General features: G+C 37.8%; 3 protein-coding genes and 1 pseudogene across 5 annotated transcripts; 3 read left to right on the forward strand and 1 right to left on the reverse strand.

The window, feature by feature from the left end:
- Window positions 1-5017: 5017 nt before the first annotated feature.
- PPP3R1 (protein phosphatase 3 regulatory subunit B, alpha) lies at window positions 5018-66672 on the forward strand. Its single transcript, XM_081069638.1, has 6 exons — window positions 5018-5663; window positions 37362-37401; window positions 55934-56110; window positions 57174-57233; window positions 59593-59777; window positions 64526-66672. The coding sequence occupies exons 1-6, from the start codon at window positions 5661-5663 to the stop codon at window positions 64571-64573; spliced, it is 513 nt and encodes a 170-aa protein (XP_080925764.1). The 5' UTR covers window positions 5018-5660; the 3' UTR covers window positions 64574-66672.
- LOC308505722 (transmembrane protein 106C-like) lies at window positions 57734-58449 on the forward strand (annotated as a pseudogene). The gene has a single exon. The product of its transcript is annotated as a transmembrane protein 106C-like (transcript).
- A 3112-nt stretch (window positions 66673-69784) lies between the features above and the next one.
- PNO1 (partner of NOB1 homolog) lies at window positions 69785-77411 on the reverse strand. 2 transcript variants are annotated; one of them, XM_081069263.1, is made up of 7 exons: window positions 76849-77411; window positions 76464-76613; window positions 74245-74328; window positions 73999-74059; window positions 73647-73764; window positions 71656-71726; window positions 69785-70948 (listed from the first exon to the last, which is right to left on the reverse strand). In XM_081069263.1, exons 1-7 carry the CDS (start codon window positions 77053-77055, stop codon window positions 70881-70883), a joined length of 759 nt encoding a protein of 252 aa, XP_080925389.1. In that variant the 5' UTR covers window positions 77056-77411; the 3' UTR covers window positions 69785-70880. The 2 variants fall into 2 exon arrangements, with proteins under 2 accessions (XP_080925389.1, XP_080925390.1); XM_081069264.1 differs by lacking the exon at window positions 74245-74328 and having other exon boundaries at window positions 69796-70948; window positions 76849-77127.
- A 97-nt stretch (window positions 77412-77508) lies between these two features.
- On the forward strand, window positions 77509-99775 carry DNAAF10 (dynein axonemal assembly factor 10). The gene is made up of 8 exons (XM_081069265.1): window positions 77509-77730; window positions 85105-85205; window positions 87244-87374; window positions 89432-89533; window positions 92327-92442; window positions 93150-93284; window positions 96089-96186; window positions 98832-99775. Exons 1-8 carry the CDS (start codon window positions 77548-77550, stop codon window positions 99037-99039), a joined length of 1074 nt encoding a protein of 357 aa, XP_080925391.1. The 5' UTR covers window positions 77509-77547; the 3' UTR covers window positions 99040-99775.
- The last annotated feature ends 27200 nt before the right edge of the window (window positions 99776-126975 follow it).

Consider the following 126975-nt stretch of genomic DNA (forward strand, 5'->3'; position numbering starts at 1 on the left):
GTATGTTTGTTTAAATGCTAAAGACACCTAAGACAGTTTTACTTGTTACTTTTGAAATTTCCTTACTCCATAATAAATAAACATTATATTAGTGTTTGGTGATGAATATTTTCAGGTAAAGATTAAGATGAGTGCTGTCCAATAGAACATTCTGTGAGGTCCAATATGGTAGCCACTATGTATACAGCTATCAAAGACTTGAAATGTAGCTAATGAGACAGAAGAACTGAATTTTAATTTTCTTCAATTTTAATTAATTTAAATAGTCACAAGTTGGTACTGGTTACCACATTAGACAGTGCAGATTTAGACTTAAATAACTTCCCAAAATTCATACAGAAATGGACTGGAGCCAGAGGTGGAATTAGAGCTAGGGTCTCACTCTAGTCTTACACGCTGTCATGATTGGAGCACATGTAGATATTTGTGGGTGTCTAAGTATATTAGAGATTAACAAGTATGACAAACTGGTCTTCTCCAGTGTCATAATATGTCTGTTTTACATGTAAATCATATTTTCTGTTATGCTTAGGTAAATACTGTTTAGATAAATGCTTTAAGGTAAACACTCTTAGTAAACTATTATAGTAACATAAGAATACTATTAAAGTCCAAATAAACGGCTTTTTTTTTTTTTTTGGTTTTCACTTTTATGTGCAAGAGACCAAAGAAGACTTGTAATTCAGAAAACTATTTCAAGCCATAATCTAGGATATTTCAACAAACATAGACAGATGTAAACCAATTCCCTGCACTTCTCCATCTGTCCTGGTCCTCTGCCACACCGCCTTTCATCCTCTTCTTCAGCTTCCTGGTCATCCTGGTCACCTTTGCCGTTCTGCTTAGTCCATTATCTTTTCTGTCACTTATTTCTCTTTCTGCTACTTAAATGTAGTTACCTTTGTTTCTGCCCTTGGTCTGGCTCTATCGCTTCTATGTTCTCTGATTTCAGTCTTCTATCTAACGATTTCAACTGTCAAGTTTATGCAGATAATTACTCAGTTGTAATGTATTTAGCATAGGAAAAAATAATCAGCACAGAAAAAGAATAAAGCTCATCATGTGAAGAGTGTTAACAGGCTGTCTTTAAAAACACTGTGGGTTTTTCCTGCAAAGCTTGGAATCAAATGTGGATTCGTGAGGTTTAGGAACAAATCTTGGAAAGCCTTTTCTTCCCATTTTCTTTTTGGTCCAGTATACAGTATAAAAATAATTTACATAATTAATTTATCACATAATTTTGGGAAACTTTCCCTAGTTAAAAAATATTTCTACTTTGTGTTTCACCTGAAAAATAAGTAAGATTTTATTTTGAACAAGTTCAATGTTCTTAATTCCTTTAGGGAATTAGAAAAGTTGCATACAATCCATAATTTAAAAAGTAGTTGTGTTTAAATCAAAAAAAAAATCCATCCAGTACGTGGTATACATTTTCCCCAAACTCATTAATTCATAAAGCTATACATGTTTAAGAGCATTGTTTTCTACTATTGTGTCTTTAATAGCAAATATACAGAGTTTCAGCTACATGATAATTTAAGGAGGCTTTTGTAGGAGGGCCACTGTTTACAGAACTCTCTGAAAAATGGTTTCTATGGAGAAACAAGTTTCCAAGATGAAACAGAATCCTTGGCTCATAGCTCTGCTACTCAGCAAGAAAGGTACTAGCCACTTCTTTGCCATCTCAGGTGCCAAGGAACCTTTCCTCAACCATACCCTGGAGCAGGGGGCGAGCTGGCATTCCTGCTTTCTCCTGGGTACAAAAAAGGATTCTGGGAAGAAAGGCAATCTACTCCCCATGCAACCTCAGTGCCCACCGAAAAGAGAATTTTATGGTGTGAAAAGAGGTGACAAAAAGGTACAACGTAGTCTTAAATCTGGGATGCTTGAACTGGTTCATATGTTTATCTAGGAGTGGTAGTCATTTCCATCAAATCTACCTTAACATATAAAAACACCACCACCAAAACCAGACATTACTTTCAACTGGTTTTAATTGACTTTCCTATTTAATTGGCATTTTCTTTCTACGTATAAAAGTACAAAATTAAGCATGGTTTCTAGTTGACATTAGTCAATGTAGTCATGAACAAGAGTGGATATTTTGGGGTAGTACTGTAGTGGAACAACTACCTTCAACAACTATAGGAATGGTAATTTGTTTCTTCAATATTATATATTATATTGTAAATATCATATGTAAATAATTACACCCTTCAATATTATGTGTAAATAAATGACAGTGATCAGTCCTTTTAGAATAAGGCATATTTCTGGATATCACAATGATCTTGAAGGTCTACAGATGACGCAATTTCCTGTGACATTTCTAAGTTAAAGATAATTGCAGAGACAATGAAGCCTGAGGCTGCCTATGGTCAAATATGACTGTAAACACACATTCTCTCTTTCTTAACACTCTTTTCCTTTAATTGTCTTTATACTTAGCAGCTTTATTACCATTTCTGGGTTTTTCCCCCCCCCATCACTACATAAGGGAAAATTTGAAGATTTCACTTTCAACCTGTGTGTAAATTGATTCCCCTATCTCTATTCCTTTCCAACCTGCACTTCCAGCTTCAACTTGGGTGCTTCCACTGCCGACATCATTAATCAATTTTAGCCCTTTAAAATCCAAACTCATCTCTTTTCACTCAGCAACCAAACTTCTCCTGCCTTCTCTACTTCTCTCAGGGTATCACCATTTTCCATTTTCGGTCAAACAAACTAAAACTGGTCCTCTTTGATGTTTCTGTCTTCTGTTCCCTGCATGCGCTAAGTTGCATAGTCAGTCTATTTTTGCTTCCTGTCTTTCACATTTACCCCTTCCTTTTCTCTGCCATTGCTACTTCTCATTATCTTATGCCTAGCTGTTAACATTCTTGTAACTGGATCGGTGTCTTCAGTGTCTCTCCCTCTAACTTATCTGACACAATACTTCCCAACAATCATCTTTTGGTTGCTCAATTGTCTAGGAAAAATAATCCACCTATTCGATAGGTCCTTTGTCTTTTCACTTATCCAGTTATTTTAAAAATGTGTGCTTTTGGCAGGACATTTGGTACCTGTTCCCTCTCATACCAAGTTTTACAGCAAAACTTGATTGAAAAAGACAAAAAAGCAAAATTACTATCTTTTTTTTTTTTTTGGTATTAGGGAGAAAACCTGGGTATTAAAGGTGCATTTTAGATTTACCTCTCTCAGTGGATTCAGAATAATTAGTTTTGGTGTTGGAGATGCAACTTGCTACATGCCTGTCTTTTATGCAGTATAACACAAAGCTGAGAAAATGAAAGTGGTGAATTCTGGGAGATTTATAAGATGAGAAGGAGCCAGTGGACTGGCCTTGTTTCTTGCCTTGGTTAGTAACAGACGTTAACAGGTCTTTCACAATGCCTAGGTCTTGAATTTCCGATTTAGTCACAATAGGTATTTGTTGAATGATTATAGTCTAAATTGGCTCACATCATGGCAAAATTATGAGTTACGCTAAATCGACTGCATCCCACATAACTCAAATTTCTTCTTAGTATTTAATCTTCAGTCAAAATGATAATTTGATTTTCACTGAATGTATTGGAGGAACACAAATCACATACGCAGTGATTATCTCTGAGAAGTGGAGTTGAGGGAGAGGAATCTTTTTAAGTATCCCATTTATGAAAATGAACATGTCTTAATTTTACGAAGGAAACTAATTAAAAATAATATACCTAGAAATGACACATTCAGTTTGGGGACTTTTCCCTGTTTTGGGACATGTACCTAAACAGCTATATATCTACGTCAAGAAACTTAAATTAAATGGTGGTCTTTCCCTGATACATTCACTGTGTGATCAGTGAATGTATCAAGCTTGTTATCAGTCCAAGTTACTTTTCCTTAGTCATCCTAACACAAAAACTAAGCAGTTCTTTAAAACAAGGGGGAGGGGGACAGGAGGGGGAAGACCTGGGACACATCATTGAGCCTCTAGTAGAAAAGATGAGTGCTTATCATACGGAAAGAATAATTAACACGGAAAAAGAATAAAACGCTCACGTAAGGAGCTTTAACAGACTGCTTTAAAAACAACAGTTGTTTATAAAACTAAAGGATTTGTCAATACGACGTTTCTGACCACTCAGAAAGCATTCGTTCTCTAACACATATACACAGATTATCAAGATTTGAAAAGGAGTAAGTGGTTAAAATTGTTGCGAAATGTTTCCTTCACTCTCCTTATCACACCTCCCCCGTCAGCTTCCCCTGGCCCCCGCCCCAACATAACTTTCCTCTTCTTTTGTGGATTCCATTTTCCATTGTAATCTAAATTTTCTGGGGACGGTAATTGCCACCAAAGTGGATATTGCCCTGCTAAAGGTACAAGTGCGCGTTTTCCTAAAACAAACACTGCTGCACCCCTTCAAAAGGCAGCCTGGAAGGTTTAAGGAAAATGCAGAGCTGCCCTTGCGCGAGTGCGTGCGGAGCAGCCCCTCCACTGGGTCGTCCAGTGGCTCCCACGCCTCTCGCTGCGGCCAGCTTTGGCTTTCGTCCCGGTCAATCCAACCTGGCTCCTGACTCTGTCAACGCCTACTGGAATGGAGGCCTGCGGGTGCTGCACCAGGGTGACAACAGCCTAGAGGAGCCGTGCCATTCTGTAGTGGGTCCAAGTCTGTACACGGATGGAAAGATACAAGTCCTCAAAAACAAACTGATTCCTTCTAGCCCCAGGGCTTTGATTTTTCTCTCTTTTTGGTGCGGTGTCTGGGTGGTTCAGACACCGTAAGGCGGCTCCTCGGCTCCACCAACCCTCCTACCCGCCCCCACACCCCGAGACTCTCACTCCTGGGCCCAAGTCCCCCTCCGCCCCGGGCTCGCGAACCCCTTGCATTGCCTCCCTCCCTGGGCAGCCTCGCATTTCCTCCTTCCCCTCCTGGCCCTGCCTCTCCTCCCGCCCGCCTCCAGCCACATGACAGGAAGGGCTCCACCACGCGACGTCACCGACGTCCGCGCCCCCGCCCCCCCTCCCCCCTGCACCGCACGCAAGGAGCGGCCGGCGGAGGGGCGAACGTGGTCGGCGCGCTCTGCGCTCCCCAACCAGAGCTCGCCAGAGCGCCGCGGCCGCCGCCGCCGGGCCGCGCGCGGGTTCCCGGATGTGCGGCGCTCGCGGAAGCCCCGCCTCCGCCGCCGGCTCCGCGCGCCCCCACCCTCCGCCCCGCTGCGCTCCGCTTTCCCCTCCCTCTCCTGCCCTCCCCCTTTTTCGTGCCTTGAGGTTGCGGGTCAGCGCGAGCCACTGCAGTGAGTCCGTCACGGCTCCGGAGAGAGCGCGAGCGCGAGGCTGCAGCCCCTGACCCGCCGGGCCCTCCTCTCTCCCTTCTCCCCTTCCTTTCTGCCTCTTCCCCTTCTCACCGTCTCTCCTCCCGCTTTCTCGGTCTCTGAATTTCGACCTTAATTTCTTTCCCCCCCCGCCCGATCCCGCGTGCCCAGTCATCCGGCCGGTGCGGGCCCCGCGGCGCCGCTTCCCCTCCCCCAGCCCGCATCCCCTCCCCCGCGGGCGTCCCGAGGGCCGCAGCAGCCTCCGCGGAGCGCAGCTGGGCCGCCGCCGTCGCTTCCTGCGGGAGCCCGTCTGAGCGCCGACACTCTTCTCCGCCCGAGCGAGCCGTCGACAGCCGAGCAAAATGGTGAGACCTTTGCTTCCCCAATGCACCAGCCCTCCCTCGCCTGCCGCTTCCAGGGGCGGGGGCGGGGGCGGGGGCGAGCCCCGACGCCCCCGGTCGGCTTCCCCCGGTGGAAAATTCGAGAGACCCGGCGGGGCTGGGGCCGCGGCGGGTCCGAGAGAGCCTTCGGCGGCCGGGGTGCGTTGGCGGCGAGCGGGGGCGGCGGGCGGCCCGCTTGACAGCACGGCGGGGCCCCCGCGCCCGCCCCCGGGCCTCTGCGGGCGTTCCTCCGCCCCCTCCCCCGGCCGCCGGGATCCCGCTCCTGCCTCGACCCCCCGCCCCCGCCGCCGCCCGCCGCTGTCCCCTTCCCCGCCCCCCGCATTACTTCGTTCGCACCCTCCGCGTGGAGCCCCCTTTCAACCCCCGTCTCTCTCAAGTTCGGGGATATTCCGAAATCCTACGGAAATAACGTGTGATAAAGGGTTCTTTATGTAAGCCCCACTTTCTCTCTGGAGCTGCTTGCTCTTTCTCCCACTCACACCCCATTTTCCGGCACCGAGTCTTGGCAGGAATCCTGCCGCTTACTTCCCTGCGCTCCCGTTGGTGTTTATTTCGCTGCAGTTTGCACCCTTATGGGGGTTCCCTCGCTGCTGCCTTTCTCTCGGCACTGGCGAACCGGAAATGTCCAAGGGGTATATTCATGAAAACATAGCCTGATTCGGTCTTTGGTAGAAGGCGATGCCTGTTTTTTTTTTTTTAATGCTTTCTGACTGGCAAGTGGTTTTCGTTCTCTTTGTTACCTTCGTAAGTCCCTTTCTTCTGGTTGTTTTTGAATCATGGCGATTTAAATTTGTCTTTCCTGACCCTCGCAGGAATCCCTAGGTAGAATTCACTGCTGTAGTGTTTAAAGCCGACGCTAGGGGTGTGTCTCCCGCCTCTGTCACCGTAGCCAAGAAATCAACGACGCCCTTTTAGCCTGGTACCGGTTCTCGCTCCGCGGGGGCCGGTGTAGTTTCCTGTTGTAACCTAGAGTTGTGTACAGGGCAGAAAAGGTTAGCAGTGCTTTTCCGTATGTATCAGAGATTCGAACATGTGGTTTGATAAATCTTTAAACAAGTGTCAAAAGGTTTGTAGACTGTCAGATGTTGGGTAATTGCTTGCACCTTTTAATTGTATTTCACTCGGGATGTAGAATTTAGTTATTTCGAAACAGAGTTGTGGACGAGTGAAGAGAGAAATTCTGTTGATTGCAACTTACACTCAATTTGGTGTGATTGTGAGGGAAGAAAATGGAATTATTTACATTTATACTCAAATAAATCAGCTTTTATTTAAAATGCAGGGCAGATGATTAAATGCACTTGTTAGTGTACTTAAAATCCAAATTAGGAGCAGACCTAATAAATGATTAATGATTTTGAGATGTAGAGGAAGTTTTTCCCTTCCAACTTGGGAGGCAGGTCAGAGACAACTTTGGACCCCAAAGTCACAAAATTTAGGGTTTTTCAGACGATTACAGAAAACAGCTTAGATCAGTCACTCACAGTACAGTCTTTGTTGGCATAGTCTTTTGGACTTAGGAATTGCATTTTAGTGTTTTAATACAACTCCTTCATATAGGTATCGTATTTGAAGGTTAAAATCTTAAAGGTCTTTCTTTGTCCATTGCAGTGAATGTTTACCTGTTTATAAACAGTAAAATTTTGAGGAACGATGATCTAGTCTTTTGTTGTTTGTATAATACATAGCAGAATGATCTAGTTTCCAAATAGGTTTTCATTCCTGTAGTGTGTTCCCCCAGCACCCTTCCCCCGCTTTATTTTTGAGTTACAGACTGAATTGGGAAATCCTCTTTTAGTTCTTAAATTTATCTTCCCAGTACTCAGTGTTTCCTTATCTTTAAAAAATATTTTAAGATTGACCATACTATATTGTTTTCTTCCAAGTCATTATTTCTCTCTCCTTTCTGGTTTCCTTTTCACATTTATTTTCTGATTTGCTTGGCTCTTCTCAATACTATCTCAGGACCTACAAAATATGTTGTGACAGTTGCTTCCCAACTTTAGGATTATTTTCGTCTGCTGAATATAGCAGTGGTTTGAAAGTATCAAGACCAAGTTCGTATCTGTAGCTCAAGTCTGCCATATGGGATATTGATTAACTTAAATAAATTGGGTTTTTGCGTGATCTGTCTGGTTCATTTGTCTAGTTAATTGAGCATGCAGTTCTGGAAATTTTCACTCCCTTTGGAAAATAATTTACTGGGTATCATGAACATACTTACATTTTTGTCAACAGAATTTAATTTATGAATTAATTTATGAATTTCACTGATTAAGTTGAATAAGGGGAAAGTAAAAAGGCTTATAAGATTGGATTGAAGCCCTCAAGAATGTTTTCCGACAGGTATTAATTTTAGTTGCTGTCTTAAAAGTAGTTTACTTTTTTTTTTACTGAGCGTTAAATCTTTCCCTCTCTTCACTTCTATTTGAGTTTGAAACTGCTGAGCATCCAGGTGGGATGGTGACTGTATATGAATATAAAACACTGAGTACTGAACTCCTAGGAATTTGCCCCAGATCACTAATGATCAGTTGTCTTTGATAAAATAAAGTAGATATTATTGAAATAAGTAGATGTCTTCACAATTATTTATCTAGATTGGCATGTATAGTTTTAGATAGAGTACATCACTGTTACTGACATTAAGAAGAATGGAAAAAGAATAAAATAATCAATAGTAGAATGTTTAGGTTGGTATGATTGAAAACAGTCTCAGTAATTTTTGAAGGAGTAAATTTTGTAAGGGGATTTTTAGAAACCTGGTTAACTTTTCATATATCAGAAATAGTTTTTACTATGTGCTTAGTATAATTTAGAAATATGACCAGTCTTTTTGTATGTTTTTATTGGAATAGGTAATACGGATTTTGCTCTGCATGCTTATGTGAATGTAGTGCATAAGTAGTTAGCTATTCTTTTCAATTTCGTTACTTAGGGCAACCTTACATTTTATAAATGACCTCACGTCTTTGTGTTTTTAAACTTTTTATTAAAATTATCTCCACAATCTGGAAATAGAACTTAAAACACATTTATTGCTGTTTACATTAACTGCACTTGGAGTTGTACCCAACTCTAGTTCGTATTCTAGTTCAGATTCTGTGACAAAGAAAGGCTACTTAAAAATTAAAATAAAGAGCAACCTGTCTTAATGGCCAGCAGAATTAAAATTCGTATCAGTCACGAGGAAAAAAATTTCCCACTCATTATGTCCCATAGTGAATGAGAAAATTTAAAAGGATCAGAGTATAAGGTAAAGAGATTGATTAAGGGTAGATCATCAACAAGAGTGACAGACCAGTGTAGGTGGATCAGACAGCTGTCATAGGTAGTAAGGCAAACAACAGTGCAAGGCTGTAAGGCAGTCAGCTTGTGCCAGGAGGATTAAGCCAGTCACACAGACTGGGCCCGGAATCTGGGCAAGCAACAGGGATTCATTCATGTCAACAAATACTTGTGATTTTATCTGTTGTTCGCTGGTTACTGTGCTCAGTTGTGGAGGATATTAAAATGATTTGAGGCAGGTTTCCTACCTTCATTGAAGTAGAGAACATAAGACAAATGCAAATAGGTGTGAAAAAAGTTAATATGAGTTATCATGTGAATATTATGCACAAAGCCCAATAGAAATTGAGGAAAGAGCAAGATCAGTTTCATCTGGGGTTAGGGATAATTTTATGAAAGAGGTGATAATTGAGCTGGGTCTAAAAAGATTACTACGCTCTCAGTAGGCAGAGTTGGAGGCAGCTAGGAAAAGACTCTTTAGATCTGGTGATAGGAAGAGACAACATGTAGTTGGAACACTGATACTCAAAATGGTCTTCCTAGACTAGCAGCATCATCTGGGAACTTGTTAGATCCCACCCTAGACCAACAGAATCCAAAACTGGGAAAGAGGCCAAGCAGTCTAGATTTTATAGGTCTTCCAGGTAATTCTGATATGCTATATATTGAGAGCCAATGTTTGGAGAGTAGCAAGGAATGTATTTATTTAAATTTTAGTTGAGCATTTCAATATATCTAGCATTGACTGTACAAACAAGACAGACAGAATTGTAATTTCCAAGGAACTTAATCAAGTGGGGTAAACTATTATGCAGTGTGGTATGTGTTATTAACAAACTAACATGGGTGCTGTAAGAGCACATGTCAGGGGAGAGGCTTAATCCAAACTGGAGTGGAGTTGGGCAGGGAGATGTCACTCCAAGAAAGCTTCCCTGGAGGGAATGGTGTCTGAGCTGAGTCTTAAAAGGATGAGTATTTAGCCAAAGGGAAAGGCACTCTAGATGAGAGCTTTATTTTTAAAGCCACCGAGGCATGAGCTATACAAGCCAGGTCAGCATGGCTGGAGAGTACGGGTTTAGGGTGGAAGGGAGAGAAAGTGTGGTCAGGTAGATTGAGTTAAGATCCTAGAGGGGTTTGCATGCCCTATGAAGGAGTTTAAAGCCAGTTGGAACCTTGTTTTTAAAGCAGGAAACCAACATTGTCTTATTTACAATAGTCTTCCCTGTATCCGAGGGGGATACCTTCTAAGACCCCCAGTGGATCCCTGAAACCTCGGATAGCACTGAACCCTACGTATGTATGTGTACTGTGTTTTTTCCTATACATACATATCTATGATAAAGTTTAATTTATACATTAGGCACACTAAGAGATTAACCACAATAATAAAATAGAACAATCATAATATACTGTAGTAAAAGTTACGCGAATGTGGTCTTTCTCTTGATCTGATAACCAAGACACCTACTGAGTGACTAATGGGAGGGTAGTATGTACACTGTGGATACTCTGGACAAAGAGATGATTCATGTCTCAGGCAGGACGGAGTGGGACTGAGCCAGGCAGTGTGAGATTTCATCACGCTACTTGGAACAGCAACAGTGCCCAATTTAAAACTTATGAATTGTTTTTCTGGAATTTTTGCCTTTAATATTTTTGAACTGCAGTTTACTGCATGAAACTGAAACCATGGAAAATGACATGCGGATAAAGGGGGACTACTGTACTTTTTTAGAGAGATCAATTTGATGGCCATGTGCATAGTTAAAAAGGATAGATGAATCTAGACATGAGGACCAATTAAGAATATTACAGTAATTCATATGAGAAATAAGGATTTCGAAGAATGTAGTAAGGGTACATGTGGAGAGGAGGTATGAAATCTTCAGGGACTTGGTGACTTTTGGATTATGGGGAAGAAAAGGGATGAATCCTGCCATGGCTTCTGGCTTGGGTGACTGGATAAATTGATAGTGCCATCCGTTCAGCAAATATTTATTGAGCCACCTACGTGGGTAAGATTCAGTTCTAGGGATACATGGGAAACCTGTCCGGTCCTCAAGAAACTTCCAGTTTACTGTGATGACTGTTGTTTGTCTTTACTTTTCTTATCATTTGGTAATTAATGTTTGGAATGCTATGTTGCAGGATTCTAAGTTCAATAGGATAGGGTGCTGTGAAATATTAATAGTGCCTGCCGCATAGATATCATGGCATAGGAGATGGCAGAAGGAACTTGATAGCCTGGATGTGGGAAGAGACAACATGTTTGAGCAGTGATTCTCAGTGTTGATCCTGAACCAGCAGCAGCATCACCTGGTACTTGTTAGAAATATACATTGTCTGCTTAGAAGATACAGAAAAATGAAATATTGGAGGGTGATGATTTCTGTTTTGAATTTAAAGTAGTCATGAGTCATGTAGGTGGATATGGCCAAAACGTAATTGACTATCTGTATCTGGAGCTCAGACAAAAAAAATCTGGGCTTGGATTAAAGATTTGAACACTGTGTATTAGTATTAGGTAGTAATTGAAGCCATGAGACTGGATGAAATCCTGTAGAGAAAATATAAAATGAGAAGAGGGCAAATCCTATAAGGAATACTGTGTTTTATAGAGGGAGGTGTAGAGGATGAGGAACCCATGAAGGCCTTCTGAGAATAAATAGCTAGAGGGATAGAGGGAAAATTAGCAGAGTGATGTCAGATTTGAAGGAGTCTGAACAGTGTCTAGATGTTGCAGAGATCAGGAGAGAAGAGGAGAACTTAAGTGCCCTTTGGAGGGATCAAGAGAGTTTTGGTGACTCTGACAGTACAAAAAACACCATTTTGTACTGATAGCAAGGAAAGCCAAGATACAGTGAGGTGAGGAATAAGTGGGGAGTCAAACATTGAGTATAGACTGTTCTTTGAAACTTTGATGAAAGCTAGAGAATTTAGGTTTGAGGAAGAATGTATTTGGTGGTTAAGGGAACAAGCTGGGAAGGAGGATGCACTTGAAGATTCAAAGAGAAAAGGTAGAATTGTTGATAGTTTGAGGGTCCCCAAAGAGGTAGGAGGGAATATGACTCCCTAGAGAGAGAGTTTTTTCATCCATTAATGTGAGAGAGAAGGAGATAAAATGAAGGCCTAGAGGTCATAATCTTTAAAGACAGTAACTCGATTAAGTCTTGGGTAATGAAAACAAGACTTCAAGGGAATGTAAACTTTGAGAATGCAGAGGCCTTGTCTTTGTCTTTTTTGGTGTTGTATTCCAAATGCTTGGTAGTAGATACTAAGTAGTGTTTGAAGAAGGAATGTGTGAATGAATGTGTAGATTGCCTAGGAGAGGGCAATAACGGAGTAAGTGCTGGTGAGAGTGGAGGCAGCGAGGGTCATTTCCCTTTTGAGATATTTATGGAAAAAAAGGACAAAGAAAAGTGGTTTACAGTTGGGGTAAGTTCTTTTTAGGACAGGAGATGTATCCTTCTCAGAAGAGAAGCCAGGAGAGGGAGCTGTAAGAAAGAGGATAATGGGCTGAGCCCTAGAAGTGGTATAAAGAAGAGGGATAAAAGGAAAGGGGGGAGGAATCAGGGTGTGGAGAGTAGGCCATGACAACAGATGTGTCTTAATAATGGTGTTCATATCAGGTGTTATAAATCATCTTAGTGATTTGAGATAGTTTGAGGCAAGATTGTTTGCTAAAGTTGAGATTGAGGGTGAGGAGTTTGAAAAAGAATTATAATAGCCATTTTGGGGGATTTGATAGGCGTTAAAAGGCTATTAAGTAAATACTAAATAGTAGGTGGACCCTGGAGCGGGCAACAGTGGGTCACTGACCTAGAGGAAATGAATCTGGGAAATGAGTTTAAACAAGAAAAGAGCTCACTGCTTTGTCAGTCTTTGCTTTAGTAACTTCTGATCAAGTTACATAGGTCTAAAAGGAACCATTTTCTGAGTTCAGGTTTTATGTAAGGGAAACATCTAGTTGTAGATTGATATTCTTAAACTTTTTTAAAAGTTTTAAAGTCACTATTAATACATTTGCTTAAAAATGCCAACCATACTGAAAGGCATACAATGGAAAGTAAATTTCCTGGTTACCCCTTTCACTTGTGTTGATCACTGCTGAGTTTCTTGTATATTCTTCCAAGAGGGAGATTCCTGCCCCACCTTTTTTTTTTTCGTTTAAACCTCTGCCAGTGTATGGATTTATTAACCTTTTTATAATTTAGTTCTTATTAAAAAGATTACAAAGGTCAGACTTAAAGAGATTTTAATGATAACATGCTCTATTTTACTCGTTACCATCAGTTTTATCCAAGGTTTTTAACTGTATTTCAAATGTTAACATTTGAGTCAAAAACAATTCAGCATAATTTTTCTAATTAGGTAGCAGTTTCATAATTGAAGCTGGTACTTTAACAAGGTTCTGAGCTATGACAGTATTCTTACGAAATTCATAGGGAAAATAATATTTTACTAGAACATTTTTTTGTATTTCTTTTTTCCACTTATCACCTTATTAAGCATTAACTACATGGATAGCAGTTTCTTAAATTAAAAAGAGAAAACGACCTCTCAAGTATAGTGGATAAAGCATCTATTTTATTTGAAGCTTGCCAGATTAAAATTTTTTCCTCACTTGCCTTTCCAAATAAACCTTTTCTTTCACAGCCCACATCCACTGTCTCTCTTTCTGAATTTTCTCCTTGGACTCCCATACCTTCTTTGTGGTCATGAGTTTGACAGTGCCATTGTAGCTAATGTATAGATCTGGCACATGAACAAAATTTTGAAATGAAATGTGATTAATATATGTTTCTGGGTTTGTCTTTGGTTTTCATAGTTTTGTACTATAAAACTATTTAAAACATTTGAAGGTTTCTAAGAGAATCCTTTAAAATTAACACTAACAATTCAACAAGTCATAGGTTTTTATAGGTTCCTTCCCCAGAGCTTTGTTTTGTTAGTGACAGCGCTTTCTTAAGAGTATCTTAAAGAAGGCCATGTTACTAGCCCTATTGTTATCCCAAAACACATTTCTGTAAATGAAATGTCACTTGGACTTGTTTTTCTGGTAGCGTTATTAAATTCACCCATGTTCTAGCCAGGTCTCTCTTATCTTTTGTAAGCAACACAGACTATTCAGTTTTTATTTGTATGTTAGAATTTGGTATGCATTTTAAAACCTAGGTACAAGAGAGTGAAACATAACCTATAAAAAAATATCAAACCTTTACCATTGTCATTATAAGAGTTCTCTATGAGCACTTTATTTGTTCTTTCTTTTTTTTCTTTTTTCTTTTTTTTTAAGTGTGTTTTTCCAGGACCCACCAGCTCCAAGTCAAGTAATTGTTTAGTTGTGGAGGGCACAGCTCACAGTGACCCACATGGGAATAGAACCCGCAGCCTTGTTGCTAAGAGCACTGAGCTCTAACCAGCTTAGCTAACCGGCCACCCCATATTTATTCTTTCTTAATCTGTCTAGTTTCAGGGATGATTTTCTTTCATATCCTCCTGAGTGTGATGCCACAAGCAACGTTGCCATCACTGCAGAAATTTCTGTTGGCTTGCACTGGACTAGAAATGACTATGCACCTGCCTGTTACTGACACTTAACCTTATTATGGTAACTATAGTTAATACTGTTGTGTGATATGTGGGCAGTAGTCTTCTAATTAACCAGCATGAGATTTGGAATTGGAAAGATTTGAGTTTAGATTCTGGTTCTGCCATTTATTAGCTGTGTGACTGGGAACAAATCCCGTAAACTCTAGACCTTACTTTATTTAGTACATTGTAAAGTGGGAATGACAATACCACAGGTTGTGGTGATAATAGAGAGTGCATCTGGAAATCTAGCAGATACTCATTAAATTTATTTAGTTCTTTATTCTTCTCCCTTGACTTCTTTGTAATGTTGGACCTTGTTGGGAACTCTTTGAAATTCTCTCCTCTTTTGTCTTCTGTGACATTTTCTGCTAGTTGCCATTCTGCCTTTCTGACCATTTTTAATCTTTGTTGCTAGCCTCTCATCTGGGTTTGGTCCAGGGTCCTTTTGAATATGATTGCATCACTTTCCCATATAAAATTCCATATATTATAACACTAAAAACCCTTAATGTAGACACCATAGGTTCTATCTGTTGTTTACTTCAGCTACTTCAGCTTCTTCCACGTTTTTTCCCTATACTTAGGCACTTGGTCTTGTTACATTTTATTCCGTATTGTATGCTGTTTATTCTTTTGATTATTCTACCATCAGAGCCTTTTGCATGGGCTATGTTGAAAAGCCTCAAAAGTCCTTCAAGTAATTGACTGAGTCTCCCACCCCTACACCAGGTTAGGCCATGTTCCTGTGTATCTTTCATGCTTTCTTCGTAGCACATGATTAATTAGTTCCGCAGGTGTTTGATTGCTTTCTGTCTTCCCATGATTTAATGTGAGCTCTCTGAGAGAGGGCATCTTGGCTGTCTTGTTCTTTACTCTCATGTAACTCTGCTGCCACTGTAGGCCCCTGCATGTTACAAGAATCAATAAATATTTGTTGAATGAGTGAATACATGAATTCTTTGTTTATTCTCAAAGTTTCATCATTTCCTACGTAGTGATGATTCATATTTTCAGCCCATGTCATTCTCTAATCCATGGATCTAACTGCTTATTGGATATTTATTTAAATAAGGATATCTGTAAGACACCAAACTGAACCTAACTAAACCACTTTCATTATTGTCATCTTATTCATGCTTCATTATTCTCTAATATTTCTTATTGGAAACCCTGTTAACCCATTCACGCCTATCTGGAAACCTAGTATACCTTTCTTTGTCCCCTTAAGACTACCTAAGTTTTAAACAGTCATCAGTTGCAGTCTGTACTAAAAGAGTGTAATGTAGGAACGTGGCCTGCCTGATTGAGGGTGGGAGGCTCAGTCCCTTACTTAATGGACTTTTGAGGCATTCCAGTCTGGCTCACATACTATTGATAAAGAGGGAAGTATACTAGGGATGCCAAAAAAATGTACACAAGCGGACACTTTGGTCAGCGATGCTCAAGCAGTAGTTCGCCATAATCAGAAATGTCTGAACGCTGATGGTAACCACTTTGAGCACCTCTTGTAATTGCAGAAGTTGAATGTGACTTGTATTCATCTTTTGTTATCGGAATATATTGAGTATTACAATTTTAATACAATTTTTCCTTTCTTAAAATGTATATACAGTTTTTTGGCACCCACTGTACTTATAACGTTCCCAGCATATGCACATTATTGCTTTGTGCCAGATTAGTGCCAGTTGAATCCAAAATACAATAACATAGCTGAAAGCAGTGAGCTAAAGAATGCAGTACTGTACACTATTCATATAGCCCACAGTCTTCCTTCCTCTTGACTCAATTTGGCCATGTATCTGTGTTGGAACAATTTATTGCACAATTTCCCCAGATATTTGTGCATATTTTGTTTCTTTTTTTTTTAATTTTTTTGCATATTTTGTTTCTATAACTTAGCTTGAAATGTTCTTTATACTTTTTTCTGTTACTTTCATTGTATCTTGAAAAAGTCCCATCCTTACTAGTTTTTGAACACATCTTTATGTTAATATGGTTATTAGGATTTTTGTTGGTTTTGTTAGTACTCTGGTTACAGAGTTACATAGGTTTTCAGTGTCTGTTTCCAGCTCTTAAGCCTTGTTATTTTTAACGTTTTTAAGTTCTAAGAACATGAAGTTTTTTCAGGAACATAGTAGCATGTTGTAGGAAACACATCCTCTCATTTAGATCCCCCAAATGCCTTTTGAGTCAGTTTTTCTTCATCCCCAATACCACTGGCATTTTTGCAGTGCATTTATTTCTCATGTGTACTATTTCTATAGCTTAATGCTTTATTCTTTTAGCCTCCAGTTTCTTCCTCCTTCATTCTGTCCTCATTGCCACCAGAATTTTTCTTCTGAAAAGGAAGTCTAGTGTCACTTCATAATTTAAAAGTCATGTTACATTTTCTAGAATTAAATTTAAACCCCTTTGCATGGCACTCATGTTCTGATCCTTATTTCTGGCCATCCTTACGCTATAATCCAAGTCAAACTACTGGGTTCTTAGATGTCTCGTCCTTTTTCACTTATTGGTGCCTTTGTGTCTACCTTTACTTCTATCTGCAGTGTTCTTCCCTTTTCTGTCTGGGAAACATCACGATGACATTCCAGTGGCATTCTGTGAAAACTTTCCCAAATCCCCCAGGCAATTAATGCCCATTGTAAGTGGCATTCATTACAGTGCATCTTGTGTTTCATTGTGTTTAATTGCGTTTTCTCCTAAACTGTGGGGATGCATTTTTATTCATCTTTGTAAAGCCAGTTCCAGTTGTAGTCTTTCATGGCATGTAAATGTAAATGATGAATGGGTAAGGAGCCTCTTGTCCAGCTGGCTCGGAAAGCCAGCAGAGGTGCATCTGAGTTACATTTATCATCATCGCTGGAGGCAAAAATGACAAAACTGAAGCTGCCCTACTTCAGGCACAGCTTGAGAATGCAGGGTCCTTTGGAAAAGACAATAATGGTGGGAAAAATAGAACGCAGCAGGAAAAGAGGAACACTGAATATGCGATGGATTTATTCCATAAAAGAAGCCACAGGTAGGAGTCTACAGTAGGGGCTGTTACAAGGCGCTAGGTTTCTTTTGGTCCCCTTGATCGTCCAGTTTGAACTTAACATGGAGCAGTTATTTGAACACTTTATTGTTCGTTCTAGTTACGTTACTCATTGAATAGAGTTCTATAATGCCAGACAAGTAAGTGCTGAAAGAATACTTATTTTGTTGATTTTGTTGCTTTCAATGAATTTTTTTTTGTTGTTGTTTTATGAGGCAGTATGATGCAGTGGAACAAGTATGGGATGTAGATGGGAAGACCTATATTGGAATAACCTGAATGTTTATATGTCTATATCTGTAAAACAACCACAAGACTGCCCAATTCAGAGTTCTTGTTGGTATTGGGAAAGGTAATTACCTAAGATACTTAATAAAGTGCAAAATGCTGTTTAAATTTTTGAATATCAAACTACTAAAAACTAGTATGTAGTCTTTTTGGAAGATACAGGTTTCATGATACTTCATTCTGAATTCTATGCGGCTAACAAAGTAGAAAATACATCAGTGTTTTGGGCTACAAGTAACAGAATACCCACCCAGCTAAAAGTGGTCTAGTACTAAGGAATAAACTTTTCACAGGATGAAAGGCCAAAGCCAGAGAGTTACATGGTGTTTCATTTGATCATCAGTTTCATCAAGGACATAGGTCCGGTGTACTTTAAAGCTCGCATCAGGAGAGAGTCACCACAATTTCATATACCAATGTCTGGCTGAAGGAGAGGAGGGAGCACTTTTTCAAATGTCTTTTTATTAGAGAGGAGAAATTTGCTTGCAAGCCTCATAGCACGTTTTTCCCTAAGGTTCCATTGTATTTTTCATGTTTCTTGAATACCAGAAAAAAGATCAAATTCTTTTTGTCCCCCAGTTTTATTGAGAAATAATTGACATCCGTCAGTATAAGTTTAAGGCGTACAACAGGATGGTTTGATTACCACAGTAGGTTGAGCTAACATCCATCATCTCTTATAGAGACAATGAAAAGAAAAATACTTTTCTTGTGATGGAAATGCTTAGAATTTACTCTGTTGACAACTTTCCTATATATAATACAACAGTATTAAGTATAGTTACCATGTTACACATTACATTCCTAGTACTTATTTTATAACTGGAAATTTGTATCTTTCGACCACCTTACTGCAAGATAGCTAAATTCTTATAAACTGGCCCTAGCTTACCAGACGCTAGGTTTTATAATTGTAAACACAATGTCTTCAATATTTTATTTGGTACTCGCATGGGATGGTATGCACTGAAAATTGTGTCTGGCTTCTGAGGTTATGTTGTACCTCTTCCCTCACCAATACATATTGTATTGTCACCCCATATTGTCAGTCTCTTCACAAAAATGTTTTCTGTACCTAGTTTACTATAACTAAAATTTTGCTTTCTTCCAAAGAATATCATCTGCCTTGCAGACCCTTCAAGTGAAGGAAGCCTGTTCATTTTAAGTTAGGGGTAGGTGGGAGTTGTTGGCATTGTGTTAGATCAGGAGTTGGAAAACTTTTTCTGTAAAGAGCAAGATAATATTTTAAGCTTTGTGGGCCAGTCTTTGCAACTGCTCAACTCTAGCATTGTAGCTTGAATCAGCTATAGACAATACATAAACAGACAAGCAGGCTGTGCTCCAGTAAAACTTAGTTATAAACACAGGTGGCGAATTGTTTCTAAAAGCACAAACAATAAAAGAAAAAAATTGAACATCACCCAAATTAACTACTATTTTGCTTCCAAGGACACCAAGAAAATAAAAAGACAACCCATAGAAGGGGAGAATATTTCTACAAATCATAGATCTGGTAACAGACTTGTGTCCAGAATATATAAAGAATTCTTATGACTCAGTAACAAAAAGCACCCAACTGAAAAATGAGTAAAGGATCTGAGTAGACATTTTTCCAGAGAAGATAAACAGATGTTCAGTAAGCACATGAGACAAGATGTTCAACATCATTAGTCATTAAGGAAATGCAAATCAAAACCACATGAGATGCCACTTCATACCCACTAGTTTGGCTATTACCAAAAAGACCAGGTAAGTATTCGTGAGGATTTGGAGGAATCGGAACTCTCATAACATTGCTGGTGGGAATGTAAGTGTAGTTGCTTTAGAAAACAGTTCACAAATGGTAAATGTAGAGTTAGCATATGACCTAATAATTCTATTCCTAGGTAATATATCCCCACAGAGATAAAATGAAAAATTTGTACATGAATGTTTATAACAGCATTATTTATAATAACCAGAAAAATGGAAACAGTCCAAATGTTCATTGACAGGTGAACAGATAGATAAAATATGTTATATCCATACAAGGAAATATTATCTGGCAATTAAAAGAAATGAAATATTGGTTCTTGCTACTGCATAGGTGAACCTTGAAAATATTCTGCTAAGTGAAAGAAGCCAGTTACAAAGAAGCACATACTGTGTGATTCCATTTATTTATATGGAATATCCAGAATGGGCAAATTTATAGGTAGAGAAAGTAAAGTACTGGTTCTCTAGAGTAGGGGTGAGGCAGGGAGATGGGGAGTAGCTGCCAATAGATGCGGGCTTTCTTTTTGGGGTGATGAAAATGCTCTAAATTTGATTGTGACAATGACCACACACCTCTGTGGATGCTCCAAAAAAACACATTGAATGATATACTTTAGATCAGCGGTGTCCAGACTGCGGCCCGCAGTCCATTGTTAACTGGCCCACAGCAAATTCCAAAAATATATTTAGTTTACTTAAATAAACCAGGTGAGGCAATACGCACTTCACCTCAAGTGAGTGGCCCGGCTGTTTGTGTATTTTACCGCATATGGCCCTTGGTGAAAAACGTTGAAAAGAGTTTGGACACCTCTGCTTTAGATGGATGAATTGTATGTATATAAATTATATCTCAATAAAGCTATTTAAAAAAACCCTTAACAGGGCCTCTGGGACAACATCAAGTATACCAACATTCTTATCATAGAGGTACCAGAAGGAGAAAAGAGAGAGCGAGGAATTGAAAACCTGTTTGAAGAAATAAGGACAGAGAACTTCCCTAACCTGGCAAAGGAGATAAACATACAAGCCCAGGAAGCACAGAGTCCCAAATAGGATGAACCCAAAGAGGCCCACACCAAGACACATCATATTTAAAATGCCAAAGGTTAAACATAGACTCATAAAAACATCAAGAGAAAAGCAGTTAGCTACCCACAAGGGAGTTCCCATAAGACTTTCAGCTGATTTCTCAACAGAAACTTTGCAGACCAGAAGGGATTGGCATGAAATATTTAAAGTGATGAAAAGCAAGGCCCTACAACCAGGATTACTCTACCCAAACCTATCATTCATTTAAAATTGAAGGACAGATAAAGAGCTTCCCAGACAACAAAAAACTAAAGGAGTTCATCACCACCAAACCAGTATTACAAGGAATCTTATAGGGACTTCTTTAAGAAAAACAAAAAGGTCAAAAATACGAATAAGGAAATGGCAATAAATACATATCAGTCAACAATTACTTTGAATGTAATTGATTAAATGCTACAATCAAAAGTTAGGGTGGCTGAATGGATAAGAAAACAAAACCCTTCATATGCTGTTTGTAAGAGACTTACTTCCGATTGAAAGACACACACACACACACACACACACACAGACTAAAAGTAAAGGGATGGAAAAAGATAATTCATGAAAATGAAACAAAAAAAGCTGAGGTAGCAGTACTTATACCAGACAAAATAGATTTCAAAACAAAGGCTATAACAAAAGACAAAGACCCATAATCCCACTTCTGGGTATTTATTCGAAGAAACTCCAAGCGCTACTTTGAGGGGACCTGTGCATCCATATGTTCATTGCAGCATTGTTTACAGTGGCCAAGATGTGGAGGCAGCCTGGGTGCCCATCAGTGGAAGAATGGATAGAGGAGGTGGTACATACGTATAGTGGAATATTGCTCAGACAGGGATGGGAATGGGTTCTTGCCATCTGTGATGACGTGGATGGACCTGGAGGATATTGTGCTGAGTGGAGTATGTCAGAGAAAGACAGATGATATGCGATCACCCCTATATGTGGCATCTAAATAACAATAAACAAAACAGAAACAATCTCATGGATATAGAGGACATTCTGATGGTGGCCAGAAGGGAGGGGGGTTGAGGGTGTGCGTGTAAAGGGGAAGGGATTAAGAAGTACAAATTGGTAGTTACAAAATAGTCATGGGGATGTAAAGCATAGGGACTATGGTGAATAGCATGGTAATAACTATATATATAGTGCCCTGTAAGTACTTGACTAGTCCGGGGTGGGGGGGGGCGTCACTTCTTAAATCATACAAATGTTTAACCAGTATGCTGTACACCTGAAATTAATATAAAATAATACTGAATGTCAACTATAATTGAAGAATTGAAAAGGAGGGTGAGGTGAAAGGGAATAAGAGGTTCACATTTTCAGGTATAAAACAAGTCATGAGGATGCAGTGAAAAGCATGGGAAATAGAGTAAAAAATGTGATAACATAGTATGGTGTCAGATGGTTGCTGGACTTAACGGTGATCACGTCTTTAGATATATAAGTGTTGAATAACTATGGTATACACCTGAAACTAATACAATATTATATGTTAGTTATAGTTTAATAAAAATCTTGCTTAAAAACCCGTTAACAAAGCTATAGTAATCAAACAGTGTGGTGTTAGTATATAAACAGATAGATAGATCAATGGAACAGAATAGAGAGCCCAGAAATAAACCCTTGCAGATATAGTCATTAATTTATGTCAAAGAAACCAAGAATGTACAGTGGAGAAGGAGACAGTCTATTCAATAAGTGGTGTTGGGAAAACTAGACAGCCCCAGAATGCAAAAGAATGAAATTGGACTACTATCTTACACCATATACAAAAATCAATTCAAATGGATTAAGAGCTTGAATGTAAGACCTAAAACTAGAAGAAAACATAAATGGTAAGCTCCTTGGCATCAGTCTTGGTGATGATTTTCTGGATTTGACACCAAAAGCGAAGGCAGTAAAAGCAAAATAATCAAGTAAAATTACACCAAACTAAAAAACTTCTGCACAGCAAAGGGAGCCATCAACAAAATGAAAGGAAACCTACTAAATGGGAGAAAATGTTTGTGAATCATGTATCAGGGGCTAATATCCAAAATTTACAAAGAAGTGATATAACTCAATAGCAAAAAAAAAAAAAAATCCGATTAAAAGGGCAGAGTCTCTGAAGAGATATATTTCCAAAGAATATATGCAGATGGCTGTCACACACATGAAAAGATGCTCAGCATCACTAATCATCAGGGAGAGGCCTATCAAAACCACAATGAGCTACCACCTCACACCTGTGAGAATGGCTATCATCATCAAAAAGAGAAGAAATAACAAGTGCTGGCAGAGATGTGGAGAAATGGGAATCCTCATGTACTGTTGATGGAAATGTAAATTGGTGCAGCCACTATGGAAAACGGTATGGAGTTTCAAAAAATTTTTAATTCAAAAAATTAAAAATAGAACTGATTTATGATTCAGCAGTTGCACTTCTGGGTATTTATCTGAAGGAAACAACTGTTACCTGAAGGAAAGCTCTAACTCAAAAAGAAATGCACACTTCATGTTAATTGCAGCGTTATTTTCAATAGCCCAGACGTGGAAGCAACCTACGTGTCCATTGATGAATGAAAGGATGGATAGATGAAGAAAAGTGTGTGTGTGTGTGTGTGTAATCAGCCATCAAAAGAAATCTTGCCATCTGCAACAACATGGATAGACCTCGAGGGCATTATGCTAAGTGAAATAAACCGGATAGAGAAAGAGAAATACTGTATAATCTTATGTATATCTGGAATCTATAAAAACAAGCAAAAAAAATCCCCCAAAACTGAACTCATAGATACAGAGAATAGATTGGCGTTGCCTGAGGCATGTCGTAGGGGGTAGGCGAAGTGGGTGAAGGTGGTGAAAAGGTACAAACTTCTAGTTATAAAATAAATCATGAGTATGTAATGCACAACTTGGTAACTATAGTTAATACTGTATTCCATATTTGAAAGTTGCAAAGAGAATGGGTCTTAAAGTTTTCATCAAGGAAAAAGTTTTATAGCTGTATGTTAACAGATGTTAACTGGAGTTATTGTCACTTTGCAATACATAAAAATATCAAATCATTATGCTGTACTGAAACTAATACAACGTTATGTGTCAGTTATATTTCAATTTAAAAAAAAGTCACACACACACACACACACACACACACACACACACACACACACCCCCACCCCGAAGAGGTGGTAGGCCTGATTTGGCCTGGGGCTATAGTTTGCTGACTCCTTAATAGTTTATATTATGTATTAATTCTCCTGCAAAGTCATTTCCTTCTGACTGCATCTTCCTTTATTTCTTCTTATTGCTATCATCTAGTATCTTTGCGGATGCTCTAGTTTTCATTTGAAATTTAAGTACCTGTGTCCCATTTTCCGCTAGATTCCAGAACCAGCACTTTAAGTCCTTAGGTACATCCTTGCTTTAGTGTTCCTTGACCTTCTCCATTTTAGTAACCTACACGCTCTGTCTGTGTATTTCAGTTATTTCCTGTGACCATAGTCAAAATGGTCTCTTAACTATCATCTAGAATTATTCCACTGCTAGGACTTTATTTCTTCTGTTGCAAGATTTTTCTCTATTATCATCATCATTATTATTATTATTATTGAAAATGCTATGCAAAACAGAATTTTCTGTTTTGTTTTTAGATTTTTGTGTTTTAAATTAAAATATAGTACCAAATTATTATTGCTCCCTACAAGAAATTGAATGATTTCCACATAATAGTATTTTATATTTTCCATCCCTTTACTCCTCTACTCAGCTGTCTCCACCCATCTCACATCATGTTTCTGTGATTGTGACTACTTTTTTAGATATATGAACAACACATTTTAAATTGCTAGCTAGTGTGATTTGGCAGTGACAAACCTCCTGAATTTAAGTGTTCTGAGATGAGAATAAATTGGCTTAAATAACTTACTGCTTCTCTTGTATAATATAGAAAGGGTGTGGCTATATACTATTGGTAAGAATAATATGGGAATTACATTGGCTTGAGTTCAAATTTGGTCTCTGCTACTACCAGCTCTGTGACCTTGTGTAAACCGCTTGACTTTGACACCCCTGTTTCTCCAGAAGATTGTCTGGAGGATAAATGAGATAATGTATGTAAAGTCTCCAACAGTGCCTAGCGCGTAAATGTTATTTCATATATTTTTTTTTCAATAAACTTTCCTTTTTTTCCCACACGTTTATATTCACAGAGCTAACTTTTCAAGATTATTTACTATATCCATTAGTTTTTACCTTTAAAAAAATCCATTAGAAATTGGCAAAAACATTTATTGTATTGCATGTTTAATTTGAACTAACGTACTTACTGAAATTTAATACATGGGAAATGTCTGAAAGATTTTAGGACTTTACGTACAGAATTGTCTTAATTTGAAGAAAAGTAATTTAATTGTTAGAATAAAGCCAGGTGAAAAGGGCCAGCAAGTTTTTTTCAGTAGTGTTTTTAGAAGATCTCTGCTTTAATAATGCTTTTGTCATGTGTCTATTGCTACTTAAGAGATACCTTGTACCTTCGGGAATGAAATCTTACTAAATCCTTGGCTTTATTAATTGCTTACAGTGTATTAAGCACATTGTCAGATGATCATTCTTAACCTTTTTGGATAAATACTCAATCTTTTCAGAGTTTTCTTAAATGTTGGGTGCCTCATCCTGGAAGAATTGTGGGTTGGCATAAAGATGATTCGTTAGTAAATGGACTGTGTTTCAAGATGATATTCCAGTTTTGGACTCAATTCATTTTTCCAAAGAAATAACAAAAAGGGATTTACTTAATAAAGATTTAAAGCATATTTCAGTAGTAATTCAAAAATATTTCTTAAGTTTTTTCTACGTGTCATGCACTGAACAATAACTAGGAAAAAGCTGCGTTGCTGTCATGGAGCTTGCAATGTAGTGAGGCAATCATGGGCAACTGATTGCATATCAGGAAAAATCTATTTGCATTTAATTCAGGTCTTAGTGAAGACAGAATCTTTTTTTTTTCAGTAGTTTTTTTTTTTTTTAACTTTTATTTATTTTAAGTGTGTTTTTCCAGGACCCATCAGCTCCAAGTCAAGTAGTTGTTTCAATCTAGTTGTGCAGGGCACAGCTCACAGCCCATATGGGGATGGAACCGGCGACCTCATAGTTAAGAGCACCGCGCTCTCACCAACTAAGCTAACCGGCCGCCCCTTAATATTGTCATATTTGGATGCTTTTAAAACTAGATTACACAAGGGAAGGGGATTGATTCTACAAGACTGTGAATACCAGGAGGTGGGAATCATCTTAGAGGCTGGCTGTCTCATCATCATCATAATATAATAGACTCAGACAAGAATCATCAGTGGATGTTAAAATGAGTTGTAAATTTGAGGAGTACCTTGAATATTTACATAGTCTAAAAGTAACTTTAGGCAAGATGCTTATTAAACACAAAGTGTAACTTTACAGTGGAGAAATTTGGCCAACCTTAGCTAAGTGATCGAAGTTAACATTACCAGTAATGAGAAAAGTCTACATTATCTACCTCCTGATATCTGGAAAGAACACATTACCACCGCTGTGGTATTTTGCCAGAAGGGTATATTGAATCTAATCATAATGAAGCATCAGGCAAACCTGTTGAGGAACAGTCTACAAAATAACTGGCCAATACTCTTTGAAAATGTCAAAGTCACCAAAGACATAAACAGACTGAAGAATTCCAATTTGCAGTATACTAAAGAGAGACATGACAATTGAATACAATATATAATTCGGGATTTTATTTTATTCCACTATAAAGAATGCTATTGGGACATATGTATTGTAGAGCAATATAGGATGTTATTATAGTAATAGAATATTGGAACGAGTAGAATATATCCATAGTCTACTGTTGCTGTATGGGAGTTTTTTCTTTTTCATTGAATTACTCTTCAGATTCTTTAGATATTGATATTCCCTATTGGTAAAACTTAAATAAGATCTTAAATTAGATCAGCAGTTTTCAGAGTGGTCCATGGATACCTGGGAATCCCCAACACCCTTTCATGGAGTCCAGAAGGTCAAAACTGTTTTCATAATAACACAAAAACATTATTTGTTTTATTCACTGTGTTTACATTTGCACTGATGGTGCAAAAGCAGTGGTTGGTAAAACTGCTGATACCTTAGCGTGAAGTCAAAACAGTGGTATCATACTGTACTTGTAGTCATTGTATTCTTCAACTGCTCTGCAGTTGAACGCTAGTTGCATGTAATACTTTTGGTAAAGCAGTAAGGAGTATTTATTAAATGTAATCATTGTGTACCTAGGTCTTGAGTATTCTTTATGATGAATTGATACATGTACAAAGCACTACTTTTGCTTACTTACATTAAGATGGTGGTTTTCAGGAGAAACAAGTACTTTTTTCAGATTTACAAGCTGAACTAGCTGCCTTTTTCATAGAACATCAAAACTACTTGAGAACAACTGACAAAATTCGGTCATTCACAGTTGAATATTTGGCAGGCATATTCTTCTCAAAAAAAAAAAAAAAGAGAAGAAAAGAAAATAGATTGAGGAAATAATCCACAGAGCCTCAGGGAACTGTGGGACTAACAAAGATTTAACACTTGTATCATTGATTCTCAGGAGAGGGAGAAAGAGGACAAGGTTGAAAATGTACTTAAGGAAATGGCTGAAAATTTCCATATTTGGCAAAAAATACAAACCTACAGATTCAAGAAGCTGAGTGAATATTAAAATAAACCCATAGAAATTATAACAAGCTAACTCAAAGTCAAGCTTATAAAAAAGACAAATGCTGAAATCGGAACAAGAGAAATGATACTCTATATAGATGGGAGAAACAGTTCAAATGACAGATTTCTCGTCAGAAACCATGCAAGCAAGAAGGAAATGACACATTTCTCAAGTACTGAAGGAAAAAACCTGTCAGCGCAAAGCCCTATATCCAGTAAAAACATCCTTCTAGAATGAAAGGGAAATCAAGACATTCTCAGATGAAAGAAAATTAAGACAATATGCCACCAGAATACTTAACCTTAAAAGAATGGCTGAAGGAAGTTCTGAAAACAGAAAGGAAATGATAAAAAAAAAAAGAATCTTGGGACATGAGGAAGGAGGAAAGAACAATACAAAGTACAAAAGTGTGGGTAAGTACAATAGACTTTTCTTCCCCTTTTGAATTTTCTAAATTCTATTTGACAGTTCAGCAAAAATTCTAACACTGATGTGATTCTAAAGGTATGTAGAGGAAATATTTAAGACAGTTACAAGTGGGGGAGGGTAAAATGACAGCAGTATTCTGTGTATAGTTATGTGTGTGTGTGTGTATATATATATGTATATATATATGTGTGTATATATAATAGAATACTTATAGCAACTACTAAGAAAGCTATCCAAACAGATAAAAACACTAGGTAAAATGGAATTTCCAAAATGTTCAAGTAACCCACAGGAAAGCAGGATAAAGAAAACAAACAGGAAACAAAAAGTAAAGTGGTAATTAAGTCCTAATATTCCCACAATAATATTAATTATAAGTGGTCTCAATATACCAATTAAAAGACATATTGGCAGAATAGATTAAAAACATGACCCATGTCTGTGATGTCTTCAATAAATTCACTTCAAACATAATCATATAGGAAGATTGAAAGCAAAAGGAAGGAAGAAGATATACGAGTATCATGCAAACATTAATCCTAAGAAAGCAAGAATGGGTATAATAATATCAGATAAAGTAGAACTCAGGGCAAAGAAAATTACCAAAGGCAGTCAATGGCCATTATATAATGAGAGGATAAATCCATCAAGAAGACATAGCAGTCTTAAATGTGTTTGTGTCAAACAAGCTGCAAACTACAAGAAACAAGAACTAATAGAACTGAATGGAGAAACAGACAAGTCCAAAATTATGGTTGGAGATTTCAACACCGGTGTCTCAAAAAGTGATAGAACTACTAAGCAGAAAAGCAGCAAGGATATAGAAGCACTCAACAATACAATCAACCAATAGTATGTAATTGACATTTATAGGGTGCTCCATCAAACAGCTGGATTATACCAACTTTTCCAACTGCCTACAGAACATATACCAATAAGCTATATAGTGGCCCATAAAAACAAATCTCAACAAATTTAAAAGAATTGAAATAATTCAAAATGTGTTCTGTGACCACAATGAAATCGAACTTGAACTCAGTAACAGAAAGATAACTGGAAAATGTCTCAACACTTGAAAACTAAACAGCATCCCTCTAAATAATCCATGGGTCAAAAAGGAAGTCTCAAGGACAATAAAAATATTTTGAACTGAATGAAAATAAGAGTACAACCTACTGAAATTTGTGGGACACAACTAAAGCAGTGCTGAGAGGGAAATACACTTTAGGAAAGAGAAAACAGTCTCTGATAATCACCTCAAGAACCTTAAAAACTTTTTTTTTTTTTTTACCCAAAGCAAGAAGAAGGAAGGAAATAAAGGTGAAAGCAGAAATTAGTGACATTGAAAATAGAACAATAGAGAAAAATCAATGAAATAAAAAGCCGTTTTTTTTTTTCAGAAAGATCAATGAATTGACAAACTGCTAGCAAGACTCAGAGGACTAACAGAAACAAATTACCAGTATCAGGAATGAAATAGAGGGCATCCCATAGGCCCTGCAGACATGAAAAAAACAAGGGAATAGGAACAACTCTACACACAAATTTGACAGCTTAGATGTAATGGACTGGTTTCTTGAAAAAATACAAACTATCACATCTCACCCAGTATAAAATAGATAATTTGAATAGCTCCATTGCCTTGATAGCAAAATTGAAAAAAAGAAAATAGATCAATATTCCCATGTCAGTGTAGATGCAAAAATCCTTTATAAAATATAAGTAAATCGAATCAAACAGCATGTAAAAAAAATTGTTTACCATGACCAAGTAATGATTCATTGCAGGGATATATGCTGGGCTGGTTTACTATTTGAAATTCAATTAATATAAGTAATCCACCATATTAATATGCTAAGGAAGAAAAATCATATGATCACGTTAGTTGATGGAGAAAAAGCATTTGATAAAATTCAAGATTCATTCATGATTTAAAAAAAAAAAGAGAAATACATATACAGAAAAAACTAACTCAGTTGGAAGAGGAACATCTATAGCTAACATTGTTTTGCTTAATGGGAAAGACTTCTTTCCCTACAAGGTCAGTAACAAGGCAAAGATAATCTGCTCTCACCACTCATAACACAGTGCTGAAAGTTCTAGCCAGTGCAGTAAGGCAAGAAAAGAATATGAAAGATAAACAGATTGGGAAAGAAGGAAAGTTGCCCTTATTTGCACATGACAGAGAGAATCCTGAGACATATAACCCCCTCCCAAAAATCCCCCCCAAAAACTAGAACTAATGAGTTCAACAAGATTGCAGAATACACGATAAACGAAAAATCATGGTTAATATTGTATAGTAGAGAAAAAATAGGGTTGGTTAGGTATTATTTAATAGGAGATAAGTTCTAAACTACAAAATGGATAATAGGTATGATTATTTCAGGCCCCATTGTGCAGTAAGATCTTTAAAATAGTTAACATGTATCTTCAAGCACTTGCTAGATGAATTCAAACAACAGTGTGATTTTGGTAGTATTTATCAGGCTAGAATTTTTCAGTTTTTTCCTCCTAAAATCATTTGACAAGGACAGATAATGTTTTTGACTTCTTTTGGACAACTAGTAACTGTTTAACAGTGATATGCTACCTTATTTCCCACTTCGTGATAGCATTATAATTAATTTTTATACAGTATCCACAAAATCTCTGGTGCTAGATTTGTTGCTAACTAAGGTCATGTTTGATTTATATTTAGCTAACAACTTGTACTCTGAGATTGATTGCCTTTTCCTTTCTTATACTGTTGTACTGGCCTCCAAAAGAAAATAAATTAAGCATACTTTATTTGGGAAACTTTTTGTCTCTTGGACCGATAGATTGGTTCAAGGAGTTTCTTGACATTCTATGTCTGTTCTCTCCCTTCCTCTTGCTTTCTCCCCTTCCTTCTATATTTAAGTATGTGTAGCATCTTCATTAGTAGTCAAACAAATTAATACAGCTGTTAGGACCCCTTAAGTTCATCTCATCTTTCATGTTTCCTCCGTGGTGAAGTGAGTGGCTAGAGAGAGGGGTACTTGTGGACTCATAGCTTGACACAGACAGACTTGTCCCTTAAAATCTGCTATCAGTGGTTTTTATCACTTGCTTCTGCCCTTTGATCCTTTTCATTTTCTTTCCCCCAAATTCACTTATCCACAGTTCCATTCCTTGTTTTATACTTCTAAGCATAAGGAATATCTGTTTTAGAACAGTTATTAAGATGGTCAGTGATTTTTACCCCAGGAAAAAAACTGATTTTGATAAAATTACATTAACTGGGAAGTTTGGCAAGTTAAAGGCATTTCGATTGATTTGACTTTTTCTTAAATTGCATATTCGGTATTATTTTTAAAATGTGTTAATAATTACCAGTTTTGCTACACATTAAATCGGTAGGAATAGGAAAATGGTTTCTAAAGAAATTTTCTGGCAAAGAAATGAAGAAAACATTTTTTGGATCTGTTACTTTATTTGGAGTTACTTTGATCTTAAGAGTGTGAGAGAATATAAGTTATAGGTGCATGCTGTAAAGTTTAGAATATTTTCAAGGGCATGCTGTCATGAATATTTAGATATTTGTCTTTATCAAGTAGACTTTAAGAGGTGACAACATTGTCTTATTTGGTTATAGGCTCTCCTTGTGAACTATAAATACTACTTCAGTGTTAGAGTACTGCTTGCTTATTTAAAGTGTATGTAGAACCAAGTGCTTAGTAGATACTCATCAAAAGTGAGTATCAAGGGAAGTGAAGACCTAACATTCTTTAATAATTGGACTTTTAAGAATTTACTGAGTCTACTAATATGCCCTTAATCTGGTCACATTCTTTAACAGGTTGAAGCTTAAAAATGCCACCTAACCCAAGTTCCTTAAGGTATCTAGATTTTTACATGCTTCTATAAAATTCTTCCTTGCATAAGTTTAGGATATTAAATCTAGCAAGGAATATCAAGATAATAAGTTAGTTGCTGCCTTCATGGAATTTAGAATCTGAGAAGGGGACTAAGTAAAGGATGAAAGAATTATAAGGGGCAAGATTATTATAACTAAAAAGTTTCTGGTTTCTCATGATACTGCAAGATTAATCTGAAAAATATATAATTTGCTACCTTGAAATGCATATGTATCTTATAAAACTAATCCATATAGTTTTTGAATTGTGAATGATAGTATGATAGAAAACTATATTATTTTAAAGAAAGTGATGAAATTTTTATCTTAACTAAAGATGTAATCTATGTGTTAGAAAGCAGTTGCATTATACTTGGGACTCTTACTGAGTTTTAAAAATCAGCTTCATTGAAGTATACTCAACATATAATAAAATTAACCAATTTTAAGTGTACAGCTAATGTGTCTTGACAAATGTATATAATTTTGTAAGCACCATCACAATTAAGATGTAGAACATTTCTGTCACCCTGAAATGTTACCTGGTACCCTATGGGCGTATGTGTAGAAATCTTTGTGTGGACTTGTTTTCATTTCTGAATGTTATGTTACACTTAATATTAGGAACCCACCAAAGTTTTCGGAAAACTTTGTTTTCCAAAATGGCTATACCATTTTGAGTTCCCACCTGAAATGTGTAAAAATTTCAGGTGCTCCACACCTTCACTAATGCTTGGTATGTCAGCGTTTTTAATTTTAGCCACATAATGTATACTATATGTCTGGGTGTTAGTTTTCTGTTGCTGTGTAACAAGTTACCAGAAACTCAGTGCTTTACAACAGCACCTATAATTTCATTGTTCTGTAGGGCAGAGTTCAGCACAGGCTCTCTTCTGGGGGTCTCAAGGCTTAAATCCAGGTGTTAGCCAGACTGACTTTTCATCTTGAGGTTCTGGGTAAGATTCTGTGTCCAGGCTCTTAGATTGTAGGCAGAATTCAGTTTCTTGCTCTTGTAGGAGTGAGGTCTGTTTCCTTGTTCACTGTCAGCTGGAGGCCACTCTCAGCTGCCCCTAGAAGACTACCTGCACTCAATGGCACATGGCCCACTCCATCCCCCCCTTATGTTGAATTCTTCTCGTGCTTGGCATCTTGGACTTCCCCTCTGTTTTCAAATAATCTTATCCTAAGGTCAGCCGATTTGGAACCTTAAGTACATATACAAAATCCCTTTGCAGCAGTACCTAGGTTATTTTAATAGCTGGGAGGTATGTTCCAGGCTGTGTTTCAGAGGGCCAGCTTAGAATTCTGCCCAGCACACAACCATTTATTTGTTCTCCGTTTTCAGCAACACTTCACATGTCAGGTTTTAAATTTTTACCGTGTATATGCTAGATACACATATAGCGGTATCTCATTGTGTTTTAACTTGGATTTCTCTAATGTCTAATGATGTAAAACATCTTTTCATGTGCTTACTTGCTATGTACATATCTTTTGTTGTAAAATGTCTTATCTAGTCTTTTGTCTTTTTTTTCATACTCATCCATTTGTTTTAGCATCATTTTTGCAAAAAATCTTCCCCATTGAATAACTTGGACACCTTTGTCAAGAATCACTTGAGAGAGAGACAGACAGAGTGTATGTCTAATTCTTTAAGTCAGATAGTCTAAGTCCTTCAAAATTGTTGTTCTTTTTCAAATTTTTGGCTACTTGGGGTCCTTTGCGTTTTCCATGTAAATTTTAGAATTGGTTTATTGGCTTCTATAAAATATTTTATTGGGGTTTTGTTTGGAATTGTTTTCTATCTGTAGATCAGTATGGGGAAAATAGTCATCTTAACAACTAGTCTTCTGATCTATGAACATGATTCAGCACTCTTTTTAGGTCATCTTTACTTTCTCTCAGCTCTGTTCCACAGTCTTCATTGCACAGTCTTTGCACATAATTATTAACTTTACCACTAAGTATTTTGTATTTTTGATGATTTTCTGAATGGAAATGTTTTTTTTTTAATTTCTTTTCCAATTGCTTTCAGAATATAGAAATGCATTTTATTTTTATATATTGATTTTGTATCGTGTGACCTTGCCTCATTCGTTTGTTCTGATTAGCTTTTTTGTAGTTTGTTTAGATTCGTGTATATACACAATTATTTCATCTGCAAGTAAAGGCAAGTTTAACTTCCTCTTTCCACTCTATACCTTTCATTTCTTCTGTTGCCTTATTGGACGGGTGCAGATGTCTTTATCTTGTTCCTGATCTTAGAAGACATTCATATTAAGCGTGATGTTACCTGTAAGCTTTCTGTAGATAGTCCTTATAGTTGAGGATGACCCATAGTTTGCTGAGTTGTTCTTATTTTATCTTGAATATGTGTGAAAATTTGTCACATGCTCTTATTGTATCTGTTAAGGTGAGCACATGGTGTTTTTTCATTTTTAGTCTGCTAATGTAGTGTGAATCACATTGATTTTGAATATTAAACCAACCTTGTGTTGCTAGGATAATCTTCAGTTTGTCATGATGTCTCATTCTTTAAATTTTTTTTTCTGGATTTAATTTGCCTAAATATTTTTAAGGATTTTTGCATTCATGGTCCTGAAGAAATATTGGAGTGTACTTTTCTTTTTTGTAGTGTCATTATCTGATTTTGGTATCAGGGTAATGCTGGCCTCATAAAATGAGTTAAGAATGATTCCCTCCCCTTCTGCTTTCTGAAAGGATTTATGTAGGGTCGACATGTTTTTGCACTTCAATATATGACAGAATTGACCAGTGAGGCCATCCAGGTCTTTGTGAGAGGGGTTTTAACTCAGATTCAGTTTAATAGCTATAGAGGTATTTTCTCTTTTTTCTTGAGTCTGTTTTGGTTGAATGTATCGAGAAACGTCCATTTCATCTAAGTTATAAAATTTATTTTCATACATTACTTAGAATGTCCCTTTATTTTTCTTTTTAAGTTTTTGGTTTTATTGATTTACATTTCTGTTTGTCTACTTTCTATTTCATTAATTTCTTTTTTGACCCCCTATTTCTCCTCTTGCTTTGAGTTTAATTTGTTCTTTTCTAGCTTTTTAAGGTGGTACATTGTGATTTGGCCTTTCTTTGTAAAATAGCATTTTCTTCAAAACACTGCTTTACTTGCATCCCATAAATTCTGATAAGTTCTGTTTCACTCTATACAAAATATTTTCTGACTTCTCGTCATTTCCTTTGACTTATGGGTTGTTAGAATTGTTTTGATACCCAGATACTTGGATATTTCCAAATAATCTTTCTAGTTTAATTCCATTGTAATGAGAGAATATATTCTGATGATTTCAAACCTTTTAAGTTTATTGAGACTTTTTGAGTCTCAGAGTAATGTCTGTCTTTGTCAGTGTTATATGTGCACTGGAAAAGAATATTCTGCTCTTTTAGGACATGTTGGTTGATAGTGTGTTCAGATCTTCTTGACTGATTTTTTTGATCTGCTTGGTTTCCGTCAGTTACAGAGAGAAATGTTAAAATCTCCTAACACAGAAGTGTCTGTTTTTCTTTCAGTTCCCTAAGTGTTTGGTTTTGTTTATTTTGAAGCCCTGTTATTAAGCATATATAATTTATATATACAGATGATGCCAAAAATATGTATACACATTTTAAGAAAGGAAAAAAACTATTAAAATTGTAATACTCAATATATACCAATAACAAAAGGTGAATATAAGTCACGTTTGACTTCTGCAATTACAAGAGGTGCTCAAAGTGGTTACCATCAGCGTCCAGACTCTTCTGATTATGGCGAACTACTGCTTGGGCTACGCTGACCAAAGTGTCTACTTGTATACATTTTTTGGCACCCCTGGTGCACACACACACACACACACACACATACAGACAGACACACACACGGTGCCAAAAAATGTATACACATTTTCAGAAAGGAAAAACTGTATTAAAATTGTGATATTCAATATATACCCTTAAGAAAAGATAAATACAAGTCACGTTTGACTTCTGCAATTACAAGAGGTGCTCAAAGTGGTTACCATTCATATAATTTCAATGCAGTTTATTCCTTTCTTAAAATGTGTATACCTTTTTTGGCACCGTGTGTATGTGTGTGTGTGTGTGTGTTAAGGCTTCTGGGACCCAATTTGTGTGTGTGTGTGTGTGTGTGTTCCCCACACATCCATACAATTCTGGGACACCAGCTGGGTGGCCTATGATTCAAATTAATTCTGACACTGTCTACCTAGACATAGCACTAGATTCCACAGATTAAGGGCTGAGTCCTAGGATAGTTTTCTCCCCTTTAGGTACCAGTTGCAAGTCCAGGTTGTCGTCTGCAGTTCTCAATGTTCAACTGGCTGCAGATTGGACGTTCAAAGATAGCCTCTTTGAGTTTGGTTAATTTACTGGAGCAACAAACAGAACTCAGAGAAACATTTTGCTTACTAGGTCACCAGTTTATTATAAATGATGCATAACTCAGGAACAGCCAGATCGAAGAGACACATAGGACAAGATACAGGGAAGGGGCGAGGAGCTTCCATGCCTTCTCTAGGAGGTCCGTCCACTTGCCCTGTATTTCCACATGTTCACCAACCCAAAAGCTCTCAGAAAGAACCCTGTCCTTTTGGATTTTTGTGGAGGCTTTATTGCATAGACAGACACACTTGATTAAATCATTGGCCATTGGTAATCCATTCACCCTTCAGCTCCTCAGGTTCTACTTTTAAATAATGTTGTAATGTTTCTTCCATAGTGTAAGATTTTAACAACATACATCCATTTTTCCATCTCATTTGTGCTTTTTTCATATATTGTACTCCTACACATTATAACCACACAATACATTGTTACTATGTTTCTGTCCAATAGTTATATTTTTAAAGACCTTTAAAAATGAGAAAAATGTCTTTTATATTTACCTACATATTTACCTTTTTAGGTAGTCTTCTTTCCTTGGTCAAGATGCAAATTTTCATCTAGTATCAGTTTTCTTCTGCCTGAAGAATTAATTTTCTTTTGACATGAAGCTTAAAATTCTTTCAGTTTTTGGTTATCTGGAAAAAACATTTTGTGTTAATATCTGACAGATGTTTTTGCTGAGTATAGAATTAGAGAGATTGATGTTAAAATCACCATTTGGATATATGGATTCTGAGCTTAGGGGAGAGATGAGGCGTCCAGTGTAGTGGGCAAGTCCTGTGGAGCCCTGGGCAGGCTGGGCCGTGGGTCTTAGTGCCTTGCAGCTGGCTAGCAGAGAGAGAGCAGGAGAGGTCGGATGGTAGCGTTTATAAAGAATTGATAACACGGTAAAGGTCAGTGGGCTGGAGGAACAAGGACCTGGTTTCAAAGTCCTCCCTGAAATTACCATAACCCTTCTGCCCTCACTTAGAAAACAATGATAGCATTAGTCAGTAAAACTCAAAATGGTAATCTAAAGTATCATTATGCTCTTTTTTTCTTACCAAAAATATAATTTAGAGATCTAGATACATTCGTTTATGGCTTATTTCCCTTTGTTTTGTGACTGAAATATTTAAGTTTAACCTTTTAAAGAAATTTCTGCCAATTTTGTGACTAACAACTTTTTTTTTTTTTTTCCTGCAGGGAAATGAGGCAAGTTATCCTTTGGAAATGTGCTCACACTGTAAGTCGAATATTTTTGTTACCAAGAATTTCTTTTATTTTCATATCTATATGTGTATGTGTGTATATCATACACTTCTATATATATAGCAAAGTTAGCCCTTAACTATTTAAAATTGATAGTGAATTTAACATGTAGTCTTAAATTATCGGGAGGAAGAAATATTTCTTTTTATAGACCTCTTCATTATTACTGTGTTTCCCCAAAAATAAGACCTAGCCAGACCATCAGCTTCTAATGCATCTTTTGGAGCAAAAATTCATATAAGACTCGGTCTTATTTTAATATAAGACCAGGTATAATGTAATATAACACCAGGTCTTAAGATGTGTTAGAGCTGATGGTCCAGCTAGGTCCTATTTTCGGGGGAAACACAGTAGTATCTGCAGTATGCTGTAGTTACAAATCAAACCTCAAATCTCAGTGATTTATTCCAACAGTTAACTTATTATCTTGTAGTTACATAAAATGATTACTTATTGAAGGCAAAACTTTGGTAGACCAAATAGCTATTGCGAAAGATCTTTCTGAGGAGAATGAGGAATATAAGAAATATGAGTGGGCTGGATTTTTCTGACTGTACTAAAGAATGTAAAAACAGAAAATGACAGTCTTAGAAATTCTTGACTCAAGGATCAGTCAGAGGACCAGGGAGTTTTAATAAAAATCATAAAATCCCTTGTGTGGAAGGGCAATGATGGGGAAAGAGGGAAATCCTGAGAATTGGAATGGGGACATTTGGTAAATTTAGAAATCATGGTGAGGTCCCAGAACTCCTAAACCATTCTGGATTTCCTTGCCCTTTCCATTCCTCTTTGGTGAAGCTAGCACTGCCTTGTTCTGAGATGTCCTACCTTGCAATAAGGTGCCACTTCCTTTTTGTGGTATTAAAACCACTTGCCTAGTTGCTCATTGTGTTTCATTAGTTTCCTTTCTTTTCCCCAAACACTTGTCAATTTCTTTTCATTCTCTTCAGCACCTTTGCTTGCTTATGAGCTCTGGGTACATTGCTCTTGTGTCAGCTCTGACTTCATTGTCTTTCAGCTGCCATCATAAATGTCACCAATTTGGAGATGTTTTCTCTCTCCCTGCTCTCCTCATGGGTAGAAACTCTATCATGGGTAGTGCCCTGTTTATTTTCCTTACAGCTTCCTTACAGCAGTTACCATAAGCTGAAATTATTTGTTTATTAATCGATTTTTCCTTTCATTTTGTAACTTTTACAATTAAAAAAAATTTTTTTTAAGTGATGATACTCTGTGACCAATTACCCATAATTCTGCCATCCTAACCACTATTTACATTTTATTTTACTATTTCTTCCCAGGCTTTCCTTTATGAATTTCTCATCATATGTAGGTGTATGTTTCTGTGCTAAACATGAAGATAAAATGTTGCATCCAACATATTGTTAGAATTGACCAAAACCAAAACCTTATGATCTGTAGACCAGGGGTTGGTAAACTACTGCCTGTTGGCAGTTTTTGTTAATAATGTTTTGTTGGAAAACAGTCATGCCCATTTGTTTACATATGGCTGTTTTCGTGTTACAGTGGCAGAGTTGCGTAGTTGCAATAGAGACTGAGCCTAAAATATAAACCAATCTGGCCTTTTGGCAGTACAAGCTTGCTGAAACCATAGTGATAGTGATCCTCTGGATTTGAGAACATTCACTTCTTTGACCCTAACCTATTTCTGAAATATGGTCAAGATACAGTAGTTACAGACTAATGTTCTGGGTATTATCTAGATACATCTATAATTCTTGTCTCTGGCAAAGTTAATGGTCAGTTTTATGGTGTTATTTTAGAATTGAAAGGGTTCTTTTGTTCAGAATCCTGCCTTGCCACTTACTGTTCAGTTGGAGGATGTGACATAATTATTCTTCCAGTTGCTAGTGGGTCAGAAGGAGGTTTGGAAGTCTAATTAGTTAGGCTTCAGACTGTAAATAGAGTTGAAATTGTCTGTTGGGAGTACGATTCTGATAGGAAGAGGTACTAGGTAGTTAGTTTTTGTTTCTTGGTCAAGAAACAGAAGTCCTGAGGGGACAGATCTTCCCAAGTTCTTATCTTCTGCTCTCCCTTTAAATCCGGGACTGAGGGTCATTTACCTGGTTGCATAGAAAAACATACCAGGGCAAAAGGCAAGATGACTGTTCCCTTCTGTACATCTGTTTTGGCAAAAGCCAGGTTTTAAAATGTGCGATAAGTGTTTGAAATAGATGCCGTACGCTGTTACAGCTAGCTGTTCCCTCCGTTTTGTCCTCATGAGCGCTTCACCTGTACTGGGATGAGATTGCTGAGCGTTGTCAGTAAAGGTTCGTACTTGTCAGTGATTGTTCAGCCAGTTGTGAATCTATCTGAATTCTTTTGTTATCCAGTATATAGTTCTTTCTCTGTTCCCTACTTGGTTCACTAGAATACAATGTACTTTTCCATATTTGATACATTATTTGGATTAATTTCCCCCAAAATGAACTTGTCCACATTAAAACCACCACTTTTTTCCCCACCCACATGTTGTAGTGATTTTGTTTTTTCTCATTTACAAACCTCTTCATTATTGGAAGAGTTTAGTGTTATCTATAAACAGCTACCATCATGTATAAGAAAGTTAAAATCAATCCTTGAGGCGCTTCACTATTTATACTTCCTGCTCTGGTTATATATCCTGTCATGCCTTCTCTTCCCTTCAAGACCCAGCTCAATTCTGTGTTCTCAGTGAGAACTTATATACTTGTTCCAGTTTTTAATGGTCCTCCCAGCTCTTCAAGTAGTTACTGTCTGTTTTGTTCTTTTGGTATTTAAATTGTGCTACTTTTTAAAAAGGTAGTAAGAGTCTAAATCATAGGCTGTAAGGAACTGTCTTCAGCCCTGTGACACACACAGAAGCACCCACTACGTGCTTACAGTCTAGCTTCTGCTAATTCTGAAGAAAAGGAAGAACATTTTAAAGGTTAACCTCATTGCTACCTTCTCAGCACCACCATCAGCCCTGTGTTCCACCCCTCCCGGTCACACACCAGAAGCTTTGCCAGTCCCGTTCTCATGCTTAACCGACTCCCTCCCTTCAGGGTCAGTTTGGGTTATACCTCCCTTACTCTAGGTCAGCCTCTTCACTCTGCTTTAATCTCATCCCCTCATCTCCAAGACTGTCTTTTCTTAGTTTTTCTGTTTTTCATCTTTTTCCTATGTTGTTCTATGTCTTCAGCTTCTCCATCACATAATTAACTTCTCTTTGATCCTGATCCTTTATGCACGTCCCATTTTTTTCTCTATTCTTTCTCATATTTGAGCTTCTCAAGGGAAGAACATCTACAATTATTTCCATTTCCAAATTTCTGCTAATTTCTTGGCCTTCTGTAATCTGGCTTTTATCCCCTACCACTCTACTGAAAAATTATTATTAAGGCCACCTTCGTTTTATTGACGTTAACGGATTGCCAAATCTGATGGATTCAAAAAACCCTTAAAATCATTTGTGACATTTGGGGAAATTTGAGCACTGATATTTAATATAAAGGAATTTATTAATAATTAATTTTAGGTATATGTAATATCGTGATTTTTCAAAAAGAGTATCTTTTAGAGATAGATAAATACTGAACAGTTACAAGAAAATGATACATCTGGTATTTGCTCTAAAATATTCGAAGTGGATGTGTAAATGAAATAAGGCTTCGCGTGTATTAATGGTCAAAGTTGAAAAGTATATGGGATTCATTATACTAGTCTCAGCCTTTGTGTTTGAAATCTTTTATTAGGTTGGTTCAAAAGTAATTGAGGTGTTCGCAGTTGTTTTTAACCTTTTAGCCCGCGATTGCTTTTGCAGCAACCTAATAAATTTTCTTCTTAATGAATGTAAAAATGGAGAGGGAAATAACTAAGAGTACTATGACGGAGAAATAATTATTTAATTATACTTAAGTATGCCATGCAACACAGCAAGCTTTTAATAATAAAAAGTCTGGTTAATCTAATTTTCACCAATAAAAGATTTGACGTATTGACTGACAGTGAAAGCATAAGTGCAATGCCTGGCATAACGCAAACGCTGAGTTAAGTATCTCTTGCTTGAATAAGCTAGTAAGAGCTCACAGCTGGACTAGCTGTGTTGGATAGACAACTAGTTGGGTAATTTTAAAGGCTGTACCATTAGGAAAACCCAGTAGTTACCGATCACCACACTTGTTTTCATAATAACAACACATGGGCAGGCAGTATTCTAAGCATTTCACATACATTTTTAATCTTTTTAATCTTCATGGTAGCTTCATGAGAAAGGTATTACTTTACCCATTGTGTATACATGAAAAAACAGAGGCAGAGAGCTTTTCAGTAACTAGCCTAAGGTCACACAGCAGCAGGTAAAGTAACAAAGCCATGATTTGATCTCAGGAAGTCATGTTCCCGAGTCTTACTTTTAATCACAGTTCTCTTATAATAAACCTTACAAGATTAATGTTATTTTTGTCAACAAGAATAACTGTAGGCAGAACTGATCAGACTTGTCTAAGACAAAAGGTATTCTTGATTTTTTGTTGTTGTCTCAATTTAGTGTTCACTTTTTATCGAGTTAAATTATTCTAGGCCGTTGTGACTTTGTTTCTGTCTGGCTAACCTGTCCAGACTATAGTAGAAATGTATTCTCTGTGCGGGTAGATTTGCTCAAATTGGGACTTTAGTTGTAACTTGGCACGATGACTTGGAAAAGTGACTGCGTGTGAGATACTACTTTAGATAGTTTAAGCGGAGGACTAGATTGGGGCACAGGTCAAAGTATGAGTGGAAAATCAGATTCAACTATTTTTACTGTTGATAAAACCAGTATAATTCTGAATGGTTTTGATACAGTTGGTAAATACAGAGCCAATTTTGTAGACTGAATGTTAATGAAAGACTAATAGTCTTTTATCTAAAAAGATTTCTCAAATCTCTTCCATTAGAAAGTGACCCAAGAAGAGTTTGGCAGACTCTGAAGAAATGTTTCCTTTTGTGTAATGAACTATCTGTAGAAACTTTGAAGACATCTTTAGCCATTAGGACACTACTCTAATTTTAAATAAACATTCTAATATTCAAGCAATTTTTTTTCTGGTTTGAATATTTACAGGTGACTTGAAAGTGTAGAGCTATTGACTTTACTTTGTGCTATTAATTTCTGCTCTCAATTAGGTTATCTCAGGGAGGTTTACATGTTCACATTCCTAGACTAGGGTTTTTCTTTGTTTTGAAAACAAAACTTTTGAAAAAGTTAATCTGAAGTTAATTTGATTTCCTCCTTCATATCTGCATTCCTTTATATTGCCTTTCTTAAATGGACTAGATTAACTCCAGTTTTTAAATAATGTGTGTTCTGAGGAGTAATTTCTGGTTCATCATCTCAGAAGTCTTTGGAGGAAGCCTTTTTTAATATCAATAAAAACTCAGTTTAAATGTGAACCGGCAAAAACGTCTTAAAACATTTCATTCCTAAAGTATCATTTATTATAAAGTAATTTTGTTGTTAACGTTGAAATGGACTTGTGCATTTTTTACTTTAGATTAAAATCCTCATAAATGCATAACATAGTTCATGCTTCTTAAACAATCTACCAGCCATGATTTATCATTTACTTAGTAATTTAGTATCTTGAATTCTGATTTATTTTACCTAGTCAATGGAGAATTACTTACATTCTGCGTTCTTTCAGTAAAGCTTTAGAGCTGAGTAATAAGGAGAGGGATGAAAGGTTTTCTGAATTATAGTGCATGAATTTGAACATCTAGGCTTTGAGTTGTTACATTATTTTGCTGTTATAGTACTTTTTTTCTTTAATACCTGGATTGTCTACTGTTTTCTAAATACATCAGGTTTTTAGGTAAGTTGTTTTAAGAAAAGTGAAGTACTAGCTGTCAAATCCATACTGTCAAATTTTGATATCATGGTAGTATTTAACAGTTTGTAATTTTAGCAGTGAAGTCCATGACTTAGTAATTTGGATAGTCTACCACAAATTTGAATAATTTCATAGCTGTTATGTAGAAGTCAGTTACTTTAGCTGGTGAAAAGCCTAAATAATCATTTAGCAAAAGTATAAATTCTTGGATCTCCCTCAGAATGTTAGAGCAAAAGATATGGAAAAATATGCAAGGAAAGAAAGATGTGGGAACAAACACAGGAAGTAATAGGATTTGTCTAAAAGAAATTTCAGAAACTGTATTAGATAAAATAGAGTCACAAATAGTGAAATAGTGGGTGAAAGTTTCCCTCTCCTGAAAAATCAAATCTTATGATTGAAAGAGCATTCTGACAGTCAAGTTTAGATGAAAAAAAGATGTATATTAAGTCTCAACCTGTTTCGTAATTTTAAATTCCAAGAGTGAAAAACAAAACCCTGAAAGCTACTAAATGGGGGTAGGTTGGTGGGGGTGATGGGTTGGAAGCTGCCTAAAAAGAATAGTAGACTACAGGCATTGAATTTCTTAGCAGCAGTAGATATTAGAAAGCAGTGGGTCAATTCAAAGTTCTGAGTTCCTACATCCAGAATTTATACCAACCAAATGATTATTCAGGTGTGAGATCAAATTAAAGCCATTTATAGATATTTAGAGACCGGGAAATTTACCTTTTATAACTTCTTGAATATGTACCTACCTAGAAAAATGAAATAGAGGGTAAAGAAAGTGAAGTGAGAGCCAAGAACTAAATCGCTAAGATACCAGTGAAAATCCCAGGATAACAACTATCAGGAAAATAATTGGTTCAAATAAGAGCAAGAAGCCAGAATTGTTTCTGAACAATGTCTTTAAGAAGAAAGTAAAAGCCATTCTGTAAATTGTGTGCTGGACTTTCTTAATATTAAAAAGGAAGCCAATAAGGAAACAAAAAGAAGCAGAGACTGGGGTACGTATGACTTTCGTGGCAACCAGTTTGAGTTCTGGAGCAGCCATAAGTCATTCTTGAATAGTTGGTACTCAAAGTAAGAGAGGTCTCTTGAATCTGCACTCTTTTGTGAAAATACTACATTATTTTTTGAAAGTCGGGGGTGGTACAAAGCCAAAAGAAAAGTGCAACTAATGTGTTTAAGTGAAACGTAGCACAGGATAAAATAAAGATAAGGAAAACTTGGAGAATGTTGTATAATGGGTTGGGGTTGGATTTGACTTACAAAACACTGGAAATCTTTGAGAGCCATGTCCTTTGAATAAGATGTGTTACTGACCTACACAACGTACACTTAGGTTTTTAAAAATTTAACAGTATGATTTCAAAGCCAGGGTTGTTAAAACAAAAATTGAAGATGTATTTTTATGATCTTAAAAATACATGCTTTTTCAATAACTTATTGCCCTTTTTTTAATTTTTATTTTTTTAAAAAAAGATTTTTATTGGGGAAGGGGAATAGGACTTTATTGGGGAACAGTGTGTAGTTCCAGGACTTTTTCCAAGTCAAGTTGTTATCCTTTCAGTCTTAGTTGTTGAGGGCGCAGCTCGGCTCCAGATCCAGTTGCCATTGCTAGTTGCAGGGGGCGCAGCCCACCATCCCTTGTGGTTGAGAGCCCATTGGCCCATGTGGGAATCTAACCGGCAGCCTTCGGAGTTAGGAGCATGGCCCACTTATTGCCTATTTTGATTTGAACCACAATGTAGATAAACCAAAAAGAGAAAAACAACAGCAATTACAAACACCTTCATCAGGGAAACCAGTAATATACAAGTTGGGGAACATCTTAGAAATATGTTTCAATTATTATCTACCTGGAGTTGGAACATTTGTATTGTTTCCTTTTCTCCACACTTCATCCAAAAATGCAAGCTGAGGAACAGTAATGTTTACTATCTCTTAGCCTAAGCTTCTGTGCTAACTCTTCAGATGGAACTGATGTAGCAAAAGCAATTAAAAAGTATTTCAAGAAATCTTGTAACCCATCTTTGCTATTAAGCTTTACAGCATTGATCAGCTTAACTCTCTGGATCTGTTTCTCATCTTGAGTTTTTCATCTCCAAGGTTTCTTCCAACCCTTTATATTACATGGCTTTTCTGTGACAGATTTTTTTTAAGCTTAATGAGCTCTGAAAATAATTCTAAGAATGTATTTTTAGGATTGTTATAAGCTTCCTTTGTGACATCTTTGGACAACATTCATTTGCCTGAATGAGTTCTGGTATGGTGGGTCATTTTTAGCTATATCTTTTATATAAAATAAAAGTTAGTGCTACATACTATTAATGTTTTGAAGGAACGTTCTACGTGTTTCCCCCAAAATAAGACCTAGCTGGACAGTCAGCTCTAATGCATCTTTTGGAGCAAAAATTAATATAAGACCCAGTCTTATTTTTCTATAAGACCCGGTATAATATATAATATAATATAACATATATAATGTAATATATAATATACCGGGTCTTACTTTCCTATAACATAATGCTGGGTCTTATATAATATAAGACTGTGTCTTATATTAAGTTTTGCTCCAAAAGACGCATTAAAGTTGATTGTCTGGCTGGGTCTTATTTTCGGGGAAACACGGTAGACTAGAAAACAAAATTACTATAATAATATCAGTAATGAAAACTGAAATCACTAGAGATCCCGCAGATGTTAAAAAGATAAAAGGGAATGTCAAGAATAATTTTATATCAGTAAATTCTACATTTAGGTTAAATAGGCAAATTCCTTGACAAACAAATATCTAAAACTGACACAAAAAGAAGTAGAAACTGTTAATAGTGTGGCATTCAATTTCATTAATGAAATTGAATCCTTATTTTGAAATTTTTCACAAAGAAAACTCCAGGGCCAGATGGCTTTAGTAGTAAATTCTAGCAAACATTTAATGAAAAAATATACCAATCATAATTCAGATTCCTTCAGAAAATAGGAGCTAGCATTATACTGAGCAATACCAACATTTGTAGAAAACTATAGACCGATATTCACCATGAATATATATGCAAAAATCCTTAAATATTTGTAAGTAAGATCCAGCAGTATGTAACAAGGACAATAAAACATGACCGTGTGGAGTTTGTCCCAGGAGTATGATTTTAACTAAAAATGCAATTAATGTAATAATTCACTCTATTGACAGAATAAAAGAGAAAAAAACCCAAATCTTCTCAATAGATGTAGCAAAGTGTTTAACAAAATTTAGTACTCATTTGTGATAAATACTCAGCAAATTAGGAATAGAAGGGAATTTCCTTAACCTGATAAAGGGCACCTACTAAAAAGTCTACAGGTAACATCATATTTAATGATAAACGGTAATGTTTTCCACCTAAGAGAAAAAAGCATAGTTTTTTCACTCTGACCAATTGCAGTCAAAATTGTACTAGAAATCCTAGTTAGTACAGTAAGTCCAGAAAAAAAAAAAAAGGGTTCTGATTGGAAAGGCAAGGGTAAAAGAATCTTCATTCTCAGATGACATGGTTTTATATATAGCAAATCCTAAGTTACCAGAAATATAACAATAAGTGAATTTAGTAAGATTGTAGGATACAAGGACAATATGTAGTAATCAGTGGAATTTCTGTATCATTGTAGTGAACAATTTAAAAAACATGAAATTTACAAAAGTACCATTTATAATAGAATGAAAACATGAAATATTCGGCTATAAATTTAACCAAATATATGTAAGATCTGTATACTGAACTATGAAATATAAAACATCACTGAGAGAAACGTAAGGAGACCTAAATAAATGGAGATAGTTAACCACATTCATAGATTGGAAGACTTGATAGTGTTACCAGTTCTACTGAGATCTATAGATTCAAGACCATCCCAGTCATATTCTCAGCAGGCTTATTGTAAAAATTACCAAACTAATTGTTAATCCCACGTGGAAATACACAGGTCTTAGAAAAGCCAGAACAATTTTGAAAAAGAACAACAAAATATCAGGACAGTCAGTGTTCCCTGCTTTAAAGATTTTCTATAAAACATAAGACTGATATTGGCATAAGAAGACAAATCAATGAAACAAAGAGGGTATAAACATATATACATACATATTAATACATATATATGTGATTTACATTTTTTTAATTGAAATATATTTGGCACATAACATTGTATAAATTTAAGATGTACAACATGTTAATTTGTATGGTTGGTTGATTTTTGACAAAAGCTTACAAGATGCCATTGGAAGAGGAGCCTTCTCAACAAAATAGCTATATTTTTATATGGAATAAAACTTTACTTCTACCCTTATTTATACCACGTACAAAAAATAACGTGTCATAGATTTAAACATAAAAGTTAAAAATGTGGAACTTCTAGAAGAAAACATAAGAAAATTATTCTCAACCAGACCAGCATAGGCAAAGATTTTTGGTACACATGAAACACCAATCATAGAAGAAAAAAACGAATTTCATCAAAATTGAAATTCTTTTGCTCTTCTAAAAAACACCTATGAAAAAGCAATTTACAGACTGGGAGAAAATACTTGAAATATCTACATCTAACAAAGGATTTACATCAATATACAGAAATCATCTCAGAACTCTTTTAAGACAACGCAGTTTTCAAAAGGGTAAAAGATTTGGTCATTTCACAAATGACGATATATGAATTGCCAATAATCACGTGAAAAAGATGCTCAAGATCACTAATCCTCAGAGAAACACCAATTAAATTATAACCATATACTGCTACCATCCACTAGAATGGATAAACTTAAAAAGACTGATAATATCACGTATTGACGAGCATGTGGAGCTCCTGGAATTCTCATATTGCTGATGGGAGTGTAAAATGGTACATCATTTTGGAAAACTTTGTTTCTGAAAGTTAAGATAGCCTTACCTTATGATCCAGCAATTTCTTGAAAACATTTGTTTACCAAAATACTTAATAGTGAATATTCTAAGCAGTTTTATTCCCAGTTGTCCCAAACAGGAAACAACAAGAATGTCTATTAACAAATGGATATATAAACAAATAATGGTGTATCCATATAGTGGACTAATATGACTCCACAATAAAAAGGAACAAACTACTGACATGAAACAACTTGGATTAAGGTCAAAAGTTGATGAGACAAAGAAAATAGACATAAGAGTACATACTGTATGATCTCGTTTATATGAAATTCTAGACACAATTTAGTTAAAGCAGAACAGTGGTTGCATAGGGTCAGTGGGGAGCGAGGTGGGTGATTGACTGCAAACAACGCCAGGGGACGTTTTGGGCTGATGAAAATTGGCTTTTATCTTGGTAGTGATGCATATTTAGGTGTACACATTTGTCAATCTACAGAACCGTATATTTAATGCATTTTTGGAATGTTACTTTTTACAGTTGCATTAAAATTTCTTTTTAGTGTCTTGATTACAAATTGATAATTATTTTGTTGGTGCTCATGTCTAACTTTTACATATTTGACAATTAAAGAATTATAATCTAAAAACACCAAAAGTACGCGTTGACTCTTGCATTAGAAAATTACAATGTACCCCTGAAATCTAGGACTTTTAAGTGAATGAAAATTTTTCATTTGTAAAAAAAAAAAAAAACACCCAGCACAAATGTGTGTGACTGTGTCCATATTTCATAATATACTTTTTCGATATAATAATGTTGGTAGGGTGCTTTCTTTGTTCTGTTGTCAAACTATTCTGTGCAGAATAATAAACTGCTAGTCTATAGGCAGGGTCATTATAAAATTTGGGGTTTTTTTGATGCTGTTTATGGTTTTATTTGTGACTGTCTCTACTGCGCCTCCTGGTGGTTTTTACTTCTTATTGGGGTAACATGAAAACACAGTCATTACATTACTTTTGTAAGACAAATTTTACAAAAGATTTTTAGTCTTTATGTTGAAATACTACCCAGTACCTTCTTTTGACAACACTGTAAAGCTTTATACTTGTGGTAGTTGTTATAAGAGTTACTTAGTACATGTTTCTCCATGGGTAACTTTATCATGTCTGACAGCTCTTTCCAGAATACCTCTGAAGTACAAATTGAGATCCCTTATTAGAGTAATGTTTCCTAATAGCTTTCATTCTAAAGTTAGTTCTCAATATCCTGCCGTACAAAAGAGATTGGGGAATTTCTTTTTAGAAATATTATGTATACTCAGAAATATTATGTAGATTTAGAAATATTACATATACTGGAACATTTTAAGGTGCCAGAAATTAAGGAAGTGTTCAAAATGGGGATTGTTGAAAGGTCTCACAGGAGCCAACCTGAGGTAATACCTAAAGACCAAAGATGGAACAGTTTGACTAACAAATGATATTAATTGGATTTTAACCCATAGGATAAAATAAATATCCATGAACCAATGCTGATGTGAATAATTGAATAAAGAAATAAATTGGGAGAAAGGACAGTTTTATTTTTGTTATTAAAACAGGAGCATTTCATTAATGTAAAAGAAAAGAGGGAAAATGAAAGTCATTATTAGGCAAATACTACAGTAATAAAATCTTGTAGACAAGACCCACCAATGTATGCTAAAATTAGGTCAGGGTTTTAGGAGAATAGGATATTGGCATAGTCTCAAAGTATCCGCTCCGCCCCCAGTTATTTTTCATGCAAAGGGAAAGATTGTAGATTTATAGTGGGGAAATTTGGCAGACGTTCCTTGGCCAAGTGATCATCGTTAACATCATGAATAAAAAGATGTGTTGACATCAGGAATTCCTTGATATGATGTGCAGAGAAGGACACATTATCATTTCTTTGGTATTCTTGCCCCCAAATGCCCAAATTCATTCTAATTATGAGAAAACATCAGCAAGCTCAAACTGAGGGACATTTTACAAAATACTGGATCAGAAGTTTGATGGTCATGAAAAACAAGGGAAGAATTAGGAGCTGTCACAAATTGGAGGGTTTGAAAAGATTTGCTTTATTTTGTTTTTGTTGTTAAATCATTAATAGACGAATAGGTTGTAAATTATAAAGTGGCTATTAAAAGAATTTCCTGAAGGAGCAATAGTCTTGTGGCTGTTTACTACTACACAATTACTGGAAATTGGCTAAAATTTAAGGAAAGTTTATTTTTCTACCATTCTGCTTATTTATTTTCTTTTGTGATTCTGAGAAACTTCACTATAACCTGAAAGAAATTAGACTTCAAATTGTTTTTACTTTTAACCCTAACATTGGAGTAGCAGCTTGGTGTATTAGATTGGTGCAAAAGTAATCATGGTTTTTGCAATTATTTTTAACCTTTTAAACTGCAGTTACTTTTGCACCAACCAAATAAATGTAGTAATAACAGTGATTTAAGAGCCCGAGACCAGATCTCTTCTCTACTATTTTGGAATCTCTTGTATTCATTTTTCTAAATGAGAAAAATAAATATAATAAAGGGAGATGGTTATGTTTCTTCATCTGAGAGGGTGGTGAATGAATATTCAACCTTCTATCTCTATTAATATTATATTACTCAAGTATTAATACACATGTCCAGTTGAAAATATTAAAATTTACTGTAGCAACATGAGCTCTCTAAAAGCAAGGTCTTAATTATTTTATGTGGTAATATTAGATTCTTGGAATTACTTGTTAAAATAAGTAACCATCTAGGTTTTACACTTAACCCCTGAATATACCCAGGGTGGGTAAATTCTCAACAGTTTAATTTGGTGTTTTCTATATAAGCAATTCATCAGTTCCTTATTAATAACTTTATATTTCATAAACTCAGACTAAGAGATCTAAGTTTTTAATCCTTTGCTTAAATTTTAGATAATATATATGTGATATGTGATTTGATGAGATTAATACTTTGAATAATAGAATTTGAATTGAATATGTAGGTATTTGCAACTATTAAAAAAGATAGTCCTTGCAAAGGTATCCTTAAAAAAAGTAGAAAAAAATCACGAGTTTCAACTTGGCAAAACATATGAAAAAGAGTATCTGAGTCACAAGATGAGTCAAGAAGGTGTGTTTTGTTTTTTGGTTTTTTGGTTTTTGTTTTTTGTTTTTTTTTGTCCATCTGTTTTAAGGACGTATGATCCAGAGCAGTAGGAAACATCTTTGATGATAGTTGGTGCCAAAAGTTGGAATTTGTTCACATTTAACTTGTACTCAGTGAAGATCTGAAACATTTAATGGTGCTGCCAAGATGGATTTTATCTATTTCAGAGATCTGTGTCTAATTTTTAGAAGATTGGTAAATGCTCATATTTCAAGAATTGAGACCTGTTTCGTACTTTAGGATATGTTTAATCCTTAAACACATCTAGGCAAGTGGAAGTGCTGAATAACTGCTTCTCTGGTGACAGTAACAACCAAATAAGTTACTTTGTTCCATATCTAAAAGAAACAGTTTTACCATTTGTTTTTGAAAACTAGCTTTGTTAGATCTTGTCTTTAAAATATGTTCATGGCATTGCCTTTCAAGCTAGCCATTTTAAAATGTAATTGTTTAGGTACAGAATTCCTTCAGTGCTCAACTAGCCCCAACTGGATAATAAGTACTGAGTAATCTAATCTGTGTTTTATCATAATACAAGCAGGAAGGAAGGGACTGAAAGGAGAAATAAATGGGTAGTTGGAGAATAGATACTGCCATCTTTCAAACTACACTGACTTCTTAAAGAAGCTCAAAGTAAGTTTTGGCTGCATGGGGTATGAGAGAATGATGATGATGAGTAGAAGATTAGAAGAAGCTTGTTTCCTCCAATCAGACTTAAGGGGCTTTTTAAAAAGCCAGTTATTGTCAAGTTAAAGTGTAATTACTAGCACATAGCTTTGCCTTTGAGGAAGGTTTAAACTACTCATCTAGAAGAGGTATCAACTAGTTTATAGTATTTCATAAGATGTGTAAAGCAAAAGGAAGTGAATGGATTTTAAATGTTGCTTTAAGGGCTGTTGCCAGAGAGAGAGTTAATGATACTCATAACCACAGGACATATAGTTAATAGCACCCCTCCCCTTTTTAATCAGAGAAAAATTGATAGGGCTTTCATAAATGGAGAGTTCAGAGAAGGACATTCCAGTAGAGGGCTTATAAGGGAATGGTGGAATGAAATTTATGCTGTTGAAGGAATTGTGACAAGAGCATTGTAGCTAAAGTAAAAGGAAGATGGAAACTTAAATTGAGGCTAAATATTGATGTCAAGAACTCTAGACTTTTTATCCTGTTTGCGTTAGGAAGTCATTAGAAATTTTTAAGCAGCTAGCAATTTGGCGGAATAATGCCTTTCAGAAAGATTACTATTGATAGTGTAAAGAAGGATGGATTGAACCAAGTATATTGGACGATTTATGATTCATCTTTATTATCCTTGATATTCTTAATATTCCTTATTCATTCAAGACTGGAATGCCGTCTTCTGGTTTAATGGGATTTTCTAGGTAATTGAAATATAATCCTTCAAGCACCTCAGTTTCAGTTTCATGATGTAACTTTCTAAACTGTTATTTATGTCTCGGCCTCAGTAAATGGAATCTAACAGTTTCCATAAATATTATGGTGCTACATGTCTGCCTCCCCTGTTTTCCATTAGTAATATAGTCTAGAGCTATTGTTAAATGAAATGACCCTTTTTGGTCCATATAGGGTTTGTAGAGACATTGTGTTTCCTTTTCCACTTGTAATCTGTAGTCATCCATTTTGTTCAATTTCCTCATCACCTTTTGTGATCTGTTGTTGTAAACTAAGGCAAAACTAAAGATTGCTAGAAGAAAATAATCCTTGGTATGTATGTAAAATTATGGCAAGCGTGGAGAGAGGGTAGCTTTCAGTAACATCTACGAACTTTGAGAAACTGTTCTGAAAGGTTTGCCCATTGGTGTTTGGTTAGATAAGTAGAGTTTTACTATAAATACTGGTGGCATTTTGATCAATACGTTTTACATCTGAAACACTTAGAATTAATACTCATTTAAGACATTTATTGAGCGCTTGATATATGCAGTATACAGAACACTGAAGAGAAAGTCATGAACTCTGCCCTGAGGAGGGGAAGACATGTAGACAAATAAGTGAAAAGCATTTGTGGGACTTAATTTATTATTAAGTTTGTTCCCTCCAAGAATAAGGATATCTAATTTCATTATGAAGAATTGGAAAATAAGGTTGATTTGAACAGTCTGCTTTTATCTGCATTAAAGAAGGAATACTTTTTATAGAGGGGTACAATGCTCTAAGAAATTGATGTGTTCATGAAGTGTATGTTTTAAATTTTGATTGGATTATTATAAATACATGTGTGTTTTGCTAATTTGAAGCATTGTTTATGTGAATCATTAATATAAAGGAATTTTTGTTATAATACAACATGTGTTTCTGAAAAACCCCACGTGCTGTAAAATGACATGTCTGGGAAAAATATGGGTACAGTAGACCACTCCGTATGCAGCTTTGTAACAGTAGTAACAAAAACCAATTTGATATTTAAAATACTAGCATAAATTAGTTGTGGCATTTGTATCATGCACTTTATCTGTTTACTTGCGAGCCTTAAACTGGGGCTTGTGCTTCCTATTTTGAGGTACAGGTTTTTGAGGGCATCTGCTTCAGCAGAAACTAATTTTGTGAAAATTAAATAATGAGCCAAGGTATAGTCATCTTTGCTAATTGCTTTTTTTGGGGTGGGGGCTGACATGTGGAGGGTAGTGGTGGTAGACGAGAGAAATTGTCTTTGCAACTTGTTCATTTGCGCCCTTAGTTTTCACCAGATAACAATGTTGAAAAGTGTCAGTGTTCTTAAAACCACTAAACTGGATGTTATTTTCTCTAATGGGAAGCATTTGTTGTTTTCACTTTTTCTTAAGGTTTTCATATTTTATTAAGACTTTCTCTTTAATTGGAGTAAACTTGCCTGAAAAAACCCCTGTGAATCAATGACATTTCTGTGCTCTATTGACATCTCTTCCTTCTTTATCAATTGCATATGAACTAATTCATATTAGAGCAGCATCTTGTCGTTGTACAGTCAGTACTTTAATAATGCAGATAATTAATAGTTCTTACCATTTTAACATAGTTATGTTTAAGTTTTTAAAATATATACTTTACCTTTTAAGTTCTTACAATGAGGCTGTCATATATTTGAACTTTCAAAACAGTTTGTAATGTCAGTCTCTAATACACACGACCATAATACATACGAGGTCGGACAATTAAGTTTACTAACTCATCCTAGAAAAAGTGCTACTCATTGCTTAATGTCACTATGGTCACCTTCAGAGTACTTCCCTTGGGAAGCTATGCACCGACACTAGCACCTAGTCCACCCTTCAAGGCAGTTTTGGAACTTTTTCTGGAATGGCCATCAGAGCTGTCATTGTATTACCCTTGATGTCCTGAATGTCATCAAAATGTCTTCCTTTCAGTATTTCCTTTAACTTCAGGTAAAGAAAGAAGTCATTGGGGGCCAGATCAGGTGTGTAGGAGGGTGTTCCAATACAGTTATTTGTTTACTGCCTAAAAACTCCCTCACAGACAGTGCCGTGTGAGCTGGTGCATTGTCGTGATGCAAGAGCCATGAATTGTTGGCGAAAAGTTCAGGTCGTCTGACTTTTTCACGCAGCCTTTTCAGTACTTCCAAATAGTAAACTTGGTTAACTGTTTGTCCAGTTGGTACAAATTCATAATGGATAATCCCTCTGATATCAAAAAAGGTTAGCAACATTGTTGCAACAAATTCATGAACTTGTCACACCGTCGTATATACATAATACATGACCGTAATACTTATGGGCAATATAACATTTGACTTGTTGATTTTGATTTTCTATTGAAAAGTTCATGATTGTATTTAATTTTTATATATTTGTTTATTTCTGTTAATCCACCATCAAAATTATGTGTGAGTGATTTTTTAAAGGAATGAAAACAATAATTTAGCTTAGAAGAAATTAAGAAACCTTTTCAAGAATGCATATAAGAGACCAGATACTGAATTTTTATAGAGTAGTTATAAACTAATGCAAACATTTTTAAGTTGTTTGTTTTTTCTCCTTTAGAGCATTGAAAAGTGAATTTTGTTAGCTGTGGGGTTTTTGTGTGTGTGTGTTTAAAAAAGCCAAAGCTGTGTTTTATTTGCTTATATTTGCAAAGAATATCTTTGGAAACATATTTAAGAAATTGGCAACATTGCCTCTAAAGAGGAGAATTGAATATCTACAGGGTGGGGTGGGAGGGAGGCTTTGAATTTTAGAACGATGTTCAAATTTTGAACCATGAACTACTAGAAATAAAGTAAATTCAAATTTAAAAAGATAAGTGAAAATCAAGGTGCTTTGGTGCAGAGCACAGATGGGTTTAGCCTGCCTATTAGGAACCATGTGACTTCCACGGTCAGTTTAGCATTGTCAATCCCATTGTAATATCTTGGTGTGCTCAGCATACAGTTGGTTGTATGTTATGGCAGGTGCAGACGAACAAAAGGGTAACCACACAGAATATTTATGATGTACTTTCTCTGTTATAAGGAATTAATCATCAGTATATATAACTTAATTAAATTTGAAGTTAAACTATTGGTTAACTGCTGGATTTTTCTCTATAATTTTCATAAAGTCATTTTGTAAATATTGCTATATCTTTTTGTTTGCTTTTAGTTGATGCTGATGAAATTAAAAGGCTAGGGAAGAGATTTAAGAAGCTTGATTTGGACAATTCTGGTTCTTTGAGTGTGGAAGAGTTCATGTCTCTGCCAGAGTTACAACAGAATCCTTTAGTACAGCGAGTAATAGATATATTCGACACAGATGGGAATGGAGAAGTAGACTTTAAAGGTAAGAAAGTAGTTTTTTGAACATCACAAGTTAGTATGAATAGTCTTACAACTATATGTACAGAAGTGTTTGAAAAACTTATTTTTCTTAACTGTTTTTATATTATTGGTGATCTTACAATAATAGCATATGTTAAAATCTGTGGTATATGACCTTAATGAACTAGTATCTTTTATTTTTTGGATCATAAATGATCTAATTGTCTTTATAAAGTAATCTTAAACAATGAGATTTAGTATTTCCTTTGTTTTTAGAAACTTAGTCTTACTTTAGGGAAACTTACAACACTAGCTGCATTTTTTAAAACTTTTTTTTAAAGAATGCGATACTAAGCAATAAATAAACTGTAATAATAAGGATATGAGCATTATAGGAAGGATTCATTTATTTTAGTCTATTTTAGATTTGTCAGATTTTAAATTTTACAGACTCAATAGTGTTTGCTGATATCAATTTGATACATAATTTTATACTTGATTCTATACTTGAAAGTAAATGAACATTTCATTTCACTGGGCAATCATCAACAGATGTGTTATTTTAGTTTCAGGAACTGAATTATAAATGAAGGGATCTAAAACTAATTTTGATTTAATGTTTAGAAGCCAATGAATAAAAATGATTATTTTCATGAAACTTCCAATAGTTTATTTAAATAATCCTGAATTTTGGAACCAGAAATCCAAAATTGTTTTTGTTCTGGCAAAACCATATATAATCCTTTCTTAAAGCCCCTTTTTATCATAATATGCCTAGGAAAAAAGTTAAATAGCTTGAAGAATATGTCGAGTATTATGCTCTGTGGTACTTCATAAGTATTTGTTCAAATTGATTTGACATTAGGGAACTCCGATTTCAAATTTAAAACATATGTAGAACCTTATTTGTTGAAGTTTCAAATTTAGCATTTTCAGCTTTAAACACTGCTATGTAACATTTTCTTTTGCAGCAAGAAAATAAAATTTTGTGGGTCTGTAAGTTTGTGTGTGTATTGGGTATATATTGCTTTCCTATGTAAAAAATTGGAACTTCTGATTTGTAAACATTTTCTGTTCTTATTCAGAATTCATTGAGGGCGTATCTCAGTTCAGTGTCAAAGGTGATAAGGAACAGAAGTTGAGGTGTAAGTATTTTTCTTCACTGAGTTTATCTTCTCTCTTATACCACCAATTAGTACCCCAAACTGCATTATAACCGCCTCTTAAAAATATTCTAAAAGATGGCTTTTATTCTAGATCCTTAGTGGACATAATAAAAATTTTACATTCTGGAGAAAATCCTTTTAGGACATTTGCAACTAATATTTTCTAACAATATGTCATTGTTACTTTTTAGTTGGATAGAAGGAAAACAGAATTTTCTTCTACTGAAAACAGCCATATAAATTAAACTACAAGACTTGATAAGAGACTTTCTAATGAAAGTGGGAAGAAATGTTCTAGTGTGCTTAGGTTAACTTGGTTTGCACACATTCTTTTCAGAGATATTTAACCAGAAGTCCACTGTTTTGGTTTATGTAGGCAGCCCTTTAAAATTATTCAACTCTTGGCCATGGGGCGCATGCACACCGAGTGAGGGCTGGACCCAAGAGGCAAGACATGACAAAGATGGCCCGTCCTGGCCATGGAGTCCCAGCATTCCATCTCTGCTGATCCCCCTTCCTACAAGGGAAAGAAAGATGACAGGGAGGATTTACCAGATGAATAGGAGCAGGAGGAAGCCATTGCCCACTTCCTTATGTGGAGTCCACCAGGCGGGACAGCATCATAAGTCTCATGTGCACAGGGACAGGTTACGTGCCAACAGGGGGGTGGCTTTCCTCCCACACAGTGATGAGTGATTGTGCCCTCAAAGAACTAAGCAGTATGTCCTCCTCTGTGTCCCCTGGCATTCGGTTTGGTGGTTTTCTTCCTGTTTCCACATTCAGTCCTGTGGATGATGACGTAGCAGAGTGGTGAAACTCACATTTCATAAGCAGGACTTCCTGGTAATCCTCGCAGTCAGGGCCACCCTGAGAACCAGGAACTCCAGCTTGTACTCTGGCATTGACCAGCCTGTCCAGACAGGGTCAGTACATGAACACAGTGGTTGGGTCATAGGTGACAGCTAACGTCTCCCTCATTTCACCTTGGAATGAGCAGCTGGTGAATTGTACGGTGCAGGCTGAGATGGGAGAGCGTTTTCCTGTGTGTGCTCTGTACATTACCTGATAGCCAGGTGCACACACAGTGATCTTCATGAGAACTTCAGTGAAGATGTCATACGTTGGCCACATGACTTAGCGCTTCTTGGAGACACATCACTATGTGTATTGTGCAGCAAAATCCATAGATGTTTAGAAACTGCTCTTGGTTCTTCCATGGCAGCACCTGTCAGAAGAGACACAGCATCTGTTCCCAGGGCCTGAGTTCCATACCTACCCCAGGTAGGAGAAGTAGAGGAGAAACCGATTCTTTTAATCTCCAGCAAACATCCTCCTGCCACTTGGAAGGAAAACTCCCCTCTGTGGCACCATTTCTATTTCTCCAGACCAGCAGCATCACTGCCCAGTGCCCGGCCTATGCCCAGCAAATAGTAGGCACTCAAAGAAGGTTTGAAAAATTTAATTCAGATCTTTTCAGCCGTTCTTTGGAGCATTGTAAGTTGAAAGCATACGGTCGTGACACGGAGATAAGACTGTTAGTGCAGCTGCACAGCTGTTATCAGGGCCTCATCTGCACGGAAGAGGCAGCAGAGAGGGAACATTTCGGATACATAAAAGAAGAAAGCACACACCAGTCAATACCTGAAATGTTTTCATCTACTCCCAAATGCCTAGACTTGGGGAAAAAAAAGCAAAACTTCGTTTCCTATAGAAAGTTACAGTTGTTTTTACCAAGAGTCTATGTGGTATTTGATTTACCCTTCATCCACTGGCTGGAACATACACTGGGGATTTGGTACAATAGTAGAATAATAAACCCTGCTTTTGACACATGCATACATACATACATAAAATTATTCAAACATTAACTAGAGAGACATTCAGTAACCGTTCTCTGAGGCACAGGATATACAGAAATATCCTTTGCAAATGAACTCTATATAAATAAGAATAATAATAGTAGCAGTTGTTATCTTTTATTGAGCTTTTACCACGTATTAGGTAATGTTCTAAGCAATTTACGTATATTATCTCATTCAGTGCTCTAAAGAACATGGGAGGTAGGAACTGTTATTAGCCTCAGTTTTACATGTACAGAAATTAAAACCTTAGCAAAGTTAAATAACTTACTCTAGGCCCAAACTCTGACTCCATAGCCCATACTCTTAACCATGTTAAACTGCACCTAAGGCAACATTTATATGTGAAAAGGAGCAATCCTCCTAGTTAAAATTCTAAATATTTGACAAATTACCGTTTTCTTTCTTATTGATAGTATTCACTTGTGATTGCCTGATGCTTGCCATTGATTTTTCTGTATTCTTTTTTTTTTTTTTAGTTGCTTTCCGTATCTACGACATGGATAAAGATGGCTATATTTCCAATGGGGAACTCTTCCAGGTGCTGAAGATGATGGTGGGGAACAATCTGAAAGATACACAATTACAGCAAATTGTAGACAAAACCATAATAAATGCAGATAAGGATGGAGATGGAAGAATATCCTTTGAAGAATTCTGTGCTGTAAGTACAAAAGAGCTGGTTCTTCATTAGTCATATTTTTAAAATCACTTGATAGAGAATTGTTTATAGTTACTTTGCCCTAGAAATTCATATTTGATTTTGCCTAACAGTCCCTTCAGAGTTCTGCAATTTTTTGGTTGTAATTAGTAATAAATAATGATTATTCTCAAAAATCAATATTCTCAGTGACAAGAATTGTACTAGTATCTTTTTACTTATTATTGTAGTCTCGCACATTACAACTAGGTTATATTCATAAGGTTCATTTAAAAATAAACATGCTCGAAAGTACTTTTGTGGGAAATTTGAGTTCTTGAGTTTCAGCTAGGAATCCAGAGGCTTGGTTTAATGAGGACACAAATGGAGTCCTTGTCCATTTTAAACTCACCAGCGAGGCAATGTAAATGGTGGTGTCTGCTCCCGTTCTTTTCCAAGCTATTGGTGGGTAGTTTTGTGTTGTGAGGCAAGACATCTGCAGAGGTGGGGACGAATTGTGGGGAGTCCTAGAAAATAACTAGGTGGGAACTGAGGAGATGGCTTAGCTGTTAGTTTACTGCCTTTCTTCAATAGATCCAGGGATTGGCCACCACTCGTTGCTTCCAAATAGGAACATAACCACCCAGCTTTTCTACTTGGGCCTTAAAGCAAAGGCGTTAGCTTTTTGATGTGTTATAAAGAGTTTTAACTGCAAACTAGAAATAATAGAGAATCCAGAGGAGAGGCAAAAGTAGCAAAGAAAAAGTTTTGAAGTTTTTCAGTTAGGAAAGTTATCTGAAGGAAGATTTCCCTCCTTTTCATATTTTATTTAGACTACACAAGGAAAAACAAATGACTTTGGTTGTGTGGTAAGGACTGCAGTAGCTACTTTGGCTTTATGTAGACGTTCACATTATCCTTTAAGTATCTTCCTTCATCTCAAGGGAATACTGTCTTTGCATTTTGTTTCAAAAAGTAGGGTCGTGCTTTAGTTTAAAGAACAGTCTTTTTGGAAGAGAGTTAGGTTTGAGACTTGAGACTTGGAACTGTTGCCAGGTGCTACTGCTACAGATGTTTGTTATCCCTTCCGTTTCTCTTACATTGTTATTGCCCGAGATCACTGCGGGACTCCCATGGACCGACCTGGGACTGAGTAGGACATGCATGAGTCCAGGCTGGTAGTGGCATCATAGAGAGCAGCCAGTTTTCAAAAGAAGAAAAGAAATTCCAACCTTTCAGGGAAAAGAAAAAACAAGAATGGAAACCAAATCTCTTGACTAGAGTGACATGAAAGGGATGTATATAAATGAAGACTACTTGCATTTAGTAAATGTAAAATGTAGTCTAAAATTACATATAAATCACCTGTAGTGGATCTTTAGTAATAGAAATGATGCTATTTATACACTGAAGATACAAGCTAAATTTTGAGCTCATTTACCAGTATTTTTGATAAATTGCTTTTATTTGTATTTTTCAGGGGCATAATCCAGGAATAGAGAAAAATATGTTTATTTTGTGTTTTATACCAACCTTTCTGAACATCGGTCAAGCCCATAATTTAGGCTTCATTGAGTTTTTTTAATTCTGGTTTCTCAAGCTATAACAGTGAAGGAGATGGGAAAAGCTATTTTAAAATATCACATACTATATATGTCTACTTTAAATTTTTCCGAGTACTTAACGTACAAATAAAATTAAGTGATTAGTGACAAGGGTAAAGTTGGTAGATTGAAAACATACTTATTTTTGCTTCTTTTCAAAACTCCAATGAAATGAAACAGATTAAGAAGAAAAGGTAATGAACTCACAAGGACAGAGTCAACAGCAGAGGATAGCAACTAGATTTGGCAACTTATAATCAGTAAACTGATGACTGGCAGACAGGAGAAAAAATGAATTCTAAGCTGTCGGCTTGGAAAGCTGAGAAGCACCCTGGTTTACAATGCAGAAAGGCTCAGAAGTTGGTGGCACAAGATAACTGAAACGGGGGTGAAGGTGAGGCTAACAACAGGAAAATTGCTTCAAGTCTGTTTAAGATGCAATTACAACACGAGGTCTCCTTTTTTACTCTGTTCAGACTCTCCTGACCTTTAGTGGGACTTTGGAGAGGATGAAATAGAGTCTCTAGGCTAGGAAGCAGGAGGCATAGATGAGGGGCGGTGTGTGTGTTTTGGCGGAATTAAGTGAAGATAAGCATATTTGCATTTTGACACCTCCAGCCTTCTTCCTGACCAGGAGACTCCTGGCAACTAGACTTAATTACACCCTCCAGCGAGGAGATGGGAAAACTGATCTCCCTAAAGCAGTGGTCCCACCACATCACTCCCAAGTATAGCACACAGTCATCAGCCCCACCATGTTTGTGGCGGGGCCAGAGCCCTTTCCACAGAGGCAGAGACCCACTCACCAGACAGCAGAGGAAAACCTTCATAGGGCATCTGAGGATGAAGCCACGTCCAGAAAAGAAGCTTGGAAAAACAGGTCTTGCAAGCCCAGTTAAAGCTTTAAAAGTAAAACAAAAATTCATCATCATTAGCCTCTGAAATATAACATTTAATCTTTGAAACAAAAACTGGATAGTATATAAAAGAGCTCTTGGAAATTTTTATTTAGAGATCCTTTGTAGGAAATCTCACATTGAATGCCAGAAAGAAAATGAAGAGAAGGAAATCATCAAAGTGAATCAAAGATAATGAGGCAAAAGTTTGAGTCTTCTGACTGAAAGGACTACTAAGTACAAATAGATTACATAAAAATAATCTGGACCTAGGTACATTTGTCATGAAATTGTAAAACAGTGGAGACAGAGATGGTTCTACAACTTCCAAAAGCTGAGGTACATGGGTGGGGGAGGAGCTTCGGACAAAGACTCAGGAATCATACTGCAGTGAATTTCTCAGTAGCAAAGTTGGGGACTAGAAGACAGTGGAGCAGCATTGCCTTTACAGTTCTGAGGGACAGTTATTTCCAAACTAGAATTCTCTACCAACTCAACTAAATGAAAGAATAAAGACATTTTCAGGGATGCAAGGCCTCCCTTTTTTGGAAACTACTGGAGGATGTGCTCTCCCACAGTAGTAAGGTTATAAATCAAAAGAAGATAATGTGGGATCCAGGAAGTAGAGAGTCCAACATGAGAGAGAAGGAAATCTCCAGGAAGATCGTGAGGGGAGATCCAGAGATGATAGGCGTAGAACAGGTTGGAAAGCTCTGGGAGTGATTTAAAGACAATGAAGTTGATAGAATTACATAATATATTTGAATGTATTTAGAACAAAAGTTTGGGGTTGAATTAATGATAAACACATCTTTTCCTTTCTCAGCCCAGGAAAAGGTCAGATAATTATTAACTGTAGCAAAACAAATATGTAGGAAAGCAAAAGTAGTCATAGTATGTGATTCTCTTCTTCCGTAAATAGTATTTTACATAGTCACAATTAAAAAGCTGAGTTTCTTTCTAATCAAAATAAAGATAGAACTCGTGGAAGGGTAGGAAGTATATGGGGTAGGAGATAGGTGGAGCAGGTGTGTGAGAAAGAGCTAAGTCTTCGTGTTCTGTGCTAGATAATGCCTGTGTCTTTAAATCCAAGAAAAGGCAATGTAGGAATGTTACTTGAAAACCTGAAGCTAAATAATGAAAATCAGCTAACAATTCTAAATGATTGCTTGTTTGTAGGTAAAAGGATATAGAGAATGAAGGCAGGGCAGCAAACTGCTGTTTTCATAGCAGAAAATGTAAAACTATTAACTGTTTAAACTTTATTTTTCAAATAAAAACATTTTAAGCAATAAGTTTGAATTTAAAAATAATATAGATGCAACTATACACAACATGGGATAATCTCACAAACGTAATGTTGAGTGCAACAAGCCAGACATGAAAGATTTCATTTATAAAATGTATAAAAATAGACCAAACTAATCCGTGCTGTTCAAGTCCGGATAGTGGCTCCCTGTGTGTATGGTAGGGTCAGAGCCGGGAGCTGGCTGGTTTTGGGAGGGGGCCCAGGACAGTCCTCTGCTAGTGGTCTGGGTGCTGCTTACCTGGGTGTTTCCTCCGAAAATTCATCAAGCTGTGCACATTTATGACTTACGCACTTTCTTTATGCAGGGTGTTCTTATTATTCCCCAAATAATAATACAGGTAATTACACTTTTAGATTACTGTATCAGTATTCACTGAGATATCTACAGCTCTACATGTATTTGATTCCATGGGAAACTAATGTGCAGAAAATTTTATTCATTTGGAACTTTTTATAATACCTTCTAGAATAGACAGAGTGAAAAACCCATATTTGGTTTTGGAGGACTTTTATGGTAACATCTGGTTATCATTTACTATGAAACTACTAGGGTAGGGGTCGGCAAACTTACAGAGTGGGCCAAATCTTGCCCATGGCCTGTTGTATGTCTTTGAGCTAAGGACTTTTTTTTTTTTTTTTGCATTTTTAAAGTGTTAAAAAATGTGGAGAAAGAAAATGTGAGAGAAATGATATGCAGCCTACGAATCCTAAAATATTTACTGTCTGGCCCTGGAATAAGTTTGCCAGCGTTTGTGCTGGCACGCAAGAAAATGCCTGTTACCCTGGAAGAAGGGAGCCATGAAAATTCTAGCTAGAGGCAGTGCAAGTTTAAAAAAAATACACAGCTTCCGAAATGGTTAAAATAATATGTTTTTAAATTATAGTTTTGATAAGGTGTTATAAGTAAAAAAAAAAAAGCATTTCTTCAGTATGGCTAAGCTTGATTGTTCCCATCTGTTGCAGGTTGTAGGTGGCCTAGATATCCACAAAAAGATGGTGGTAGATGTGTGACTCTTTTTTTAAAGAGTACCACCCAACACTTTTGCTTTCTTCTCCATCTCTGAAGATCTGCTCAAGACGTCCAGCAATGCTCTCTGTGTATTTTTAAATGGAAGTATTTTTCTCTGTGAAGCCACATTTTCCAACATGAGCCTCATGAAGCCAACTAAGTGTTATTGAACTCTTATTCTCTCAATAACTCAGTGTAGCACTTTAAAGTCTGAAGGACAGCAACATGAAAAGAGCATATCAATGTGGTGAAGAAAGGGAAGGGGTTGGCTTTTTAATTTATTTTTCTTCATCTTTTATAACAAGAAAGTATCTATATATACATATGTAAATATTTATATATAGATATATGTAGCTTTCTATATGTGTAGTAGGTTGGCTTTAATTTAATATACTTGATTCAGAAACAAAATGATAGAGTACAAAAGTGCCAAGCAGAACATAAAACATCCTTACTTTTATTTCACACAGTTTTATACATAGGTAGAAGATTGTACAATTTGAGCCGGGTGTTAGGCCAGCTACTTTCCTTTTCCTGTGCTTTCTCCTTTGAGAGATTGACAAAGCATTTGTTAACGTCCTATTATTTACTTTAATGACATTTTTGTAACAAAGGAGTTTGTAACTTTATTTATACCAATGAATATATTTCCAGGGACTATGTCTCATTGCTGAGCAGCTCTTACTACATCTCGGCTTGAGGAGAAAGTATAGTTCAGTGCTACTGCCAAGAGCTCGTTCTTGTGTTCATACAGTACTTGCACAAAGCTTATGGCTGCTTCATTCTGTAACTGCATAACTAGGAGCCATTACAGTTATTAAATGTCCCTGAGTAAATGTAAGTTTCAGTTGTGATTTTATACATGAAGGCCAGAAGCCATGTGAGGCAATCATAATTTATCTTAGATATTACTTAGTGAAAAGTACCTAAAGTAATCATGTAACCACATAGGATATCCATTTGTTTTATTACATGGGTAAATAATTTGTCATTAAACCTATGTTTGAACCATAAATTTTCCTTCTGTGTTTCAAGAGACTTGCAGCTAACCTTAAAAAAACAGGTGATATTTACGTGCATGTATGTATCTAAACATCCACATAATTTTTGTGACCTATATAGGAGAAATCCTACTCGTCAGTATGCCACAGAGGAGCAAGATTTTATCCAGATTTATACCTCTTAAGTTTATTTACCACACGGCATACAATGCACGATGGTTTTCTTTCCTGATTTGACCATATTTTAATGGATGACTTAATAAATTTGTGTGATATAAAAGTAGTGTATCATGTTCCAACACTTACTGTTGTCCCTTCCCTTTTCTGCAAAGGTACTGTTGGCTGGGAAAAAACATTTTGGTTAGCTTTCTGAGACAGTAGTCTTTCCCTGTATAGATTTTTAATAAAAACTGGTTTGATAGTCATGAGTGGAAAAGGGCAGGTTGAATTAAGGCGAATGAATCTTAAATTGGGCACCTGCCTGCCATCGCTGTTCCTTCAACTGAGTGCTGCACATCATGGGCTCTGTCTGTGAGAGAAAAATCTCGGTGCTTGGTGTCCTTGCATGACATGGAGTTTTGCATGTAGATCGATTTAAAATGTACCTCTTGTTTACATAATTTGCATAATTTTAAAAGATAATGTTGCCAAACTTTGGAAATGTTAATGTTCAAACTGAAAATCTCCACTACATGTACCTTTCTTCCTCTGGATCAGTACGTGGCTTATAATCGCAGCCAGTGGTTTGATCTGTTCCAGTGTCAACTGCCATGTGCTCTGCTTCAAGGGGGAACTAGTCTTTTGTGAATTTTTTGTACATAAGTATTTGTTACAAATATTTTAGCAAATGCTTTCTATTTCTCTTGCTTGTGCATATCTTGGCTGGCGTTACAGAAAAATAGTGCAAACATTATTTCCTTACTGGGGAATGAGGGTTTTTTCCTTTTTCTTTTTTTTTTTTAGTGTGTGTGGGTGGGTGGGGGAGGGGTGGTTTATGTTGAATGTTTAGTTTTTCTTCTGCATGAAACGTCATGTTGTGGGATCTTTAGAAAACTTCATACTGTATGAATAAGAAAATAAAACATTTGCAACTTGAAAGTATTCAGTGGTTTTTGGTGGGCTTCCACAGTCACTAGATAGTCCTTTTTTCATTCTTTTGGATTTTTCAAAAACTGATAAATGTTTGATGTTTGACTATAAGCCGTAAGTAAAAATGAATCTGCTTTATCACTGGGTAAACACACAAGTGATTCGGACTTAGAACCCTGTCTCATTAGCACCGTTCTCTGCTTCCAGCCGTCTCAGCCTCCTTGTGGTTCCTGGTGCCCTCAGCTAGCTTCTGCTGGAGGCCTTTGCACTCTCCCCTCCCCAGATACCCCGCAGCCAACGCCTCTGGGTCTTCGTTCAGGTATGTCATGGCTCAACAGGGATTCTCCTGGCCACCCTATTTAAATATAGGAATGCACCTTGGTCTCCTTTATCCCACTCTATGTGCTTCCCTAGTATTAACCTCTTCCGATACAATTCACTTAATGTATTCTATAAATTTGTGTTTCCCAAAAAGTTTGGCAAGGGCAGGGATTTGTCCTTTGTTCACTGGTAGCCTCAGTTGTCTAGAATTCTGTCTAGCCCTTATTGTAAAAAATTCTATCCATTACTTTCTTAATCTCCATAAAAGATAAAAATTAGCATTTTTTGAGACTTTCAACAACTTTGTAGAGTTCCTAGTACATGCTTACCACTTGAGACACCTGTGACAGGTAAATGACATACCTGGCCCAGATGAGTTATAAGCTGTTGGGGGTGTTTTATGCCCAGAACACCCATATTGCCAGGTATGTACTAGTTATGTGATAACTGTGCGCTGGATTCTTTGACCCCTTAGACTCCTAGGAGTAGAGGATTAGTTAAGCCTAAACGGATAGATGCATTTAAGCCCCAGGTCTTCCTTTTTTTACCTAGTTCTAATGGTCTTAAGAGTAGAAAATATGTCTCAACAGTGAAACGGCAACCCACAGAATATTTGTAAATCATTGTAAAAGAGATTGCTATCCACAATATATGAAGAACTGTTACAACTCAACAACAACCTGATTAAAACATGAGCAAAGGACTTGAATAGACATTTATCCAAAGAAGATGTACAAATGGCCTGAAACACACCGAGATGCTCAACATCACAAATGTAGATTCAAATCAAAACCGTGAGAGCACTTCATCCCCATTAGAATTGCTGTTACCAGGAAAAATGTTGGTAAGGATATGGAAAAATTGGAACCCTAGTGCATTGCTGGTGGGAATGTCAGATGGTGCAGTCACTAGGGGAAAGAGTAAAGAACAATTACTCTTGAAAAATTGAACAATTACCATAAGCTCCAGCAATTCCACTTCTGAGTACACACCCAAGAGAAGTAAAAGCAGGAACTCGAATGGCTGTATATACATGTTATTTACAATAGCCAAAAAGTAGAAGCAACCCAAATGTCCATGACAGATGAATGGATAATCAAAATGAGGTCTATACATAATAATGGAATCTTACTCAGCCTTGAAAGGACATTTTGACACATGCTACAACATGGATGAACCTTGAAGATGTGAAATAGCGTTACAAAAAAAATACTGTGATCCGACTTAACCAAGTTCCTAGAATGGTGGTTGCCAAGGGTGGGGAGGAGACAAAATGGGGAGTTCATGTGTAATGGATACAGTTTCAGTTGGGGAAGATAAAGTTCTGGAGATGGATGGTGGTGGTGATTGCGGAACAACAAATATACTTAATGCCACTCAACTGGACACTTAAAAAGTGGTTAAAATGGTAAATTTTATGTGTATGTTGACTAGAATTTAAGAGACTAGACAAGACGGTGAAAAATAATCCTCCTGAATAGTTTCCAGGACTTCACCATTCAAGCTCATGTCTTGAAATATCCTTAGTCTTCAAAAATTCCCACGTGCTCAAAAATCTCGTATTAGCTAACATGTTAAACTAAAAGTCCACTGCTACTTCAACCTGTCGCTTTCCTTGGACATAAATCTACCAGATCAAATTAGCAAAGTCCTTGCTCTCTCAAACCTAAAGATGTACTGGTTTAACCAAATTAGTAATTAAAATTTGCACAATATTGCAAAGTTGCAGGATGGCTATGTAAATTGTTACTGTATATTTCCAGTAATCTAACATTAAGCATGCTGTTCCAATCATAACAGGGCTCTGAAATTAGGAGATTTAGGTCTCTTTCCCAGATGGTCAGTGAACATGAGCTTTCTTCTCTACCATTCTAGTTCGAGGTAGTATGAGAGTTGGAACCCAAATCGTCTGGAATGGTTAGGAGGAAACATGGTCTCCTCCTTAGCCACCAAATACTTAAGAAAATGTTCCTCAGGCCCATTCCCAGCTCATAAATATGTAAATCATATATCAGAAATTGTGCTAGATACTAAACATCCAGAGATGGGGCTTTAGGGTGAGGCATACCCTGTAATCACCATATAGCATGACCAATGCCACAGAAACATGGGTAAGCATGGCTCAAGTTTGAGGTATTCGACTTAGTGTCCAGGACTTAGAAAAGGCTTTCATGAAGTGATTTGATCCAGGTTAAGATCAACTATCACTGTGACATAGTCAGATTTATTACCTCTTCTTCGTTCCCATTCCAAGAATTGGGTTTCCTCTAACATTTTTTTTCTCCCTTTCAAAACCCGAAGGAGTACTGCTCCCCCAGGAAGGGGAGAGATGTTTGACCAGGGAGGGGCCCAAAACTCAAGGTGCTAAATCCAAGTTCAACATTCTCAAAATTTTTGCAACTGCCAGAGAAATACATTTACTCTCCTGCATTACCAATAGTTCTAACTACCTAAGAAACCTTCAAAAGGAAGTCAGTTCAAGTAATATCAAAACGTAACTTGAAGAAAACCTGTTTCCTGGTCAAAATTATACATTTGCTTAAAAATCAACCCAAAACATTTATGGTTACCTAGCAGTGGTTCATTTCAGTCCTCAAGTTTTGAAAACCTGATTAAAACTATGGACCCACTCCCCAGAAAAGTACACCCTAAGTAGTCAGTTTTGAATATGACTTGCTAGGCAAATCACCGGGTGGGCAGGTACCTTCTGAAATCTCTGCAGACTCCAGAATGAGAAAATCTCAACAAATTCTTTTTCAAAAAAAGATGAGTGAAGAGATTTGGTACAGTCACACAACCATACTCTCCGTGCTGCTGTGGTGCCAAAGGAAAAAAATTTATTTTGGGTGGGAAATGTTTCCATCAATTTCCCATTGGCCTTCCCTGTAATATGTAAGTATATCCAATCCTATACAAAGTACAAACTGGTTTGGGACAGTGGCACATGTAACTGATATAAAGAAAACAGAAGCTTAATAAGAATACTTTTTCTAGTTTTCACATGAACTTTTTAATACTCCCATCGTAAAAGTTGCAAAAGTTTTGGTTAAGGGTTTGAAAGATGTACCGGCAAATACATGTTATAGTACCATACATGTTTAATGAAGTGAATTTCTTTCACTTAAAAAATGCAGAAACTGAATCGGGTACTATTTAAACAGGCAGACACTAGTTCAAACAGTCCATTACATTTGCAGAATACAGTAAGGAGTAAAGTTAGGACGAAAAACATTCTTTTACCGTGTTTCACTCTACTTAGAAGAAATAGATCCAACATTGGTAAGGTCTACTCCGATATACTGATAGGAAAAATAATACTCTTTCATCATGTCAACCTTGTGATAAAGGTCTTCAATTTCACAAACTACAAAACAGGTACAAATAGTAGCCTTGTTCGTTCACACAGTATATAGCCAAACTGCTGCTTATGACCCAATTCTAAAATAGTCACACACCACCCAGTATGAAGGGTCATGATGCACAGTTTTCTCAGACAATTCTTTAATTACAACTCAGAATGTTTACAAATTTATAAACTTATAAATAACTTACAAATTGATACAGAACTGTTTAAACAAGAAGTTTCCCTCCAAATGAGAATTAGAAACTATACAAATCTGCTACATATGATTTAAAATGAAAACAAAAAACAGTAAGTTGTATTGTTTGACTATAATAATGGTACTAAATTTTGATATTTAAACTACCCTTAAAGCTGTTGAGTGTGAATATCATCAAACTTTTCCTTTCTGTTTATGCTTCTGGCTGAGAACTGAAGAAGGGACTGCGGTTTACAGTGATGGAAAAATTCTTCACGTGGTTTCTTGTGACCATCAGGAGAGGGTAAGGTCTTTTTCTTTAGAGTCCAATGACAAGATAAGAAGTCTCTGATTTGAAATCAGAATCGATCTGCTGCTCTGCTAGCCACAGCTCGAATATTGCCATAAACCTTTGATGGAGGATTTCCTGTAGAGGGAAGAAAAAAACAAGCTTACCTACTTATAGAAATATACTCACATATATTGAAGCTACATGGAAAATGGTCTACAAAACTCTAAAAAGAACAGGGGCATTTTCACTGGATCTATCTTAAATCAACAAAAGACCTAACAAGAAACCATATCCAAATATTCTCCAAAAACACATTTTAAATCCTAAGAGCCAAAACTACCAAGTTGTCAAAAGTATTTCAAAAAGAAGCTAGTCAGTCAGACTTGGGCACTAAGGGAGAATCCCAAGTGTTTTCTGAGCAAACTGTTAAGCTCCTATAACCTTTATCAGACCTTACTGACTTTGCTGCCCTCTGTGAAACGGGTCTAAGTGGATTAAGTTGACTGGTGCTCATCAGCAGCTTCCTTTCCGTTGAACTTAAAACATGGTGTTGCTGCTGCTATTCTGCAATGGCTTTTCTGTGCACCTCATCAGGAGAAGGCAGCAAAGATTTAAGCAACATAAGCCAATAAACCCTTTCTGTTCTCTAGCAGACCGACAGATGGAATCCAAATCAAAAGATGCCTACTTTTTTCTCTTAGGCCCACGTGTGCCAACCACTAGGCGTTTCTCCTTGCTATCTTTAACATCACCCTCAACTGACTTGCAAATCTGGTTTGAGTTCTTAGATTTCCTATTCTTTTCTTCCCAGAGAAAACGCCAAAGAAATAAACTGCTGTTACCCAGGATAAGGTTGCAGATGGCAGTTCTTGCCATCTTGATGTTTTGGAAAGAGCCAAGGATGTGAACTTTCCTGCAAGAGAAAAAGTGAGACAAGTTAGTAACAAAAAGCATTTCCTTAAACTAAATACTGTAATCCAGAAACTCCGAAAAATCACCATGGATACAGACTCCTAAATAAAGGCGGCAGTGATGGTTGCACAACTCTGTAAATATGCTAAGGAACCACATTGAAAGGGGGAATTTTATGGTATGCGAATTATATCCCAGTTAAAAATTGGAAAAGACATAAACTAAAAGTAAAAAAAAAACACAAAAAACAAACATTATTCATAATAGCACCAAACTGAAAACCAAAACGTTCATCAACTGAATGGATAAACAAAATGCAATATATCCACACAATGGACTGGTACTTAGCAATAAAAAGGAATTACTGATACACTCAACAAAATGGAAAATTTCAAGACAACATGCTAACTAAAAGAAGCCATGCACCAAAGATTGTATACTGTAAATTTCTAGAAAAGGCAAAAGCATAGTGACAAAGCAGATCAGTGATTGCCTGGGGACAGGTGGGGCTGCAAAGATGCACAAGGAACTTTTGGGGTGATGGAACTATGTGAGTGAGGTGAGACTATAGGACTATAAAACCTTTGCCCCAACACTCAATGAACTGTATACTGAAAACAGGTGAGTTTTATTGCAGGTAAATCGCACTGGAATAAAGCTGTTAAAAAAATTACTGTGATTCCCCGAAAGTAAGACCGAACCGGACAATCAGCTCTAATGCATCTTTTGGAGCAAAAATTAATATAAGACCCAGTCTTGTATAATATAAGACCGGTTCTTATATACTATAGTATAGTGTAATGTAATGTAATATAATTAATACACTATAATACCACATCTTATATTAATTTTTGCTCCAAAAGACTGATTAGAGCTGTCCAGCTAGGTCTTATTTTGGGGGAAACATGGTAGTTCAACTAGTAAATTTTAAGTTAACACATAAATAAACATAAATTTAATATGTACCACTCAAACTTGATCAGCAAAAGTTACATTTTTAGATTTCTAAATTAAAAGTTTTTAGGGCTATATGTGATATTTGAAAATGTGGTACACATTTCAAAAACTTTGAAATTTCAAGTTCAAAACTTTCCCCCAGCTCCATATTCCCAACTCTAGGCTCAATCCATAAAATAATACACCTATCCTCAGGTAACAAGGGCCACCAAAGTCGTACTATAGTTGTCTTTAAGGTATAAAAAATAAGTCTAAAATTTAGATTCTAAATACAGGTATGCCCCTCAGTTTACAGCAAAGATGAGACAATTTCAAATAAAATTATTTCTGGATTCAGTAGCAGGCAGATCCCTCCTCCTCTCAGTCAGTTGCTTCGTGTCTCAACTTTGTGGCATTATATAATCTCTGAGCCATCTGCCAGTCATCCCGACCTAGCAGCCAGCACAGCAGCTTCAACCGTACAGGGTAATCCTAGCTTGACTTCCTGCATCCTTATTGTAAGCCCATATCATCTTATGTTTACACATAACTGCTCTCTAGTTTTTCACCCAATGTGCACTATTCACCTTCCATTTATGAAAGGCCTTTATATATTTACACTCTCACACATACACACACACTTTAAAAAAGGAAAGCCTCACAATGTCATTTAAAACACCTACTCCTTGCTCTCCCTACTGCTTTAATAGATTCCCCTGAGATACTATTTAAATCTTCACCTGTCATGCAATTTCTTTTAATAGAGTCTAAACATTTCCTTCATAGCTAACTGAGAAAAAAGCTGTAATTTCTAAGATTTTCTCAACTAACTTAATCTGCTTTCAAAGTAGGTTAGGTAGAATCATATACGGACAAAGATTTAGTGGCAACATTATGCATAAAATGCAATCTTTATGATCTTTTGAAACCAGCAAAAGATCAAATATAAATGATGACAGTAACTTTCTTAAGATCACATACTTACACATCAGCCAAAACTATCCGCGTCCGTGTCACATTCTCTATGGTGAATTTGGTTTTTCCTCCTTTGCCAGCGATTCTTCCTATTGCCCTCGATAGGTGGTCTCCCTTCAGGGGCTTCACTAAATAAGAAAAGCAAGACCTCTAGGCAAGCCATTCCAGTGCACCACCCACTTCCACGTCAAGTTTACTCATTAACGAAAATTCTCTACTAAAAGACACAAAATATACATTTTTTAAAAAAAACTGCTAATACAACTCCATTGATACTATTAGAAAGTGGGGAGTCACACACAATACTAAATCAGCAGTACAAAAGTACAGTATTTTGTAATAAAAGACTACCACATACTCACCATCTGTAATTTCAAAAGACTCTAAGAAGAGGTCATCCAACCGAATGAGGGCAAGTGCGTCCTACAATATAAAAATAAATATTGTGACACCTTTCCACTTAGATACTGAGAATGAGCATTAAGCTAAAATTTACAAATTGTACAATTACAGAAAACCCAAATGGAAAAATAAATGCCCATGTCCACTGCAACATTCATACTGAGTATTTTTCAAGCCCCTATTTCAGATGTCATGAAATCACTCACCTCCACCTGAAACCCGAGAATAAAGGCTTTCACAAAATCAGCTGCTTTTGTCAGAGCACTAACATCCTTGGTTTCTTTACAAGTCTGTTTTAAAAAAAGGCACAAATTGCAGGCGGGGATGAAAAAAATAACATTCTAACAGAATACTAGGAATGACCTTGCCCATTATTGTAATTTCCTTCACCACCACCCGCCCCAATATTTTCTCTCTGACCCAGTTTTGGGTGAGGTAAGTACTGTGTTTAATTTGCAAAACAAAACTTGCCCGGCTCCAGAGCTGGACAGTTCCACCCACAGACTGCCCAGTGTCTGGCCGCACTCCATGACTGATCTGCCTCGGGGGTTAACAGCGAGATGCCTCTGGCGCAGCACAGTCGCTCAGGGGCTGAAGGACTTCCATGCTCAGACCACCAACTCCAGTACTGACTACCAAGAATGCTGTAAGCAGGGATCCTGCCCTCAGAGTTTATCTGATAATCACAGAAATAGCTGCCATTCATAAAATACCACTGTAAATGACACGCACTACAAAGATGCTTGACACACTCTAGTTCTGCTTCCTGACAACCCTGAATATTAAGTGATATAAATACTTTACATTTGAGGAAACCAAAGAACTAAAAAGTGACAAAGGTAAAAAATTCAAACCCAGGTCTGATTGCAGAACTGTTATTTCCACTCCCACACAGACTCACAATCTAGTTGAGGAGACCACATATTTGGCAAATTTAAAATCATACAAGGGTTATGTAATGACACATTTAAAATTAGATCCCAGCCCCAAACCGTAGGTGACCTTGGGCAAGTCCCATAGATACTCTAGGTCTTAAGTTTTCTCATCTGTAAAATAAGGAGGTAAGAAGAGGAGATCCTGAGAGGTCGCCACTAGCATCAAGACTCACTTCTGTTCTTGATGACTTTGGCCGACACTCCTTTGACCCTCAGTTTCCTCACATCCATAAGCTGGGGATATGTCAGCTACCTCATAGGGCTGTTCTAAAGGCCAAAATGGAGCACTGCACGCCAAGCACCACTGCTCAGCATACGGCAGTATCAACGAGTGTTAGTGATGACCATGCAACACATGACGGCTAAGTGCAGTGACAGTTCAGTCACTGAAGACATAACTGAAAAATGGAGTGACCATAAAGGAGAACTTGAGCTAGACCCTGGAAGACGAATGGCACCCAGGGAGGAAGACAAAGGATGTAGGGAGGGGAGGGCCTTCGTGAGAGAGGAAAGCCACCCATATGAATGGACATAAAAATGTTCAAAGAGATGGTGAGACGCCTACTTGAAAGGCAAGTTCAGTCAAAATCTTAACTTTTATCCTTCAGACACACTGAAGATAACAGGGTATCAAAATAAAATCTGCGTGATCTGGGAAAATGAATCTGGCTCTGGCATACAGGATGGAGTGGTGAAAACACAAAGCAATGAAGCCAGGGAAACAAGTTTTGTCATGAAACCATAATAACCTGAATGAAAGTGGCAAGAACCTCTACTGTCAAGTTCTGTATTTTATACTTTACCAACTGTTTGGAGTAGTGCCTCTCAGCTGTATTCCATTATTCTAGTCCCTCAGCAGAGAGGAGTCTATACTAGTCCTGATGGCAGTATAACAATCCTCAAAAAGGAAGATATAATTAATTTTGGTCTTTGATTCTGATACAAAATTGGCACTCAGAAAAAGCCCAAAGTCAATTAATTTTAACTGTGTAACTCCTGGACTGATACCATGGAATGAAAAAAATATATACATATACGTATAGACATAGATGTGTGTGTACATATACATATGTATGTGTGTGTATATATATAATTTATACTTATTCTCAAAATTATACATTTCCCCCCAAAATAACACCATTAAAATACATACTGCCTGTATTGCAGCACATACTTCAGCTCATTAATGACATACTTCTGTTTATGACAACCTCTTCACTTGGTCTTTTCTCAACACAGAACGTTATAAAAAATATGCACAAGAGGACAGTATTTTGTTTGGTATGATCTCAGACTCGATTTATGAATTCAACTAACGTGTATCAAACGGAGACTCGGAAGGCATTTGAAAAGTTCAAAAATCACTCAATTAGAAAACTGGGAGAAACCCATTTAACAAAATTAAGTCCCAGTGAGGAAAAATATTCATGCATTTTCATCCCCGTAGGAGAAACCCTAGTGTATCTGGAAAAGGTTGACATTCTCCTTACCCTGATTTCTACATTCCTCGATTTCAAGTTAAAGCGTATCTGAAGTCCCAAGTGTTCTACAATGGGAGTAAATATCTTCATCCAGTTTTCTTTCAATGGTGTGTATCTGTTAGCCGGGACTGGAATTCTTCTTGTTTCTTCTTTCCCATCCTACAATACAAGAACACACAACTCGAGACGTCCGGAGGAATGGGGGCGGAGTTGTAAAATGACAGCTGATCCCCCAAAAAGCCTCGTTTAACTGAACGAATTAAACTTCAGCCGAGTCACTTCTCTAAAAACTTCACCCCAGAAGAGGCCCCGCAGCTTCAACATCACCCAGAGGCCACCGGCCTGACCGCCCTCTGGCCTCGACCCCGTTCCTGTCCCACGGCCCCGCCGGTACCAGGAACCTGTCCCCGGAGAGGGGCGGGAAGACAGGCCTCTTCGCGGGCCGGGCCTCCTCCGTGTCCATGGGGCCCGCGTCTCCGTCCTTCCCCGCCGCGGAGACCGCCTCGGCCGGCCGTTTCTTCGCTCGCCGGCCACCCTTGCGGGTGACCTGGGTGAAGCCGTCCTCGGCCCCGGTGCTCTGTGCCTCCATTTCGGTCGCCATCCCCGAAACGCGCCGCAGCAGGCGCTTCCGGCTCGAACACGTGCGCGGCGGCTCCGGCGTGGGCGGACCGACCCCGGGGCTCCGCCCCCTTCCCTCAGAGGCCCCCGCAGGGGACCTCAGGCCCGATTTTGTGTTTGCTTGCGGGGAAGGAGAGCGGGCTGTCCTACGATGTGCCTCAGTCTTCGGGTCTCCCGCTGGTCCCGCCGCTCACAGCCAGAGCATCTTGGGATCGCTCATCTGAATATGTGCGAAAGGCAGTAGGTAAAGGCGAGGAACAAATTTGTGCCATCGGTGGAGAAAAAAAATGTTGTGTGACTCCAGGAGCCCATCTGGCATTAGCTAAGACAACTACATCCAGCTTGCCGGGGCGCCAGGGGCCGAGTACGGCAAGTGGGAAGGACAAACTGTCGTTACTGTTTGGAGTCCGGTTTCCAGGTTAGTGTTTTGTCAGGGTCTGAGTGTGCGGTCGGAGGAGGCGAGGTCGGCTGCACCATGTCGGCCTTTGAGAAGCCTCAGATCATCGCCCATATCCAGAAGGGCCTCCACTACACGGTGTTTGACTGTAAGTGGGTGCCCTGCAGCGCCAAATTTGTGACCATGGGCAACTTCGCACGGGGTACCGGCGTCATCCAGCTGTACGAGATCCAGCACGGGGACCTAAAGCTGCTTCGGGAGGTGGGTTCCGGGTCCAGACCGCCCCGCTCCGGGATCTGGGAGCGCCGTCGGCGGCGAGTGCGGATCTTGGGGGGGGTCTGCATTTCTTTTTGGCAAAGTGTTCGTTCAGGGTCCCCTAAGAGCACAGCTTGAGCTGCAGAGTGAGGAGTAACTTCGGCGTAAAATGCTTACGTTGGAGTCTTGAGTTCTCCGCGGGCTCGTGCATCCGCGCCCTGCCGGCCCCTTCCTTCACCCCGCTCCCCGGTCCAGAGCGAGGTGTCTGGGAGGGACGTTCCGGCTCCGGGGCTAAATTCGAGGCCCTTCTGGGCGGTGGAGAGTCTGCCGATAAGGCCCCTGGTAGTAAAATGCTGCTTCGTACAGGCAGCGCCAAAGCAGGCACCGGCATGCCTGCGGCGTAATTGGAGGAGACAACCGCACAGTCATTCTTTCCACAAGTAGCAGTTGATGGACGGGTGTTCCCAGGCGTGTGAGTGACAGTGTCTCCGATCTCATGGAGCTGTCTAGTGGGAGAAAGTATCAGTTAAGTAATGGCACCAGCGATGCATCAGTACAAGCCAAGGTGAGCTCGAGCGTAAGGGAACACGGTGCAAGGAGAGTAAAACCAGAGTTGAGGCGCGTGGAAGCTCACTGGGCCAAACCAGGAGCAGAGGAGGAGGTTTCCAGAGGAAACAGCGCTTGCGGAGGCTCCGCGCTGGGTGGGAGAGACGTTCATTTCTGGAACAGGAGTGCTAAGCGGGGACCAGCGTTGCAAGGCCTGTAAGTCATTTAAAGATTGATGCCTTTTTTCTAAGAAAAATGGGACATCCCCGAAGGGCTATAGGCAGGGTGTGGCAAGCCCAGATTTAGGAGTTTATTGTAGAGATTACTTGTGAGAACTGGAAAGTAGTGATATTAACTAACATTTTTATACCAATTTACAGTTTCAAAAATGCCTTGATTTGGGTTCCCTAAAAAGAAAAAAATAATTGTTACACTCAGATGTTTAGGGTTGTAATGGACTACAGGGAAGGTTGACAACTCCAGGGATCAAAAGCTATGGAGAGAATCTGCTGGGGGGACTAAGGGGTTAAACAAATTTCGGTAGGAAGGATTAGATTAGGAGGTATGTAAGGCCCCATGCCACTTTAATTTTCTCTGAGTGCCAGGTTTCTTGTTCAGTTTGTCTTCTCTAGTGAGGCACTCTACTCTGAATAATCAGGGCTTGTTCTTTTCTACCTTTTGTTGTATCCCCCAGTACCGTGCTGCTATTTAAAGGTCCAGTTCAGATTTTTTGATTTATGAAGTCCCTTGCTGATCCCCACACAACGTAACTTTTCTTACATTGCATTCCTATGGTACTTACCATCTGTGCCTGAAATACAGAGGGTGCCCAAAAAAATGTATACACATTTTAAGAAAGTGAAAAACTATTAAAATTGTAATGCTCAATATATACCGATAACAAAAGATGAATACAAATCACGTTTGACTTCTGCAATTACAAGTGGTGCTCAAAGTGGTTACCATCAGCGTAATTTTAATACGGTTTTTGCCTTTCTTAAAATGTATATACGTTTTTTGGCACCCTCTCTATATCATTCTGTTCCATTTATGTCTAATTACCGTATTTTGCTCTGTATAATGTACTCCCTGTATATAATGTATGCCTATCCTTTTGGCCCAAACTTTCAGGGGGAAAAAACCTTTTGTTTTAATTTTTTTAATTCAAATTTTTATTTGTTTACATTGAGATACTTGTTTTTTGTATTATAAAGGAATTCTAGCATTTATTTTTAAACATGTTACAGTACAAGAAATTTTATGTAACAAATAATCACAAAACACAAGGACAGATACAAAGTACAAAAAGTTTTATGTACTGGTAACAAATTTATGGTATTTAGCATTGTAGAAGGCCAAGAACTCTTCATCCTTGCAAGTTCATGGTAAATTCAACAAAACTGATTATCGTATTCCAGGGTATTATTTTGCATATGGATATCGTTACTGATTTCTAGAGTTACACTTTTAACTCATAAGCATAAATAAAAGAATTAAAAACATTTCTGTAGATGCGGAATTAGTACTACCCGTGTATAGCATGCATCCTTGTTTTTCCCTCACAAATTTGGGCAAAAAAGTATGCATTATACACAGCAAAATATGGTAGATTGTAAGCTCCTGGAGAGTAAGGAAGGTGTCATTCTTTAGTGTGGTATATAAGGAGTAGTCACTCAATAAATTACTTATTAAAAGAATGAATAAATGTATGTCTGTAGAAGAATATAACTTGGGAAATTTAAATATTAATTATTGATCATTCGATTGGGGTCAGGGGTTTGAACAGATGGGAAATATTAGAATAGCAGAAAGAAACTTAGAGGTGAAGTATGAGGAACAAATACCAATCAAAGCTCAACCAAAGAGCATCTACAGACTTGTAACTTCTTTTTTTACAAAACTATATCATTTGTGTACATTTCAGGAATATACTTGTTCATAAAGTAAAATAGTGCTCTTTGTCTTTTGTAGAGATTCTGGAGGATTCTCACGCATTTTAAAAATAATTTGGCCTTTTAAACAAAAGTGATGTGTTAATGATAGAACATTTTAGTTTTCAATTAGCAATAATCGCGCCTCGGATAAACCACATTGGCTACGATACTGCCACTGTGCAAAGCTTGAACATTTTAAAAATAGATGTAGGAAAAGAAGAAAGTTAATAATCACCCATAATCTCAATCCTAAGAGTAACTACATTTTGTATTTACACCTGTGTCCTTTGGGACTTCTTTTTTCTACCATATGCTACCTATTGAGAACCTATTATTTCAGGGTACTACGTTTAAGAAGGACAAAAGGTATTTGAAAAATGAGTCCCTTCTCCTAAAGAGCTTACTGTCTAAAGAAAGGATAAAACAAAAGCAAAAACATTTTTAATAACTTACATTGTATTTGGTTGTGATGATGCCATGAAAAAGAATATGTATAGGTTAGATACAAGCTCAGTGATTCTCAGCTCTCATCGCGCATCAGGGTGGCCTGAATGTGTATTGTTGCTGTTGTTGTTTTGTATGTGTGTTTTAAAATACCCATGCCTTCATGCCACCCTCCGGGACTCTTGCATTTGGGCATGTAGACTACAGTGAGGCCTGGACATCTGTACAGTATTTTTTACATTTCAACCAGGCGATTCTAATGAGTACCAAGGTTGACTACCATTGAGCCAGATGAATTATGTATTAAAATATTAGAAAACGTACTTGACTCTATCATTGTGGAACCACCTCAATCATGTGCCCCAAAACCCATGCATCCAAAATGAAAAGGAGGGAAGCACACGGGCCTTTGTTGATGCCTTCCTTGTCTTGTTACTAAGAGGATAGATAGGGAATGAGGTCAGGGCCTGCATGCATAGTTGAACAGGTTGTTGCATCACACACAGGTGTGTGGCCAAGCGTTCAGTGAGAGCTGAAATCCATCCCTTTCTCATTGAGCCTTACCCATGTGAGACTTCACTAGCCCAGAAAGGCACCTTTTTTTTCGAATGGGCACAAAGGGCTAGGGGTTTGTCCTGAAAAATGGAATCATAGTTGGGGATGTTTATATTTAAAAAACATATAATCTAATAGAATTCTGCATTTTTAGCCTGTGTGCCACTGAATTCTCTGCTTGTTAGCATTTGGTTGACGAAACCTTTTAAAGTTAATTAAGTAGTGCCAGGGTGTGGAGGAGGAAATACTGACAAGCTGTACTAGACCCACCCCCAGACAGAACAAAAATAGCTCTCCCAGGAATTATCAATCATGGACTTCTTTAATCATGTTAACTTATTGTAGCAAAGAGACCCAACACTTGATCACATGTGACGGCCATGGATGGTAATTTTAAATATCATATAGCAAAAGTTAATACATACTAATTTTCACTGTGGAACAAATTTCACAAAATAGATCTTTTTTTTTTTTAATAACAGTTTTCTAGCAAGAAAAATTTTAAGTAACCAGTGAATTCTTTTCGTCTTTTTTTTTTGCAAAGGTAAAATATTTAACGGGGGCAGGGAGGGAGCCCTTTTATCAACTATAAAAAATTACCTCACTCCAGTGTCCTCTCTTAATTTAGCTGCTATTATGGTTTCCATGAATGGCTGATGAAAGAGATAACGCCTCCTGCTTTTATAAGTCCACCTGTCAGCGTAGCTCAGCCCGTCTGAGCAAAGCGAAGGCCCTCATTGCAGTGCAGTTGAGATATTTATGTGATTGACTTTATTTGTTAGTATGTTTATATATTTTGAGTTTAATTTGATTCTTGTACAGCATACCACTAGTATCTATAAATGTCCATGTTTCTTTGATATAAGGAGAAAAGAGAACATGAAGGAAACATAAATACCATATATTTATATCTTGTGAAGATATGAATGAAGCTAAAAACCAAAGAACGCAAATCTGAAAGTACATTTAATTCATGCCTGTATCATTTAGCTCACCAATCCTTTTCTGGGTTGGTTGGAACATTTCTTTGGTACTCTAGTGACTCTCAGGTTTGCAGAATGGGGGCTGTATAATAAAATGTTTACTTAATTGATTTATGCATAGGCCTGGAGCTAGCCTAGTTTCGTAAAAAGAGCTTGGACTCTACGTGGTTCTAGGGACATTGGGCAAGTCTCTTAGTCCTGTGAACCAGTTTCCTCATCTGGAAAGGGTGTTCCAGATGCTTAGTTTGCAGTTGAGTGTGTTAGAAAGAGAAAGGATGGTCTAGTCTTGAAAACATCTACAACAGTATGTGACATATAGATGTTCGATATATGGATGCTATTTTCATTATTCATTATTGTATATGAATGATGCCAGAAAGCATACAGTATGTCATCTGAAAAGATGGTGGCGCAGTGGGAATGTGAACGCTGTCAGTGGTTTCTCTTTCCCCAGCACTAGGGCAGAGATTAATAGATGTTCATTTATACTTTCTGTCAGCGAATGTTGAGCTCTTACTAGGTATTGAACAAATTGGACAAGGTCCCAGTCTCATGGTACTCATTCTAAAAAGGGAAGAGGTAGATAATTGAATCAATAAAATAATTTTGTTGATGAGATTAAACAGGGCAAGTGACAGTCATATGGGAGTTCCTCTTCAGATTGGAGGGGCAGGGAAGGCCTCTTAGAGGAGGTGGCATTTAAACTGAAATCTGAATTGGGGGAAGAAGGAAGACATGCCTATCTGAGGGAAGAGCAGTCCCGGCAGTGGGAATAGTAAATGCAAACATCCTGGGGTAGAAAGGACTTTGGTGTGTCTGAAGTACAAAATGAAAGCTGCAGGTGTGACTGGAGTGGGGCAGAGGGGAGAAGCGGGAAACCAGGCAAGCGAGCCTGGCAAGGCCAGATGTCTGTGGCCTTGTGTATTTTGTACACCGTGGGCCTTGGTTCCACTCCTGTGAGTCTGTGCCTTTAAATGTAGGCACATTTTACTTCATTCCATTATATTTGCAATAAAGACCCACTTTTAGAATGTGTGCAGTGACAAATGTGAAACTATCTGGTAACCTGTCATGTAATAGAGAGGTTCTCAGTTTGGTTTCTTCTAGGATAGGAATTCTCAGATGTGTTCTGGTGTCAGAACATCTGGACCTCGTGGAGCTGTTTATGAAACATCATGAAGTATTGGAATAGTTCCATCTCTCCACAAGGAAGCATTTTTCCAGTAGGAAAATCTGACTATATCACAAGAAGTAACCATACATAAAATTGTTTATCCTCATTTCTAGGTTTTCTTACTGGTTTTCATTTGCTAGTATTTTCTAACAGACAAGCTAAAAAAAATATTGAAGTAAAACTGAAATTTGAGGGGGAAAATATCAGTTTGTTTGTTTGTTTAATTTATGTTGGTACCGGAAGATCAGTATGTTCCCTGAGCATGGCTGGAGATTCTCTATTCCAAAGAACGGCAAAAGATAGGTAAAGGAGGAATGTTTGTACTTCCCACAGTTTTACTACCAGCAATAAAGTCTTAGAAGAACTGTGTGCTTATGTAGGCACTGAAAAATAGAAGTTACGTTTTACCTCTAGAATGGCCTAGGAAGAATAGAAACCCCATCAGAGGCTCCAGGTGAAAAGAGAGGAATTTGGGGAAGCAGAACACTTTAGCTGGCGCAAGAGAAGTGGGTGACCAGTCTTCTCAGGCGTTCTCTGAGAACATTTTCCCATAGAGTTATATTAATATATGATGCAGGTTCCCTCTCAGCTCCTAATCCTGAGTCCCTAGAACCATATTCTTGCCGTGAGAGCCCACCTGCTTTCTTACCTGAGAAGCCTGTCTTCACCTTCACCCCATGGCAGCCGTTATCCATGACTTAGAGCTGGGGGAGACCCAGGTTCAGTGTGAGACAAGTGGGACGGAGGGAGTAGCTGTGTTATCAGTTGGCATAAGCTGGAACTTTGAATTAGTTTAACTGTAGAGATGGTGTCCTAACAGGGTTAGATGCTATATCACTATTAATGTATTATTTCAGCTACTTTTGAGGGAAGGGGAAGATAGGAAGGACATAAGTGATGTGGAAACTGTCAGCTTTGTTAAATTGACAAAAATTTTGATCTTCTGTGTTGCCCCATTGTAAGATACTTTTCTTCATAAAATTGGAAAAATAACTGAAATAAATAAATATCAGTCAGTGAATAACGGATGCTATCTGGGACCACCTATGCATTAAAATAGTTTAACATTTTGCAGTTCTGTGCGTCTCATTCATGTGGTCTTTTACAACCGTGTTATTGTAAATGACTGATTTTGTTTACTGGACAATTCCAAGGCGACTGTGAATGCTTTATTTTATACCTGGTTACATAGTGACTGCTAATTTTTCCAGATGTCCAACCATGAAAAAACTCAACAAGCTGGGAGTTTTCAAAGCTTTGTACCATATAATGATATCTTTTGAAAGGGTCGCACAGAGAATAGGACGTAAACATTCTCAGTTTATAGGGTTCTGCAGGGAAAACTCTAAGAGACACATAAACATTTTTGTTCTTGTAGCCATCTGGAAAGAATAATGTCTTCATCATGTTCTTGTTTCTACTGAAGATCTTAAAGAAGAATACCACTTTATGCTGAAATTTTCACATTTACAAACCAATGGAGAATGGTAGACATTTAGCTTTCGGATGTCTCATTACTGAGATGAGAGGAAAGGCAAAATTAAAACTCACTCTTTTTGACAGTTATATACTTCTAAACTATAGAAAAATGACTAAAGGAAAAGCATGACAGTTTTTATTGGAAAACATTTTAATTGCATTTTATGTTATGTGCCTCATTTAAATCCCATAAAAGAGCCATAAATATTGTGGATTATAAATAGCTGCTTACATAAATAATGTATCCTCTCTCCCTTCTGTCAAGATTGAAAAGGCCAAACCCATTAAATGTGGAACATTTGGTGCAACATCTTTGCAGCAGAGATATTTAGCTACTGGAGATTTTGCGGGAAACCTTCATATATGGTAAGATTAGTTAATCAGTATTAAGACATGAGATAAGCAATTTATATGATAGTCTTGTTACTCTTCCTCTGAAAAAGAGAATTCTGATTTTTCTTTTAGCTATTTCACAAATTGTTACCAATATTTATTTTCACAAATGCTGTTTGATGCTAGCGTTTAATACCTTGTATTTGTTAATAAAGGGCTGTTCCCCTCCACCTTGAAGGATACAATATATAAAAAGGTACATTATAATACAGAGAAATATTCGATTATTGTTTACATTTCAGCAAGACATTTGACATTACAGAATGATACACTCAATTTTTGTTTGTTTTAATTTTTTAATGTAGAACTCCCAGTTCATTTAAAAAATTTTAAATGTGTTAACTAACATTGAAGCACAACTTTTTTGGAACACATCTGTTGAGCTAATCAAGATAAACCTGTTTTTGAATGAGCAAAATCACAATTGTGCCAAATGCTTTTAATTTTAATGTTTTACCTAGAGTAATTTCCTCATATTTAAATTAGAGTTGAGTGAATTCAAATTTCTCTGTAATTACTTTTCAGGAATATCTCTTAATCATCTAAGTTACACAGTAATATTCTAGAGAGAAACTCTTCACTACCTCATATTTTGTAATGTGACCTTTCTTGATTCTCACTTGGAATCTACTATTTTGTAATTAAATTACTTGGACCTATTCATTTGTTGTAAAATCATAATATAAAATAGAATGAAGCTATTTTAATTTACCCTTGCTGTAGCTACTTAATAATTAAGTTAGCAGTTATTAGAATGCATTCGTTCTTACATGCTGTGTCATCTACCTTCAAAGAAATTGAGAAAGACCAGTCTTAAGTTATTTTTTAAAATATATATATATATATTTCAGTACAAGAATACGCAACAAATTATCTTCCTAATAAATTCTTAGTATAGAACAGGTATTACCAACTTATTTTCATTGATAAGTCTTATAATTTCACATTTTAAAAAGTAATGTTTTAAAGTCTGTAAAAATAGCAAAAGTTTCTTTTTTTTTAAGTAGAACCTCTGTTCGGTTTAGTCTCTTGATTCTTTCACGATAATGCTACAAAGATAAACATCATCTCTAAACTAGGCTGAACTATCTCAAATTTGAAAAGTGAGATTTTACTAATCTTGGCTCATTAATAAATTGCATTTCATGAAAAACTACATTCACTCTTTTTTTTTAAAGCATAAGTTGTTGAGAACTGACTTATTAAAGAGAAATGTGGATAGGAGGAAACTCCAGTAGAAAAGCAAAAGAAGGGGCAAGTGCAGGAAAAGGAATGAATGAACATAACCTACATGAGCCATTCATCACCCAGCCGTTTAGTGTACACTCAAGCACACACAGTTATAGGTACTTCCTGCATTCCTTTCCCTTAAATAATCTACAGTTAACCTTCAGCCAGTTTGCCTATAATATTTTCATGACGATGCACTGAAAAATAACATAACTAGATGAAAATCAGTATGGAATTCAGTGAGAAAATAAAACATTATAAAGGGAGAAATGTGTACAAAGTAAACACTACTCATATTCCTTAGAAGGTCTCAAGACGACACTACCAAGGGCTCCTTTGGAAACATTCTAAATCACTTTGAATTTCCTCTATATTTAAAGCAGTGATGATCAGACTTCAGTCGGCAGAGCGTCAGCAGGTTTGGGGTCCCATCCAAGAGCTCCTCATTCATTGTGTCTGGAGAGGAGCCCGTGACTCTGCATTTATTCATAAGCACACTTGGTAATTCGTGTGCAGAGGTCCTAGATAGATTGTTTTTGAGGAACACTTAAGTAAAGTGGGCTCAGGAGTTCAAATTCCAAGGCGAATGATGACCGTTCTCATTGAGAGCTTAAAAGATGTTAAAGCGGAGAGAAGAAGTGGGAAGTATATGTGTAAATTGCCTTCATAGCAAAACCCTTATTTTTAAACAAAAATCTAACTAATGCATTCTTAAATTTTAGTAGTGGATTAAATGTTTGGGACATGTGGTGTAAGTAAGAAGCTATCTTCTGTTGTTTAGGAATTTGGAAGCTCCAGAGATCCCAGTGTATTCTGTAAAGGGCCATAAAGAAATTATAAATACTATAGATGGTGTAGGTGGACTAGGCATTGGGGAAGGAGCGCCTGAAATTGTGACTGGCAGCCGAGATGGTAAGTCAAAGTATTTTAACTTTTTTTCAAAAGATAAATCTCTATACAATAGTATGTCCTCTATCTGGAAATCCTTTTTGGTAAGTAACCTTGACCCCCTAAATCTGGCAATCTACTTTTTTAATAGGCAAGTTTGATTGCATGTCCCTAAATTGTTTGAGACTTTTGGGTATTTTGAGATAGAGGCATAGCACTTACTATTTTAGCTTTGAGCCACTTCAACTACTAACAACCATCATTTCCTGTGAACCTTGAAGGATTTAAAAAATTTTTATAGGTTTTTGACGCAGCTGATGATGCAATGTGGGTGGCAGCTTTTCATTTTCTTTTTTTAAAAAGCAGAATCAGTACTTGTGAAAATTGTCATATTGACAGCTGGTTGAACACTGAAGTTCTGGGATCCTTCCACTGAGCATTGTAGAAACCCCCAAGGGTACCAACTCTGCTTTTTCACTCTACAGTGACTAACAGCGACAGGTCTTAAAAGAAAAGTGACATGGAATTTTCTAATAGTTATTTAAGAGCGATTGTGTTTTAGAAATCAAGTATTTTTTCCAATCCTGAAAACAGTATGTAATATAGAAGGAAAAATAACATTCAGTCTACCACACTAGCATAACTAGTATTTTGTTTTCCTTTCTGGTCTTGTGTACAATTTTGTATAATTATTAGTTGTGAATATGATTTTCTATTTTTTTCATTTATGTTTGTCATATGTAGATGTTGCTGTTTCCATATGGTTTTCCCAATTATCATTTTAACGACTATGTAACATTCCACCCTATGGGTATGTCCGAGTGTCCTTAACCATGCCTGTTAATAAGCATTCAGTTTGCCTTACGTTTCTTGTTTATTGCTTTGGGAGAGTGACTTAAAAATAATGAAGAAATGTGTATCATCATGTATATAACTCTTTTGGAATACGTGTATTTTGTGGTTTTTAAAATTTATTGTCAAACTTTCCAAAGTACCTATTACCTTAATCAACTACAATAGATGAGGTAGGTTTCCAGTGTACACTACCAGCATTTACTTCCCCCCCCCCAATTTTATAGATAAAAGTGGTACTCCATTCCAACTTGTGTTAACTTTTTTCTATATTTGTTTACTAGTTAATTTTGCTTTGTAAATTGTCTGTGTTCTTGGCTCATTTAACTATTGAGAAATTAATATGACTTTTATCAATTGTGTGAACCCTGTAGAGTAATACAAATCTCTTGTCACATTTGCGGGAAATTTTTTTCTCCATAAAGCAGCCTTGATAGTGACCAATTTTATTTTATCCTTGGTGATAAATCTAGTAAAATCGCACCCCATTTCCTTCACTTAGTATCCCTTTTAAGGACTTTTTTTTTTTTACCCTTTTTCTACTCTTTTTCAGAAACCTGCGCTTTAGCCATTTTATTACGTGCATTTTTATTTCTCATGAGCAGTGACATCACTTAGTAGTCCTGTAATTTGCATTAAAATGAGGAATGGAAATTAAGTAGAGAAGAATTATTCCTTAATTTTATTTAATATTTCCCTCTTCTCTATTGCCACAGGGAAATTCAACTTAATTGTATATGAAATAGTATTCTAAAAACCTCGTATAAGAAATAACAGATGTAAAAATTAGTTTTATCATTAGTATAAGAAAAATACCAATGATTATATGGATAGTAAGGAAAAAATTAAAATGGCACTGGTATTATTCTAAATAAATAACACATTAGTTTTAGGTTTAAGCAAAGAAAATAAAGCATGATTTGAATTACGTAACATTTGTGTTTGCCTTGTCAGTCATATCTTATTGATAACTTAGGAACAATTGGCTTTTCTATGTATCTATTAATTTGGAAATTTAAATCAGACACTAACATATGGGCTATATCTCTGCTATTAAGTACAACTTACCCAATTAGAAGTCAGAAAATTTTTCGGAAGTGGATGTTTTTCAGATGTTATGACGTCTAGTATAATATCATGGTGTCTCCAGGAAGCCATAGGAAGAGAATACAGAAATGAATGTCATGATTCACTGTTGAGTTTTGCCAACTCACTTTTATTCATGATAGGAACTGTGAAGGTGTGGGACCCAAGGCAGAAAGATGATCCTGTTGCTAATATGGAACCGGTACAAGGAGAAAACAAGCGAGACTGTTGGACAGTGGCGTTTGGTAAATTACTGAAGAACTCTTAGATTTGCGGTATCAGATGGTAAAAGGCACAGTGCTTCAAGAAAGCCCCGGTAGTCTCCTTCTAGTCTGTTCTGTGGGTTATTCTGACAGTTCATTGAGGCAACTAGACATGGTGATTAACTTCAGGCTCTGGGGCCTGGGTTTCAATCCTCATGGTGCTGTTTATTGTCTGTGTGGCTTGGGACAAGTGCTTAAGCGTCTCTGTTTTTTTGGTTGCCTCGTTTATAAAATGGAGGTAATATTGGAGTTTAGATAATTAGTGTGGTTATGAGGGTTCAATGAGTTAGTACACTTAGAAGTGTGCTTAGATTATGAAGTGCTCAAAAATATTTGCTACTTTATGTACTTCTGTTTAACTAGATACTACTGACCTAGTTTAGAGCCAAATGCCCTTAATGGAGCTAAGGAGAACCTCGGAGGTGAGTGGTAACCTAACAAATGTTATATTATAGTCTACACAGTGTATGTATGTTTTCTGGAAAATAGTTATGCCATTACAAAATTATTTCTTATAAATTTGATAACCATGTCCCTCTCTTGTATCTACTTAAAATTAATATTGATTGTGTAGGACTAATTGATGTTTGCCCTTGTATCTCTTGCTGAGCACCACAATTAAAATAATTTTTGCTAATAAGCGATATGGGCCATATTTCGCTTTGAACCTCTATTTTCTTTCCCCCGTTTCTTAGTATAATCCTGTGTAGATAACAGACATTAAAAGTGGGATTTGACAATGTTTGTGAACTGTTCAACTTTTTATGTTATTTTAAAATTGGACTGTTATTTAAATAGAGGAAGAATGTTTTAGACTTCCAATTTAAAAAAGTTATCGTATGGGAATTACTATGTGTGTATATATTATGAGCAATAACATATATAAACTTAAGACACATACACTTGGGGAGAAATTTCAGGATTAGTATTTAGAATCCTCATCTGAAAATTGATATAATAATTAAAAACTAATTACCACTGCATCCATTAAAGCCTTTTCATCATTGATCTAAGGGAGATAAGTACAATTTTAAATATAGGACATTAAGTTTTAAAAAAATTCAGTGATTTGACAGTTTTTTATAAATGCCATGTAGGTGCAAAGCTGTGGGCATATAAAGGCAAAACAGACTCATATTCTAGCCTCAAGAACTTTATAGTTTAGTAAAGAGGGCATGTTAGCTACGTAAATTATAGTGCAAGGTGGAAGTGATAAAAGGTCACAAGAGGCAGAAGGGATCCCAAGGTGACTGGGGGGTGCAGAGTGGGGGGTCATTTTGACCTCAGACCAAGGATATATAGAAATAGAACCACTGAAATTGGAAGGAAATTTCAAGCATAAAGGAACACCTTGAAAAGTGCCCAAGAAAGAATGTAGAAGGAAATACTGTAATGGTAGGAATAGCTATAAAGATGGCTTAGGGACATGGCCAGAGGTGTTTAGATGGTCTGGAGGCAGTGGTAAATCTTTGAAGGTTTTTGCAAGGTTGAGATAAGATTGGAACTTTAGGAAAGTTAACATTGTGTTGTGTAGTGGGGAGAGAGATGAGTGGCAGAGGAATATGAGTTCTGAAACTCTGCAATATTCCAGGAAAGACATAGTTTACAAGCAATGAGAAAGAGGCAGAAGGAATTGATTCAAAAGATAATATTGTGGCAAAATAAATAAAGTTTGGCAATTTTTTGGAGATGAGGAACAAGGGAAAAGATTATGTCCAAGGTGACTGGATTTTGAGGCTGATTGTGGGGTGAATGACATTATTAATTAAAAAAATTCCACAAAGCTGTGATGGTTTGTAAAGGAAGATGGTGAGGTCAGTTTTGGACATCCTGAATTGAAGACGCTGCTGTATCATCCAGGTGGAGCCCAGGGCTTTAATTTATGAGAAAGAGGGCTTTGGAGGTAGTAGAGAACAAAAGCACTGGGACGAGGTGCCCAGATAGCCTGGCACAGTTACCGGGGCCTCCTCGCCACGCTTTCCTCAGCAGGAGGTACTCCAGCAAACAGTCTTTGCTACCAAGCAGGATGCGTCTCACTACAGATTATAGACTTGCTTCAGGTGTGATCACCCATACAACTAAACATGGAGGGAGCCCAGTGTGCTGTAACTTATGTCAGGTTTCCTTGCAAAGAGGAGATAATACCAGAGCAACATTTTCAAAACGAATAAGTTTTACAGTAGTTTCTATTTGATTTAAATAAAGTTGCTGCCGAAGAAAGCAATGGAAGGGGGATCAAATATATGGTGATGGAAGGAGAACTGACTCTGGGTGGTGAACACACAACGAGATATATAGATGGTGCATTACAGAATTGTACACCTGAAATCTATGTAATTTTACTAACAATTGTCACCCAGTAAACTTAAAAAAAATTAGATGAAATAAACCTATCTTCAAATTTAAAAAAAAAAAGAAAGCAATGGAGGGGTAGCTGTATTTATTCTAAATACCAAAACCCTATTGTGTTTACACATTGGTTGTTGGCCTTATAGTTTTCACATATATAGTATAGAGAGAACATTTGCTTTCAACTCAGAATCTAATAAACACTTTCACATATCCCTTTAGTGTAGCATGAACTTTAAAAAATATATATATCAGATACCAAATTTATAATCTTCATGTTCTGTTAGGATTGATAACATGAGTTCTGCCCATTGTGATTTTTAAAATCTGATTTCGTACAAGTTATGTGTATAGTTTCATAAGATTATTTCAGCAGCCTTCAGATGAGCATTTATTAGGACCTGACACATGTATCTTGACTTCCAGGCAATGCTTATAATCAAGAGGAACGTGTTGTTTGTGCTGGCTACGACAACGGGGATATCAAACTGTTTGATCTCAGAAATATGTCATTGCGGTGGGAGACCAACATCAAAAATGGGGTAATGCACATCTGGATTCTTTTCAGTTTCGCTGAGTGTGTTTTCCTTTGCCTCTGAACCATGACAAAAGGAAAGCGCCTCCCATAACTCTTCTCAGTCCAACCTGTCTCTCTCTGAGTGGTTCTAAACCTTTTGGGGCCATACAGCCCTTTGGGATCTAATGAAAATCATAGAACTTCTCTTGGGAAGTGAACACACATCCAGATGTGGGATGACAATGGCGGGTGAGTCGCCACACCCTGAGGCCCATCCGGGACCCCTGTGGGCCGTGCATTGTGATAAGAAAGTGAAAAATAAGAAAGTGAAAGGACTTTTTCTGCTACTATTAGAAAGCCAGAAATAGTAATAGCCTTCCCAGGTACTTTCAGATTTTTAGTTTCTGAGTTGTATGCCTTTAGTAAAGAATGGGGTTTCCTCCTGTTTTCTAAAGTCAGCCTTGACTTAACTGTGTACAATAATTATGTAATAACTGTGAAAAATTACATTATGGCTTTCCAAATGTATCTGATAGGGGAACTCAAGATGGTTTTGATCTTATTAACCAAGAAGGAATTTTTTTTATGGTTTAAAAGTATTTGATGAATTAGTTCAAAAGACAAAAGTATTGTTGAAATGCTTTCACATGAGCTGATAACTTTAAAGTTGTTTTACTTAGTTTAAAAGCACCTCCTGAATAATAATCTATAATAAATATTCTCTATTTTCAGGTATGTAGCTTGGAGTTTGACAGAAAAGATATAAGTATGAATAAGTTAGTAGCTACGTCTCTGGAAGGAAAGTTTCACGTTTTTGACATGAGAACACAGCATCCAACCAAAGGTTTTGCTTCTGTTTCTGAAAAGGTAAATATGAGGGAAATGTCTTTCTGTGAAGAGGAATGTTCATAGCTTGTTTTAGACTAAGAAAGAGACTTAGTCACCAGGGTTCCTTCCAGGTCTTTATGTAAAGGGAGCTATTTTTAATATATTCTTGTGGGATCTTGACAAGAGAAAACTCTGCAAAGAGTACTTTCCAAAAGTTCTTCAGAGACTTCTTGATTATAATAAAGGCCTCAGTTGACTAGGAATCTTATTTTGTGGTTTAGGAGCAATCACAGGAAAACTAGCTGATGTTAGGAATTTGATCAACAAAAGCTGGCTTTGTGTTTCCTAATAAATATTTAATATCTGTATTAATACTAATTATATACTTTTAGATCCAATCAACATATACCTTTATATAGTACTAATTATATACTTTTCAAAATATGTCAACATATATATATGTATATGATGTAAATCATCACATTTTATTTTATATTCCAGTTTGCTATATTAAATGAAATTATGTGAACTGCTAATCAGTGTGATTAGTACATAGTATATGCTCAAAAATTTGTGTATTCATTTATTCATTCATACACGCATACCTACATACATACATACATACATACATACATAACTACCGTGTTTCCCCGAAAGTAAGATGTAGCCGGACACTCAGCTCTAATGCATCTTTTGGAGCAAAAATTAATATAAGACCCGGTCTTATACAAGACCCGATATTATATTTTATATTATATATTATATTATATTATAGTAAATTATATTATATTAAAGTATATTATAGTAAATTATATTATATTATAGTAAATTATGTTATATTATAGTAAAATAAGACCAGATCTTATAGTAAATAAGATGAGGTCTTATGTTAATTTTTGCTCCAAAAGACACATTAGAGCTGATTGTCTGGCTCGGTCTTATTTTTCCGGGAAACACAGTACATATTTTGCCTTAGTCCAAATAGTATTTGAGGTAGCTTAGAAAGAAACATATGGTATTACAATATTAGAAAAATAGATGAAGAAAGCAGGGCAAAGGGAAAATATTGGTTAAAAAAATATGATGATGTCTGGAGTAGGGGGTTACATAAAATTCATGCTGAACCATCCTGTCCTTTGCAAGAGATGGATTAGAAATGTGATTCTGAGCTTCTTGGAGTATAAAAATAAAGAAAGATCAGTTAGAGATTTGTAGTTTCTATGAGATTGAAATATGTAAGTTGTTCAGGAAATAAAACTTCACTCCTTTGCTCCCTCTACCATGGATTCAGTGGTACTTCTCGAACATTCCTATTTTGTCTTATTTTATTGTTACACTAATGATTACTGTTGCATGTAAATTACTATCACTTCCTGATGAACTAAATTCTTAACAAGGTAACTATACATTGTAATACTGTTTTGCTTTTGTCATTCCAGAATATATTAAGTATCAACAATATAAAACACTTTACTAAATTGTTCTATAGACAATTGGGACATATTTCTCATTATCTGTAAATTATATCGTCGTCTCCAAAGTTTTTTTGTTACATTTAATTAATCTGTCAAATAAATAACTGGTGTATTTACAGAGGTCATTTTCCCTCTTGCTTGTTGTGTTTTTATGAACTTCCAGGAGAAAAAGAGAAGTTTAATCTATAAAACAAAATGTTTTAACACCTTGAACCTAATCACTTGAGGACTCTTAACACACTTAAAATGTGTATTTTGAGATAATGTGTATTTATCTGCTAACAGTAATTCTCTTAAAATATTGTTAAAATCAAATGTCGTGACTAATCACTCACTAAAATGTGAAGTGTCTTACGTGTGGCTTAGATCAAGTTAGCCAGCCTCCTTCTACAACAGCCTCAAGTTAGCCTTCGACGTCTTTCATCCCTCCCTCCCTTGGTCCCTCTTTCTCTCCTCCCCTCGGTCTTTCTCTTTCTCGCTCTCTTTTCTTAAATTCCCCACAGTGAATATAGCACTGCCAATTTCCCTGAAAATAAGACCAGGTCTTATATTAATTTTTGCTCCAAAAGACACATTAGGGTTTATGTTCAGGGGATGTCATCCTGACAAAATGATGCTAGGGTTTATTTTCTGGTTAGGTCTTATTTTCGGGGAAACACGTTATTAGGCTTGATTTATTGGTGGTTATTAAGGTGCTAACAAGCTGTTAACCTTCATCCAGTTGCCATTTTTATCTTTTAGTTTAATATGAGTGATAAGGCCTTGGCTTATTGGGACCGTAAACACTGTCTATAAATCCTCATGGTCCTTATTTTGAAGATGAGACAAGCCCAATGGTGTAGATTGAAGATAAGGCTCTGGGAGCTTTAAGTAAAAATTCGTTCTGTATTTGGGAACTCTTCTTTCCACTCAGTTTTGCTGTGAACCTCAAACTGCATTAAAAAGTAAAGTTTATTTTAAAAATAATTCAATCTTTTTTTTTTCTACTTAGGAAGTATATGTGTTTGTATTTTGAGTTTTTTCCTCCTTGGTGAGCTGGAGATATTTAAATGCATAAAATCTATTTGCATTTATGTGATACTCTAAATTTAAATGGACTTTTAATTTGATGATATCTTTTTTTTTTTAATCCAGTAGAGCTTTGTTTCTTAAAGTAATAAAGGAAAATGATGCTTTTCCTGATTTCTGATGGGCTCCTATAAATCTCTAGCCATTTTAAAGAGAAGTGCCAGAAAATACTTTTAATTACTTTTATAACAGTTGAAATTAGAGAAGTAAAAATCTTTATTTACAGGGTTTCTATTCTAGGACAGTCAGTGTTTGTCTTATAAACTTTTAAACCAGTTGTGTGTCTCTCATCCTGTTTAGGCTCATAAATCTACTGTGTGGCAGGTCCGACACCTGCCACAGAACCGAGAGCTCTTTCTGACAGCGGGGGGTGCCGGCGGCCTTCACCTCTGGAAGTAGTAAGTCTGCCAGCACACGTGGCTACTTGATAAGTCACTTGTGGCTGTAAAGTAGGATTAGACTGAACTAAGTGTTATTTTCTAAGCATTTTTCTTTTTTTTACCAATCTACTTATTTTACACTTAGTAAATATTAACCATCTTTTGACCTTAAGTATGTTTGTTATTTTAGTGGTGTCCTCTATGTGGTAGAATAGGCCAGGAACGCTTCTTTTCATAGATTTGAAATCATGGTTTTTTGCTAGATTTATTTATTTTTTTCCTTTAATAGGAAAACTTTCACCAAAGGCTTTTGTGAAATATTGTCATCAGATCATTAGAACACTATCCCTAGAAGATAAGAAAAGTGTTGGAATTCTTAGTTTTAGGTCCTGATAAGTCACATGACGGAGTTCAGATAACATCCTTGTGATGGAACTAAAATAGAGCCCCGGGCTGCTGATTGGTGTCCAGGAAAAGCCGCTGATTGGTGTCCAGGAGTTTGCTTTCTGCACACTGTGGGCGGAGTGAGTGACGTGACAGCTTCCCATGCACTGTACTCTGAATGCTAAGGGCCCAAAGGTGGCAGATAGGAGGTTAGCTGCTCATTTAAAAGGCCTGGTAAAAATTGGGAGTTAATGATATTTCTTTCCCTAAATGTCACTTAAGGAAAAAACAATACAAGCCGTAAATAAATGAAAGGTATTTCAAAAATAAAGTTTAAAAAAATATAGAAGAAAACCACTCTTTTCAGTATTTCTGGGACTTTTACATTTATAAAATACCTCTCTATTTATTAGCTCCTTGGAGAAGCTAGAAAAGGTTCTGAAACACAGGGCTACCATTGGAAAGTACTTGTTAAAAAGTATGTACAGAGAGAGCTGACCAAAAACCAAGCGTGAATACTTCAGATCAAAACTTTATAGTTTCTGAAGCTACATAGTTTCTGAGAATAAAAAGCAGAGGGAAAGTTATGGGAGATCCTGGGAGAACGATCACTTCGTAATTCCCCTTTTCCTGGCGCCTTTGCCCATTGTTCTTCCCCGATTCTTCCAGCTCAGACTCCACTCCACAGTGGAAACCATGCACACCACTGTCCTACTTGACCAAACTCTTTAGGCTGCTTCCCTGAAGCTCTAGTCCCAGTTTTCTTTGTAATATTCATATGGAGTTGTTTCCGTGTGACATGTGAACACGTTTACAACTAGAATTTTTTACTATAGTGGAATTAGTTAGTATCAGTAAAGTTGGGTCTGTATGGAATTAGAAATTTGAATTTACCTCAATCTGAGGTTTAATCCTTACCATCACAGATATCTAGTCTAATCTCCCAGTTGGTTTGGCGTTTTGCTATCAGGTATTACACCAGAAAAGGAGAACTGATTTAAGTAAAATGATGTTTAGCTTTATTTCCTTTTGCCAGTCTCCCTTGATAGTGATACAATTAAATTATACATATTTACTGAGCATCTACCCAAGAATTCCTAAGGAAAATCATCTAGTTATTCAGAGATTGTTTTTTGAATGAATGGCCCCCAAGATGCTGATTTTTTAAATATTTGAAACACATATACAGTCTTAAAACTTTAATAGACAATATGGAGGGTTTTTTAAAAATCTGTGTTATCTTTTAAATGCTAAATAACTGCAGCCTTTGCCGAGAGACATAGAAAAAAAATTCCATAAACTTTTCTCCATCTGAATGTTTTATTCCTTTTAATCAAAAGAAATTGAATAGTCTGAGAGGAAGAAAGAATAGTAGGTTATCAGCCTGTCACCTCTGTTTCCGCTCTGCTTCTGAGTAGCTTTATGCCTCTGAAACTTTTGCCTTTGTTAACATTTATGAAATACAGGGAGCATATAGCTGATACCTACCAAGCTTTCAGAGGCCTCCTGAGGCTGGCGCATACCCTTGTATTTCACCAGGAACACATCTCCGTCTGGGAGGGATGTTTCCTTTCCCGTCTCTCAAATCTAGAGACCAAGTCATGTTTATGAGTTCCTCACCTACAGCTCTTCTTATTTTATAAATTTATATTTTCAGCTGAAAGAAAATCGAATGTCCTCAGAATTGCTTTTTGTCTTTTTTGAAGCAGTGACGTTTAGGTCTAAAATCTCCCCCAGTGTGCCTTCCCATAGAAATGGTACATAGGGGTCCTCAGACTTGGATCTACATATTGGAGCTCTGGGATTAGAAACCAATATCTGTCTTCCATTCTGGAAGTGTTTCGATGGGATTCTGCAAATGTTACTCACAGCTTTTGCCTTTGCACGTGCCATTTGCCCATGGCATCTAGCAATCCCAATCTAGAGGAGAATTACAATAAAATATTATCAAGAGCACCAAGTAAATTTATAAAAGATGCTCGATCAACCTAGAACTTACATATTAAAAAAGAATACACAGACTCATATAGAATAGAAATGATGTGTAAAGGTTTTTAGTAAAACTCTTTTTGATGAGATTTTTTTAGGGCTGAGGTTGAGGTTGAAAGAGTGTCTCTTCATGTGCATACAGCTCAACCTTAGAACCATTCTTTAAGTATTTGTCAGTTCTAATAATCAACTGAGAAATGAAAGTAGAGTTATTGGAGTATGTATATAAAAATAAAATGGTGAATCTAAGATGCACCTACCTCTTCTGACCATTTGGATCTTGTTTTCAGCGAATACCCTACTCAGCGGTCAAAAAAAGATTCCGAGGGAGTGGAGATGGGAGTTGCGGGGTCAGTCAGCCTTCTGCAGAACGTGACGTTGTCCTCCCAGCCCATTTCCAGTCTGGACTGGAGTCCAGATAAAAGGGGTCTCTGCATCTGTAGTTCATTTGATCAAATGGTAAGAGTGCTGATTATTACAAAACTTCATAAAATTTGATCTGAAGACTTTGGTCTTGAGACCTTCAGCAGAACACTCAGAATTTAAAATGTGTTGTGCCTCCTCGGACGCTCCTTGAACAAAGTTGGATTTGCCTGATGAAAAAAGGCCCCCAATGTAAACTTCCAGGCTAGCCTCTCTCTGGGTGTGAAATGCCCAGCAGGCAGTGTGTTCCCGTCACCTGGCCCGTCCCTGGTTTGCTGCTGCACGTCGGGGCACCTCTGTCTCCAGAGCCAGCTCTGCCCCTTTCCCTCCATTTCTAAGAAAAAAATTGATACTTGTCTGTATTTAAACATATGTTACATTTGTTCGACATCCTCAACCCATATTTTATAATAACACTTGTGTTGCATTTTAGTGTTTACAGGGTTGTGGTAGGTATCACTGTTCTGGTTTAAAATTTGCCTTGGTAAAACAGCTGTGAAAATTAACCTTCATAAATAACACTTTGCGAGATTTCAGTGTCACTAAGTTCCAATACAGGATGTTACTTTATAAAATACCAAAGTGGCATAGTCAGACTAGAATTGGGTAACTGTTTTTAGCAGTGTAACTTGTAAAATGAAATACTATGACTTACAAAGACCTCTTTTTTACTTAAACAAGAGTTGAATTAGTGAGACTTGCGGTTGTTGACTATGTATGTAAGTGATGTTGAAATTGTGGGGGTTTTGTAGCCTTATTTTTTGTCAAACTTTTTAATATATTTTATGAATAAATTTGTTTTTGAAATCTGTGGTAGCTTTGATTCTTTTCACTTAGCAAGAGTAATAAAGCTAACACCATCACTTCTGGTGCTATATACATGCTTAATAAGTACTTCTTAAGTCACTTTGTTTCTTCAGTGTTCACCATATCTTAAGCTAAGCTCAGAGAGGTATAAATTTTATCACACTTTCATTAGCCTACCCTCCCTCCTCCATCCAAGAGACAGAGCCACCTACAACATTCGTAATACGTGAAATTCATGTGATTTCAGGGGTTCTTGGAAAATCACTTGTTTGGAATATTAAACACTTCTGTTCTTATCCCATTGGCCATGGTTTGGTCATGTGACTACACCCGCCATTGTGAGGCTGAGAAACATAGACTTTATTCTGTACATATATTAAGTGATATACTTAACTCACATTTGGGAATTCTGGTACTGAGGAAGACAGGGAAATGAATATAAGGAGGCATAAGTGAATTCTTCCAGTGTGACAGAATGGTTCAGCATAAAGTCTCCCATGAGGTTAAAAACTAGGAAGTGATCAATTCATGCTGCTTTAGGCTGAATCTGGGTCTTGGCACCCAATTGGCACTTTTGGCTTCTCCTCAGCTATAAATAGTGTAGGTAAGACACAGTGGAATCACTTGTTTCCCTGCCCTGTTGAATCAGTTTTACTCTCCTTCACGTACATTCAGTGAAAGTCCAGCCCAGCACAAAATTATGAGAGGGATATTCCCCTTAAAAACGCAACTGATCTTCTACCCTAAATTTCTTTTCTTGGGAATTTGTTTTTACTTAATAATAATTTGTTTTAAATCCTAAGCACCGTTTCCGTTGAGAGACAGTCCAAAGACACGTGCAGTAGAACATGAATGGAGCACATTACCTCATGCATCTCTAAATTCACAAAAGAAACTTGAAGGGAAAACAATGTTTTATGACTCGGTTTGTTTTGGTACCTACGGAAAATCACTTTTGGTGATGACTTAGATGGATACATTTTGTTACTTATATAGGAAAAATAATTTTTTCCATTAATGTCTAAGGATTGTCCCATACACAAAATGATTTCATCCGTTTTCTGCATGAGAACAGCCTAATGGTTTCTGGCAAATACTTAGAGCTTTCGATTACGCCTATGCAAAGGCGCTATCAGATGAGCCTCTTTTTCTTTTTTTCTTTCAGTTTCTCTGTTTTTTATTTTAAATGTTAACATTCTATTATATTTTAAATGTAGTGAGTATAGGGTCTGTGTCACTAAGCACTGTGAGACGTGCCTCTTCACTTGTAGTGAGTTGCCTTCCCCTGGAAGGAGGCAGGCTCCTAAGGCTGTCTGGGGAATCTCAGGACTTGGTGGTAACTACAGGCCCTGTGATGCACTGCCCCCTTGTGGGAAAATCTGGGCATTCACGCCTTTTATCACAAAAAAAGGGATCTTGCCTTTCAAGTGCAACTGGAAAAACTTCCCTGTTTAATTCCAAGGAGGCACACAAGTCAAATTGGACCTCAAGAAAGATATTATCTTATGTAAAGTTCTTCCCAAAATGTGAGTGTGTTTATGAAAAGTAACACTTTATATACGATTACACTTCAAAAGTTGTATAATTAAAGTTTGTATCAGAAGTTGTATAATTAAAAAGTTGTTAATTAAATAAAAGCTTTATTATAGATTCAACCTCATTTTTAATGCACCATAAAAGCCGACTTCCAAGAGGAAACATTTGGCTTCTTATAAAGCAAGGAATTTTTTTGTAAAGTAAATAAATAGTATATGACTCTACTTCCCACCACTAATTCATTTTATAAATTCTGATTGTAATGTGAAGTAGTATTTCTCAGAGTAAGAACTTCTTTATACCATCATTTTAACTTCCTGCAAACATTCTAGAATTTTCCCCCCACCTTCCTTGCTCGGGATTTGCATGGGATATAGTCATTGTTTTCACAAGCTATTTCGGCACCAACAAGTCAATGAGCAGGAGGCCTCCATCTGCCCACTTTTGGCGCTGTGGACCACACAGCTAAAATAAGCAACACAAATAAACACTGTGGTCAGAGACTCGCAACTCTCCCTCACAGCAGGCTGAAGACACACACTTTCTCCTCATTTTGTCTTCAACTTTTCTTCTTTATCCCTCAAAAGCGCACACTAGGTCTTTTGTAGCAAACTGGAATGTGGGCTCTGGAAGAGGCCTTTGAATCAGCTGAGCCCAATCTCCCTTGGAGACAGACTGATGCTGCATCTTCTGATGCCCTCGTCCATCTCTCTTCTTCCTGCATTGGCTCTAGGAGGCCACTCTGCATTCCATTTCCCCTGAGAAGCAGGGCACCTCTCGGTCTAACCATGCCAAGAACAGATCAGGTGCGCAAACAACACCACCATCAGAGGCGATAAGGATTAGCAAATAAACGACCTGGGAGGAACAGAAGCAGAGGTTTGGTTCTCAGTACCCTGCAGATAAACAAGTGTTTGATCTGGGCTGAGCACATCCCTTATCTGGTGAGAGATAACATTCACACTCAGAGGGCATCTGTGCTTGCCGTAAACACATTTGGAACCCTTTGAGTGCTGGCCTGGTCCTCACAATGAGGGCTTGGGAACAATGGACTAGGGGAAATTATTACAAAACGGATCAGAGAACCCGAAGAAGACCCATAAGTCTTCGCACAAGAGTCCTGGTGGCCGCACTCTCTACTCATCAACCAAGGGCCACTGGGGCCTGCTGTGGATTTTCCAAAGCTGCCCAATAAAGCTTCTTAGGAGAAATGTCACAGGCCTCATTCTTTTTCTCTTTTTCAAAAGGTGGTTGAAGCTCAAGAAAGCAGTGAAGAGTGAGACCAGAGGGAAAACGACTAGCATGTCTCTAGACAGACTTGATCAGGATAACATATATAAAGATAATAATATTGGCAATGATAGCAGCTAATATTTCCTGAATACTTACTATGGGCCAGGCACTATACTAAGTGTTTGTCCTGTATTATATTCTTCAATCCTCACCATAAAACTTTTCAGTACTATTATTGACATTGGCAAATGAGAAATAGGCTTTAAGAGGTGAAGAGACTTACCCAAAACCCCAGTACCAGGAAGCAGGAGATCCAGAAATAGAAACATGGTTTGTCTGTCTCTAGTACTCAAACTCTTAACCTCACCTTTTTTTATATATAGGTGGAACCTGTTGGATGCATTTTTCCCCCATCAATTTCACTACTTTAAGGATATAAGACTTTATTTAAAAATGTTTCACAGTCAATTTGGAGGGATTCTGATGAAATCAGAAATCAGGAGAGAGCAAAGAAGCACTGTACGGGGAGGCAGGGAGGGGAAACTCCCGCACGTTGGTGGCCTGGTTCCGGCTGGCACAGGTTTCCCTCATGTCTTCACCACAGCCCTGTTACTGTCTCCCACTGTGGCACGCAGCAGGGTGCCTCCCCACGCCTACTCTTTCCTCCTTCCTCGGAACCAGAGCTCAATATTTATCACAGCACGTAATAAAGATTACACTTGCCTGCCTCCCTTTCAGCTAGGTGTGGCCACCATGGACCAAGAGGATGGGCCTGTACTCCAGGGAGGTAGCACCTGGAGAGTGAGGAGCCTGATGCCTGATGGGTGGGGCCACCGAGCCTGCCTGACGCTGTTTACCTGGACTGCTCTACCTGACAGACACAGGAGCTTGTTTCTTGTTTAACCCAATGATCACTTCGGAGTTTCTCGTGTATGCATGGATACCTAGTCCTCACTACGTTTTTCCCTTCTTTTTACAGAGGGGGAAATAGGCTCAGAAAGAGTAAATAACTTGGTCCAAAGTCGTACAAGTATTATGTGGCAAAATTCAGATTTGCAATTATCTGTTTGAGTTATTTGCTTTTCTAGGACAGTCTATATTAGTAAAAGTAATAAGAACATGCATGTATTCAGTGCTTTGTAATTTGAAAATCCTTTCTTATGTGTTATGCAACATGTATGGTTTGGGATATTGGGGCTTTAAGCAACAGAAATAGACTCTTGATACTAAAGAGGACTCCATAGGAGGGTGTGGGGAGGTGTATCAGTCTGCGTTCAGAGAAGCAAAACCACTAGGGATTTATTACAGGAACCTGACCTTACCCAATTGTGGGAGCTGATTAAGCAGTTTCTATAAAGCCGCTGTCCTCGGGTCTGATGCTGGAGGCAGGCAGCTGGGGAGAGGAGACGGATATAAGAACAACAACAAGCTGGGACCCACACAAACCAGCTGGGGACCACAAGGATTAGCTGAACCCCGTGCCTCTGGCATACCTACCCTGCAGAAATCAGGACCCTTCATCTCTGAGCTTAGCACTCATGCCTGGCCCAGAAGTTGGAGAAGCTGGATAAGGATCCCGGGAAAAGCATGGCAGTTGCAGGCTGGCCACTGTCTCATGCTAACAAGGTGAGCCAGCAGATAAATTGCAACACTTGCTTGGTGGGAGGGAGAGAAGTCTTGATCTGGGCTTGAAGGCTGGTTGGAAAGGCCAGGGGAGGTTACCTGAAGTGAAGATGCTGATGATGGAATGTGTGTAGCAGGTTGGGGATAGAGAAAGACAGCACAGTAGAACAGAAGGAACACTGATCCTGGAATCAGAAAGCTACAGTATGATGGTCATGTCTTTTTGGGTTCCAGACACAGGATCTCAACTGACTCTGGCTTAATATAAAGGGGTGTGTGACTGTGAAAGCTGAGGGTAGATTATCTTCTGGTGTGGCTGAACCAAAGCTGCAAGGCTCACAGTCTGTTGCCAGGCAGTGTCTGAGTCTTGGCTGTCTGTCCTCTGGTTGACTGCATTCTCAGGCAGGTTTTCCCCATGTGGTAGCCAAAATGACCAAGTGTGTGTCATCCCAGTGGGCAGAGGGCACATTCCCCCAACAGTTCCAGCCTGGCAGGGCCGGTGCCCTCCCTGAGCTATTTGTGATGGTCAGGGAGAAAGAGTGTTCTCATTGTTTAGGCCCATTTATTGTGCTCACAAATTCCTAACAACGTGGAGAAGTTTGAGGCGGTTCCCACAACAAAGTCAGGCTACCATTGTCACGAGATGCAAGGGACCAAGAGCTGGGCAGCCCAAAACAGCAGGTGCTTTTAGAACTCTCAGTCCCAGGCCAGTAAAACGGACCCATCGAATGGGAAAAGGCAAGCATAGGCCTTCTGGAAACTGAGACGGCCCCCCGCCCTCAAATCTAAAGAGCTGTTGTTGAGAGAAAACCAGCCTGGTCAGACAAGAGAGAAGATATTTAGAGCAAGACTGTGGGAAACAGAGTCACCAGGATGGGTGTGAGCAGAACCCAGAAGAAGTTATAGGGACAAAGATGGCAAACTCCCAGAGTGGGGGACATTCCCCCATGGTGCTGTGCACGGGAGCTGAGTAATTTTTGGATGTTGGATACAAGGGCATACATCACCAAAGGATAAATAACTTGCAGGAGAGTCAACAGAGCACCAGCTGCAGGCCTCAGAGACTCTCATTAGTAACCAGCAGGGATACAGGGCTGCGGTTCTGGGCCCCCGGGCCTCCCTCTGCTCGCCGTTCTGTCAGGGCCAAACTGGGAAAGCAAGGAGAAAAAAGCAGACCTGTTAATTAGTGTGGCTCGTGTCTAGCTGCCTACCTGCTGTGGGGAAAGGGCACCCTGAGAGGGGCTGGTCCCTCGGGTTGGCCTGTTATTTACCAAGCTCAGGGAGGCCTGAGGCAGAAGCATTCCGGTGACTCTGGGGATGATCCCCAGGAAGGAGCCATCTCTGAAGTCAAGCTGGAAGGCAGCGGAAACCCAGTAGGTCAGGCACGCAGCAGCAGCCAGGAGATCTGCTTGCACACGACACACGAAGGCCTTCAACAGAAGCCACTCAAATCTACGTGCCAGTTCTGCCCCCATCTCAGGGGACCACTTGCTCCTGGACTTCTACTCTGAAAACCAGAAAAGTCCCAGGCAGCCCGGGATGAGTTGGTCACCACACCCCACCTTTGTAGGACAGAATTGTCCTCTGAGGAACATACAAGAGGGGCCACAATGTATGAGAGGGGAGGATTGACAAATAGGGACAACCCGGAGCTCGCCTGCTCATGCTTTGGGGACTTTAAAACAAGGAGAGAAACCAAGTTGTCTGCCCTCTGGTGGCTTGTCATTTGCTTCAAGGTAGTTGACACCTTTGCCATCAAATATAGAAGACTTGTTAGCTAAGAGAGGAAGCCTACAGCAAATTCAGAGGGGAAGCCAAAATGCTGCCCCCCAACCATTCATGGGCCAAAAAGCAGGTACTCCCAACCAAGGCCCCATTTTACTGACGAGAAAAACCGAGGCTCAGAGCTGTTACATGAATTGATCTGAGGTAATGCTGCTAAAATACAGTAAAACCATGATTTCCCTCTGTTCTTCTGGCTTCTTGTCTGGAGTTCCCTCCCCTACAGCAGGCACAATAAGTCAGGTATCAGTGACGCATGCTCATAACAGATCCCCTGGGTTTGCTTGAGGTGTCTGAGCTTTGGCCACAGTTGATTCCCATTTGATAAGTTCTACAGGATGTCCTGCAGTTTGGAGAGGAATTTTATTTGCTGTCTTTACTAGGAAAAGTGGGATTTGGTGTGGGACACATTTGTCAAGCACGGTCTGTGACACCTGTCCCCAGCAGGGTGGGTGTTCCTTCTGTGGAACAGAAGACCCTGTGAAGGAGGTGATGGGCCACCACAATGGTCAGGAGGGATCCTGTGGGGAAACGTGAAGCAAATCCCCCCTCCCCAGGGGTAGGAGCAGGCTCAGCTGCCAATAATGACCCGTTAATCTTTGGAAGGCTCCAGTCATCACTTTTACTCAGTAGCATATACGGATTGTTAGGCCAAACTGACCACTTAGAACAGCAGTCTCTCTCTCTACATTATGCTGCTGCTGTTCATCCCTGTAATCAAATTGTCTAATTGAAGAAGTCCGTATTGAACAAACCGACAGGACTTAATAGTAGTTTTGAATTATTAATTCTATAGTTTTTATCGCATAAAGATGTTACTTTTTTAAAAAATCAGGCCTTCTCTTATTTTGGAAAATTTTTGAGACTGACGTAAGGAAGTTTTGTGGGTGCTATAAAAGCTATTTGGTTTTCTGTATGTTCTGGTTGTGTGCATACACCATAGATGGATTAAATTGAAGATTAGAGACAGCTGAAAAGAGAATTGGTAAACTAGAAAAAAGAGCTAAAGAAATTATCCATAATACTGAACAGAGACATGGGGCGATGAAAACATCGACCCATCAATTAAACCATATGGAAGACAAATAAGCAAATAGAGGACAGACAATATTTGAAGTGATCATGGATAATAATTTTACAAATATGATGAAAGCCATGAATCCACAGCTACAGGAAGAGCAACATATATCAAGTAAGCGCTCAGTAAATGTAGGGAGTACATTATTATTATTTTTATTTCTGGATATACCCTCCCTCTGGTCACTGTGCAATCAAGTTCATTGATTATCATATATCAGGGTGTAATTTCCTCATTTTCTGCCTCCCTAGTGCATCTCACCTTTTCTGCCTGAATCCTTACCCTCTCCCTTCCTCTGCCACCTCACATGTATAAATGTGAGCAGTGTCCAGGCTTGTCTGATAGGGCATTTAAAAGCATGTAGATGGATGCCAAGAAGGAAATCCTAAGCATAGAGAGCCATAATCTTCTGTGTGTTAAGGCCCAGCAGATGTGGCTTTTGCTTCTAAATATGTTTGGATAATTGTCTTTGGTCTTTTATAAAACTCTGTGTAATATCTAAGTGAGGCATTCTGAGGGCTCCAAACAGGACATTTAACTCCAACAAAATAAAATCAAGAGACAGCCTTATGGGAAAATTTGGATGCTGATGGGATCTGAATGGCTTGTGGAAAAGACCACCAGAACTAGGGTTCCCAAAGAATAACGAATGCACATTTACTTCGTGTATTTTGACAAACCCTACTCGAATCCTGGCAGCTAACGTCTCAAGCTAAAAGTGTCGATTTTCATTGTGCCCTCAGGACTGTGGAGAAATAGTACAAAGTCATCCTCTTCCCCCATTTTCTTCTTTTTTTAGCTCCAGTACAGCACAGGCCAACTGCATTTGGCTCAGGAATGAGGCATTTTGCAGCATGTTTTGGACTGCTTCCAGAATTGCAGTTGGTTTCCTTGGCTAGAAACAGATGGAAAGAGCTCATATCTAACTACCTTCACTCTCCCCCAAATGTCTGACTCCCAGCAAACACAATCCACGGTGCAATGCCTAATGTGGTTCTTCTGTCCACAACTGCCAGCTCCTAACTCTTCCTCAGATTTCTGTCTGATACAATGCCTGCTGCTATTGTATCGTGTAATGGGTTGATGTGTGTCCCCCTAAAAAGATATAATGAAGTCTGTATTAAGACACAGAATCAATAGGATATACAGAGATATACAGAAAGAGATTTATTATGAGGGATTGGCTCACATGAGTATGGAGGCTAAGAAGTCCCACAGTCTGCAGTTGGCAAGCTGGAGGCCCAGGAAAGCCGTGCTATAGTTCCAGTCCCTACCCGAAGGCCTAAGAACCAGGGGAGCCAATGGTGTTAAACCCTGGTCAGAGTCTGAAGGCCCAAGAACCAGGAGCACTGATATCCAAGGACAGGAGAAGACAGATGTACCCCCTCAAGCAGAGAGCACATGAGGGAGAGGGCAGTTACTGATGCAAATTTCTCACAGAAAGTGAGAAATTCCCTCACAGCAAATCCCTTCCAGTAGGTCTGGAGTGGGGCCCAAGAGTCTGCGTTTTTAACCCGGTAGTTCAATAGGATATCTGCAAAGTCAGGAATTGTAGGATAAACTTAACTTTTAGATAGTATGTTAGTTACTAAATTCCAACATGGGGAGGGAGGTTTCCCCCACACCACCAAGCTATGCTCTGGACACCAGCTGTGTGTCCTAACAATTCAACTCAATTCTGACAGTCTGTCCAGAGACAGCTTCTGATCTCACGGGGTAAGGTCTCAGTCCTACAACCACCCACTGCCCCCACCCCCACACTGCCCCACTTCAGATGCCAGTTGCAGGTCCAGGTTATTACCTGTGCTTCTGACTGACTAGCTACAAATCAGAGGTCCCCATGACCTCTTCCTTGGGTTCAATTAATTTGCTAGAGTGGCTCACAACAGAACTCAGAAAACCCACTCACTCAGTAGATCACTGGTTTATTACAAAAGGATATAAGTCAGGAACAGCCAGATAGAAGAAATGCAGAGGGTAAAGTATGGCGGAAGGGTGTGGATTGAATTCCCTAGGCGCAGAGCCTGAGACAGGGATTCAGGTGCATGTGGTTCACTGAAGGAGTGCTCTTCAGAAGTAAACAAAAGGAGGTAGAGGCACAGGCTAGGGAAAGGGAATGAGTGAGCAAGGACACTGCCTGAAGTAAAACCTACCTTGGCCTGATTCATGGGGGGTGGGTTCTGGAGCAGTGCTGTCCAATAGAGGTTACTGCAATAATGGGAATGTTCTATATAATTGGGAAGGTTCTGTATAATTGGCACTGTCCAGTACAGCTACCACTAACTACATAGGGCCATCAAGCATTTGAAATACGGCTAGCATAACAAATGAACTGAATTTTAAATTTAAATAGCTACCTATGGCTAATGACTACCATATTGGACAATATAGTTCTGGAGTATAAACCTCAAAACAGAATGAGGTGAGGGGGCTGGCTTCTTGTGGCTCATCGGCTGGGAGCCACCCCTGCCTTGGTGGGGAAAGGCAAAATTACCCAGGCAAGGCTGTTAGGACATTCACACAGTGAAGGGGGGGGTGTACTGGCCAAGTAAAGGGGATGGGCTGCACCGCAGTACCCACTACACGTTGGTCCTCGGCTGAGTGAGAACTATTTTCATCCCAACTCATAGATTTCTCCAAGAACTGAACTGTAACCATGAAACAACCTGAAGCCAACAACGGGCCATGTACTTCATACAGCAGAACAGCCTTCCTAAGCCCCAGAGATGTTGGTTCCTCTCCCACCTCAGTCTTAAATCTTTACTGGCAATTCTTCTACAGGTTTGCTGGTCTCAAGAGGAGGGTCATGATCTTTTGCATAAGTACGCAGAGGGAATTTTTCTGTAGACTTCTGATTATTAGCTGTTTCAGCCATAGAAAGGACATCGATTTGATTTTACAATATCTCCTGCAATCTTTGAGATGGCTAGCCCAACAGCTCTAACGAAAAAATAAAAAATAAAAACAACTTTGCCCTGTCTACACTGAAGTGTCATAGATACAAAGTTATAAATGAGGAAACCCAGTTCATGTTTTATTTATATTACACATAATTTATGGCGTTGAAAAATGCATCCAGCCTAATTTATTCAGGAATTAACTCTGGGAGAGATTAATTTTGGATCGATGGCCCTTTCCTAAAGTATATCATCTCTATTCATAATCTTGGCTTGCAGACAGAGATGATAATTAAAAAAAAAAAAGAAAGAACGAAAAACAAAACCATAAGCAAAACCAAAAACTTCCAAAAGGATACTTTAAGTCCTTAAAATGAGGAGAACAAGATGTTTTTAAAATTAGGATAAGTTTGGAGTTCACTAATACAGCCAGAATTTAGAACTTATCTTAACTCTTCTTTCCACTGAGTTTGGATGTTCATATGGAACATCCAATGGAAAGACATAAAACAGAAGAAAATTAAAAAACAGAACTGTGCACATATCAATTATTTAATATTTAGTAATAATAAATTAGCAATTCTAAATATTTAATTAGCATAACACTTCTATCACCTATGTCACCTTTTTCCAGACTACCAGGCAAATGTGTGTATATGAGTGTGAGCATGTGCATGTGTTGGGAGAGGAAAGGATGGACGGCCATAATATAGTTTTGAGCCTCTTGACAGTCAAAGGGAAAAGGGAACAATAGAGCTCATGCCTAATACAAGAAAGTACATGACTTTGCCAAAAGGAACTAATTTGGTTTTTGTTTCAGACCATTGTCTTTTTTTTTTTATAAAAAAAGAAAGCTATCTTTATTTTTAATAACAAGCAAATAAATAATATAGTAGATAGTCTTTTCTTTTTTTTTTCCTTAGATCCCAACCATCTGTATTGCCTTACACCTGGCCCATTTCATTCACTGACAACATTACCTGCCTGGCTCTGGCTGACACTGTGTTTGTGACCTGTTGTCCTGAAGATGCCATGCAGAGCTTATCATGCCTGCCTCTTCCTGTTTAAGCCTCAGGCCAGTCAGAGTGCCACCAGGCAGGTAGAGGAGGAGACAAAGTGAGTTGTCTGCCACCCTTCCCATGGCAAATGAAACCCTCTCTCCACAGCTATTATGGTTTCATAACTCTTCTTTCCTGAGCCCCCTGGCACTGTCGTCACCCCAGTAGCCAGCCAATGCCCAGGATTTGAGGCCATCTCTGGCAATGGATAAGGGTACCGCAGGAGGGAGACTGGGGAAAGGGTACCAGAAAGGTCTCCCTTACAGATGGGGTCTTGTTTGGTAGTGTCTACTAGAAAAAAAAAATGCAGGGACAGTCTACCTAGCTATGTATCTTACTGGACAAAACCAGAGAGTATAATATGAAGTCATCGTCCTTTAGATTATCTGACCAAGTAAGTGATTCCGGCTTGCCTCTAGACTGTCCTTGGAAGTTGCATGATTTAGTTCTGAAATGGAGAACAAATCTCGCTCCTTCGCCAGCACTCCACAAAAGCAATGCGGACATTTATTCAAGGGCACAAATCTCTACTATAAACTTTGCTGCCACGCATGGGGGAATTACTGGCCTTAAAACCTATCCCAAACAGGTAAGAAGGAGCTTATAACATGATTTGACACAGAGTTTTGAAGGACCCCCCTCAGAAATGTGGAAAGTACAGCTTTAAAGGCACCATTTCAGGAGATTAGGATTTCAAATTGTGTTGCTTTATCTTGGCGTTTTTCTTTTCACAAGCTTTTGCTTCGGCCTTGCCGCGGGGTTCTTTTCTTTTGTCTTCCTTTCTCTCCTAAGTGTACATATCAAGGTTTGCAATGCTTCATGCACGAAGACTTGTGAAAAACTGAGTAAATTCAATATGACTAACTTCGTAGTCACTGGCTCCACATGCATTTGCTTGCTGTGAAGAGGAAAGCATGTGAGGAAAGTATACTGCCCCTGAAGGAACGAATCGGTCTCAAGGATAATTGCTCATTTTTAACCGTCCCTTGTGCCTTACTAGAGTAGATCAGTAAAGAGGCTGGTTCTGCGGCACGAAGCGCTGTCAGCCACAACTCTTTGCAGTGGGCCCATTTCTAGGCCTTCTCGCTCTCCATCCTGGTTATATCAGCAACAGCTCATCACTACCAGCTCTCTGGGTCTCTTCTCAATTCCCTGATGTTTCTTGAGGTTCTCACAAGGCTAGAGCCCCTGGGCTCCTGGCAGCTGAAATAAAACCTGAAAGAAATCCACTTAGCTCTGCAAACAGTGTGCAAGGAGCCAAACCCTTCCATTTCCAGTCATGTGGCTACTGGAGTCTCTGAGCTTAGAACTCTGAGTTAATGCTCTTAGAAAACTTGGGACCAAACTCTAGACCCAGAAGGGAAGAAAAGACTCAGTCCCCATCCCAAAGACCCTTCTATTTCCTGCAGAGAAATGATGAAACAACCACTCGCCTCAGATTTTCTGGAGCAATCCTGTTTTGAGCATTCTTATTTTGTGGTCTATAAACATTCTTCTGTCCACATTAGAGCATGTGTTCTAACTGTGGCTGGGGTTGAGGAGGTGCAGAGGTTGGGAAGATGTAGGTCTAGGAGCTAACAGAAATTGGGTCAAATTGGGTTTATATTGTTTCTGGGGAGGCCGCTGCAACTATTAGGGCAATTTGTTACAAAGAAGGGCTGCAGACTGAGACAGCAGTCGAGACTGGTCCACCTGTTTAGCCCGTTCTCAGTCTTGTTAATGAAACAGAAATCAGAGCGCTGATGAATGGTGGAGGAAGAAGAATGGCAGGATGAGGAACTGGGAGCATTAGTCAGGGCGGAACGCATTGCACTGGATGATATATAGGCAAAGGCCGTTCAGATGGCCCTAGGGACCTGCGATGGAAGTTAAGAGGGAAAAGACTGGGACAAGTCTGTTCCCCTGTTCCCCTGTTTTGCTTAAGCCAACCTGTTCCCCTGTTTTGCTTAAGCCAACCTTAATCCTTTGGGATTTAACTTCTGAATAATCAATGAAAACGCTTATCAGGAATAAATAACGTGACACTTTACTAGGGCGAATGGCCAGTTCTTAACATTTTTACGTGCATGTGTATCTGCAGATGAAAAGATAGCACTCTGGTGTGACCCAAAAGGGTTTGACGATCTGGCCCCAGTCTATTTTTCTCAACTCATCTTTTCCTACCTTCCCATCAACCCCTTGCTCTTGTCCTTCCAATCTCTGCCCCATTCCCAGGCACACCTGCACTTACACAGCAGTGCTGAGAGTCTTCTCACTGCCCAGTATGGGTCCTTCTCTCTACTCTCTGGAAATTTCTTATTATCTGTTCTTCATGTTCCCTGTCAAGTTCCTTCTATCATGATTTTTCTAGGTCCCCGGAGAAAATTAATCCTACCACTCTCTGAACTTCCTTTTTTATGCTACTATAGCGTATGCACAGTGATAATTATTTCTTCGTTGGTATTGCTCTGCTATATCACATATGCTTTCAGCAGGGAAACCAAAGTCAAACTGAGTTGCCTTGCCCTGCCTTAAACTAAAGGAATAGTCTGAGATATGCAAATACACTGTCAGTATTTGGTAGGTGTTTATAAAAGAGGGGAGGAGAACGGGATAGAGAAGCTCTATCTCTGCTATCAGTAGTGCATGCTGGAATACATACATACGCATTAAAAATAAATATGTGTGCGTATATACACAACGTATATAGATATACAGAATTACTTACTATATACCATGTAGTATGTGCTAAGCAATTTTACATGGATGTTTTTATTTAATTCTCACAGGGCCTCTAAGGCAGTAACAGTACTTCTTCTGTTTTAGAGGTGGAGAACTAGAAATGATTAAGGATTTAAATAATTTGACCAAGGTCACATAGCTAATAATAGAGCACAAATTCAAATTCAGATATTCTGTCTCCAGAGCCCAAGACTTCATCTGTTATTCTTAATTACCTCACTTTTATTCTACCTGTATTTATCATAATGTACAGCTGTCATTTTCTGAGGTGCCTGCCTCCCATTTTCGAAGCTGAAAAGTCCAGACATTGTCACAGCCTTGCTTGCAGGTAGGGTGCAGGCACATGGCCCAGGCTTAACTAAATAGATGCACTTGCTAGTGACTTTGAATTGGGAGCTGGTGACATAACAAGGCGGAGGCAGTGGAGAATCCAGAGGTACCAAGGTGATGGTAGCATGAGCAGTACCACCCAGAGTTCAGGGTCTGTGTCTGCTGGGCAACCGACAGCAACCATTATTCGGTGGTGGGGGCAGTGGTGCTGGTTTCCTCACTAAAGGGGTTAGCGGCTGTGTTTTTGGCTGGGTTCCACTTGCTGCCCAGCTTTCTTTCTCTAGTCTTCTTTTTGAGCCTTGTCCCAATCATGTTAAACTATCCAACAACTCAACAGCAAATGCTTCTTTTTCACTTAATCAGCCAGAGTCAGTTTCTGTTTCCTGCAGCTAACAACCCTGACTGGTATAATGTGGAAATTAATTATCTTGAATATAGTTTGATCACCACATACATCAGTCCTACCAAGAAGGAAAAACCAGAATTTTATAAAAGTTCAAGAGTGGAGGATGAAGGTGGCAGATTGTGTATCACTGGGAACAATTTCCAGCTTGTCTATCTGACTACCTATTTATAGACTACTATGAGACTTTTCAGTATGTTGTTACAAAACTAGTGTCCAGAAATGGATTTTTATCTTCCAAGTGTAATTTGATTTCCAAGTCTGACTCTAGGTTTAAAAATATTTGTAATGAATTTGGCTTTTACTTTACTAAATACTTTATTAAATCTTTCTTGCTCATTATAGGCAAAATGCCTTCCCAAAATTGTAGCATTTCAAAAACTAAGATCACAGAGGAAGTTGAATTGCTGAATTATTTAATATAATCTGACTCATTCGACCCTTCGCTTCTGAGATGGAAGAAGATATGATAGCTTACATAAAGGTTATTGATAAATTCCAAGATGAAATCCACTTTGAAGAGAATGAAATGTGGTTAGGGGAGTAACCAATCTCTGTGGCCTAAGGCAAGGAGGGAGCTGAGTTTATAGTTTGACAAAAGGGTTATAATTACAAGGCATTTCTGAACTTCTGGAAGAAGCTACCGCTTCAGATGGCCAAGTGGTCTACTGAGATGTCAGATATTAGACAGGAATAAACCTTACAGAGGCCAGGGATTTGACCTTGGTAAGTCTAGACATGCTAACATGATTATCATTACTCTAATCAGATTATAAAGTAAACACACACTCTACAAAGCAAAGAATCTCCTGGGGTTGTTATTTAGAAAACAATGAAAGGCTGCTTTCTATCTACTGAGGCTACAACTGGAAGGAATGGGGTGGTTTTGCAGCATGAGAAATTTTAGTTAGATCAATGGCTCTCCATCAGGAATGATTTGGAAATGATGGCAGGAAATGAGTTCCAGCGGAGACAGGGTGCTCCTGACATCTCCTGGGTGGAGGCCAGGTATGCTGCTAAGCATCCTACAGTACGAAGGACAACCCCCCACAACAAAGAATTATCTGGTATCCAAAACGCCAATAGTGTGGAGGTTGAGAAGCCCTGCTTTAGATGCAAGGAAGAAATTTCTGAATCCGAAGTTATATAAATATTGGAATGGGTTTACAGCTCCAGGGGTATTGTGAGGTGAGTGAAATACTTGCCATAGGGTGCAAAATTTAAGAGTGCCAGTAACTTCAGTAATCAAGATGAGTAGTATTTTCAAATATCAAAATAAATGCAAAACGTCCCTGATGAACAATATATCAAAATTTTAAATAAAGACAGGATCCGACAGAGATGGGATTTGAGTAGGGGAAGTTAAAATATTATTTATTTTGATTACTGAGGTTTTGGGCACCAAGTTCCCCCCTTAAATTTTGTGCCCCAGGCAAGTGCCTCAATCCCCTCACTGTAGTGCTGGCCTGTTGGATTATCAAGGGTATGGAACCATTTTAACTAAAAGGTGATTTGATTTGATTATTACTAAACTGGGAGTAGTTAAGTCTGGTGAGGGTAATGAGAAGGTTTTTTTCCAGCTCTAGAATTTTAGATTTTTATAACAATGTTAAGTAAGGAGGCAATCCTCACTATAAGCCACATAGCATTTCCTTAATATAGATTTTTTTTTTTTTTTTTTTAGATTTTATTGGGGAAGGGGAACAGGACTTTATTGGGGGAACAGTGTGTACTTCCAGGACTTTTTTCCAAATCAAGTTGTTGTCCTTTCAATCTTAGTTGTGGAGGGTGCCATTCAGCTTCAAGTTGTTGTCTTTTTCAGTCTTAGTTGTGGAGGGCGCAGTTCAGCTCCAGGTTCAGTTGCCGTTGCTAGTTGCAGGGGGCACAGCCCACCATCCCTTGCGGGACTCGAGGAATCGAACTGGCAACCTTGTGGCTGAGAGCCCACTGGCCCACATGGGAATCGAACCGGCAGCCTTTGGAGGTAGGAGCATGGAGCTCTAACCACCTGAGCCACCGGGCCGGGCCCTAGATTTTTAACTTCTCTGATTTATAGTCTGATCTTGACTAGCCAATATCATCTGCATTATGAAGGATAATGTATGAAATGGCATCCCAAAGAAATATGTGGCATGAATAGTGGTCTTTCGCAGCACTCTTTTCGTGTAACTCACACATCCAGAAAAATAACCACTGTCTGATTTTTCCATTTTTCTTAGCAAGTAAAGTATTCCTCCTCATTCTCTCCCTTCCCCAATCCCACTTCGCCTCAAAAATAACTTACTATTCTTTTCTGGGCTCCATTGAGATTGACATTATTCTACATAGTTGTCCCTTTTGCCTCCCAAAATGCCATAAATGGAATTTTTGGTGTGTTGGGAGGGGGTGGATTTTAAATATGTTTCTTTCTACTAGGCTTGGGGAAATTGTCTATATGTAATTCAGTTTATGTATATGGGATATCAAGTACTTACATCATAACGTTGACCCCTTCAGGAATGTCAGATGAAAGTTTCAAAGATAATTTACTATCCTGGGCATGGCAAGATAGACTGTTATAAAAAATTACAGTAGTATTACTAATTAGGAGAAATGTGGTCTTGGATGCATGTCAGAACAAACACTCTAACCATTGTAGATTGCCTTCCATTAATTTCCCTGGTTTCCGTCTATGCACGGCCAGCCTGTTAAGAGTCCCTCATTCAGCAAATGTGCTCATGCATGAAGTAACTGGATATAGGACTCAGCACTTCCCCACATCCTGTCACTTAATCTAACTGACATATGTACAATTCCTTTTGATCTATGCTAAACATCTTTATCTCAGTGCAGATCTCAACTTTCTATCTGTTATTTTTAAAAAATGCTTTAATCAGAGGGTGGCGACAAGTTGGGTTGAATTATAGGGGTTGAGTTTAGGATTTTTTTTTTTTTTCATTCTGTTGGAAACAAGGCAACATCAAACTTAGGCTTCTTCTTCCCAACCACTGAGTCATTGCTATTTTGATGAGCCATTTTGTGTTTACTTCTTGAAAGAAAGAACAAAAAGAAAGAAAAGGAAAAAAAAGAACTAAGGAACTAAGTGGTAGATGGATAGATGAAGAACCATTCTAATTTAATTTGAATTACCAAAGCTAGACATATCCAAATGTCTTCCTCTCTTTCTTTCTTATTACTTTTATTTTCTTTTTCCTTCTTGGTCCAGAGGTGAATGGAAGTTCATATATGTCTGCCCACTGCTTAAGAAAAGGATGCATTTAGTTGTCTAGACTAGGGTTTGGGATTCTTGAGCTGCCAGGATGTGAACTTTGTTGCACCAGGAGAGGGCAGTGTAGAGCCTGAGTGGAAATCCTGTTGTCTTGGGCAGAAGTCCTGCAGCCCATTTAGGATTATGCATTTTGACTAACAACAGGTCATAGGATCTAAATTATATGTGCCTAAGATTTCCTATGCCCCAAATGGTGATGAAAATGTTTAAAGGTTTCTCTATAATAAACTATCTACGTGAATATTAGGTTTGTAGGCTACCTCTTATTTTGTGTCAGAAAAGAAAACTATGACCCGGGAGAATTTTAGTTAGATCTTCAGAAAGAAGACCAAATGAGATAAATGGGGTGTTTGTTCTCTTTTCTATATTCCTGTCCTGTAAACAGACGTTACTCCACCATTTTATATAATTGTATATAGACTGAACAAATGGAGGAGGAAGTGAATAAGTCAGAGTTTATTGAAAATAGTAAGGATTCTTTTATGAAATTTTGGTCTTGGTCATACTTAAAGTATAGGTCATGAGGAAAACATATTTCTTACTGTGGTTCGTGTTCATCACTGCTGCAAAGAGTGAGCTGTACAACATTTCAAACAGAATCCTACAACTACAGTTGACCCTTAAACAACACAGGGGATAGGGGTGCTGCCCCCTGCATAGTCGAAAATCCGTGTATAACTTTGGACTTCCCAATATCCATCTACAGTGATGATAAGTAGTGGTTGCCGAGGACATGAGTGGAGGATTGACTGGGAAAGGGGCATGAGTAAACTTTCCAAGAAATGTTTTATAGCTTGATTGGAATGGTCTCGCATTTGCCAAAACTCGTTGAATGCCATAGTTACAATGAATACATTTTATTATATTTAAATTATACCTCAATAAAGTTGATTTTAAAAAAAGAAATCTTGTGACCTTAAGTACTTCGCAATATGTTCTCAGTTTTTGATCCATTTTTGTGTGTGGGCAAGCACACATTGGTTTTAAGCTTAAACTTCCTGTTTAGGCCATCTGTACAACCTACAAAGCAACGGTTAATGGTTGTTGTATTAGTTTCCTAAAGCTGTCCTAACAGAGTACCACAAACCAGGTGGCTTAAACAACAGAAATTTTTCTGACGCTTCTGGAAGCCAGAAGTCCAAGATCAAGATATTGGCAGGGTTTGTTCCTTCTGAGGACTGTGAGCACGAATCTGTAAAATAAGATTTTACACTTTACTTACAGTAAAATAAGACCGGGTCTTTAATATAATATAATACAATATAATGTAATATAATATAATATAATATAATACAATACAATAAATATAATATAATATAATATAAATATAATACCTGGTCTTATATTAATTTTTGCTCCAAAAGACTCATTAGAGCTGATTGTCCGGCTACGTCTTATTTTCGGGGAAACACGGTAATATAAAACTTTCACAGAATTTTTGGGAAATAGAATAAAAAATTCTCCCAAATGTCATTACCTTATAGAACTATCTACTTTTCTCTGAAATTCTATACGTGTTACGTTTAGATGGATTGACTGAACACAACATAGTATTTTCCTTCATAATATAGATGTACTTTTCCCTGCTGACAATTTTGTTGTTGTATAACAATTCCACTGTATTTTTGTTCATAGTCAGGGAAATGATGCCAGGTTTCTTTTTTTATACTAACCAGTGTACACATTTCCTAACCTTTTCTTTGTATAATAGCTACAAGGGTGAATCTAATTATCAACTAACCAATCAGCAGCAAGATGGGATTGTAGTAATGTACCAGGCACAGAAAAAGAAATTAGAGAGGTAGAAAGAGGTCACAGTCCTTAAGAACTTGAAATCTAGTTGAGGAGTTTGCAAAAGAAGTGCCAGATCTGAATGCAGATCGAATTCCCTACTGTGTTTACCTGCACATTATACTTTCATGCCACCTGCTCTAAATTGCTATTAGATGATTGCAGTGGTCAAAGACACTGAGGAAAGGGAGAGTGAAAAGGAAGCAATAGAAGAGTCAGCCGGGGGAAGGTCCCTCAGGACCAGTTGTGTGTTGGCTGCCACAGGAGGGAGTCAATGCGACTTGATCTTGTCAAGAATTTTGTTCCTGCGACTAACAGGCGCTTGGGGGAATGTAGTGAAAATAATGCTAATACAGTAATAAGATACTGTTTATTACTTGATATGAAAAGAAGAAATCGGCTACTGACATAAGACATAAAAACAGATTCTGCCCCCATTTGGAATTAAACACATGTCAAGGATGGTTGCTAAAGAAAATGAGAAGTTTCTACTCCCTATCCTCTAAACATAGCAAAACAAGCAAATAAAACCACACATCATTCTACCCTTCTTTCACATTATATACTGTTTCTGAATGTGGAGAATTAATTATGTTGTAGATGAGATTAAGCCAATTTTGGTAATTAAGATTTTTCAAACCCATTATCTCTTGTATCCAGATGCAAATATTTTACTCTAGGGACAAGGGTTTTACAAAAGATCTTTCAAAGAATAAGGCCCTCTTCATGGATAGCTATTTGTTTTCCAATTAGCAAAAGTCATAGCTTAGAGCAAGTGCAAAATAGTACAGATTACTATAAATGCCTCTACCCAAACATTTCTGGTCTTGTTTGTTATCAGGATAATCACTTCCACATTTTAGTTTACTTTGTAGCATAAACAAGTCTTTAAGTTTATCTGGATAATAGTTTCACCTACCACGCTCCTTTGCCTGTAGGGTCCCAGTCTTTCTTTGGCAAAGGGCAGGACTCAGGACCTCTTCAAATATCCATTGTGATTTATGGTCCTATAAATTAATTTGCTTGATAAGGGCTATTGAGGCTTGAGTTCCCTGGACGGACACCCCAAGTTCCCATTATATTGAAAACACTTGTGTTGACTTGCAGTCTTCACACGGTATTCCCCAAACCCAAGTTATGGAGTGTGTGAGATCTGCTTCTCTAGCGGCTTTCTGCTGAATTCATCCTTTGTGTGGAAACTGTCAGATAAACCAACCCTCGCTTCTAAATTAGCCCAGTTACTGAACCACAGTCACAATTAGCAGCATACCCATTTTCCCATTTATTTTGGGAACCAAAAGTACTTTCTAATCCTGAGTTACTTAACCACGCCAGATCCTGGTATTGTTATCCTCTTACTGTTGCTAAAAGTAGCCATACCAAGTCAACTGAGAAGAGCTACAGTACAGAATTCCAGCCTTGCTTGAAACTGGGATTCCAAATGCTATTTGGAACTATTCATTAGTTGTTATTAGTGTTACATAACAAAGAATTTGGCTGGTCTTTGTCCCTGGTTCCTGGGACTGAGCCTCTAAATTATTAGCATTTGCGGAGGGGTAGGATTGCCTTTGTAATTCACGGTGGGCCCCTCAGACCCTACTTGAGTTTATGCTAATAAGGTGACCCTAGAGGGCCCCTAGATAGTGTCAGGATGGGGGTTGGCCATGCTGGAATGAACAACCATGTGATTAGAGGGTTGGGGCTTTGAGCCAGTTGGTACCAGCCTAACCTCCAGCAAGGGGAAGAGAACTGGAGATTGACTTCAATCCCGTGGCCAATGATTCAATCACGCAAGTCTATGTACTGAACATGATATCAATAAAAACTCTGGACACCTGGAGCTTGGGTGCGCTTCCTTGTTGGTGATACACATCAATGTGCTGGGAGGGTGACCTGTCCTGAGGACATGGAGGGTTGGTGTGTGAGACCCTCCCAGGTCTTGCCCTGTGTGTCTCTTCATTTGGCTGGTCCTGATTTGGATCCCTTATAAGAAAACTGTAGTCATAAGTATACCACTTTCCTGAGTTCTTCAGTCATTTTAGTGAGTTACTGAACCTGAGGAGCCAGTGGAAACTTCCGAATTTGTAACCAGTTGGTCAGAAGTGTAGTAGCCTGAGAACCCTGGAGCTTGGGCTGGTATCTGAAGTAAGGAGAGTCTTCTGGAAGACTGTGTCCTTAGCCTATTAAATCTGATCTAACTCTGCGTAGTTAATGTCGGAATTGCATTGCAACAAGGAACTTACTTGTGAAGTTTTTAACAGAAGTGGAAGAATTTCTTATGTATACATGATAACACATAGCCTGGTCAGTTGTCCAGTTAATTTTCTTCTCTAGGTTTTTGTTTGTTTGTTTGTTTGTTTTTTTTTACTGACTTCCAAGTCCAAATGAAAGAAAACAGGTTTTTGTTTTGTTTTGCTTTTCGTATATTGAAATGTAGCATGATGGTCTATTAATGGGATTATTTAATGCAGCCATTGTTTCAACAGGTTTGGGTTTATAACTAGCTGGCTTATTTTTGGTTAAGTGGAAATGAAATGACTAGATCTTTTAAACAACCACTTGCAGGACTGGGACACTACAGTTCCACAAGGTAGGAACTCCACAGAAGCACAGAGGAAAACAAGATATGTTCCTGCAGTTTCCTTGGAAACAAAGATGTAAGGGTGGTACCAAAGTGGATACATCAATTTATTTGGGGAACTTCAGAGGAGACCAGAAGAGCTTTGCAAAGCATTTCCATGTCTCTCACCACAAAGAGTCTTATAACAGAAGACTCTGCATATAGTAGGTGCTCAATAAATGAGATGCTATGAATAAGGTCCTTAAAGATTATGGGAGGGCTTTGATGTAAGCCCATGTGTTTGATTCTGGCTTCTTGCTGTAACCAGCAGGTTCTTTATGTAGTTTGTTAAGCTTCGAGGACTGACGGCGTGGAGACAGGGAACTAGAAGTAGTGTGAGGACTCATGGCTTCGAAATTATGCTTCTCAAACTTCTGTTTATATTTTCTGTTTCACTTAGTGCTTTAAGTACTGACACTCCAACATGGCCCCTGTCTGGAGGGGTGGAGGATACAGGGCAAAGTCAAGCAGTCTTTTCTACTGAGACTGTCCCCTCCTGTCCCTTGAAGAATGGTGAGTAATCCTGTGTAGAGAGTGTGACGCTGGTGCCAAGATGAGGCAACTACCAAATATGATACATGAAAAAACACGCTCAAATCCAAACTCATTAAATGGTGAACGCAATTATTCAAGGTCACAGGAAACTTACACCGTTCCTTCATCTTTTTCCTCCTTAAAAATGACATTTCAGTTAAATTATGTAATTATTAATTTTAAAAAGGAGCTGATATTGGAAACATTAACCTGGAACTGTATTCAAAGACCAATGGGAACATGTTCACTTAAATAGTAAAGATTGGATTCTTCATGAAGAAATAAGACACTCTGGTATTTCTTCAAGTTTGTCTCTCTGCCCAAATCAGAGATGTGGTTACAGCTCAGCCTTCAAAGGGCAGTTGGGGAGCTCCTTTACAAATGGTCCTACTTTATGAATAAGGGTTTTCAAAAATTTCCGGTAGATACCCAGAAGGATTGCTGGGTCATGTGGTAAATCTATTCTTAATGTTTTGAGGAACCTCCATACTGTTTTCCATAGTAGTTGCACCAATTTATATTCCTACCAGCCGTGTATGAGGGTCCCTTTTTTTCCACATCCTTTCCAATACTTGTTATTTCTTGTTTTATTGGTAATAGCCATTCTAATAGGTGTGAGTGGTATCTCATTGTGGTTTTGATTTGCATTTCACTTATAACTAGTGATGGTGAGTATCGTTTAATATATCTATTGACTGTCTGTATGTTTTTTTTGGAAAAGTGTCTATTCAGTTCCGCTGCCTAGTTTTAAATCAGATTTGTTGTCATTATTGTTCAGTTGCATGAGTTGTTTATATATTTTGGATATTAGCCTTTTGTCAGAGGTATCATTTGCAAATATCCTCTACCAAACACTTATTCATAAAGATACATGTACCCCTATGTTCACTGTAGCATTATTCAAAATAGGCAAGAGATGAAAATAATCTAAGTGTCCTTTGATAGATGATCGGATAAAAAAGATGTGGTGCATACATACAATGGAATACTAATCAGCCATAAAAAGAGGAAATGTTGCCATTTGCAACAACATGGGTGGATCTTCAGAGTATCATGCTAAGTGACATTAGTCAGATGGAAAAGGACAAGAATCATATGATTTCACTCATATGTGGGATATAAAATAAAAAGCAACAAACAAACAAAAAACAATAAACTCATAGATACAGATGACAGAATGGTGGTTATCAGAGAGGAAGGGGGAAGATGAAGAGGGTAAAAGGCATTAGCTATATGGTAACAGAAGGGGGCTTCTGGTGGTGAGCACAAAATTAAGTATACAGCTATTGTGTTATAAGTTTGAACACCCACACAAAAAAATTTGCACACCTGAAATGTACATAATGTTATTAACCAATGTTACCAATACATTTTTTAAAATAGCCATGCTTCTTGGTGGTCCTGGAATCAAGACCATAGACTGCAGTGAAAGCTTTTCCAGATACTCCTGAGCGAAGGAAGCCATGGAAAATGTTTGGAAACAGAGCGGTAGAATTCCTTCAGCCTCAGAGGACCTACTCCGGGGCAAAATCCCCAAACAAAACAAATTACTAAATGCCCACTCCTGGAACAAGAATAAACTCTCCTTTAAGGAATGTTTAATTGAGCCATTAACACATAGTGAGGAGCAGAGGAAACACATTTCAATGCTCACTCTTTGGGCATACCAGGCATGTCATAACCGGCCTCGTAAAGCACACCCAATTGTCTCTTATTCCTTAATTAACATCTTGTAAAGTTGACAGTGTGATTACAATGGAATCAAACCAGAAATGAATTGGCACTTTTACCAGTAAACACCATAGCTTCCTCATGGGAATTTAAGAAGTAGTGTGGATAGAAAGAAAGATGCCCACTACATAAGGAAAAAGCAAAAATAGTGCTGTCAGGAGCTCCTTTAAACCTTTAAGGAAGAAAATAACAAAGTAAGTGCAAAGGAATGCTGTCAAATGGAAGTAATCTTAGCCCTATGATCCTTTCATCAGCTTGCCCTTCTTAATGTAAGACTGGCTGAGCATGGAGCACAAAGGAAGTGTAAGGAGTAGCAAATGAAAGGCACAATTTTACCTTCTGTTTGATTACCTTGTTTAATCCTACCAACAACCTATGAGGAAGATGCTATTACCATCTCCTTTTACAGAAGAGAGAACTGCAGCACAGAGAGGGAAAGTAACTTGCAGAAGGTCACACAGCTGTTAAGTTCTGTACTGGGGTTACAAGTCTGGAATTCTGACTTTATAGCTGTACTTTGTACCACTATATTACACAGACTTTTCCTCTGCTACACTCTTAGAGCAATGTTTCTCAATGTGATGTCCAAAGACAAACTTTCAGGGACTCTGGAATTTTGTGTGAATTAGTATTTTTGTGTGATTTTACCTTTTGGGATAATCTGAAAACAATTAACACAAGCATGTTTGGGGGATTGCATTGTAACTGGGTATAAGCCTGTGTTGAATTTCTATTTGCCTAAGTGAATTCTTGCCTTCTTTGGAATAATGTTATATTCATGGAGAAGTTGCAACTATAATACACAGAATTCTTGTCTATCCGTCACCAGTTTCCCCTAATGTCAATATCTTAAGTTACCCTGGTACAACTGTGTTGAAACTAAAAAATTGACATTTGTACATTGCTATTAACTAAACTCCAAATTTTACTCAGAGTTCACCAATTTTTTCTATTAATGTACTTTATATGTTCTAGAATCCAATTTAGGGTATCTTACTGCATTTAGCATCTAATAATTTTGTCAGAAAAATTTTAACAAAAATCCCAATCAATATTTGATTCTGTCCTGATTCATTCTAAGAAAGAATTAGTGTTGCCGTTATAACCAGAATTTTGTTACTGTATGATAAAATCAAATTTTAATCATATTTTTTCTTTTAATTTTCAAGTTGGACAAGAAACCAAACCTTTTCTTACACAATTTATTATCAAATTTCCTTCCCATTTGTAGAAATTTAACTTTAACTAACATTTTCATCCGGCAAACTAATAGTTTTGATGCACTGTAGAACCCTCAGATGAATATCCTAACAGTAATGCATTGTCAGATGGTAATTACTCTGCCGCTTGTTGCACAAATATATATACCTTTGAACAGATATGCAGCATTATAATAAACTTTTTCCCCCATTAATTTCAGGAGTATTACATTTCACCAATATCCCTTTAAAAGTGTTATGAAATGAGTCCCAGTGGATATATAGCTTATACATTAAGAGTAAGGCACCTTGACATTTTTTTGGTTCAATAAATAACTCTCTTAATATCTAGGAGAATTAACACTTTCCAAGAAACTAAACTCACTCCTCTTCTCCGGTATGTATTTGTACTGAATTGTGGCAGTTGGCTAGTGCCACAGAATTACTGTGTGATGCAATACTACATGTTTATGTCTCAGGGGCCTGAAGGCTTCAACTAAGTTGGCTACCTCTGATCTTGACTGGGCTCACTCCTGTTTCTGGGGTGGGCTTTGAGTCAGCTGGTCTAGGCTGGGCGTGGCTGCGTGACTGGGCTCTGCTGCAGTGTGACACTCATCCTCCTCCTGGGACATCCTCAATGTGATGACACAAGCACAACAGAGCAAGCCCAGATTTTCAAGCAGCCCCTTTCATCACATCCATCGTTACCCTATTGGCCAAAACAAATCAAAAGGCCAAACTCAGAATCGAAGGATGGAAAAATATACTCTGCCTCCTGATAGAAGGAATCACAATGTCATGTGGCAAAAGGCACAGGAACAGAGAGGGCTGAAAAGTCATCCACTGGTCCCTTTGTTTCACTATCTAGCCTTGTCGTAACAGGCGCCTGCCTATCTTACAATACTGAAAATTCAGTAAAGCCTAGCCTTTTCAGGAATACATATGGGAATATTCTCAAAGCATTCAATTGCAAACGATAGCACCTAATTTCTGTCATAAAATTTAGAAAAAGTAATTAGTAGGTTGGGAATCACAATTTTATAGATTCTACAGATTAGGTTCAGAGCATTTCACTGACACGTATGCCCATACCTTTGATGAGGATTGATCTCTGAGTCCTCGCCCAAGGCCTTTTCCCTTTCCACCTTGAGGATCAGTCCAGAAAATTCAGTTTACTGGTAGTGTTGATGTGGAAATGGCAGGAGGCAGTTTTGAAATCAGAGCATAGAGCTACATGCAACTCATAGGAAGGATTCATTCTGAGTAATAAATGCATTTATTTTCATTATGCTACAAACATTGATTTTTTTGGTGGGGGAAGGATGTTATGTGGCAAAGTTTCAGGGGATCTGAAAGGAGTATGACAGGAATCAATTTCTTAAATAAGCATTGCCTTATCA

This window comes from Rhinolophus hipposideros, assembly GCF_964194185.1.
Source record: "Rhinolophus hipposideros genome assembly, chromosome: 12".
Classification (NCBI taxonomy): domain Eukaryota; kingdom Metazoa; phylum Chordata; class Mammalia; order Chiroptera; family Rhinolophidae; genus Rhinolophus; species Rhinolophus hipposideros.

Coding starts and splice junctions, on each gene's coding strand:
- PPP3R1 (XM_081069638.1), top strand. Junction 57,234..59,592: donor TAAGGAACAGAAGTTGAGGT/GTAAGTATTTTT, acceptor TTTTTTTTTTAG/TTGCTTTCCGTATCTACGAC. Junction 59,778..64,525: donor CCTTTGAAGAATTCTGTGCT/GTAAGTACAAAA, acceptor CATCTGTTGCAG/GTTGTAGGTGGCCTAGATAT.
- PNO1 (XM_081069263.1), bottom strand. CDS start 77,055: ATGGCGACCGAAATGGAGGCACAGAGCACCGGGGCCGAGGACGGCTTC. Junction 76,614..76,848: donor TCTCCGGGGACAGGTTCCTG/GTACCGGCGGGG, acceptor CTTGTATTGTAG/GATGGGAAAGAAGAAACAAG. Junction 71,727..73,646: donor CGGATAGTTTTGGCTGATGT/GTAAGTATGTGA, acceptor TTTCTCTTGCAG/GAAAGTTCACATCCTTGGCT.
- DNAAF10 (XM_081069265.1), top strand. CDS start 77,548: ATGTCGGCCTTTGAGAAGCCTCAGATCATCGCCCATATCCAGAAGGGC. Junction 87,375..89,431: donor TGTGACTGGCAGCCGAGATG/GTAAGTCAAAGT, acceptor TATTCATGATAG/GAACTGTGAAGGTGTGGGAC. Junction 93,285..96,088: donor TTGCTTCTGTTTCTGAAAAG/GTAAATATGAGG, acceptor CATCCTGTTTAG/GCTCATAAATCTACTGTGTG.